Genomic DNA, 114,144 nt, shown 5'->3' with positions numbered 1-114,144 from the left:
TAACAGGATACTAAAGACTTAACCAGCTTAAAAAAATATTTTTTTAAAAGAGCCCCAAACAAACTGGAGTTCTGTGGAAAGACTGTAAACATTTGGATGTACTACTTGGAGCAAGTCTGCTGTATCAAATATGGACAGACAAAAAACAGTGTTGGTGCAGGGTAACTTCATATTGATGCATGTGACTGTCTTAGATAGCAAATAGAAATTATAAATTTGGGGAAAAGAAATCTAAAATGATGGGTCAGAAAGAGGTAGAGTGAAGCTGACATTCATCAGCATTAACACATGAACGTAGTGAAATAACTCTTATTTTCACTCCATAGGAATTGTTCATCTTGATTCCTTTTGAATTAGAAATTCAGGCAAAGGGGATGAATAAGAAGTTAAACTTTAGGGTTACTAGTAGGGATGTGACATAGCTAGAATTACTACTATTAGAAAACGGGTTGCAAATCTAAAATTATTCAAACATTGCAGTAAAAAAAAAATACAGGCTGTGTGAATGCACATGGCACTACTTGAACAATTCAGCTTGATTCTGATATCCAACTACTATGCGGGTCAGGACAGGAGAAGGCTCCAGTTTTCAAGTATGAATGCAAAGGCTGTAGTTTTCAGTACTCTAACGAAGGGGGGCCGAAGTGTCATGCAATTGCTTGAGGTGTATTTTCCCTCTTTTTATTCAGTAACAGCAGGCGCCGTCACGACAGTGAAGAAGGGGACAGCCACAGAAGGCACAAACACAAAAAATCCAAACGAAGCAAAGAAGGAAAAGAAGCCAGCAGTGAACCTGCTCCCGAGCAGGAAAACACTGAAGCTGCCCCCGTGGAATAGGCTTGTGTGATTTTTGCCTATTCGCATATATATTAGTGCCAGAAATAGATTACTATAAATCTTGTTATTTTTCTGGTTATTAAAATAATTTGTTCTTAATCTTGTTCTGTTAGTACAAAATCGAAAGTTACTTGGTTTTTGTTTTGGTTTTGGATGTTTTTTTTCTCTTGGTTGTTTTGTTGGGTTTTTTCGTTTTTGTTTTTTGGAAAATAAAAGAATAAATTTTTCAGATTAAGATTCCTGGGCTGACTTTCACTTTCAAGAAGCAGCGAGAAAACATCTTGCAACTAGAGAATGATGCTCTTTCAACATACGTAGGGATTTTAAACTCTTTGTATTTGATCGTCTCCTTTTTCGTAAGCCGGTGGGGAAGGTCATTCTTCTGCTGGCTTTAGAAGCAGTGTGCACTCACTTTATTATACACCAACATCTGGAACAGTGTGAGTTCAGTATAACTTTTGGAGGTCACATTTGAAAAGATCATCCTTTACTGCAGGGACAAGAAGAAAATTGCAGACTCTTCAATAGCTTTATAGTGAGGCGTAATGAGGACAAGTGGGGAAGGGGAAAGGTGCAGACTGTTCTCAGTCTGAGGGAACACTGAGTGAGTGTGGTGATCATACACTTGGTAATTACATCTGGTTTGTGTGGGCGCATAAGGAAGAATTAAACTGGATAATCATTCCTGCTGCTTTTCAGTGGCTTAAGAGAAAGTTCATTTTAGTCTCTGTGCTAGGGGACAGCTGTGCCTAACGCGATAAAGATGAACAAACACAGCCTCTCTGCATTGCTGGCTTTTAGGAGAAAAAAAAATAAGACTTTGAAAAATGAGTATCTTACAGAGAAAGGCAAAGAACTATTTTAAGAAAAAAATAACAAGTCCATCATCACTTTCAGCACAGTGACATGTGAGATTGGTACGGCAGCAGAGCAGAAGTTACACTTCGTCATCAGGGTACCGGTTCATTTCTTTTGGATGAAAATAACATCTGTACAAATACACAGTTACAGTTATTTTTAATAATTTTAGAAATTCACAGTTTTACAGACTAACAAACGGTACTTGAAAGTCTTCAAAATATCAGCTTCATGCTGACCCAAAAAAGTACACATAACCAAAGTGCTATTCATGTGTTGGATAAAAACCTTCACCTGATTTTTGCAATTAGAAAAATTGCAAGAATTTTTTCCGTAGGTTATTCAAGGGTTTCTTCTCCTAAATCAAAATAAAGTGAGTGAGCAGGACGTGCTGCTCCCTGAATTTCATTATTATTATAATGCATTAAATAGATATATAAAAAACAAACAAAAAAAGCTTGAGGACATGGGGAAGGAATAACTTAAGTCTGTAGCTTAAATCACTCTAAAGTGATTCTTTGACACGTGTCTTTGCTTTGTCTAAACTTGGCTTTTCTTGACATGCAGGTTGAAATTTCACAAACCATTTCTTTATAAACACATATTTGGCCTCCCAAAAAGCAAAGATGGCTGACATCTGTGGTGTTTCTTGGTTTGTTTGCCTTTCTTCTGTGTTAAATTACTTCTTGAAATCTCTATGAAGATTTGCTTTATAAAAAAGTGCCAGGCCAGGAGACAATTGTGAGGGTAATTTTTCCTTTCAGTTCTTTGAGCATCCTTGCCAAGCAGGCGTGCATCATTCCTGATGTGTTTCTGCCATTGACAGCAAGGAGGATATCACCACATCTGAAAAAGCAAAAGGCAAAATATGAGAATATTAAACAAGGGCACTTCTTGGGCAGTGCCGAAGTATCCATTCATTGGGTAGGAGAAGTGTCACCATTATTTTCAGGCTCACCACTGTTCATGAATAAGGGAACAAAGCAGCATAGAGCAGTTTCCTATCGCTGTCTACCCAAGTAAAAAGTTGATTTCCCCTCCTTTTTATAATCCCCTTTTAAATACTATATAGTATTGTGGTTGGATGCTTTTGTTGTTTGGTTTGACTTTCATTTGAGCTGGGGATGTAGAAAAGCTCCTCTGCTGGCATTCTTTTTATTGCTCTAGAAATCAAACTGATGCATCTTATCTTGAGATTGCCATCCAGAAATACAACGAAAGTAAGTCAGTCTGTTTAAGTTCAGGACACTTGTGTCCTGTTTTCAGAGCTTAATTCTGTACTCTGCTGAGCTCACTAGAAATTTGTAATTTGTTAATATGAAGTATGCTTGTCTTCTTACCTGTCAGGGGATTCCTTTTACTTCCCCATTTACAGCGTTCGAGCAAAGCTTGTTAAAAAATCTGGATGAAAGACAACCTAGTGAGAAGTAGCATCATTTCCCATTACCTGATTCTTCCATCGTTGTATGCTGGTGTTCCCCCAACAATGGATTTGATAAAGAAAGGTTTGTTTCCACTGTGTTCTTCATAGCCTCCTACAATGCTGAAGCCGAGGCTCCCGGATGTATTTCTTCGTAATACAATTTCTTTGCAGCTGTACAAATACCTGAAACAAAGCAATCTGATTGAATGTCTTATGGCTAACTCTGGATTAATGAGGCATCCGCCTCTTCATATGCTCATAGAGTGTTTTGAAGACGTGAAATAACAGCGAAGTTCCCTTGTAGTAAACTCTTGCCGTTTCCTTCTTTGCTTCAGTGCTGCTTTCCACTACCCGTTATCCTAGAAGTGAAAGAACTAGCTCATCTTGAATTTAAAACAATAAATCAGTTGGTTCACATGGTAAGATTTAATGGAAATGTTCTACTTACGACTGAAAGTGATGAAAACACTCTCAGACTGGATTTAGTATTTGTAAGCTGTAATTCCAGAAACTCTATTTCATTTGCCTCATACAATCCAGTGACTGCTTTTATCTTGTGTATGTGATTAATTGTGTCAAAAGTAGCCAGGCATTCAGAACTGAAAAAAAATCCAAGGCCAATGCATTGAGCCAGAATTGCAGCAATGGCAGAGATCACACAAAGAAGAATACCGGGAAGAAAGAATCCTGAGCTTTTCTTGCCAAGCAACATGGTGAGTTGGAGCATGGAGGATGAGCAGATCCCATTCATTTCAGTCATTGCACTGGAGTACTGAGTCTGCTGTTGGAAACAGTTTGTCCTGATTGTAACAACTATCAGTATTTTTGCTAAGCAAGCTGCAGTCTGCCTCTCCTGCCTCTTCTAAATGTGTTTTATGATATTGTGGGATCATAGAATCCTTAGAGTTGGAAGGGACCTCTGAGGGCCATCTAATCCAACACCCCTGCAATGAACAGGGACACCACAGCTAGTTCAGGTTGCCCAAGGCCTGATCCAGAATTGCCTTGAAAGTCTCCAGGGATGGGGCATCAACCAGGTTATGCTTATTCAAAGCCTAGCTGAAACAAAGAATAGGGGAAAGTAAGAGCAGCGTGAGGATTAGACTCTTACATTCTGCATATGGCTCATGAATACATTAGTTAGAATGCCTGTTCTTTTCACTTTAACCCATTAAAAAAAAAATAGTTACAGAACAACTGAGACTGTCCTTAATTCTTAATCCACTCATCATTATCAGTTTGCCCAGGAATGACTGAAAAGCCTGAAAATCCTTTTGCTATTGCACATCCAATCCAAGTTGGCCCTACAGCAAAAAGGGCAACAAGCTCTATTCAGAACCACTTTACGTTTCTAAGAAACAGTTTTCTTTCATAGAAGGATTAATAACCTTATCTCAGAGACCACTACGTCTAGTGTTCTTAAATTTTGCCAAATAATGCTTCTGCTGTGTTCACAGCAGGATTTTATAGTAGTAATCAATTAATCCCCCAGGGCCTACAAATATTCACCTGCTGCCAGGATGGTAGGTATATAATGTTTGTGCAGGCATTCACTGGCTGCTAATGTAAGAAACAGGTGATGTTTTTTTTTCTTTCCTCAGCAGTCAGGCATTAGTACTTTACCATCTGTGGACTTAAATGTGCAAAATCACTCAGGACCTCTGTGTTTGATGGTACTTATCAAGGTCATGACCAAGCAGTGCCAGGGCCCAGCCGGTAGTGCTATTATGCTGTGTCGGTTTGAGGGGCAGGGCCTCTGCTGCCCAGATGATGGTCTTTACCTAAGGAAACTGGAAGGTTAAATCCTGATGCTATAGAAAAACTGTCAAGCAGGTAAAGACATGAGGAGAGGACGTAATAAAGATATGCAGCATTCTGTACAAACAACAGTTACACAGTTTCCATCAGTCTGGAAGGCACAAATACATGCTATCAAGATCTATGCTAGATGAAAGAGATTGCTTGCCAGCATTAGCACATGCTGTACATAATTACCAAGCCAAAAGGTATTTTTCTGTAATGGAATGGCTGAGTTTCAGTTGCCCATTGCCCTTGCACCATATCTTGAATCGGAATAAACCGATGTTCTGATGTTACAGAGCACCAAACTTTCATTTCCTTTAGGATGAACGAGATACATCTTGCTCCAGTATTTTTTTAATTAATTTCAGTGCAACACTGTTTCTGATCATCTAGTGATGTTCCTACTTTGCAGATTTGCAGAGACTTCCTGAAACCAGAGCAGAAGATCACTCCTACTTACCTGAAGTCAGTCCTGAAACCACCTGTCCTCAGCATGGACATTTTGTTCTGGAGATGGACCCCTATGTCCTGCCCCAATGCCCCATTCCACCTATTGCTGACAAAGGGCTGTAACCTGCCCCTTTAAAATGGAGTTTCACCCATAGGCTACAGGGCATGAACACGGCAATGCGCCACTCCTAAGCCATTCATCAGTGCTGCTGGGAACGTGAAAGTGATGCCAGGAGCCCAGCACATGGGATGCCAAGCGACATCCCAGGCTGTTCCTGCAGTGTCCTGAGCAAAGAGCAGCCTGAAGGGAGGTATTTCATTTGGCTCTTTCCAGCTGCATAGTAATCAAGGCAAGCTAAGAAGTGCCACAGAGAGAAAATGAAACAGTATTTGCGTCAGCTGAGGATGCTTAGTGTCCCTGAGTAGATTAGTTTTCTGTGGTGTGACCACCAGCCCAACTGATCTGACCCAGTTAAGCTGCCATAACCCACTAAACTGCAAGTAGTCCGAAGTGAACTATCTTCTGTCTAGGAGCAAAGCTGTTTGCAGTCTTTTGCTACTGTAAGCTACTGTAAGCATGCCAGTGGTCAAAAAGCTGAGGACAAGGAGTAATTTATGTGTGAGCTGCCTCAGATTTCAGCCTTGAGGATAAGCAGCCTAGACACAGACCTATCATAAGAAATGCCACATCCAAGCATCAGTTACTGCTCACAAGGAGTTTAAAATTGCCTGTTTTCAACAGCAATGTACAGTTCCCTCCTGTTACAAAGCATAAGCAGTCCCATGATCTGGGAGTCAAAGCCAACCGGGCAACAGAAGAACAGCAGCAATAAGGTTGGAAAAACAGGGCACTTCCCCCTGCCTGTAACAGGGGAGCATCTGGCACCTGAATGGAGTGAAGTTTGAGAAGTGCACCCATTGGAGCCTGGAGGGAGCTAATTTGGAAGAACTTCTCTCCCAACTCCATGTTTTAGGCCCAGTACTGCCCCTGGTTTGCAGAATGACTTTGGCCAACTCCTGTCTTTCTCGTCTCACTTTGCAGATGAACAAAAGCACTCGTGTGAAGTACTAATGCTTGTAAATGTTATGACAGGATGATCTATAAAGTATTTTTAAGTGCTAGCTGAGGGAAGGAAACATAAGGAGAGAAAAGAAAGAGCGGGAACGCAAGCTGGAGCAGGAGAAACATCACAGGGCTGGGGAAATGCTTTTCACCAGCTGCTGCACATTATTTGCTCTGTGCATTCTTAACAACATTTCTCTCCAACAATAAACGTGACTTGTCTTCCTCAACAACAAAAAATTAAATTAGCTACCCTGAAATAAGTCTCCAGGCTGGAGTGCTTACGTTTCTGCATCACTGTTTCCTACAGCCTGCAGCCCCTGCGCCCATGCAGTCCAAGTTTTGACAGATGTCAGATACACATGTGTGTCTATTTTATAACCACCCCATACTGGACTGTGCTACAGAAAGAGCAGAGAAGTTGTTTACATACTAGCAAATCACAGAAAAGCTATTGAGGCCAATATTAAGACTGCCAAAATTCAAGTGAGTTCCGCAAACGTTGAATTGTGCAGGACAGCTTTTCTAAGGCTGTGAGCTTCAGTAAGGACAGATAACCTGTCTGTCTGATTCTGCTGCTACTGACTGGATCCAGAAGTTTTTCTCACATAGGTATGCACTGTCCATCTTCCCAAATACCTGACATGATCTCATACAGTGATGATTTTGACATTGCTACCTTACCACCAGCTGTTTCAGTTGTTCTTAGATGCAGGCACCTTGGAGCAGTCCCTCTGGTAAATGGTATGGTTTTACTTCATGCTCCTTCCTCCTTGGTTGCACACCAGGCACCCAGACGGGCCTGTCTGAAGTGTGTGTGGACGGAGAATCATTTTCTCTACAAGCTTGGAAATCCATGGGACTTCTGGAAATACCTTGAGATCTATTGGGCTGTGGTCCTTGCCAAAAGCACACTGAAGGGCAGGTAGAGAAAGGCTGAATGCACTGATCGGTGGGAAACGAGCTCATTTGATACTTTCATATGAGCGTGCACTGTGGGGGGAAAGTGAAGACTCCAACTGTACCTAATGAGCAAATCCAGATCTGATCCTTGTGCCCCACATGCACCAACCAACTCCTTCTGAGAATGAAGTACACCTTTGTTACCATCACTCCTGCCCAACCCTGGCCCCTATCTCAGCCTGGTGGTGGGTCCGGCGTGCTGGACCAGCATACTAATGCCCTGCCCTGGGTTGGCAGAGAAAGGCACACTGTGCTTGCCATTGCAGCTGGGCTGAGAGCACAATGAGCTTCCTGTTTGCAAGCTTGCTGACATTGGGGCTGATTTTCCTTCAGACTAAACTGGTGGTAATGGCTTCACACATGCAGCCTTTGGAAGGGGGGATAGAGGGAGCTTAGATACTGCTTTTAAACGAAGAAAAAAAAATCCTCCCTTTTCCTCACACACTTCAAAGCACTACTTGATGGATGGGAATACCAGGTGCGAGTCTGCAGCACTGTGGAGCTCTGTCCTTCACCTCAGTCACCTCAGTGAGGACGTGGGAACTTCGGGCAGCTGCGGGTAGGAGATGAAAAGTAGGCAGTTCAGGCTGTCTGTGCAACAGAGCAAAGGTGCACTGACACCAGAAGCAAGCAGGGTGCATCGCTTGTGCCCATTTAGCTATGGACTTGAAGGCAGGACTCAGCATCACAAGGCCTGCTCTGCTTGCCTCCTTCTCTACAGGGAACATTACTTATTCTCCAGTGCTGCATGTTATAAAAATGCAGTGGTCACACTCAGGGACGCAGAGGAAGCAAGCAGGAGTGATAACCTCACTATTTCTGCCTGCCTGCAGTACAACTGGGAGACAGGAGTTCACCATTCCTGAAGGAGCCAGTGGTAGGCTATTGGTTTTCTGCTTTATCTTATTACTGCTTTTCCTTCACAGTAATAAGAGTTCAGTCCACTCCACTGCAGGAGAAACCTCCCATCCATTGGTGACAGGCATACAACCAGCCTGCTCTAGACAAAGATATTAGCTTCAGATGGGCTCACAGAGCACATCCACGCAAGGCACCATTTGACCATCAAGGCAGAGCTTGCTGCAAGGTGAAGGAGCTCAACATCGCTCAAGGCAAGAGGAGGAAGAGCATCGAATCTCTGCGCAAGTGGGAAGGTGAGGTCAAGTCCTGAATTTGAGCAAGGCCCACCTGTGCTGCAGACTGTCTCTTCTCACAAGAGAAAGAGGTTTTCTGAACCTCCACTGGCTTCGGGAATACGTGTGGAAGTAGCTAGTAGTCTGAATTCTTCATTCTTTGAGGCTGGGGAAGGAGGGTTGCCACCAGTGTGATGCTGGTTTTGTGCATCCATAGACTTGCAGCATGTCCTCAGTTTGTACTTCACAAAATGTCTCTGAAGCTGCAGGTATATGCTGTGTGCACCAACTGGGAGGGAACTTCACGGCATGCGACGTGGCTTTCATTATCCTTACTGAAAGGACAACACAGCTGCTTCCTGCGTGTGACAAATGTGCTTCTTCCAGTCGGGGGTGGGGTGAAGAGAGGTGATCTGGAGATCTGGCCAACTGTATGCACTGTGCAACATCTGGGCAAAGCCAAACAATCCAGCTGCCTTTGGCAAGGGAGAATGAAGGCTGTGCAGCTTGGGAGCAGCAGGAGGGGCAGCTCTGCCTTCTGCAGGGTGTTCGAGCCAAGGCCTCCATACAAGTTCTTCCTCTCACTCCCTAAGTGCCAGATACGTTTTCAGGACTGGAACAACTCAGGATACTTCCCTCCCTTACGAGGAGATCTGCGTGTCTATTTTTCCATGTACACATACCCACTTACAAAAGGGAGGTATTTAGAGTAAAGTCTGTGATGGAGCCTGGATTTAATTAACATGTCAGGGCAATGAATCAAGCCAAAAGAGAGAACTGCCAGAGAACACAAATCTTTCCTCCCACTCCCCTTCAGCGGGAGGCAGCCGCTGTCGGACTCACCGGGGCAGCCCCAGCCACGTCACCCAGGATGGCGACCACTCGCTGTGCTCGGCGGCCTCGCTGCGCTCCCGGCCATCACATGTCCTCATCTCCAGGGCCTTGAGCACCACCGAAGAGCTGGTGTTTTTCAGCAGGGCCACAGCCTCGTTCCGGCTGACCCCTGTCAGGTCAATCCCGTTCACATTCAACAGGATGTCACCTGTGATAAAAAGAGATGATTGAAAAGACCCCGCTGGTATTGCTAAGATGCCTCCCCATGGATAACAAGCAAAATCCAGAGCCAAGAGCTTGCTGTCTAATGAAGCTGTTGATGGCACCACCTAACCTACATAACATAAACGCTGTGGTTGTCCTTGCAGAGGGACACCCCTCCTCAAATCTAGGGTACTCTTGCAGCACCTCATCTGCATCCTCCATGCTGGCAGTCCCAGCACTGCTGAGTGAACCTCTCCTGTGGTCTGCCCCGGGAGGCAAGCAAAACTCTTAAGGCTGCTCAAAACCTTGGAAGCCTATGGTACTGTTGTAACATCATGTATTCATTTGTTTCCAATTTTATCAAATTAACTAGGCTGAATTTTCCATGCTGGGTTGTCTGCTTCATAATGAATCTATTTTTCTTAATATTTTTTATTTTTGTAAAATGCATCCCACTGAGAGGCAGTTATTTCCCAGCAGGAGGAGAGGGGAAAAGCTGCCTGTTTGCTCCTGTTGTTGCGTTGTCACATGCGTGAGGAGAAGCTCCAGTTCCTGCAAAACGAGATCCCTACATAAGCTGGGGTGGGCTGCAGGGCTCAAAAAGACCAATTCTCTCCCTGTTCTGACTGTCCTGGTGCTGTGAGGAGCTGAGTAATTCCTTCTGTGCAGTCAGAAATTCCCTGCAGCTTTGGGACAGTGTGACCCAGGTGAAGCTGAGAAGACATAGCACCCCCAGAACAGTGACATCTGTCACCATTCCTCTGCCCTCTATCAAGACTGAAAAAATACACCTCAACTGGCTCTGGATGGCTTGTGCTCATGGAGGAGGAGAATCCATGAATGCCTCTGATTGCATCAAGAGCCAAATGGAGGTACAAAGCCAATTTTTTAGGCAACATGTTGAGCCACAGGGTATTAGCATTACTTCATACACAATGGGAATTCTGCTCAGCTATCTCTCTTATAGCTCATAAATTATATGACAAACAAGCTCAGAAATGTACATAAAAAATCCCAGAACAATCACAAATGTTGCATAATGAAGATTTCAGCAGTTAAGAGATAGTGGTGCAGGCTCTTTTTTTCTGTGTGTGAAAAATGGTTGTTTCCTACCACAATACGCCTACATTTCCCTTTACAGAGGTGGTTGTTGCTGTGAATCATTCCTTTTTTGGGGGCTGACATGAGACCCTTTCATCTGCCACCTCCCAACAGAAGCCTCTGGGACTGCTGCAAGTGTCAGGGTATAATGCTTTTGCACTATCCCTGCTTTTCAAAGGAACCCTTTGAATTAAAGCAGGCTGCCAAGATCCCCATCTTTTTACCTGTTTTTATCCTGCTGTCTCTGCTGATAACTCCTCCTGGTTCAACGCTTATCACATAGATAGGCAAATCCCATTCTCGGTTCGTTGCTCCGCCTGCCACAGTCATTCCCAGTGATTCTGTGTGATCTTTCCGGACAGCCACCACCTTCTCATGACAGGTGACAGTGTGAAGAGTGCTCTGTGATGGCAAAAACAGCAACAACAAACATGGTGGGCAAGGAGACCCCCTGACATCTTAAGCAATTTCTACTGAAGCAAGTATTCACCAGGAAACACTTAGGGAATACCAAAGCACTTGACAGCTGCCTGCCATGCCTGGGCTTAGGCTCTGCAGAGTCAGAGGTACAGCCAAAATAACCCACACCTTAAAGTCAGACACAGCCCCCACTGAACTCAGAAGTGTCTTAGCCATGAAACTCTGAGGATTGGGTCTTTGAAATATAAATATGGAGAACGATTAAAAAAAAGAAGAAAAAGAAGAAAGAAAAGTTCTTGATGCTAAGATCAGCTACTAGGACCACCACTATTCCTCATTTCCGTAATGATCAGGCTATGAAGAGCCCTGCCCCTCTTGCAGAAGCCCTCTTGGAGCTAGAATAGCTGCTAAATGTGTTTCACATGTAACCCCCGCCCCCTTCTCATTCACAAGTGTGACTTCACATTCATGATATGCAAAAATAATCTATAAATCTCATTTAAAGCCACATTAATCTCCTCCAATCAATTTCAGATCCCACAAGGACATCCCACTTCGATTCCTGTGCCAGCAAAGCAGAAAGAGGAGCAGGCGGGCCTGTGGCTGCTCCCGCCACCACCAAGGTGGAGGAAGGGAAAGAGCAGCAACAGAGATATATGGGAATAGAGAGGAAAAAGGAACAGCCTGAGTGACAATTCTGTGGTGCAGGGACAGCGATGTGGGGTGCTTGCTTATACACAGTGCGGAACGGCTTCATCTCTGGGGAAGCCACAGACCCTTGGGAACAAAAAGGCAAAGAAATTGGTGAAGAAGATCTCTTCCTCACTGCAAGTAGCAGCAGACTGAGGCTGCTGTTTGGACACACCAACCTCTGTGTGCAGCACATGGGCACTGTGTCAAAGTCATTGGGTCTACGGCTTCCAACTGAACCTAAACATTTCTGAGGCTTTATGACATTCTCCTTTACAGAACGTGGATGTTCCAATACAGCACATTTCAATCATTCCAAAGACCACATTTGCCTTCAAGGTGTAAATGTTTTAAACTCAGTAGAGTTCTGTCTCTGTGCAAACTAAACTTGAAGTTTCATCCATGTTTGCACAAAAAAAATGTTGCCCTTTCTCTCCCTTGAAAAGGAATGTCTTTTTGTCAGGAAATAGCCACTTTCTGAAGCGAATGGTGGAAGGACACTACTAATTTTCACAACAACACAGTTTGTAATTCTGTAACAAAATACGCAATTTTGAGTTAGGTTGAACCCAGAGCAATCCAGTTACTCTTGCCATGTCCATCATGTCCCAGACACCACAAATGCTGACTGATAAGCCAGACAGGGCTCTATTTTTGAGGAATCAGTGCTTTCTAAACAGTGCTGGCAAACAAATTGTCCTGTTACATTTCAGCAAAGAATCATAAAAGCAGTGATAGTTGTATACTCAAGCACGTAGGATCAGTTTTCCTTTGAAGCTGCTCTACCCACATGTCCTTTTACGTGGCTTCAGATAGAGAGGAATTAGGGTGGTTCAGTTGAGACAAAGGCAGCGATGAAAGTGAAGCAATGCCTTTTTTAGTAAACACATGTAGAGCTTTCCTGGAAGGACCACTGATAATGAATAAACCAGTTGAAAGGCGGTGTTTATCAGTGACTGCATTTCAATGCATTCTCTTCCAAACAATTGTCCTCCTCTGTCATTTTGAAGTGATCTTAGAGGTCAGAAGAAAAATCTAACAGTTCATTTTCTCCTTTTAAAAAATATCTGGGGGTATATTTACTGTAAAATAAATATTTACAGCAGATTATCACAACATCAAAGATATGATGCAAGTCTTGAAGGCAAGGTACATAGCTGTGTCTGGAAGATGAACTTCACCTGAAGGCTAACCTGCTTGTAAGTCCACAGAATGTCTCCTGTTTAAGCAATGGGACAACTTAAGTACTGGGCATTTAGTGAGAGAGGAGAAAGAGATCATTTCAAATTAAAAACGAGTGTTATTTAATTAATGGCAAAGCTCCCATTGACTTCAAAGAAATCAAATCTGGCCTATTTCTTCATTCCAGCCCTGCTCAACAGCCTCTGCTCCACAAGAAAGTGTTCCTGACATCTTCTCTTTTCTGAATCCAGGCAGAAGCCACATCTCTCCACCCTGCAGACCAGAATATGGTTTACAAGGACCCAAGTCTCCCAGACACCACACACAGCCCATCACTGCCTCTGCAAAAGGAGGTGGCATCACATGGTACCAGCCTGAAAGAGCTGACTTCTCACTCTTTCTAGATGGATGCAAGTTGATGGGAGGACAACAGCTTGGCCCAAAGTGATTTCTCAGCCCTTGTATGAACAAGGTGGCTGCTGGAAGCTGGAGTTCACTCTCGGCACCAAATGTAAGGCTTGCAAGCACTTGTAGCCCATATTATGTACATGAGAACTGCTTCCCTCAAAGAGAGTGTTCCTGACATGCTAACACCACCCACTAAGGTAAGCCCAGGGGAAAAAACAAACAGCTAAAATTCACAAAAATTCAGGTCAGTTAGCAATCATTCTATCTATCACAGGAAACAAAGTAATCCCACTGATGGCAGTAGGTAGCAGATCCACCAAACCACACACACGTAGCAAACTCTCTTGATAGTAAACTGCAGCCAATATGCACTGTGCTGCCTTGTGTGTGAGCAGGAGCACATGCTGCACTTGGACACTGTGCAGACTCTGGGCCTGCAAACATTACGCCTGCACTAATGTCTATTTAAAAAAATAATGTCTATTTAAAATAAAAGCCTGCCAAAGCTTAGAGTTTAAAGATCTTGAATTGCAAATGATGCTCAGCTGAACCTTCAGCAAAAAAGCAGGAGAAATTCAAACTGACATGCTTGTACTATATAAAAGGGCAAATAACACTCCAGTAGTGATTGTATAATCCCAAAAGCCCGCAGTGTCTGAAGATAATCGTGTCCACTGGCTGTACTGATCTACAGATCTATTGCCAGAGCATTTTCTCTGAGACAGGCTCTCCACTGCCGGCACAGAGATGAAGGGAGGTGGTAGTAACTCAAAGTTTTGTTTCCTGGCTCTGATCTTCCCTGGACAGTGCCCCAGCAGTGGCATTGGGCAGAAGCCCACAGCGGCCCACTCACACTCTAGTGGAGCACGCATCTCTTGAGGCAAACTGGAAATCCCCCCACAAACTCTTCAACGAAAGATGATTTCTTAGCCTTAGAGGGACAGTTGCAAGGTCAACGCTGACCTGCTAAGCTTATAGATCCCCCAAATAATATTGAATTTACCAGATTTGTCCAATACTTCTTGGTATAGGAAGAGAAAATGGGGATCTGGGGCAGAGTATGAAAAACAAGCAGTGTAATCCCACATGGTATCAATTAATCAGATCTCCATGGTAGAAATAGCAGGTGCTCCAAGCATCACTAGAAATCATATAGCAGCAACATGATATAATTGCTGTCCTACACATATCTCCCTGAGGAAAGCATTACTTCATTAGTAAGTAATGTTTTGCAGATGCATGATTAGCTGGGCACTACTGCTACTGGCTAGTGGCTACCAGGCATTGACTGCTCCATGATTTAACTCTTGCTGATCCTTACCGAGAGCTGGGATTGAGACTTCACAGAAAACGAAACTAACGGTAAAGATACACTGCTATATTTTTTACTCATTAAAAACATTGAATAAATGTAGTTTTGTGGGTTTTTTTAAAGGAAGTCTGCAAAGACTGTATCATTAAGCATCTGTAATGCAGAGCTAGGCTTGTCTCCTGGCTAATAGTTGTGCACCCAATCTGGCAGCTGGTTCAGCCAAAAGGTTTCTCAAGGGGCACTTCTGGCTGCCCATCAGGCAGGATGGATTTAACCAGCCATGCTGTTCACCTTCTGTACACCCCCTGGTGCAGGGGGCCAAGGAGGCTTTGTGTAGGGGTGACACTCAGAGTAATTGACATAAATTAACCAGGAATGTAACTTAAATTTAGTGAAATAAAGAAATTAATTTATGCAAGGATGTTCTTGCATACAGTAAAACTATGTTCAATCTACTGTAGTTTCCCATAGTATTAAGCAAAAGCCACTGTCACTCATCAGGAGCACCTCCATACAGCAGTTTAATTTGGTCTAAGTGGCATTACTCCTACTTAAAATTATGACTGCAGATGAGTCAGAGTCACTTTTCTGAATGCAGGCAAGTCTTTACAATACAGAAGAGAGCACCTAAGCCCCTCTGACACAGGCTGCCTTTTCTAGACCAACACCATACTCCTTTATCCCTGTCCTTCTCAGCCCAAGGATAAGACTTGGATACCAAAATACTTGCAGGGGAGGGCACTCTCAGTGTTCCATTCCTGCTGTAAAGGTGACATTCCCTGGGCTTATACAGTAGTGGTACAATCAAGCACAAGCTTCCAAAACCAGCACATTTGGTGTCCAAAGCCAGCAGAAAACTGGTATGCTTGGCACGGCCAGTGAGGACTTTCCAGCTCTTGAGCTGGGTCAAAGCATTTGTAGCTTAAGAAACATTCATCAGATTAATAACTACTGTAACTTCCAAGAAGCTTATAGGAACCCCTTAGATCAAACTATGAGAGCTGTTTCCTGCACACATTGCTTCAGTTGGAGATATAACAATAAACCTCTTATTGTCATCGAAGCATGTTTTCCTGTGTGGCTCAGGTCTCTGCACAAGTCCAGCTCCACGCCCATTACACCACTGCCCCACCATCCCCCTTCACCTTCTCTTCACCTTCTCACCTCAAACCGAGTGAGGGAAGAAACATTTCCTGGAGCACAAATGATGAGGAGCACAGTTTTATATTTCAGTTGCAGAATAAGACACGATACTACTGGTGACAGGATCCAGAAAGGCAGCCCTGAGCCCCCCAGTCAGCCACCCAAAGGTCCCCTTTCCCAAGGAAGAAGCAGAGCAGACATGTCCTCACCTTACTGGCACTGATCCTCTCAGCAGGATAGGGCTGGGGGCTGCTGCTGTAAATCCATCCCGTCTCCTGCAAGATGTCAGGGGGCTGCTCTCTGGTCTGCCGCGATACCACAAAGTGGACGTGCCGCTCGCTGGCCTGCAGGAGGAAGCACAGGGTGAATCCCATCACTCTGCTGCAATGACCCAGAACAAGCTGAACAGGAAGGAGTCACCAAACATAGATCCCATTTAAGCTCATTTTGGATTTCCCTCCACAGTGTTTGCATTAACAGGAAGAATTACCAGTTCAGGTCATACAAGTTTACTGCCAGCTACTTAAAACTTGAAAATTTAGTGTTAATGCTGAAAAAAATCTTTCTGTCTGCCCTAAATCTGGCTGCAATTAGTGACCTGACCCATGATAATGCAATCACAGTTCATTTCTTGTGTCCTGCATGCACCAGGGCAGACCAGCAATGAGAGACACTTCACAATTAGTGCTGTAACGAGGAGCATGATCCAGCTTAGGCTGTTGAGGGTGGAGAAGAACAGTGCAACAGAGTCCACCTGTGTGTAACAAACACAGCAGATGTAAGGCAGCTTTAAGAAAGGGATGCTTCACCACTTGAAGAGGTAAAATCCTAGTGTGCCAGAACACAGAAAAAGAGAATAAGAAGGCACAAGCAAGCGCATAGAGTAACAGCATTAGGTCCCAGAGGGACTCCTGTCTGCTTGTGTGGGGGTCATTATCAAGGATCTAATTTGGAAACCCCACCAAGCATCTCTGGAGCTTCTGTTGTGTCACACTTTCAGTGCTTGCTACCTCCTGCTCTCTGGGGAGGAGCTCCAAGGAAATTTGAATAAGCAGCTGGAAACCAACCCCAGATCCAGTTGCACTTCTGAAATCAAAACTCTCATGGACAATCAAGAGAAGCCAGGGGAGGCTCCTGAGATTTACATTTTTATTATTCAGTTTGCTTTTCCTGTGGCTGGATTCAGTAGTACTGAGAATTAAAAATGCTTTTGAAAAGTATCACTAAAAAAAACCTTATCTCTACCAAACCCCCAAATGCAAGTCTGAAATTTGCATGTCCAGCCCATGCTACTTGAAGGTGCTACCTCAGTAAAAAAATGCATATTTCTTAGCTATGTTACCTGCACTTTGGGAGATGATGGGTTTCAAACCAGCAAATAAAATCTCCACAGCTTCATAATATATCATTTGGTATACACCTATATATATGTTAAAATAACTTTCTAGATATTTTTACTAGGTTTATTGTTACCAAACAATTTTGCCAGTACCCTTGGGTATTCATCTGGCACCCAGAAGTAGGCTTCTATCTCTTGGAAGAAAGGAAACCACCCCAAGGTCTCTAGTTTGTAAAATACTCAAAATGTAGCTGAAGAGCACATTATCAAGGCTCCTAAGGGCATTTGACCCCATGAAAATAGAGTTTTCCTTAAAACAAACAACTTTATGCAACTTCTGTTTAAAGCTCATATGTTGCCACATGGTTAGTCTCAAAGTTGGTTATTTAGAGGAAGGTTGTAAACGTGACTAATTCTCTGAGGACCGACTAACAGAAGTTCAACAAGAGCATTGCAACATTGCATTTGTCTCCAGGTCAGTTAAGTTAAGTAATTTCTCAGAAGTCAAAGTGTTTTAAAGAGTTATCCAAACAAGAGGACTAGCTTTTGTATTTACATACTTCCATATACAAACCCACTACTGTTTCTACTGATCAGAATATTAATTACTGCTTCATTCTGATCTCTCCCTCCCTCCTCCTCCTTTACTGCTTGTTTTTCCCAGTCCCTTCTCTGCTCTATACACTAAAGCAAGAATTAAAGAAATGAGGTTTGCTTTGAATACTCATTTGAATACAAGTAAAAAATGGAAACCATCTACTAGAATTAAAATCTGCATTATGGCCAAAGCAAATCAAACATACATTGGGGAATGTTCTGCAAAGCTTTGGCCTGAAAACCTCCAAAGGTCTCTTCTGTGCCAGGTTGATTCTGCTGCTGCTTTTGGCAGATATTTCCCTGGGATAGAGAAAGCAGCCTGAAACATCTCCGGTTACCTGTGCTGTGACACCCAGTGCTGCTGGAGGTGCAGTGTTCAAACACAACAGCAGCCAAAAGGGCTGCCTGCACCAATGGGCTGCAAAGAAACACCTCTACACAAAGCTGACTGCATGCAAGCAGGCAGGGAGGCAGGGACACAGTGACAACTTCCAAGTGGTCATTTGGAAATGAGGCAGCCCTGCAACTACCTTGGCCCAACCAAGCAGATAGGGCTGATGTCCTCACACAACTGCCTACTCTTCTGGTACCTTGATCATTTTCATGTCACACCCATGTGAAACAGAGGTGGGACATCACGTTATTTAGATTGAAAAGTGCCACATCTGACACAAGATTGTGACTAAAGATGACATGGCAAATGGGGAGCAGCAAGCTCCTGAGTGTTACAATGTGTGCACATTCTTAATTAGCACGTACATGTTTTCTTCATTTCAGTTCTTGTGACTGAGCTTCTAAACAGGCTGACACATAATCTCCGGATAAACAACTGCTTTGCATATGCTGATGTCTAATCACTACAGGACTGAAGAATCAGATTTTTCTCTATTATTCATTATTTAGCAGTCAAAACTAATCAGACTCTGCAGACTCTGCAGAAAAATGAAGTTCTCCCAACTGTGATTGGCATAGTAAACCACTACAACCTTTTATCATACCAGTGAATGTTCATTAGGATTTTAAAGGAGCCAATCATGTCTTAGAAGCATATAGCACTGTTAATTTGAAGACCTTAATGTGCAGAGTGACACACTCTGAGATCTCAACAGACAGGGTACTGTTGAGAAATGGGATGACGAGGTAAAACGTCTGTGTAAGAAGCAAATGTAAAACCTTAGTATAATGTTTTTTCTCTGGCATAGCATGGAAGCAGGAAAGGCAAGTGATAATTCATGAAAAAACAGGGCAAAAAAAGACAAAGGATCCAGGAATTTTGAATCAGACAAATGTGATTCATAGAGCTCACATCAGTGCAATCCTGACTGTTTGGAAACCTGAGTCTCCCCTTTGATGGGCATGTTGTTTAAATTCCCAGAGACTGGTATGCATTTCAAGCATTATTATAAATAACATCTACTCTTTGGAACCCAATAAGAACTTTGGTAGTGTTTTCAAACACTTGTGTGTGAATGTTCTCATTAAGTCATTTTTTCCATTTCATCTCAAGACTACATGTGTTTTTTGCTTATGAGGCACTGTTGCCTTGTTTTGTAGCCATAAAGAACTGTTCCAAGAATACCAATTTTTAGAAAGGTTTTCATTCCCGACTTTGTTCCCTTTGGAGAATTTAACATCCCTCCAACTGCCGCCTTCTGCTCCCAGTTAGTGATCTACATAACGTAATCCAGAAAGATGCTGGACCAGAATTTCAACAACTGGTGTTATGCAAAAGGATGTGGTTTTGCTTCCCGAGCAGGACATGCCTGCTCAGATGAGTGGGAGGCCCTGCTCTCAGCATGAAGACAATCTAATGGCTTTATCTTTACCTATGCCATAAACTTTTCAGTGAGAGTTGGCCACAGCCATCTGTGAACCTATGCTAAAGGGGGAATATTTGTCACAAAATGCATTGCATTTAAAGATTCTTTCAGCCAGTCTTGTGTTACCCTGATTCCTGATTATACCCCCTGAAATGCAGAGCATCCAGCCTGATTCAACATCTTCACATTCAGGTATGTGAAATTCTTCAATATGAGAACATTGCGCATCCCTTTAAATGAAATGTAAAGTTGCACAAGTACAATGACTACTATAAATAAGAAAGAAAAGCAACAAAAAGCAAAGCTAAGGATCTTTTATATTCAAGTTTTCTAAAAAGGTAGGCTGTAAAGAAATAAATTTAGTGAAATGGTTCTGGAGGGGAAATTAGGCAGAAGTTCACTGATTCTGTAGCTGAGAAAGACAGTGACAGTTTTGTGGCAAGGCTGTTAAGTGCATCAGAGAGGCACCCCTTTAGTTCTCCGTAAGAGTCTAAATTGAGATTTATAAAAACTACAGAACAAGATCCTTATTTTTCATCCCCAAAATATCTGAATTAATGCTGGATTTAGGTAAGAAATATCCACAAGTTATATGGAGTACCTTCAGTTGTAAGACATGCCTGCAGGAAGTCACTGATGCTGGGATGCTCATCCCAAAACATGTCAGTGGTTGCCTTAGACTTCTCTAGTTTGTTCCCTTCTCCCCTGGAGGGAGTCAAGACCCTGCTGGACTCTGTGACATTGGAGTAAGGCTGGTTTGCATTTTGGCAGATACAGAGTGTGTCATAGATTCATATAATCATAGAATGGTTTGAATTGGAAAGGATCTTAAAGCCCACCCAATTCTGACCCCCTGCCATGGGCAGGGCTGCCACCCACCAGGCTCAGACTGCCCTGGGCCCCATCGAACCTGGCCTTGAATGCCTCCAGAGATGTAGCATTCAGTGTCTCCGGGCAGCCTGTCTACCTCGCCACCCTCTGAGTAAAGGATATGGAGATTTACATAGACCTGTTTTTTGAAACAAAGCCATGAAGTGAGCTGATTGCAGGAGGCATCGTGGGGATGCAAATGCACATATTCACCCACGTGCCTGCAGTGACACCAGGGAGATTCCAGAGGTACCAGTTCCCACCCTTGATGGGAAAGGAGGCTTGGCACACCTTCCCTCCCGTTAACACACATCTATTAATCTTGTCCCCAGCAGCATTATTACGGATGGTGAAAATGCATCACTTGGCTTTTGCCAAGTCCAGAAACAGTGCCCAAAGCCATGGTGACAGACCTGGATCAGCTGGGCTGCACTCTCCGGGCTGCCGTACCGATGGTCATGCCCATTGATGGCCAGGACCCGGTCATTCTCCTGCAGCTGGCCATCACGGGCAGCCACTCCTCCATCCAGCAGGTTGAAGATGAACACGCCGGGTTCGTCGGCCCTGCGGACCAGCTTTATCCCTAGCTGCTCGTCAGGGCTGCTTTTGTTCAAAATGACGTGGAAGCTGTCATCCCTGCTGCAGTGAGCGTCGAAGCTGAGCCCGCTGCTTCGGCACCGGTACCGCTGCTCCCTCAGCACCGTGAGCCGCAGCACGTGGCAGGGCTGCTTCAGGATGGACAGGGCGTAGTGGTGAGGTACGTTTTTGATGTCCATGCCGTTCACCTGGAAGAGAGAGCTCTAAATCAGTGGCAGAAAGGCAATTTAATTTGAATTGGCATGAAAACGGCTGCTCTATTTACACAGATGTCTTCACATGAGGTGGTGTGCTCTGCTCGCAACAGCGTGGTGCAGCAGGCCAAGTCTGTGTGCGAAAGAGTCCTTCCTCCAAGGAAAGGACGCACTGTACAGACACTTTCTGCCTTTTTCCCCCCCTTCTCTCAGCTCGGATAGTCTCCAGACATAACTGTTATTTCTCAACTTTATTATTGCTCTCCCCCAAAGCTCCAATATCCTTTCATATATCTTGGTTTTATTTCACTAGCTTCTGATTTCAGATCACCTTGCCAGCCCTTCCTTCCACTCCCACTGCTTTCCAGTTGTTTCTCTTCATTATCTCTCAGATGTTTTAGTAAAAGCAAAAAACAAGACAACAACAAAAAAAAGCCCCACTAATGAACCTCTAATTAAAATGGAGAAAAAGCCTCAAGCAGAAGGCCAAAGAAGGCCAAAAGCACTGGGTATATAGCAGGGAGTCATGCTTACACACCACACTGGAATATTGGGCTTTTTGTTTTCTTTTTCCAGGAAGGATTTACCAGAGATTTGCCTTTTTTCTGAGTACTGAAACATTAAAGTAATGTAGCACCCTTTCAGAGCTCCAAGTCAAAGGGGCAGCTGAGAGAGCTGTTCTTGTTCATTACTGGAGCCATTGCTCACAAGATACATGATTTTTAACCATCTGGCCTAATTCTTGCTCATCTGTTACACATTTCTATAGAAGCAGAAGTAACAGCCAACAGCTAACACCTGAAAGCTGTTCATTTGTTCCTAGAGATTTCACCTGTGGCTGCTGATGGGGCAGCTCTCACAGATCAGAGCAAGCAGTGCCTCATGTTCTATAGTGCCGATACAGATAGGACATGAGTTGACCAGGCCCCTGTCATCTCCTCTGGTGTAAGTGGGATTTAAGGCAATGGAAACTGCACTAAGTGAGATTCAAATCCACAGCTCAGTAGAAACAAACAAACAAAAAAACAGGTCAAAAAACCCTTGCCCCGGCTTTCAGAAAAAAATGTTTATTCTGCTGGGTCAGACATGCCAACATCATGCTGCAATGCATTTTGGATCTGCCATGCTTGGCTAAAAAATATAGAGAAGCCTGATAACTGAGTGGGAAATACAAACAAATGTGAGTTAGGAAAACAGCTATGATGAATGAAATCATCACAGCACGCAGAGGAACCAGACTTCTTGCATGTATTATTCCATCTACACACGGAGGCAGCACTGAAAATCTCACAATCAATTTATAGTTACTCTTTGTCAGGATACAATTTTTTTTTTTATCTTGTACTCCCACAGTACTGTACCTTTAGTATCATGTCTCCAGGCAGCAATCTTCCATCTCTGGCAATTACTCCATCTCGATAAATATGCTGTATAATAATGTGAACCAGAGGAGTCTCGCTGCCTCCCACAATCCTAATGGCCAAGTTCTCATGGGGATCAGTCCGGTTGATCTTAATGCAGGTGATTTCACCATCTGGAATCAGGTGATACAATCTGGGGAAACCTGGAAATGTACATCGTAAGGTATTTATATGACATTTTGTCTTTGCTTCATTAAAACATGCACCATATGACTTCAAGTTCCTGTCAGTTGCCCAAACTAGGTTTTATGCATTGATATGATAGATACTACGTGTGGAGCAAGGGAAATGTATGTTTGCTTTAGTGAACTTGAAGGGATCATTTTTAATGAATATATTCAAGCTTCCTTTCTGTTTTTTTCCCCCTCAAAACACAGCCTCAAACACTTGATGCAATCCAGACAGATGAAATGAGCTTAAGAAAAAAAATGCAGATATGTGTGCTAAAATTTTAAGGGAACAAAATACGTTTTTAGCCACCAGAGACCCCTCTGAAACAGGTCACAGCTCCTCACTGGCCCTAGAGAATATGGGCATAGACAAGCCAACAAACCCTGGTGGTCTGTGCTGCAGTGGGCTGTTGACTTTCCTTACTGCTAGAATCCCAGACTTGGCTTGTAACAGCCATGCAAGCATTTATTTATTTATTTATTTATTTATTTATTTATTGCCTTGAGCTTACAGAAAGGCAAATTTTCTTTGGCTGAACTGGACTCTTCATGCATGAAGAATGAACCACTCTACTTTCAGAAGCAGCCAGCCCTCCTGAATGAATCTGTTTTCCCAAGATTTTTCACGTGTTATGAACCTGTGGGGTAGGAGGGAATGATGATGACTGCTCAGCTGCAAGGGAAGATCTCTGCTGGCATTGGCAATTTGAGTGGGAGGAAGAAGGACCAACTGTGTGCAGGGACCCTGTTTTTTAGTTATAATATGTTGGAGGATTGCATCCCCTTCCAAACCCTATTTTTTAGCTGACATGTTAATCTGCACAGCATGTCTTGGGCAATTTTAATCCACATTCATCATTGAGTAAAATTCAAGTAAAAGCAGTACTGTCCAGTACAGACACATCAATCCTTAAGTGTCTTGTGTCCCTCCATATGTGAAATAAAACTTTTGAATTTCTGATATAAGAGTCCACATCTATGTGAAAACCTGCAAGTAGAAAAATGAAGTGCTAACATTTTTTCAATAATCTATTTTAGAAATTAAAGTACAGCACTTGCAACTGAATAGCAGAAAACTGTTAAATGAAAATTAATAGAGCAGTACCAGAGATAGAATAAATATTTCCTACTACAGAATTATCAGACAACAAACCAGAAAAGCACCAAAAGTTCCTGGTAGAGATCAAGGGGAAAGAAAGAGTAGGAAAATAAAACCATTAATAAATACCACATTAAATCCCTTACCACTTCTTGATCATACGCTCTTCAGAATGGGAAGTTGTCTTCCTCCACGTCTGTAAAAAGCACCTACCAGTTGCACAGACTTCGACTTTATAGTTTTATACAGAGTTGACAGGCAATGAAAATCTATCTAGATAATTACACAGCTGTACTCAACCTAATATCCATGGATCACTTAGTTACACTCTTGTTGCAGTTTCTGCAGCTGTACTGATTTGCTTCGGAGTTGTGCACAACTTTAAAGTCTCAGGACAGGAAGGTGCATACTCATACTTTCTGAACATTATTTGCCCAGTTTGGAGCTTGTTTGATTCTCCCTCGTCTGAAGGTGGACTCATACCATCTAAAGGCAGGCCTCTATCCCAAATGCCTAATTTCCTATGCAGTGTATGAGCACCCTAATGTTGCTGCTGAACTGCCTCTGTTGCTATGTAAGAAGACAAAGCCAATTATCTGATGGCTCAGTGAAGTGCTTAAGGCCAGATGACAAAAGCACTCCTCAAAAATCACTGAAGGCTTTGTCCTCATGCATAGTTTGTACTCTCAGGGTAGCTCTAAGGGTTTACATTAGTAAACTACAAATGATAATATAGACCCTCACTTATTCTCTTTTCTGCTCGAAAATGGAAGAAATAAATATTTCTATGTATTTTGTAAGCTATCAAAACAATTCCATAGCAGAACTGATCCCACTTCACTTTGCATGATGATTCAGCTCAGGTTGTAACAAATAGCACTTTGTGGCTTAGGCATTCATTCTCCTGTATGTCAATCTGATCTCTTTTTCTAAAGGAATTAGCTATTTCTTGACCACTGAGAGCAGATTGAACAAGCTGCTGATACACTCATGTTATATCAGTTTCTAACTATGTCAGAATAAAACCAGAGCAACGTGGCAGTGAACAAAACCCATCACATACGAAAGAAAAACTTATGTAAGTTCTTTTGCAAGTTCTCTTCTTGAGCAATGCTTTAACTGGTTTATTAAGTATTGCAGTGGCATTTGGCTTATTTTCGATATGACTTTATGCAGACCCTTTGAAAGAATTTCAAAAAACTGATTTCCTTCTAAAGCATGCAGTTTACGACAAAACAAATCTTCCTGCAGCATTTTTCTTGCCAGTGTGCAAGTCACTATGTTCCTCTTTTCATAGGATATGCTGCTTCACATTCCAGGTTTGATTTATTTGTGTTCTTTATTGAATATAATTAGTAAATTGTACCTTTTTCTTCTCTGATGAGCGAAATATCAAAATAAGTGGATGACCACTTAATTTCTGATATCTTCATTAAAGATTTGCCTCTTATTTTCAACCAAGACATACACATAGATGTTCACATAATCAGCAGTTTAGACTGTCACGAGAAAAAGACAACTGACTATTTTAAAGACTATGTTTGAAAAACTGAATGTATAAAGTACTCACACACATATTTTTGAATAGCAAAATTTGAGATAGCTTTTTCATCAAACAATCTGTATATATTATGTGGAGGCTCATTACAACCTACCTTGCCTGTTTTAAGAAAACGTCGCACCTGGAAACAAAGTCTTTGACCTGAAATTTTGTAATGTGTGCACTATCCCCACAAAAGGTGGGCCCTGCTCCAGCACCCGGTTACCCACAGTGAATGGGACCTCAGCAGGTCTCACCAAATATAATGGGTCTGGGTAAGAGCTTGCAGCACTCACATGCATGCATCCTACTGTGGGGTTTGCACAGACCCCACTTTCCAACCCTTTCTAGTTCTTAATTAAAGTTCTCAGTTCCCTTTGACCAGGTTTTCCAGAGCAGGAAAACCCTGGAGTATTGCATACCTTTCTTTACCATTTTATATTTCCAGTCCTTAAATATTGAAGCACTGCTGAATCTAGAAAGAAGTAAATTTTCTGTCTTGTTTTTGGTGACTCTTGCAGGTCTTTCCACCGAGTGTTGTGTTTTTGTTGCAGGGACTGGTATGGAGCATTCTGAATCTGTCAATAATAACAAAATGTCATCTCCATTCAGAAATATTGTCTGTGCTTTTTCCTCAGGTAATATTTTCCTTATATTAGAGTGAAATTTTATCTGTACTTTCATCAGAGTAACAAATAACACAGGAGAGGCCAGCTTTCCCATCAAATTCTGCTTGTCTGATACAACACAGGAGACCACACAATTACTAGTACATTAGCCATGAGACTATAGCACTTTTAAGTACACTTAATATTTTAGCCCCACAGTTTACAGTTCTTAATGTAAGTGTTCCTCCACGTCTTGGGTTTCAGCTGATTTCTGCATGTACTGTGCTCCTTCTGGAAGTATCATTAGAATAACAGCTGCCTCCATCCCCAGCTCTGCTCAGTGTGTCTGCTGTGACACTTGGCTCCAGAGTAATGCAAAGTCACTGTGAGCACAATTTCTGTCTCACGTTGCCAGTCCTTGCCCAGACCAGAAGGTCTGACTTATGGGAGGTGCTGGCTGGAGCCCCCAGAGCTTTGTGTGCCTACAGCCAACTTCCATGAATCCATCTATCAGGCACATGGTCATCACAATTTAAATGAAAATGGTGTAACTATTCTTGGAAAACACATGTGTCTATGAACATCACTTGAATTAGTGTGGGGCTTTGTTCTGCAACTCTTCATTTCCAATAATTTTCCAGTTAACATTTCATTCTCCCGATGGCTTGCCATCATTCTGAAAACAAGAGTGTTATTCATTCCATTAATTCTCCAGGGATGCTGGTCCGACGCAGGGGGCAGGTAGTTGGCAATGCCAACTGCAGTGTCTTTCATTTTTTCTGGATATTCCTCTTACTGAAAGAATTAAAACGAAATTGTCATAGTGTTGTCCCAAGAACTGTGGCTGTTTTATGTACAGCAGGAGAAGTTTATCAGTTTACCTATCTGCAGTGGAGGAAACACTGCAGAGCCAATCTCATCCACTTGAAAACTGTCCAGCTCGCTATCCTGGGGGCAGAGTGCTTTCAACCAGTTGTGTAATATTTCTAGCAGCCATTTTAGAAATTGGAACTGCAATTGAAATTTGGGAAAACAGGAACAGTACTAATGTAGCCTTCCTAGGGCAAAAGTTGAGCTGATGCTTCTTGTCCTGGGGCTGGGAAAGTCACTTTGTTTTCTTCACTTAAGAAGTCTTATTGCCATGGAATGGTTGAAAAAGATATGGCTCTGGCACTTAGAGCATTCTGCATTTCACTTACCTCTCTTTTCTTCATGTGCCTTTCCAGAACACCAACGTATTTATAATATCTATCTTACACATGCATATGCATATACATGTAGACATACACACAGAGAAAACACAGCTGGGCTCCAGCTGAACAGCAGGAGGGAGGTACACCCACACAACAGTAGTCTGCTCTGTGAGTCTGCCAGTGCTGCCAGGGCTGCCTTGGTCTCGACTGCTGTAAAGCAATAACAGATGTAGCACTGCACCAGCCCTGGGACTAAGAAGAATTAGGCTGACTTTGAACTGCATTTGACATCCTCAAGCAATCATAAATTCAATTTATTTTACAATGACTTGACTGCAAAATGGAACTGATGACTGATTCTGAAAACCAGCAGTATGGCTCCCTTTTACATTAAAGAGGGTTTTGCAATTGCATTCTTGAATTCTTTCCTCCTAAAGAGTTAGCTTTACAACTTGTATTTGTAGATCAGCTTGAGTAAAGAGTACATATATATATAATCTTTCTTGGACATGAATTTAAAGTGTGATGCCAGACTAAGAGTACAGTGATACAAATAAGCATGGCAAAACCGGAGCAGTCTTTGCTCGGAGATATTTTATCATTTAACTAGATTGTCAAGGTCATTTACACTACTAGATCCAGTCAAAAGATATCACATCTTAAATGCATCACTGCCGGAAGGGCGTCCCTGTCACTGTCCCTCACTTCTCAGAATGAAATAATCTCTTTTAAACTTCCCTAACCTCTACTTCAGACCTGGGAAGCCATGTGCAACACTAAGTGCCATGAGTGACATTATTCTCTGGTTATTTACAAATGATCAAGTTATTAAAAATGAGAAAATATTAAGCCATTCTCTACCTAAACATGTTCTTTTCACTGTTCACACTTTTCATGCACTTTTAACATGTTCTTTCATTTGGACAGCGAACACTTTTCCACTGAAAATATCACCATAGGCAGAGAAACAAAGAAGGCCTGGATCACTTAAATCCAGAATGTGTGTATACAACATCAGGTTAGATAAATCAAACCATGGGCTGCAAATGGAAATCATGAAGTCATTTTCACAGCAAAGGACTCATAACAGCTGCAGGTGTAAGACAGCACTAGACTGTAACCATTCTCCTGCTCTAATTACACTAGAAACACAGTATAGATATCATATTTTTCAGTGTCCTGGGGTGGCAAAGGAGTTTTCCAAATCCAGCAGTACATTCAGCTTTTAGATTAAGTCCAATCATGGTTATTTGGACGCCATCCTTCTCCCATCAGGGATGACTTCTGTCTTACATCCCTGCAGGGATACGGCAGTTGAGCACAGGCCAGTGGAGATATCAGCTTCATATTAGAGGCACCTCCACATATTGCAGCAGGCAAAAAATTGATGTGGCAGCAGAAATCTATGGCTGCTGCTGCTTTTGGGGACAATACACTGGTACACATCACAGTTTTTGCTTTCAGAGTTCTTTTAAACAAAATAGAGGCAAAACACAATAAGCAGAGATACCTGAACTGAGATGAGGAAATTCTAAAAATGGGGTACAGGCAGACTTGTATTAAATAACTGCAGCTATCTTTAATGGGTGACCAGCTCTCACCAGGAGTCCAAATCCAGACTTCTTGAAACAAGAGAGGGTTTTAAAAAACCAAGAATAGAACAAAACATACAGAACTGGAGAAGAAAGCAAGTACCCAGCTGGCAGGATGGTGATAACTGCTACAGAAAGAAGTATATTCACTTCTTCTTCCAACGAGAAGAAACAGAGAGTGCCTTTGAGATGCACAAAGCACCTGCTGCAAAAGACTAAACAGAGATCCTTGTTAAAGTTATATTTGTATTTCTGCACATTACTTGCTTGCGTTTTTTTTTAAATACCAAATTCCAAAACAGCCTAATCAAAATGCATTCTTTGCATATGTAATTAATGCTGTCATTCGAGTACACATTTTCTGTGAGCTCATGCATGAGAGTAACTGCTCATTAAGTAATTACATGTCTACCTGGTTTTTCCAGTGCAGTAGAATATATCTGGAATTTTACAGGCATACTTGGTGCTGAATAATGACATCATGAGCAGAATCAGGTACAGAATGGCATCTTTACAGAGAGTGCCCTTCCAGGGGGCCATTATATATCCCTTAAAAAGGAGACAGTGTTTTTCGTTCTGCTGGAAATACAAAGGCCAGTGTCACCTTCACATCTACTTCTGTTATCATATGGATTACTGGCCAGGTGTTGCTGGCATCCAGATCCCCTCATGATCTCTGGACATGAAACCAAGCTTTCAGGGGGACTATTGGCAGTGTCCACTATAAGCCTAGGTAGAGGGCTTTCCATGCCTGAGCCTAAAAGTTGGGTTTTTTTTTGTAAAGCATGAACCTGAGAAATTCAGGATTTCACTCTTTCTGAAGAAGGTCAAGATTTGATTACAGTGGATTGAGCAGTTGCTAGCAAATAAGAAAAATATCTGTTTCCTCAAAGATGACAGTAGGCAACTTCTTTACAAAGTTTTACCAGGGAATCTTTAAAAAATATTTGGTAAAGTTCAAGAAGCAGAATCATATTATTTTTATGGAAAAGTTCCATAGTTTTGAATTATCTAGCTTTGCTTTGGTTACATCAACAAAAATCTGGACAAGGAGAGTAATGATTGGGAACACAAGAACTATGTGGAACTCTTCTGAAAAAACAAGCAAGGAAAGCAGAAGAGGTATTAAACACTGTTCTCTGATTTTAGAATAATCATGCCTAAGTACAACATTTGGCATCATTTTGTCCTTATTTTCAATGGGTTTCAATGATAGCGTGTCATATAGAGCAAAGTGAAGTTGACTCTGTTGCCTTCTTAAAGCCTTTACCCTGGATTTTTTATCTGGGAAGAGAGCTGAGGTGCAGAGGCATCAGACAAAGGAATAATGAACTCAATTAGGGCCTTGATTAAGACGATGTTTCCCGCTCTATCATCACTTCCTTTTGATGCACGAATGCTAATGTTGGCTTCGTAATTACGATCCAAAGCAGCAATTAGTAACAGTTGCTTATTGCTTTGAGAATGCCAAATATTAAATGTTACTGCCTGCCAGACCCCTCACCCTTGAAAGATGTCAGAGCAACTTGCCTTTTCCCTCAGCTGAGAGCAGAGCATTCTTACCTCATCACCTGCCTAGCTGATGCAACATAAATCTATCACCAAGGACCCACTGCTGTCATTCCACTGGTAACTTCTAGTGGTTCATAACCATTAGCAGGAACTTATGAGATTTTCCATAATGTGGAAAGCAACTGTGATCTGTTTGCTTTAGGGGGAAAACACACACATGCTGGCAAAACCTCTTGAACTAAATGACCAAATGACCCAAAAGAGCAAATCAGCAGCAACTCCAGTAACAAGTCCCAGATGCTCAATCCCACGTCCTGTGCACTGGATACTGGATCAACTGTTGCACATGGGCAATTAACAGCACAACCCTATGTGAGGTCCCACACACCTCTGCTTTCCTCTTCCTTCTCATTCACTAAAAGCTTTTTTAAAATAAGGAAAAGTAGAGTTTTCAGATACCTTTTAATCATGTGCACCCACAAAATGAAATACATGTCAATCTTGGACAGCCAGCTCCAACATGCATAGGGTCCCTTGTCCCATTTAAGTAAGAATACAAGGAGAGCAAAGCATTACCTTCTTCTCCAGCAACACAGTTTCCAACAGCCTCCCTTTCCTGGTCAGCCTGGCTGGAAACTGCACTTCCACTTTTTGTCCTTCGAAGAACACTGAATGCCTTGTTTATTTTTTTAAAAGATCTGCTTCTTATAGTGGAGCGTTCAAAGTGTCGAGCTGCAACAGCAGGAAAAAAATCAATACGTTTAAACAGTTTCAGACCCACATAATTTCTGCAGCTTTCAGCAGAAAACAGGGCAAAACAGCAACACTTTGGTGTCATGACTCCAAGACAACACCCACCTGCATGGAGGTACAATTATCCTACCTCTGTCCACCTCTCCTGTCTATTCTACCAGCCACATGCAGATATCTGTACCTGCAAGTGTGGCAGTATGGGAAAAAATAATCCTTGGTCAGGGCAGAATCAGCAACAATCTAGAGAAAAATGTACAGAAGAGGAAGAAACACTGCTCTTCTCAAGCTACATAAGTTAGATCCCCCCCACTCCAAAAAATCTGGAATTTGTTGCTGAAAATTTTTGTTGCTGAAAATCCACTACTGCCTCAAAACCCTGCAGTGCTTCCAATCTGCCAACAATATTATGACAAAAATTCAAAGATTGTCAGGTGGGAGGGACCTACTAAGTCACATCTTCTAACTTGGGTAAGACAACGCAAAAAAAAATCATAACAGCTTCACTCTCCTTTCCATCCTATTGAAGATATCGTCACTCTTTTTGTTCTCTGCATGCTCGCCAAACATTGTAATCTAATAATAAAACATTCCCCCAAACCAGACTGCAGCTTTTAAACTCGTGGGATTTAATTTCATCCTGATGTTCTTGCTCTGTCCCTTTCCATCTCTCTTTCTGGATGCACAGAAGGGGATATTGCTGCTCTTCATTTAATCTTCCTTCAGCCCTTCATCCATTCTCCCAGCACAGAGCTCGTGCATCACAATAGTATGATGAAACATAGTTTTGGCTTCACAGACTGCAAATACAAGAATTGACCTCACTGTTAATACTTCTACATAAACCACATTTTTCAATTGCGATGCTCATCAGAGCCAGGTGCTATGCCACAGGGTGAAGAATCAAGGCAAGGAACATCTTGTCCTCAACTGCTGTTATTTCAGCAGAAATAACAGTTCTGAAGTGCTCCTTTCTTGGATTCTGGCAAACACTCCCCAAGCTCTCAGAAACCTCTCATCATCTGTTTTACTGTAAATACTTGTCAACTGCCAAACACAGTACCAAAAAGATTTGTGCGTGTGTGCCCATCACATGGTCTCTAGGGACTACCTGGGCCATCATATTTTGCTGAAGCCATTGTTGCACCATCTCCCTGGTACTTCATACACCCCAAAGGAGCCTACTTGCCTAAATAATCTTTCTTGAGACCTGCAGTTTGCCTGTGTGCAGCAAGTCTTCAGATAAATGTTGCCACTGGATAAAAAAATTTGTTTTTCACCTGAAATAAATTGGGTTACTGAAGTCCCATTTGGAAAAACCATTTCAAATTTTTCATTAAAAAAACAACATCCTCCACCAACACGCATTTCACAGAAAACAGATGCTGGAAGAAGCCACCAGGCTCCAAAACCAACCCTTTGGGTCCTTACCTTTGTTGCGATTGCTGCAGTGCAGGTCCCTGGGGCCACTACCTGACTGACTGTCCTCCGAGGTGGGGCTGAAGGCTGGGTTCACCAGTCCTGGCTCATCGGTCATTAAGGCGATGGCTGCAGCTGCAGAAAGCTCAGGGCCCAGAGAAGCTACTGCCAGGCTGGAGCTGCGGTCCGGGGTGCAATCTTGGGAACGCCGCTTCCGCTCCTTGGTAAGGCCATAGTGGGATGCTCCTTTGCATCTGAGGAGAAGGTAGGAAAAGGAGACGTGATTACAAATTGTATTGAAATGTTGCCTACTTATGGTAGTTGGTCAGTCCTGGGGAATTACTCAGAGTGCAAAATGTGACTGTTACAGTGGATGATGATATACAGGCATGGATCAGGAGGAAAAATGCCAGTCAATCGTGAAGAAGGGAAACTGTTTTCCAAACCAGCTGAATTTACATAGGAAGTCTACTGATGGTCAAGAGAAGAAAGAGAGTTGCAATGAAAATTTCAGGCCCATAGTACCATATATAAACATTCAGTGTGGATGAAGAAGGACCCATGAATAGGTGGCTCGTTACACCACAGATTGCAGCCTGTAATTTTCCCCTTGCCTCTGGTTAACAAAGGAGAGCATGGTGGGATGTAGCAGCTTCTCAGTTTCTACTGGCTGAGTGAAAGGCATCTCACCCTGATCCACGCTCTGGCCAGCCTGCCTGATCACCAGGCAGTGACACCAGGAGCCCAACGCCACATTCATTCATCCTCTCCAATCTCAAGGCTGGTTCTAAAACAATACCAGGGAAAAATCCAGCTCCTACATTCTGACTTTTGACCCCAGCTGTCTGCTCTGGGTTCATCCCAGACAGCAAGATTGGGACAATGCAAGGCATTTCCTTCTCAGATTTCCTAAAGACTGTCACTCCAAGCAAATTAGAGGTTTCTGTGCTCTTCTTGGTTCAATATTTAATTGAAGATATAAAGTAACCAAAGAGACAGAGTGGCCCAAGGAGATAGCACCTGTGACTTCTCTCCAGCATCACTTTTGTGCCCTGTGCACTCTCTGGAACCTCATTTACCACGTTAAAAAAGAATCCACCTTTTAATCATGACCTAATGAGCTTGACCTACTATTTGCTGCTACATTTCTCTCTTTCTTCATAGCAGAAGCTAGCTTATGACTTTCATAAAAATACCCTGCAGGATGAACTCACAGAAATAGCTGCAGAAATCCTTAGGGATAGAAAGCTCTCTGTAATATATGGCATGCACAAAAGGCAATGCATAATACATACCATACACAGCGCTAATGGGTTAAGTGTCAGAAAAAAAGTAGTATGCTGAGTAGAGGTCTTGGGAGAGAGATGATTTATGAAAACTGTGCCTGGGACTGAAAGATGAGATGAGGATGAATCGCAGAGCTCTCTGTGTTAGCTTTGGAGCAGTGACTTAAATTCTCTTACAGCATTTGCTTTTTAAGAGGGAATTAAATTAAAAACTTTTTAAAGCATTGAATTATGATTTACCATCACTTACCTCATACCACTTTGGATAACTTCCCTCTTACAGAGGAAAAAAACAATCTGTATCACACTGATGCAGTTGTGTGGGAGCTTTGTACATACATTAAGCTTTGGATGAGAATGCCTGTGGCAGAAGCTATTTCTAAACCCTTTCAGAGCAAAAAAAGATACATCTCAAAAGAAAATACTCCCTTGTGGAGAAGAGAGTTGCTTGACTATTTCAAAAGATCAACAGGAAGACATCTGGTGCACCTATTCCAAGCCAAGGCTGTGAAAAGGAGGGGAGAAGCCCTCCTGCCTCCATTGCAGTTCCTTCTTCCATAAACAAGGTCTAAATTCACCACTTGCTTGAGCTCTGTCAAGCTGTATGTCCACCAGCACCTTGCACCCAAAAGGACAGGCATGATATTCTCCTCGTATTACTTTCCTTGCCAGCTTGGTTGCTGTTGTTAGGGAATCAGCCCTGTAAATGCATCCTAAAATTATTATTATTTTCATTGGGTTGCATGAAAACCAGCATGAAGCATCTTCTCCTGTGTAACTAGTGACAAGACTCGAGTAGGCCTCAAGTTGCACCAGGGAAGGTTCAGTTGGATATTAGGAAAAATCTCTTCTCTGAAAGAATGGTCAGGTGCTGGAACAGGCTGTTCAGGGAGGTGGCTGAGTCACTGTCCCCCGAGATGTTCAAGAAATGTTTAGCTGTTGTACTAAGGAACATGGTTTAGTGGGGAAATATTGGTGGTGGGGGGACGGTTGGAGTAGATTATCTTGGAGGTCTTTTCCAGCCTTCATAATTCTATGGCTCTATGATCAGAAGGGGCTTCATGCAAAGATTTCCCCACGCAGCTGGAGGGTCCAGCTGCTACCGCTGCCCATCTGCTGATCACCCAGTAGCACCATCACAGTCAGTACTGCTGAAGACTTCACTTTTCTGTGCAAATATTAACTTGCTGCTGGCTGTGCTATAGACACCTGGTCACCAGCATCTGTCCAACTGCAGGAGCAGCTTCTGAATGCAGAGAGGACTGACAAAGTTTAAGATGTGGCTTATTGGAGAAGACAACTTATCATGACACAAAGCACAAAGGATATCTTTCTAATTCTGTCAGAAATAGTTAAAAGAGAACCAAAGCTCTCCAAGCATAAGCACTGAATCTATTTCTTAAATAACTGTGGCAGGAATAAATGAACATAATGCAAGCCTTCTTTCTTCAGATTAACACAGTGTCCTTGAAGAATGAAAAAAGTATTCAAACTTGTAATAAAATCTGCAACAGCATCTCTTCACTTTCATTGTTTTCCTTGTGCTGACACTGCTGTGATAACAGAAAACAGAAAGAGACAACTGTCTAAGTGGAATCATATTTATAGTGTCTTAGCTACATTTTTCCATATGGTTGGGTTTGGCTCCCAGAAAAGAAAGATCCATAAAACAGCTACATGCCAGTACTAATTATCTCCCTCACTGTGATTATTAATCAGCTGCCTGATTTACAGCTGGAGGAGAGGGATGGAAATCCCAGCAGGATACCTGACTAACGGGGGGCAGCCCTAGAATGAGCCCAGTGCTGTCTGATGGCCAAGGTGAACTGCAGATTTATGTTCCTTCTCAGTTGCTCTGGACAGAGGGTAATTCCATGCAGCCGTCTGATATCGAAATGATTTGAAGGCAGAAAGCGAGAGATAAAAACAGACATGAAAAATGTGTAGTACAGCCCATGATGTTCAAGTAGTGTCTCTAGGTGTGTGCAGCAAATTCAGAAAATGGTTTCCTCTGTTTGCACAACCTCTTTTGTCAAGCAGCAGCGTGCCATCTGAAATACTGCCTGCGTGATGGCTACCCTCCGTGCGGGGAAGGATTACTCCCTCCTGCTGTGGCAGGAAATCCAGTGGGGATTGGAGCCACAGATCTGCTCACTTGCTCCATGGCCTCTGATAAAACCCAGGCCAAAACAGCTTCAGTATAATAGCTCCCTTCTGATCTTACATTGCAAAAAGCCTCCCACAAACTGTTCTTAGAAGGCCACAGAGGCTGCTGAACCTTCACCCGGCGCTGCAGACCTAGATCCAAGGCTTACCATGCCTGTGCCTGGCTCTGCATGCGAGGGGTCCTGTGGTCTCATCCCCAGTAGCAGCATGTCCCAAGTGCTGGAGTGAGGGATCCAAAACCTCATGTCTGCCCTAACTTGGTCTTACTGCTTATCAAAACAAGCTTTTACCAAATCCACAGCCAACAGAAACATTTCCAAGTTATTTGCAAATTCAAGTGAAAGAATTGGTTTTAAAACAAGGATGCATTTGCCTTGCAAAATCCCTAACTCACACTGTGGAGCAAGGGGAGCTGGAAAGTAAAGCTGACCCCAAGGACTTCCATCATCCTGGTGGATGCAGGGGCAAAACATAAAGGCAAACAAGGAAAACTTCACAGGCATTTCATTTCTAGTGATAAGAATATACTAAAATTATAGGCCAAATACATATATGACACATTTTCTCTCTGATAATCTGTCTGTGCCACCTTTCAGGCCAGCCCTCCTCCCTGTAGCTCACAACTGACTGTCCAGGCAGGGACTGGCAGTGGCTCTAGAGCAGCAGCAGCACACAGTCGTGCTGTGGTACAGAGCAGCAGCAGTCCCTGCCCATGTTGCACTGCACTTTCCTGACCTCACTTCCAGCGTTCTCATATTTTGGTACTGTTTTGTTTCAACGCAGCTGTGGCGGACACATTGTATGAGTGCAATTAAGAATAATGTATACAAAGTACTCACAATTGCCCAGCAGAAGAAAATACTGCATAAAGGGCTGTCATCGCTGATCCCAAGCTAAGTCCTGATTAGTGCAGACAAGTATGTCTATGCCCTCTCTGCAAGCTCCACACAAGCCGGGATCAGGAGTACCAACAGCGTGCATCACACCCCGACTCCATCACACAGCCCCCTGATCGCTCCACTACTCCCACAGATCAGTCAGAAAGGCTGATGGAGACAATGAAGGCCACCAACATCCTCATAACCTCCCCTTGTGAGGCTTCATGATGTGAACCTGCTGAGAGGCCCTTACCTTACCTGGAAGGCAGAGAGGATTTGAAGCAGTGTGGCTGCCTCACAAAGAGGTGCTGGCAGTTTCTGCCCCACAGGGACTGTTCACACAGTGCGTGCGTCAGCAAAGAGTGCAGCCCAAGCATAACCCAAACACCAACCATATCGATTTCTGGCCAAAAGCCTAAACTCTAAAGCCTCCCAAAACTCCACCCTAAGCAAGTGGACCAACTTGGTCAGTCCCCAGGCAGAGCTCACTTCAACTCTCTTCATCTTACTTGTGACAATAGCACACCAGAAACTGGAGCCAAAAATGAAAGAGAAGTGAAAAACCTGAACTCAAACTGAGTCTGGAGTTACGTACACATCTAAATGAAAAGGTACCAAATGCATATCTCAGTTCCAGACCAAGAAAGCCAGAAAAATCGAAATACTGAACAGTGAAGGTGATCAACACCTGCTGCTCCACGTACCCAATGGTGCAGCATTATCCTTGCTCAGAGAGTTGTGACTCCTGATCCTGAATAGAAAAGTCCTTCCTTTTGCTTTATACAAACATCACTCCTGGAACTGAGGGCTTAGCAACTTAATAGTAATAAAGAAATGTTTTTTTCCCTGATATTTCAAAGTTCTTCTATGGATTAATCTCTGCATGAATTCTGCTTCATAAAATAAATTCAATAAACTTATTATAATGGATTTGACTTTTCTGGTTTTAATAAAGGATTGTGTCACTTCAGGAGCATTCCTCAGTCTACTGTGATCACCAGGTATGGCCATGAATGTCCTGTCTACACTAAACCTTCCTTGGTATCCATAAAGAAGGGGACAAGCAGTTTAAAAAACAGAGCTTCAGCTACTGGATTCCCATTTACAAACACCAGTCGCTGACAGAAGACTGTAAAAGCCATGTCATAATTTGAAACTAGAAACAGGCCCTTTTCTACAACTGCACCCAAATATCATAATAATGCCAGCAACATTTCCAGATGCTCACCATTGCTGTGCTATGCACTCCTCATGCACTTGGCTGTCCTCTTTCTGATGGCTGCCTGTATCATAGTGCCAGAGGCTTGCCATTTTGTTGGGTGAAAGAATGCTCACTCTTCGTCCAAGTGAGAAATCTTTCACTTCAATGTCTCAGTAACAACATCAACAAAAGCCTTTTGAAGACAAATTTCTGACACCTAGGGGACTTGCACAGAATATCAGGGCTGGCTGGAGAGGAGGTTTGAGCCCCACAGCCTCCATCAGTTTGAGGATGAGCAATTCTATCCCATACTCCCATGAAAGCTGCTCTTCTCCCTGTCAGCACAGGGATAACCAAGACAGAAGTTCAGATGAGGCAAATGGCTTCTCTGACTTGCTGTCACAGAGATGTTCTCATATTATTCTCTCTCTACCGTCAACCAGAGACCTTTACTGAAGTATAAACACATAGCAGATTTAATGGTCTATATTTCTGCATTACTGCTCTATAAATATTTATAAAGATCCTCATAACATTTATTTCTTTAAGCTAAAGCTATTTAGCTTAACTACTTTCCCACAAGAAAGGAAAAACCTCTCAAAAATCTACTATTTCAGTTTAACTTTGCTTACCCCTTGTACGGTTTCCTAGCTTATTGTTGTTGTTTGTTTGTTTGTTTTTTGCTCTTTTTTTTCCTGCTTTTTGTTTTATTGAGGCCATCATAATTCAGTAAACTCTGGAACTACCTTACTAGTGAAGCCTAAGGTTGCGCTGTGTCCTATCTGTGAAGATCTGACCCCAGGGAAGGGCTGTCATTTTCACAACACTCTTGCACTATGAAACTGTCATATAAAATATATTTGAGTATTATATAAGGAACTTGTGCAGGCATATCTGTATATTTACTCTTCCATGTCATCTATTCTGCATGAATCTGGGTGCACTATCAGAAAAATAATTCCTTACCTATAGCTCCTATTGATTGAAAATAAAAGGCTGGCTAAGCATATGAGGAATATGCATATTGAGTATTGTTTATATTGACTATGTTTGTCATCAGCTACAATGATGTACTTTCCTTCCTGTGGTTTGGTTGCTGAGGACTAGGAGCAAGGAAGACCAGAGATTCTGGCACAGTCCCTTTAATGAGCACTGCTGAAGAATGGAAGAAGAGATGAGAGCTGAGTCCCCGCAGTTCCCAAAGCTACAAAGAGAACAGAGAGCCAAAGCTAGATACAAATTAAACAAGCACTCTGCTCTTAGCAACAGAAACCAAATTCCCATTTTAAATTTGATTGCTTATACTGTGGGATGAACCTCCAGATTTCCTATAAGCTTTCAGGACAGTTGAAAGAACTTGGAACTCATTTTTGTTCTTAAATGCACTGCAAAGATTGAATTTCATGTATATGCTACTGGTGTCATGTAACACGTAGTCATGTTTAAGTTTCTTTTCCCCTTAACTTGAAAAAGCACAAAGTTGCCTTTCAACAACAAGCATTAGCTTCTATTATGAAATATGTAAAAATTCCCATTAACCTCTATCATGGGAACAGAGAATTGGATGGAATAGGTAAACAAGACAAGTTGCCTGCAATTGTGGGCAAAAACCATGGCTGGGATTGTTGTGCAGCGATCCCAGTTGTTGAGAGAACGTACAAATTGTTGGTCCAGATTGCATTCCCTCCTTCCCCTGAAACCTCTTCCAGACCATTGCTCTGTCACTGATGATTTTGAAGCTACAGCTGTACTGATTTCTCTTCAAGATTCAAGCACTGTTTCAACTTCTAGTCTTAAGCCTTTCCATTAAACTGCAGCTGTGTTACTCGTAGGAAAACGAAGCTGAAAAATGGTAGGGACAGCTTGGATGGGCATGTCAGCACATAGGCTGGAGATGCTGGCTTCTTTTATTGATTAACACAGTTCCTGCATTATGCCTGACACAACCACTGTTTCACAGAAAATACTATCTAGAATTTCATTTGTAGTTTTGCCCTCTCTTGTTCCTCCCTGCCCATTCCCAGGCCAGGAGTGCTCTGAGAACTCCCAACAGCACGGGCAGCCTGCTTCCTGCTGGCATACCTTCCCTAGTGAAGCTCTTAAACCTAACACCTGTAGAACACAAGGAGATCTCAAGCAACAAAAATGAGGAATTACTCATAGCAACAGAGTGCAGTCAGCCTATTAGTTATTATTTGATTTCTATATTGCTATAAACAAACATTTTTTGTCACAGGGATGTTACTGGGCACCAGCACACGATCAGAATGGACTTTTGTGATGAAAAACAACAGCAATATTTATTTATGTGGAACTTCCTCAATTAAATACCAAACTTCCTGAAGAGAAATCTAATAACATTAAACATATTTCATGTACTCTACTTACACTAGCTGACACAACGAAGAAAAACAGAGTAGCAGCACACATGGCTAGATTTTCTCAGGTGCTTCTTTACCACTAGAGCAAGGAATCCACAAGTACGTGAGTAGGATATTCAGAGCAAAATGAAAGGGGAAAAAAAAGACACATGAAATCAGTCATTTTTGAGACAGTAAGAGCCTGGAAACATTGTCAATGACTTCTAGTGCTATTAGCATTCAACAGCTTTCAATAAATCATTGCTCTGATTGAAGTGATATATGAAAGCTCTAAAGTACCAAAAACTCCTCTAGACAACAGCAACAGTGGAGCTTGATTAAAAATCTATTAGGTGCTTCCATCATTTTGCAGAATTGCATCATTTTCTATGCAAAACACTTTAGAAGCTTTAGCCTTTCTCTGCTCTCAAAGAGTAAAACTAAACATTGCCTCAAGAGAAATTGACAAAATTAAAATTTGAAACACACCCAAGAGACTTCTTCATGGAAAACATAGGTGTCTAGCCATACCTATCCATTCTTTAATACACAGATGGTACATATGAGCAGCAATAGCATACAACAGTGTTAGCTGGGTATTTGGAAAGTAACATGATACTTGTCATCAGCAGCTGTCAACTTCTGATTTTAAGTCCGCCCAAGATGGCACAAAGGGCAACATGGATATTCTGCAGGCTACCTTAACCACTGGTTTTGCTTCCTAATAGTAAAGAAGTGACATCTTTTTGCATTAGAAATTGAGATCATATGCAGTGAGAATGCAGCAAGATTACCAGGTATTCATCTTATTTAGAGTCTTAACTAAAAACTGAACCTGGGGAAATCAGAGTATTTGTACAAAGCTTTAGAAATAGTTAATGTTGTTAAAATCAAGCTATCTGTGGCAAAAAAAAATGACAAGTAAAAGGGCAAATTCTTAAAGCATTAAGATACTAAAACTCATAATTTAATTTAATCCTCTACAGTGTTTTCTGATTTATATGGTGTACATATAATTAATATCAAGAATATATACTGAACCTGTTGATTCATATGTTTTTCAAGATTATTCAGTGTTTTGATCACTGGATTATATTCAACAGGTATAACCAGTCTCCCGGAACTTAGTATCTCAGCATTCTCTTCCGCTCCTATTATCCCCACCTATACTATTAAAAGTTTATGATGTAGTGTGTAAAATATGTTTGCAATGGAATGAGGAATTTTGGTTCATTAACAAGAGTTACACTAGGAAATGACATTATCAGTGTAGGTTGATTCTTTCAATTATAGATAGAAGAGCCTGCCAGACAGAATTTTGTATTTACGCATACTTAGCACACATTTCTTTTCCATATTACTTGACATATAATTGCATTTACCTTAGTATAGAATTACAATATCTGCTATGTCACAAACTCAGCAAGTGAACAGGTTTGAGGCTTCCATAGGTACGAAGCAGTGATATATATGCACACAAGATTTTAATTGTAGAATAATTCAATTTCAAAGTTTTTTCAGCCCAAGACTTGGATTTACTAATATGCTCTTCAATGGAATTAGAAATTGCAAGTAACAATAGGGCTGTGGCCAGTAAATAATGAATACAGTCTTTATACCTTACTGACAAAATATGGCACGAAGGGCCACCCACAGATCTAGCACAGTCAGGTGGCACTTGCCTCTGACCTCAGTGACTTGAAAATCACATAAGGTCCCTTTTGGGTCAGCATGGATATCTAAATTACGTCACTAACATATCTTGGTAAACACTGTGCTCTGAAATCTGCTCCCTTGTGAGTAAGGTCAGAAAAGTGAGGTCTTAACATGACTTCTCAGAAGTTGAAAAAACACGGAGGTGCCATTCAGCTGCCCATCCGAGTTGTGAACAAACATCTCTGCCACCACAAGAAGCATTCTTAAGGCAACACAGATGTTCCTCATTTTAAAAAGCAGTTCTCCTCTCTTATCACATTCAATGTCTAATATTCAGCAAGGACCTCAAGTCAGTCCCATAAGAAATGAACTGTATGTGACTCATGAGTCATTGTGTCTTACATAAAACCCTTAAAAAATATGGGCTCCTTGAAGGAGAAGGGAAAACATTTCCTGCTGTATCACAGAACTTAGTTTCCACGATTTCAGCCTAAACAAGTTTTTACACTGGCATAAGAAGTACAGAAGTCACACTGTTGGTTAAGTATCTCACTGTATGAATTTCTGTGAGGAAAACAGAGCCATCCACACATTTTAATTCTCAATCTTGAGAAATGCCATCCTGTCTTCCACTCACCCTTCCTCTGCAGTTCTCTCCTTATGTGCATGGCCGGAAGAAAATGGACCAGGAGGAGGTTATGAGCCAGTTTTCAGAACAAAACTTTCAAAACCCATTGAGTATCCTCACTGACTGTGGTTTTACGGGTTCCACCCGGTTGAATACAAGATGTTTCAGTGAGATACTTCACTCTTCCATTAAAATAAACACATACTATAAAAACATTTAAAGACTCCAGAAAGTCCATATCCAGCCACAGCACAAGCATGGCTGGAATGTTGTTTACGGTCTTCTGAAAGCTCACACAGTAGGAAGTGCTCACTGTATGATGCTGTAAAAAATATGAAAAAATACTTTTCTCAAATCATCACTTTTTAATAGAACTATCAGAAATACTTTAAACCTTAACTCCTTTAGCCAAATCTGAAAAAAGCTCAATCCACACAGCCTTCTCTTTCCACAGGCTGTGCTGTGCTCACTACCAAAAAAACCATTCAACAACACAGCTATGTGGTTTCACACCTGTTGTTCAGGGACTACTGTTAGCAGTAGTTTGGCAAGGGAGGCTAAGAGAGCTCAGGCCCTCACACCTCAATTTTTGGGAATGTTTTAAGCACTAAAACACAAGTTTGGGTAAGGCTGAACCCTGCGTCTCCTTTTGAAGCTTAGCCCTGATGCTGCAAGTATAGATTTGGAGAGATGGGTTGAGCAAGAGGCAGCTTGATGCTATCACCAAATGAAAAATGATGCCTGGGGAGGGGAAATCTGGCTTCGAAGGCTGCTGTGGCTTTTTTGATTGAAGCTGGGAGAATTGTAAGAAAAGTCATTGTCCTCTGTTAGTCCAGCCATATCTTCAATATCATCAATGCAAAAGAGTCCTTCTTAGTTTTAAGGTGAAACTACAACCCTTGAAGCTTCAAACACAGGTTGAAAACCTCCATAAAATCTGTTATATATTCTTAGACCACCAGGAAACAACTGATGAATCAATGGAGATAAAGTATAAACCATTGTGGAAGCAGGGATCCAACCCTGGACTTCCTCAGCTAAAAAAGATGCTTTATTAATTGGTTACTGTATTTTCAACAACACAAAATGGATTTCCCTGACAAAGGCAAATACGAGAAGCAGAAATAACTTCTGCACTTTTAGCCCAAATTGATCAGACTGTTGCTTTCTCATATTCATTAGCTTGTAGATTCCGTCATGCATGAATAAGTAAATGCAGGGATTTCACTCTTTTTGTTATTATTTTTCAATTAATTTAAGAAATATTCATAGTAAGAGGTAGCCATTTCATATCGTCCCATTACAAAACACATTAACTTATTACTCATTCTGTTAAAATACAGTACAGAGAAAAAAAATCCAAAAATATTCTTTAGGAAGTTGCTATTTAATTCTCCCTGTTACACCACTGCAGCAATGGAAATTCCGATATTCAAGTGCTAATAAATATTTTCACTTTAGAAATTAAAGTATAAGGTTCATGCATGCAGCCGGGCAATTAAAACCTCACAGACAGTACTGGGCAGCAGGTTTGTAGAATCAAACACTGGGCATGAGCTGCAATCATATTCCTTCATGTTACATAGGACTGGGGTCTTGACCCTACTATCCTAGAAGCGTGCACTACCTACTTGACCTTGGTATTCCTTCAAAATGGGTCCAGGCTGCCATGCAAAAGACTTGAAATGAATCTGAGCTGTGAATGCTCTGTGACAGGCTATGGCATCTCAGTGACTCAGCCAGCCTCTGAGCCCGAGGCTGTTCCAATGCAGACTGAGACTTCGTTAACGTCACAGTTTAAGTAGGCTTGGGTCTTGTTAGCTGTGACGATAGCCTCCTGAAGGAAAGCCAAAGTGGCATAGGAAATGATGTTGGTTTGTTATTGGCTCTTAAGGGGGAAAATTACAGTCTGTCTTCCTCAAACAGAGGTGACCCTGTCCGTTCTGAAGGGAGCTGGCAATCTGAATGCCAGCAGTGTGCTCACACTGTGTCTCACTGCCTGCTCATTTTCACAGCAGTGCTATGACCCATGTCATGGTTCAAGGTGACTCAAGCTGTCACCCCCTGTCAGGATCTCCAGCTGGACATCTGTGTTAGTGCCCTCTGGATGGCAGCTGGTGCCATTGGGCTTGTTGGCAACCCAGATCTAGACATACATAAACCAAATTCTACTCACTTCATGCAAATATAACCCCGACAGCCTGTCAATGCAGATGGCTAATCCAGCCAGACTGACCAGCTTTATAACACAGAAAGTATTATAAGGTTACAATAAGAAAATTTTGTCTGGTTCCAAAACATTTGCCCGCTCCTAAATACAGACATTAAAGATAACACTTTTTCTACCTAGACAGACTAAACAAAACCAGCAATGCATTTAAATGTTTATACTAGCAAGTGAGACATCATTCTATTATTCAGTATTTTTTTCAGTTCCTCAGATCAGTATTTGGTAATTTACCATTGTCAGATGACTTTGCCTTCTGAAGGCTGAAGATATTCTTACATGACTGTGATACAAAGTAAGTTGCTGAAAAGGCAAATCCAGATGCTTAGCACTCAGCACCAAGCATTTATAAGGCTGCAAAATGCAAGGAGAGGGAATAGGAAGAAAAAAGGTTAAAAAATACCTAACAATTTAGTGACAGTAAACAAAACAACAGCCTCGTAATAAATCATTTTCTTATTTCCTTAAAAGCTAATGAAGATGTTACAGCCTTGCGTAGGAAGGTTTGACAAGTAATGATGTTAAGGAGATCTTCCAAATCAGAGCACAAACAGTTCCACAAAGGTTAACCACAGCAGCCTCCAGAGATGGTGCTGCTTTACCAAGGGATTGTCTGCAGGAGGGAAATACATGATTTCTGTAGTGGTTGTGGAATAATACTGTAGCCACTCTATGTAGAAACACACATCCCAGAACAGCCTCCCCAGAGACATCCCTCTTCCAGAATAAGAGCATTCACCAGAGAAGCTTCCCTAGGTAAGAAAAACACAGTGACTTTATTACAGATCAACTTCAACTTAAGAACTTCATTATGGATTACTTTCCTGTGTTCTCAAGCCATCCCTCTGGGAGAACGCCTGCCCTTTCTTTCCTGTCCCCATTTTTTGGGCACCAAATGGGAACTGAGGGAGCTCTCAGTGCCGGGTATAGATGTTCACTTCCCAGAGTCATCCGTAACTCCAGGCTCTGCATCCAGAGCTCCTTTCTTCACACTAGGTAGAAGTTAAGTATACTCATGCTATTAGAACAGTTATGGCTTGTTTTGAAGTCTGCAAACATACCTGTCCTTTCTTTGCTCCACAAAGAATGCAGCATATTGAGGAACACACATTCGTAAGTAACACGAAGAAATGAAGAAAGATATCCTTTTTTCACTAGGGGAAAAACAGATCTTTTTTAACCCCTTTACTTTGATAACTTGTTTTCTGCTAATTAACATGTTTAAATTATAATTTAAACAACACTGTTGTGATAAACTGGAGGGAAAAAATTGTCCCCCAGTTCAGTAGGCAGATACTTTTGGCAGCATCCTTAATAAATGAACCCAAGGCAGTGAAAGGTGATTCACTTGGCCAACTATGTCTAGTGGAGGTTCAGGAAGAGTGAGGAAGTGACATTTTCTTGAAAGAAGACACTGTAGCTCACTACATGTTCATACAGGAGTAGGGTTTCAAAAAGTCCTAGAGGTCACATTTGCACTATAAAGGTGTGTTTTTCTGCAGAGTAACACTTGAGCTGTCATTCAACAGAGAGAAATGGAAATCTGATCCTAAGTGATCTTATGATTTATAAACCTGTTTTTAAAGTGGAATTCATAATTTGTAAAGTTAGTCAGATCCAGGTTTCCTGAGCAACGCTTTCAAGAAAAGATGATAGTGTGAAGAGATGTTTTGGAGACACCTATTGTGCTGTCCACTGAGGGCAGCTCCCTCAATGCTTTCTTCTACTTCTCTGGCATTTGCAACAATAACAGTATGCTGCCTATGGATCCCCTACGAGGAAGTGGCTATGGCTGTTACCCTCTCCTCTCCTCAGTCTCCTCCTTAGCAAGGAGACTGCTCCCTCCACGAATTGCTGTTATTCTTTTGCTCTTTGTGTATGGCAGTTTGGAGACATGACAGTGTCGTATGGTGCCAGACAAATCCCACTCTCCAGCACTCCCAGAAGGAGATGGGGAAAAGAATGCACTATAAGATCTCCATTTTACGGTGATCGACAATAAAATTCATCCCTGTGCCTGGGACATCAAGGAGAACAGAGATAACAGAAGAGCTTAGACTTCAACTTCATCTCTATTGTCAGCCAGAGGAGTGGGGAGAGGGATCCAGGATCCATCCCTAGCATTCAGCTATGTATTTCCACTCCTCCAGAAAAATTTTGTTAAAGTTCCTTCACCCCTAAACTTCTGTGATGATATGGATGACTGCAAAGCAGAGAGACTTTCCTCACTCAACCTTTAACTGGAAACCTGACCACACAGCAGTCATATGGGTCACTTCTTTACTATGAATCCTGCTACTCTCCTGAAAACATCCTCTTTAATAGGGACTTTCTGGTTGCTGTTCAAGTCACGGAGTTTCTGTCTGCCAATCCTGGAAGATAAATTTCAACAGCAACAACAAAAAACAGGAGAAAAGTCACAATTTTGTAACATCTGTTGTCATGCAGCTACCACTATTGTAAGAGACAGACAAGTGGAGCCTGAGGTTTGATGAAGCTCCCACACAGGGTGATTTTTTTTGGAGGAGGTTTTTGTCACAGATATTGCAAAGCAATTGTTTCAACCCATTCACCCACATATTCTCAAGGGAGGTTTCTCAAGGTTCTGTTTTCTAAGATTGCTGTTTTACTAAAAACAGTGTGATATGAATCAGTGTGGTTAGAAATTCCTTTTCCCTCAAAAAATATTAGCTGGATCTCTGCTAATCTCTCTCTCTTTACATACATAAAAACTAGATGTTTACCCATGTACACAAGTCTTCATTCTTCCTGATTCATTCCAATGAAAATCCAGAGTCATTTGATGAAGCCAGTGGAATAATATCTGTAAGGAATTAATCCAAAATCTTTCCATCTTCCATAACTTTTTCTATTGGAGTGCTGGAGTAGTAGATTGCATAACAGCAAGAGACAAGGTTCTCAAACCAAAAATTCAACTAGGTAAGAGGAATTGAACTATATTACAATCCCTATTTCCTTGGATTACTTTTCATCATTTATAGTGGGTTTTGTAGGAAAGTTTGCAATTCTTTTAAGGAATTCAATCTAGGTAGGTGGTAATTTAACTGGGAAGAAGATCAGTAGGTAAGACTTTAATTGTGTCAGCTCTACAAGATTTTAATTAGACGGCAGCTCTGTAGCTGAGCTATTTGATGGCCTGGATTAACTTATATTCACTCTAACAGGTAAATAAGTTCATCATGTCTGCTGAAGTGAAGTTAATATAAAAAAAAAAAAGTCTAATCCAACCTAGCCAATCCAGAAATCTTCCTTTGTTTTTAGCCTTCAGTTCAACATGTTCTGTTAAAGTTAAGCTCCACAGCTTGAATCCACAGTTTACCCACAATTTAATCCATAAATTTAAAATAAGAAGCGTAATTACCTCAGAGTTTTGCAGCACTGAAATAGTGCAAGGAGACAGAAGACACATCGCTCAGCACTGTTGTAGTCAGCCACATGGGTCCTTGGCCCATTTCTTTTTCCCTTTCCTCCCCTCTCTCCTTGTACAAGACAACACACTCTAAGGAATAGCTTTTTCACAGGCGTCAGGAGCTTGGAGATGACAGAAAGGAATAGATGGTGCCTCACAACTGCTACAAGGTCAGGGCTGGGGCAGCTCAAGCAGAAGCATCTCCCCATGGACTGAAACACTGAGTTCAAGTGACGTTGAGGTTACAGATGGGTTATCTCCATTCACCTGCCATGGTTAAATCCAGGACCAGCAAAGCTTCCTTGATTGATCTTGTCTCTGTATTTATCATAATGGTTACAGGGGAGCCTGTGTCCAAGAGAGTCTTACAGTTTTAAGCAGTGTAAATGGTTGCTCATAGTGCCTGCTCCTCTTCCCTCTTTCAAACAGGAAAAACATGCTACCATCATCTTGGGTAGTGTTTGAAGCCACATTTCCTTCTGACCTTTATCCCTGCTCACTGCTGTACCAAGCAGTTCATTGCTAAGTTGTGGGAGAGGCAAGAACGGAGGTGTAAAGAAAACAAGCCAAGGTAGCCAAGGAAAGAGGAAGATTTAGGATAGACAGGAGCAGCAAGGTGGAAAACAGTTAAAGAAACCAGAACACAGTGTGACACTGGTCATGATGGAGACTGACGAGCATTACAAGTCATGTAAAGGGAACGAGAAGAGACACTCATGAATAAGGAGTTTCAAAATTAAGTCTTCTCTCAAAACATATATAGGGCAGAAGCAGTCAATTCACGCTTGACAGGTAGTGTCAAGAGAGCTTATGTAACAATGCAAAAAGATAAGTACCTATTTAAGAGCAAACTGTTATTTTTACCTAACATGCAAGCAAATCAAGCTCTCATCACAGACAAAAACCTTCATGCTGTCAGCTGTGAGTTCTCTTGGTGTTTGAAGCACCACAAGGCACAAAATCACTACGGTATTTTTTGCTTCGGTTGTCAACATCTATCTGCTAGGAACTGGAAAATAGGACATGAAGCACAGGAAGATCTGGACAACAATTAGCAGACCTTAACAAAAAGCAAGGAGACTATCACAAGTCTGTGAAATGCATTTTCTTTCTAAGAATGTGGCTATTAACTTCTCTGCATTACTGAGTTAGCAAAAGTATGAGGGATGTAACTAAGCATCTGCTGAAGAAAGGGAAGGAAGGGAAGAAGGAAGACAGGCTGATTCTGTTGGGAGATAGGTGGAAGGGGAACAAATACATTTTGGAAATCTCTGGTGTGGATTACAGCTCATCAGCTCTACAAGAGGGTTACTTGGTCTTGGCCTCTCATTATAAATTCCTTCTGTTCCCGTGGGTCATGTTACTGTTATTCAAGCCCAGACCACAAAATAGGTAGGTCTGCGAGATTCTGCATTTATTTGCTTTGCCTGTGCAACATATTAAGTCCAAGTTTGTATGTACACTATATATCTTATTAAATGCTCTGTACTGTTTTGATCTATTATCTTCTGATTTATTATGAACTTGAAAACCATAACCGTGTCTTCAAACCTACAGATGCTCAGACCACTGGGACAGAGCTGAAAAATTGAAATGCTGTAACCATTACTGTCCAACTTCATTACACTCATCCTCATGGAAGGATAGAACAAGAAATGTGCTGGAATTCAATCCTCTCTGAGGGAAGAAACTGGAAGCAGCATGCTTGCTAGAAACAGTGCACATGCAGCCCACTAAAAATCATCAAGATATGCTAAAATTTAAATGCAGGACTTATTAAAATGAGCACCAAGAAAAGTTCACAGACACGGCTCCAAGGAAAGCATATTTGTATGGCTATACTTTTGATTCACAACAACATAAAGCAGTTGGAAAACAGACAGGGAGAGCACAGCACATCCAAAGCACTGAAGGCTGTGCAGGATGTGCAGAGCTCTGACAGTCCTGTATGAAAGCTCAGGGGACACTGCACAGCATGGTTTGCAGTAGCTTTGCCCACCAGGTATAGGATCTCTTCATTTCTACACTGGTTCAGTTAACGCTACTAGTATAAATATTTCAATTATGGTCTGGACTGGGGCAACATAGCAGCAACAGATGTTTTCTGCCACGCACATCCCCACAACAGATCCCAGTGACAAAAGCAACCCCAGCAGTGCCGAGGGTGAAAATTAAGCACCAGAACATACACATTGCATTTGGGGTAGAATTTAATCTTTCTCTAGCAGTGTCACCTTCCTCCTGTAAAGATAAACTAGGGGCGATGTATCAAACACTCAGCCCAGAACCAGTGGCAAGTATTCTTCAGGAGCTAGTGCAGGTAAGTCATGACCACCTCTTAGGATTCCTGCTCCCACTGCAAAGCCTGTTTGGCTAAGGATTGTGTTGCAACATGATTTTCATATAAAGCACTTTTTTTCTAGCTGTAATTCAGCCTCTTGGCAGGAGATGCTCCTACATATCAAGTATCAGAATCAGCCTTGCTCATCCATATCAACCTACACATTCTCTTATAGTAACAGCAGCACAGCATACTTCCAGTGCCTTCCAGGACAGATTTGGTTAATTACACCCATCTCCTCTCCATAAAAGTCTGTTCCACAGGGAACATTCTTTGGCCTTTTGTATTGCTGAGTTATAAAATCCACAAGTGAAAGGGTCTCTTCAGATGCTCATTGGAAATCATTCCACTAATAATTTTACGTGGGCAGGACGGTAAAAGACAGTGGGGTTTACCAGTACTAACTGAATGTTATGAATAACATACAACAGCAATGCTTATCACAAATGGGAGGAGAAAAGAAAATATCCTGAATTACGCTTTCAAAATTAGTACTATCTGTTCTTAATAAAACACTGAACACAACGAGGCCATCAGTTTCCTAATCTTATCAGTTCTCTAAGGTCTGCAGAGGAGACAGGAAATCATGATCCTTAAAGCAGGTCATACTCCCCTCTTCCTCTATTTAAGAGGCTGCTGAATTATTGAGATTCCACATTAAGAATATATTACGCACTGTCTAGTGAATGATAGGACTGCAATGCGCAATATATGGAGAGGTGTAAGTTTCTCAATACGTGCACATAAAATGACTTGCTGGCTTAAAACACTTGCTTCCTGCCAGAGGGATTTCAATGCAGTAAAAGAGAAAAGCAAATCTTACGGAAACACATTGATGACCAATGTCAATGACCAATTTTATAGCTGAAATTTATACCACTAAAGACATTTTAATTAATGTATTTTACATTATTGGGGTAAATAGTAAGCAATGAGTTACTGGAAGAGCAAATAAAAAAAATCAGCACAGCACAGCTCTAGCAACCGCAGATTTCTTGTCCTAGCCCGCCTATCTTCGTGCCATGTGTCACAGCCGTGTCATATAGCAAGACAACTTCTCAAGGACAGAGGAATCAATAGTGATTATTTCCTCCTCACCCAGGTGTCCAAGATCTTGACAGAAAGGAGAGAATGAATAGCAGGGAGATAGGGTCAATGCTCTACGTGATCCTTACAAATCTGATCATCTGTCTACAGTGCTGAGAAATGCAAGACTTTATCAATAACATTCAATAGTGCTGTCAATTCCAAAGAAAAAAGAGAGAAACTTTCTAGAAATCCAGCTTGACCTGCTCACTGTTACACTCAAGCTCTTTTATCTCATATCAGGAGGATGAATTGTAGAATATGTAGCAGTTACAGACAATTCACAGTTCATTTTTTTGTGTAAAAGTTTCACAGCATCTGTTAAAATTCTCCAGCCATTTCACTAGGTTTCTCCTGAACTTGCCTCAAACTATGTTCAGAATCTGCTGTCAATTAATAAATTATATGAATACATAAAACATATTCTATAGACAGACCAAGGATTCACTGTATAAATTCAGTCTTCATCAACTGCAGCCCAAAGAGGATTCAGCTTCAAGCCAGGAAACCTTCAGTGACAGCAGAGTTTTAGTAATGATATGAAATGTCATTTACTAACAGATACCTCCCCCGAGGTACCAGTCCGATGCTAAGGAGCAAGGCTGGGCCCTCCTTGTGAAATACAAAGCCCCAAGCAGCCATCCACACTGACACCCACAGTCTGTACTGCTAGCCCAGCACTGCAAGGATCTCTGCTTCCGTGCCCCGTGATCTTGACATCCTTGTCCAGTCAGCTTTTACATAGCTCAGGGGGTATCTTTGGACATGTAATCACATGCCAAGATGCAGAAAATCAGTTCTAGCTCCTGAACAATGGCTCTACTCATAGACAACATCCCAAAGTGCTTCTCTCTAGTCAGAAACCTTGAAGGCAGATTCCACCCAACTGTCAAGAGCATTAAAAAAAACAACTAAGATGACTCTCAAACCTCCAAGTCTGCTTCCCTACTGTGCTGTAGCTATGTGCTGTAGCTGTTCTCAGAACCAGTATTCAGTGGACACAAGAGCTCTGCAAAAGCAGAATTTATCCTCATGTTACAGGGCAGCCCAGTTCTGCCAGATTTGTCAGAGAAATAGCTTAAGGAAAAATATCCTTGTCATGCTGCCAGTGCCAGTGCTAAACTAGGTTAATTGTCAGAGAGAGACGGAGGTCGGCCAAACTTGCAGCATACGGCCAGAGTAGCTTAATGACAGACAAGAAATGAGTATCTGTTGCTTGTGTGCAACCACCAACCTCTTGCATCTCCCTCCTCCCCACTCCTTTCTGCCCCAGTGCTTTTCCTGCTCTGGTCCCCATCCCAAAGTGGGATGCCTAATGTGAACTAGCTTCTGAGGGGGGGAAGGATTGCCCCATTTGTTCTCTCATTACAAAAGGAAAAAGCATAAGCGCACCTTTTTTAAGCAGCCTACACAAGATTCAGACATAATTGAGGTATAACTCATCCACAAAAAGAAACCTTTCTGCCAACCATAATTAGTGTACTGCCTTTTCAGCTTGGCGTGGTTTCACTGTATTGGCTGGCATGAGTTTTATTTTTGGCTATGGAATGCATTTGTTTGTGGTTGATACTGGCCAGCATCAGGCTTTCCCCAAAGTTGTGAGAAGGCTCCAGCCATGAGAAAACATGCCAGCAGCTCTGATCTCATGTGCGTAGGTAGCTGTGAATAGAGTAAAAGCAGGCTTCACAACTGTGCATAAGGAATAAAGAGGGATCTTTTCCAAAGTGTAGCTGGAACACCAACTTTCATTATACATAAAATTCCCAGGCAGTCAACAAATTGTTAAAACTCTCAAAGAAGTTTTGTTCCCTGGAGCTGTCTCAGATAAATTTGTTCCTTGCACCTAGGATTCCAGCACTGGGGAAGACACTGCCAACCAGAAGTATTACTAGTGCCATGGATGGGCAGCCCTCTGTGACTCAGGATGTAAAACGTGGGGAAAGGGAGAAAGGTGAGACTGGGAAGAGGTGGGAGAGAGACCCAGACCCCACTTTGCTGCATGTTTCACAGAGGGCAGTCAGACCTCAGTCAAAAGCTGAACTCATGTGGCCATGGTCAGTGTATCCCCTAGGCCAGCAGTGCAGCTCTATCAAACTCTCCAGGATGCAGCACCTGATGTAGCTAGACAAATTCATACTGGTACCTCAACACCATGAGTCTGGACACAGCTTCTTCCATATTTTTAAGAACAACACAGCATGTTTGTAGACTATCCACATGGGCCCCTGTTCGGAGGCTCTCATTCTACATTTCATTAAATTTCAAGTTTTACTCTTCAATTTCAAGAGCCGTACACACGACCATTTGTTCTTCAAGTTGAAATTCTCACGTTAACTCCTCTGTCTGTCTGGCAATTATAGTCACAGTCAAAACGTATGATAGTTTGCAAGTTGCTTCCTAAATCTTTGCCACTGCTTACCCCTTTGAAGGTCATCAGTACAATGGGTGGATCTGCTATCCTTGAAGAGAGCAGAAATGGAAAGGGAGGCTGAGAGTGCCCGGTGCCCGCTGTTCACCTGCACTGTGCTATATGCTGGAGCTCAAGGGGAGTTAAATGCATCAATGAATGGGAACATCGGGGTTAAGAGCCTTCCCAAAGACCGTATCAGAGGTGGAAACTGAGGGGGCTGGTCAAGATGTCCAAGTTTGCCAAAGTTTGCCAACTTTGTCTCCATCCAGCTCCCTCTGTGAGGCTGCAGCACTGAAAGGAAAGCGACAGGCAGACCTCCATAAATGCATGTCTTTCTGCTGTAATTCATCTTAGTTCTGCTTTTCCTCAGAGGCACCCAGATCTACTACACTGGAAAGGATTCTTCACATTTCATCCACGTGTGCTTTGTTCTGCCTGTTTAATGCATATATTCCAGACATTTCATTTATATTTTCATTCAAGAATCTTTTCACTCACTTTAAGACTTCCATACCAACACTTTCAATTTTAATTAACCTCACAGCTTAACTCTGACACAGATTTCTATACACACAGTTTTGCCTCAAGTAAGGAGGTCAGCACGTGACTTTTGCAGTGGACTAACACACAAATGCTCCAGGCTTTCCAATTTTGCCCCAAATACCTCGCACGTCACACACTGCCCAGCCAGCCAAATTGTCCTGCTCTCCTTCACTTCCCAGGCACAGGCTTGAAGCCAGACCCACTTCTCCTCATCGAACTTTGCAGAGCTGTTGTGTGCAGAAGGATTTTCTAAGGTCAGCCCTTAAACGCTGCTCTGCCCATTTCTGTAAATTAAGGGTTGCTCTAACATCAAACCTGAGGATCCTTGAGGGGATTATCTGAATTGAAAACAATCCTCTAAAAGATACTATGATTTTCCACTCTTGTCTTTCTGTACAAAATTCCTCCTTCATCTAATAGCTTGAACTAAATTGTGCTTACCAAAAGCCAAACATGCCCAAGGACACTGGAAAACAGTTGGTGTTTGTGTCTCTCCTTCTTAAATCGAACAAAGAGAACAATTCAATTTTACTGGCTATTCCGGCCGAAGTGCTGTTTTGAAATCTAAGAGAGCCATTATCATATAAAAGTTATATGGGAAGCTCAATCACATTAATTTGGTGGAATTCCTTCGGCTGCTGCATATAAAACCACAGAGTAGCAAGACACAAAACAAATTTTTTTTTTGCTTGCAGGACTAGCAATTCAGGTGCGCCCTTTGCTCTAACAAACAATAGATTTAAAATAGAAGCCTTGATTTAAATTAGTGGGGTGCACTCAGCTGCTGGATTAACTTGCCTGCATCAAGCTGGGGCTGTTTAATCCCTGGAGGAAGGCCAGCGCAGCTGCCAGGGCTCCCTGGCACAGGAGTGATGCTGAGCATGCATGCTGCCCAGCAGACCTCAGTCAGTGGGGCCACGTGCCTGAGGGGATTAGGCTGGGCACAGCAACATGCTCCCCGTGTGTCCTCAGGGAGAAGGTGAGGTTACTCACTACCTGCTCTCTGCTCCCTCCATTTTATTTCTAAGTAAGTGAGCAGTTGAGGTCAAAGTTTAGAAAATCCTTCTATTGAGGAATACCCTGCAGCACAGGTCCTGTTTTAAAGTCATGTGGGTAAAAATAGAGGATGGTGTCTCTTGATATCAGCAGTGCTACTAGGTCCTCACTTGCAGAAGAACCTCCTACAGCTGCCTCTTCATCCTCATATAGTGCTTTTAAACTGGAGGAGTAACACATCACAGTTTCAAAGAATTCCTGGGCAAGTATTTGCTTTCTGAAGATATTTTAGACAAGAAAGAAGACCAGGTGTCTCCTGAGGCTTCTTTACAGAGACGTAAAGGAGAAGTGTGGACCCTGAGCAGTACCGCAGATCTGGAGGACCCCGCAGATCCTCAGGATGCCAAGAGCTATTGGGCTAGTGTGACTGCATTCCACCCCAGCTTCAGTGGGAGAGGAAAATGAGCAGGTTTCTCCTGACCTTCTGCTAGATGTTGCCATGGGCTTCCCTAGGCAGAAGCACCCTAGCTACCCCAAGACTGCTGATAACAACTTGGCAAAGAGCAAGAAGAACCAGAACATCATCTGTGCTGGGATATATGATAGGCACAAGGCAAGTACAACAGGCAGTGGCCAAGGAAGGGATTTTAGTGCTGGCAAGAGTGTCAGGGGATAAGCATACCTGTAACCTGTAAGAGAAAGCTAAAATTAGCAGCATTCCACAATGTCATTCAAAGTGCCACTGCAACACATGAACTCTTCTCTCTTTCCCACTGGTGTAGAAAACAGCAAAAGTCTGACACAGCTTTTTCCCAGCTTCATTTCTCCTATTCAACTCTCCTCAAATTGCCTTCTATTTCTTGAACATATTCCAGAGTCTTCATTTCCAGACAGGCTTTGGGCTATATTGTAGTTCCTATCCCCCAAACTACTCATTCTGCACTTCAGAAAGAAAAATGCCCTCAAACCAAAGTAAACCCCAGCAGCAGAGCACAAATAACCTACCCTTTGTTAGAACTAGGTAGAAGAGGGCTGTATGAATGGGAGGGTAGTGCAAATCCCAGCAACTTTACTCTGCCTCTCGCATAGTTGCTAGTGAAGATAGTCATGTCCTCATCTTCCCCATCTCTTCTCACAGCCCTGCTGCCATCTCCCCTGGCTGGTATCTCTGATGGCTGCTAGCCAGCCAAGTAATGAGTTCTGACCAAGGCCAGTATTTGTACTGGCCAGAAACCAAAGAGAGTGGGATAATGAAAAAAAGGCTTTCTTGCTTACTATGGTCTGGTTTCGAGACATGGGGAAAGCTGTTAGATAGGCTACACATACATGGTTAGGGCTTTTGGCTGCCTGTGGGGAAGGATTTACAGAGCTGCCCCCATGGGATTCAGGGCATATTAAAAGGAATGGGACAGCAAAGCAGTGTCCCCCAAGCACCAAGCTGTCCTGGGCACCGGTGCCCACACTGTCTCACTCATAAAACTTTGCATGGAATGCATCCTGCATGCAAGTGCCTAATCATCCAAAGAAACAGCCTTTAGATCATAATACCCATAGGTACTGATTAAATGGGTCTGGAAGCTTTGTTTCTCTTTCTGTTTCAACCACTGCTATTCAAGAGGACCCTGTGCTTGCCCCACAGACCACGACATCAGCGCCTTGGGCAGCATCCAGACACTGGGCCCATGTGGAAGAGGGGAAATTACCAAAAGGAGCTCAAACTGCCTGGCACCCTTTTGAGGTATGTCAGCCCCAGTAACATTGCAGCAAACACAGTCGTGGGTATGGGGCACATCCAAGGCTGGGCAGTACAGGGGATGTGCCACCTCCCATTGCTGACACCCCAAGATGCATGTCCAAGCTCACACTTGCTCCATTAAGACAGATTGCCTACATCCATGAGCTCAGTGTTCCTGTGGGTTAGAAGGCTATATAAACAAGTGCTGAACAGCTACCGTGCATCACAATCCTTTGTCCTGGGTGAGGCAGTGAACCTGAATTCCCCAAGAAAAGCAAGGAGGCTGTGAGCGCCTGTGCCCTGATTAATCTCATCAGCTTGTTTTCCTGGAAACTAGGCATCCCAGATGCCATTGTTTCCATTATGAGTGTTCATCTGCTCTGTTTTGAGCTTGATTGCCCCTGTAGACTGCTTGGCTTCACTGGTTTCTTTTATTTTTTTAATTAACATTTCTAACAAAACGCCAATTAATTGAAATGAGGGCATAGCTGCAACCCTCAAAACCAGGTCTGTTGAACATTTGAAAGCACCCATGGCATACAGAAATTCTGAGCAGTTGTACAAAGAGTGACTAAATTATTAATAGGTGCAGTGCATATGAGACAAGCATTTCAAATGGGGACTTTCTGCTTCAGAAAAGCATTGCTATTTTTGTGTTACAGCAGAGATGAAAATATTTGGAAATTTGTCTCATTGGTACTAACCACAACTGTTAATAAAACATTCCCACTGCAGGCACAATATTTCTGATTTATGAGCAGAATTAGTCATTTCATTCATTATCTCTAGAATATATAATATATTAAATCACAAATGAAACATCAGCATACTGACACATATTTATTTCTATTCTTAAAGGCCCTATTAACTAATGAAAAAACATTCAAGCACAGATTAAACTAGCATCATTTACAGATGATACCACATAGTATTCGCCTTATAGGTTGAAGAGATTAGCTATGGGGTTGCCTGGGATTCCTTTTTTAAGATATGAAGATATATGCATGGATTACAACATTTACATTTACATTCTAGAGAAAATAACATTCTGCTGTGGGCAAAAAAACAAATACTGGAAATTTCTTTCCTGGTCTCAAGTGAATTATTCCTGGTGAAAGGCTTCTCAGCCTTTTTTGCTCCAGGCATGCAGATTTACACACAGAGCATTATGCCTGTACACATGGCGAGCGCTCTACCAGGGTGCCCATCGCGATGTCCTCCTCTGCACCCAGTTCCCATGCAAAGATACTCATTGCATGTACAGAAGAGACTGAAATTTAGAAATGGAAAAACAACCAAACCCAACAACCACTGGAAAGGCTGGCACAGCAGAGCAAGTCGATAAGGAAAAAGCCTCTGTACGCCCTGGCTGCTTCCATGCTCAGGAAGCAGAAAGCAGTGGGGACGTATTGCTATTATTAGCCTGTGCGATGCAAAGCAGCCGGTTTGCAGCCTTGTTTCAGGCTATTGGCAAGATGTTGCCTCATTTTCTTCATGCAAACACACAGGCACAGACAGACAGACAGACCCCACAACGCTCATGTCCAGAACCTCCCGACCACTATGGTGAGACAGACAGACAGAACACGAGGACCGCGTGTACTCACAGCTCGGAGTACAGGAGGTGCAGGTTGCCCACATTGTCTATGTAGTTTGCAGGACTTAACCAGGGGAGGACCAGCAGCAGGAGAGCCTTCATTCCCAGCGCTGATGGCACCGCTGCCAGGTTTCCTCCTTCCCGCTTGCTGTGTGCGGGTGGGACACACAACGCAAAGCTTCGTGCTGGCCAAGCCCCTTCTAAGCCAGCCTTCCCATTTCAACGCAACGGTAGCACATTACGAATTGAGCTTAAATCCCATAAACGAGGCTACACTGCAAAATCATTGACCTGTAAGAGGATTATTCGATCTGACTCTCAGACGGGGAGTTGTGAGGGTTTAGGGACAGCACAGCGTGCTTGGCGAGACAGTGACTTATGCTGCAGAGCAGAGCGATGCTCAGGGAAGAGACCTGCCTCCTGCACGATTCAGAGTGGTTCTTCGCAGGCAGCTGGTAGGTTTACATCACTGCCCACCAGCAGATGGGTTACGAGCGAGCTGCATCACGGAAGGGTGTAGCCATCTGACAAGGGGGGAACGTGCCCCCCGTGGAGTTGGGAAGCAGGCGATAGCAGAAGACCACACCTTTTTAAAGTAAAACACTGCAAAGGATCACAGCCAACTGCTGCCTGTCTGCATCGCTGTCTGAATTCCCAAAATCCAGTCGGATGTCTCTGTGCAAACATAAATCATGTAGTAAATCAAGGACATCTCTCTTCTCTTTCTCTCTCTCTTTTTTCTTTTTTCTTTTTCCTTTTTTTTTTTTTTTCCCCAAGGGATGAAAGAGCAAACATTTTAAATAAGGTTGTTTTTAATGGTATACTCTGTGGTAACTCGTGCTTTAAAAAATTCAAGTTCTCTCTTCAATTACAAAGCATAAAACACAACAAACTCACCTTGCCCCCCCAGTGACCCCATCTCCAAGCAGGACAAACATGGATTGGTCCGAGACCAATTTGTGCAAGAAATACAAGGGCTGACAACTGCCCTGGTGACTCTCATAGAGTCTGATTTATTCCCTGGGAGCATAGAGTATGTTTAGTCAAGATTTTTTTCCTCAGCATCTGAGCCATTCTGTTCACTTGCATGAGTATTATAATTATTATCGTTATTACTTTTTCTATTATTATCATAATCAACAAAATCAGACACCTTTTCTACTGATTCATCAATGTTAAAGAGAACAGCATCTATTTTTCTGGGCATGCTGAAGCTGTGGCTGAAGAGCACAGTGCCCTTCTCCTCTCCAGCACCACAATGAGTTGGGAGTGGGGTGGCAAGGGTGAGTGCTGCATCTCTGCAGAGTCATGAAATGCCTTTGGTGATTATTAACAAATGCTGCATGTGGAAAACAATAAATGTTCTGCACAAGCTCTGCAAACACAATGTTTCAAAAGTCTCCTTTATGGGTCACACAGTTTCCTCTTAATTCTTCTCATGGGTGGGAAAGCCACTGAGGGCATGCCCCTGGGAAATCTTCAATTGGCTTACACTGTAAAAACCCGTGGATTTTAGAGAAACATCCAACAGCAAAGGTAATCTCTATCTTTTAAATACCTCTGCCCTCTGGTCTTAGGGAAACTTAACCATCCCGTTAAGGAAACAAATCATACTGCAAATGGAAAATACGGTTATTAGTGGGAGCAAAGAAGCCACACAGCTTGCGTAGCTTGACCTTGTATTGCACTGGGATGTGCACTAGGATGTGGAAGGCAGGGAGAACACTGCTCTTCCTCTCCAGCCCCTCTATGGGCTTTTGAAGCTGAGACTTGGCTGGGAGAGCCTGGTGTTGGGGAGGAGCTGCAGAAAGGCTGTGGGCATATGTTACTGACCGATTCCTTCTAGCTCTTACTGGGGTCAGGACAAGTGAGGAACTACAGCAGATAAAGAGCACAGTAATACAATCTGATAGAGGAAATTGTCAGCTACAAAACACTATTTTTCAACATAGTCACTGCCATTAGCTATGAATTTTCACCTGTGATGAAGAAAAGCCTGTGTATCACTCTGGTAAAACTCTGCACCAGTGGAGGTGATTTGTTGCTTCACAGCTGCTATGACAGTATCATTGTTGAAACATATCACCCACCTACTCACTGTACTCACATGCACTGTTTAGTCTCTATAAATTCAGCAACTTGATGAATGTCCATGGGTGCAATTTTTCCCTCATGGAGGAATTCAGTGACACGCATTTGCTCCATACGCATCTCCATAACAGATGCCACTTTGTCAGACTGCCCCTCTGCTGCCATCTGTCACATGGCAACAAAATGCAACAGAGCATTGGTGGGAAGGTTCAGCTTCTATTGCCATATCACCAACATCTGCCTCTGACATCATGGGCAAAGATAACGAAATAGGAGGCATTACTTTTAGAGCAGGTCTTGTATATAGCAAAAGGAAAGGGTATTTTTGCACTAGGGGCTGAAGATTTTATTGTTGCAATCTGTAGAGCAACATAATCTCTATGACAGCAGCTCACAGCAGACTGTCAGTCCCTTTACCTGCATCACTGCTGAAATCTATATTTTTGGTATGTCAGAGAATTACTAACCGGAGGCTGAAAACAGCAGATAATCCTGCAAATTTCTCTCTCTAGCAGCAAAAGCTCACCTTGTGGAGCATGGCTGGCAGCACCCCTTGCACCATCAGCCAGTTCCACAGTAAGTACCTTGAATAAATTCCTCTTAGGAATCCAAGTGCCTTAGGGAACGGTTTGTATTTGAATGTCAGGTCACAGAGCCACTGCCAGCTGCGGGGTTCCCTAGCACACTGCTCCAGCCCTCTGCTCATGCATTCTGTGATGCTGCTGGTACCAATGACCTGCAGTACAGATCAGGTTGGGAAAGAGGTGCTCTGACCATCAGTACTACCATGCCCACCCAGGAGCATGCTGGCCAACAGAGGCCTTCTGCCTATGTTTGCAGAGGAAGAAATCTGAACACTCCTGGGCAGAAATAGTAATGCTGAGGGCTACTCACCCTCAGTTCCCCCCCTGCAAAGGAAGTAACTGCTCCCTGGGGATGTCTTCCCCAAGCAAGGTGGTCCCAGCCACAGCAGCTATGACCAAGGCCACGGAGGCTGGGCTGCCCTCTGTGAGCCCCTATGTGTCATCAAGGGGCCAGTGTGCACCAGGAAGGAAAGAGCCCTCAGCTCCAAAGGCCAGCACCAAACTGGGATGTTTTCTGCTCTACTTCACATGTAGGTCATTTATAATTCAAAAATGGATTGAAGAAAGGGCAATTACAAAAGCCATAGTATGACTGAAATATTTATGATAGTTCAGCTTCCCAAAACTCACAGATCTCTCTGGATGACTAAATACACGCTTCCATTATGCATCTTACCACGAGGTATCTGCCCAGAACTGCTAATGATAGCATGAAGTACCTTAGGTGGATTTGATTCTAAAAAAGCCCATGAGACTTCATCAAATACTAACTCAGTTCTAACCTCATGATAGTATAGGTGCTCCCAGGGACTGAAATTGATAAATCATTCTTTACATTAGCAGTCTATTTAAAACAGTGTTAATTGTGATACTTCTCCATCTCCTTAAGGAAAAGACAGCGCAGTGAAAAAACCCACCACCTCAACAAAAACTTACTGGGTTTGGAAATGCTGTTCGAGGTGACCGCGTTGCACAACCTCTGAGCAGTGGTCTGTGAAAGGACAGCTAACCATTAGCTTGTCCAGGAGGTTATTCACCAGTATGCTGGACTTCCTGCAGTTCTGGAGAGCCACCAGCTTGCGGTCCATGGGGCAGAAATCTTTTTCCAAGAGGAAGTTCGTAAGGCAAGCAGCACAGAAGGTGTGACCACAGAGCGTGTCTAATGGCTGAAGCAAAGGTTGCAGGCAAATGTGGCAGATTAGATCATCATCTACTTCCTCAGTGTAGCTGTACAAGTGGTTTTCCTCCGGTAAATGTGCCTGGCCACAGGTGACACAGAGTGGTGGGGAGTTCTCCTCCATTTCTTCTTTCTGTCTTGTAATTGGAATCAATGCAATTCAAAAGAGGGCAGATGAAAGCACGCAACTTGGTTTCTATTTGCGAAAGCAGCAAGGCTTATGTGCCATCAGATCTGTGGGGAAGGAAGCAAAAAAATTATCCTCTGTATTGCGTTCTCTGAATTTATTTATGGTATGCACCTGGATATAAAGTACTCCAGCAGTTTTTAGGGAAGGATTGCATCTTTGTGATGGCAGGTTAAGACAAAGAAGAAAAATCAGGTTGTGAACTCCAGCGACTTTTTTGCTTCTAAGTTTAGCTCAGCTGACACAATTACTCTCACTGTAAAGAAAGATATCAAAATAGAGGGAATACTACAGAAATTTAACGGTCAAACACCTTAGGTTAGCATACAACTACATCTCGAGTCATCCGACATTTTTAATAGTGATTACATTACTTCTGTTGGAAAAGCAGCACCACGCATAGGCAAATCTTGCAATACATGTGCAGAGACACAGGTAAGGAGAATGGTCACCGCCCGAGTCACCTGTATGGTGCTGGAAGGAAAGGCAGCAAGTTGAGCCCACACTATGCACACAGCTACAGGGAGGGCTGCCTGGAACTTAGAGCCTGGGACCTCCAGATCATCCTTTGCCATAGCAGTGGTTCATCTGTCCAATTTTCAAAACCAGTGAACAAAAATGAAGCCTATTCCCTTATAACTAGTGTTAGAATCCCAAATCAAGTTATAACTCCAACCAAAGCACCTGCCTGCTGGTATTTCAGGGATGTAAACACTGTGGGTGGCAGCAAAACCGAACAGTAATTTGTAGCTTTTACTTGATGAACCCTGACTGCTTGTTGGAACACTTACGTCTCATTACATCTATGCTTATTTTGATCCATCTCTTTGAAAATAAACATGAAGATATAAAATATGCAATGGCCTAATTACTACTCTTGCTTGAAAATGTAAATCTTATTTGCTGCTCAGCCATAGCACTGTGCTCTTTCTTCCAGCTTGACTTAATTTGCTGAGACAACTTGTCAGCTTCAGACACCCACGTTTGAGGGTAAATGAGGAAAAGAATATATAAAAAAAAAAAAATCTGAGTATGACAGAGCACATTTTCATTTAAAATAAAAACAAGCCTTATTTTTATGCAAAGCTCTTAGGCTCTAAACCTGAGAAATTAGATTTCAACATGGCAGGCGTTTTCTGACATATAGGTAAAATTATAGCCCTACTAACTCTATCCAGATGCTTGAACATCAAACATTCACTTCAATGCTTTGTTAGATCCTATTCTTATGCAGCTATTACGCTAAGTGTATAATAACATTTTTGCTTGCAAGACTAAGCTCTGCATATGCTCTGCCTCCTGATTAGCAGTGAATTCATTTGAATTAAAATGATCCCCTACATGAATTTTTTAATAGAATATTTAATATACTCTGTAGAGCAGCAAATTTCCCCTTTGTAAAAATATTTATCAGAATTTTGTGTACATGTCTTTGAGAAGAATTGCGCAGGAAAAAAAACTGCTGTCTGAAACTAGGAATTAAATCAGTATTAGTTGGCTCTATTAAAGTGACATACAGCAAAATGAAACAAGAAAAAGACAGAAGATATCATTCTAGTGTACTGACAACCCCAGCTAAGAAAGAAGACACTGAGATACTCTGGAAGTAGCAAGGCAGTCACCAAAAAAAAAAAAAAAAAAAAAAATCCACTGAAAAACTTGTAGCACACCCATGCCAACAGGAATATGAATAAAAATAACAAATAAATAACAAGAACATCACGGTAACTTGAATAATACAGCACTATTATTTTTATTCCAGTCTTGGTAGGATCATTCAAAGATACTTTTCCCATAGAATATGACTTGTACATGTGCTGAATGGAGCACTTTATAGTGATAGTTTAAGGAATCTCTGAAAGCAGACACATGCTGAGCACACCAGTCTGCACTGATCACACCCAGGTCCTGGGGGTCACATCCAGCTGCTGATGCTGAGCTGGGGCAGTTTGGGTCCCCCGGGTGACTCCTGTTAGGCAGCTCTCAGCCAGCTTCTCCACAGAGCGGGGTGACTGCATGCTGGTCTGCATAGCTTTGATCTGCTAGCAGCTGCATTTCGCAGAACGAGGGGAGAGTGTTCACTGATGTCAGCAACGCTCACTTATGTAGAGGTTCAGAATGGTCTGAACAGATACGGAATTAGACACACACTGTGTCTATTCCTAACAATCCTGTAGTTAAAATGGCTGAGAAATTGGGCAGGGGTCAGCTGCCTAAGGAAAAGTAAGGGATCTGATAGCTGCCACTTTACATCTAGTGATCTTGAGTGATGAGGGCATCCACTGAAATATTCAGGGTACTAAGGGCATGTAGCAAGCTGAAATAAATCTCATTTAGATAAAATACACAATTTGAAATATATGTAAGCTACCTTATAACAAGCCTAGTGTGTTCGTTCTGGAAAAGCAATGGCAAATGCACTGCTTCTTAGCATCTCCCACTGGTGAAGCCACACCTCACTACAAGAAAGTTTTAGTTTTGAGCTCCTTACTACAAGAAAGATTGGATATTAGGAAAAAATTCTCAGAAAGAATGGTGATGCTTTGGAACAGGCTGCCCAGAGAGGTGGTGGAGTCACTGTCCAGGTGACAGTGGAGGTATTTAAGGAAAGGTAGATGTAGTACTTAGGGACACGTTTTAGTATTAGTATTGGTAGTAGGTAGACAGTTAGCAAAATGATCTTATTTCCAACCTTAACAATTCAATGATTAGAGGTTATCATGACTATCAAAGAAATAAGTATAAGAATTCAGCTGCAAAATTTCTGCCCTGTACTATGTCCTAAAATTTTCCAGACTCTCCTGGTCACAATAGAGACTCTCTATGGGCCCAGTATGCTAATAATGTGTTGCTAATAAGAAAGAGTGAGTGTGGGAAACTCTAGCTGAATTTACAGTGTCTACATAAATTACAAATACTTGCTGCAGTGCAGAGAATCAGAACCATCCATGTTCATTAATAACAGGCACTGAACTTTTAGGAGGACTCAAATCTTCTAGCCTGTATGATTTAGAAATATTAGAGTAGACTATAACTATATAACTTATTTTCCAATCTGGAAAAAAAAAAAAAAAAAATACTATCAGCCTCTTCTGGCTCATCTGGTCAGTGGTCACCCACTATGAACCTTCTTAAATTACTGGACACAAGCAATGAAATAACCACTACAAGTCTTTGGAAGGTAGTTATACCATCAAAAGAGTTAGCATAGAGGGTGCTGAATTGAGTTTGTGACACAGATTTAGCCAGAGGCAGAAGTTCTTTGCAGTATTTGCAGTCATTTTTATTTTAATCATTTATGCATTGTCATAACAGCTATATAATTAATTTCACGTCCTTTTAGGAAGCCTTAAGCTTTGGTGTTCAGCAGTTCTTCTTGGGCAACATAAAAGAGAGAGAAAAGAGGATTTAAATTTGATCTGCTGATCTTGCATTAATATCAGTATCTAAGCACACTTTGATCAAGAAACTCTGTACATGCAGATGGTGCATCATAGCAAAAGGAAAAAGGCAATTATTACCTGGCTGAAAGTGTCCTCCTCGAGGCAAGGGAAAGGAAGGAGGGAAGGAGGAGAAGGGAAGGGAGGAGAAATCCTGCTTCCATCTGCAGTTGGTGTCCACGCCTTTGCCTTCCGCAAGGCAAGGGCATCACCTCAACTCAGAGAGAGTTGTGTGTGCTGGGGCTGCACAGGTGGTCCATTGTCCACATGATAAAAGTAAGCAAGATAGAGCCTGAATGAGAACACCTCCAGCACCTGGCTGGCCACCTTGTCAAACATTAACTAGGAGCTGGAGGGGCTGCAGGGGAACAGCATATGAACAGAATGAGTAGCCAGGGTTGAAAGAGAAAGAACTGGGTGGTGAAAGGCAGTCAGGAAGTAGATAACAGTGGGAGGAATCAACAGGCACCTGAAGACCAAAGAAAAACTGAGGCAGAGCCTGGAAGGGCAGCAACCAGCTCACATCTGCAATGATGAAAGGCAAGACAGTGAGCAGGGGCATTGCAAAGCAGAAGTCAGCTGTACAACAGATAGAGGAGTTTATCTGAAACAAGATGGTTTGGGAATAGCAAAATCCTCAGACTCATGGGAATAGAAAATGGTTTCTGAATGATATAGTGTGTACATAAATAACACATTTTATTAATGTTCCTGCTCTATTGCACTCTGTGCACATGCATCACAAATACTCTATCCACTGCTTAAAAGAGGCTGCCTTTTTGTGCCCTGTCCCTCCATCACATAGCACTGTGGGAGGCAGAGGTGCTGCCAGCAGCTTCCCTGCCCTGGTTATTTGGACTACAATTACGACACTGTGCCACTGTCTTTCCCCAGAGCAAGGTGTTGCCTGCTACAGGCAGAGTGCAGTCTGGCCATGGGATTGTTCTATACACCTAAAGGGACACTGCTCCATGACATTACTCTGACAGAGGTGCTCTCCCCTTGCCTTCCTCTGCCATACTAGCTGTGAACATGCCACAAATGACAAAGGAAAGCACCTCCTTTTCTTAATCCTCAGCCTGTTCTGCTGAGAGCCAGGAGATGGACTTCTTGCTTCCCAATGTTGCAAAGGAGCCTCATGAAATTACTGGGAGACTTTGCACCTTAGCCTGCATAGAGTTAACTCTTTCATGACTCCTCAGCCCAGCAGTTGAGTTGGGCAGGATGAGAGCTGTGGGCATTGTCCCCATCTAGTGGTTCACCCACACCAGGATGTCAGCTGGGAGCGAGCTGAAAGATCCCTTCACTCCAGCAGAAGCTCAGAGCCCCCAGGCTGAGAGTGGTTGTCTCAGTAGAGCCCAGCACTAGCTGCCTCAGTGAGAATCCAGGTTGCAAAATCATTCAATATTTAGAGTTCTATAATCAGGCCTCAGGTTTGAATGTTCATATAAAACTCTTTGCCTTTAATTAGGGAAATTGTAATGCTGGTTTAATTCATTATCTTTCATCAAAATATCCTTCTTACTAGCAGGCCTCCTAGTCACTGTATTTTGTGCCGCTAATTGCATCTACTTGACTGAAGCTCTTTATGGGCTACAATGACTTTCCTGATAAAGGTAGTACTTATATTGGAGGCCATTGGGCAGCCTTTTGTTTCAAAATACTAGATAACGGTTTTGGAAGACGTCAACAACGACCCATATTGCAGTAATACACATTGTATAGCATCATTCATGCAAAGACACAATTCACAATCCAGAGATCTGGATAAAGAATACTGTATAATAACTGGCACTAACCTTGGGTCAGTTTGGTGAATCAGCCTTCCTGGATTTTAGACTTTGTCATAGAAAGTCTATAAACCATTTAGGTGCATAAAAAGCTTATCTTAATGTCTTAGGACCAGCTTTTGTCCCGCATGTAACTATCTCTTTCTCTTTTTTTCCCCCCCAATTCCTTATTTTAAGATCCGTTATACCAATAACAGTGTCACAGGATTTTTCCTCTGCTTGACTTGTAATCAGTAGTAGACCATCTTTAGTGGAGATCTGCAGTGGTCAAACAAGAGATGTAAACCCCCAGGTAAAACGTCAGTAGCTAGAGACAAGTCAGAGATATCTGCTAAATCAATATTTCTGATAAGAATTTAGGATTCTAAGCAAGACTGCTATAGAATTCTATTATTCTATTAGCAGAGTTGGCTCTTAGAGGAAAATACTTGTAATTAAAAGTTCAGCATATCAGCACAGTCCGTCTCTAGGACAACCAACAGGAGATACAAAACCTCTCTTCTGCCTGGCCCCAGCTCTCAGACTGTTGATTTTTCAAAGTTATTATTAGTCAAAAACTCCTTCTCAGAGCTTATAAGAATCAAAGTGCTTTGCAGCCCCTAGTGATGAAAAACATTTCCACTGAATACGAAAATCCGTCAGTACTGTGCAGAAGGTGAATAACCCCAACTTTTCAAGTTGTGGCTCAAGCTGTGAAACCTAACAGAAATGTCATAGTGTGCTGCACGCACAATAACTTTAAAAACTAGAACCAGATTGTTTGAAAAGACTGTTTTCTCTGTGGCTCATGCTGGAATTTACAGAATCAACCAGTGTTGGAAAAAAGTTTTTTTTCTGTTGTGAAATTATGTATCTGAAACTTCTGTTTGGAATGTATGGAAATACGTCCTGCCTTTTCATCTGTCTGTCTCTCGCACACCCACACAAACATTAATTGCTCTCTCTGACGATTTCATGGCTACAAAACTTTACTCAGCATGTTGAAATGAGAAATTCCTGCCCAGAAGTAGTTTAAGGATATTAAGAACAGCTGGATGAGATTTAACCAAAAAGAGCATTTGAATAAGGCAGTACATGTTGGCAGGCTAACCTTCCCACACTTACAAGAAACACATCCTATGAGTGAGCTTACCTTAGCAGAAGGTAGTACGAAAGAGACTTGTTGCTAGCATGCCTCAAGCAGTCAAGCACTATGCTGGTGGAGGTAATAATTCCAGCTTCTTGCTTTTTCTGAAGCTTGATAAACTCAGGCTTGGATCAACCCTTTATAGCAGAACCACAGGCTCAGACTCCACACACAAAGGAGAGAGCTGCAGCAAAACAGACAGGCAGTGGCTAACTGCTTCTCCAGCACACACGTTCTACCTCCTCAAAGGAAGTCAATCATCTGGCCAAAGCAAGACAGTGCGAGCAATTATGATTGACTCTTAAATGCTTCCTAAACATGTGCTCATCCTAATTGACACAATAAATGCCATCGGCATTTCACATACTGAATTATAAAATTGTACGGCTAGTTATGTAACAAAAGGTGCGTTACCTCTCTGATTCGGCTGATTGCTCCAGCTGACTTCAACAAGACAGACAGCCTCAGAGGCCTGCTGTTAGACATCTGACCTCATGACAAAAGTGCATTTTGTGGCTGAAAAACCACATACCCCAGCTGTCTTTACCCAGGAGCTGGTAGCAGAGCTGTAGCAAGCAGTTGGTACAAGGATCCACGTAAACTGCAGGAAGGTGCTCATTCCTGGTCCCTGCTCCAGATGCATCTGCTGTTGGGGACAGAGATGCAATGGGGACATGCATCTGTCCATGCTCCTCCTTTGCATCAGGTTGAGGATATGTGTATCCACAGACCCTCTGGAGCTACAGGGGGCTCTAGCCTCAAGCCCCACGATCCAGACAGCGCAGCCCCTGGCATATATGGACCCATGCAAGTACACCATGACAGGGAGACAAAGAGTCTTGCAAATGCAGAGTAAAGTGCAAAATGTGTTTTGTTTCATGTATCTTTTGTATTTCTGTACCTTCTTCATGAATTTGGTGTTAAGGCCATGATGTCAATTGATGTTAACTCCATGGGGAATTACACTACTAATACTCTGTTTCCCATACATATTAAATTATCACCATTGTCACAAGGCTTGCTAAGTGACTGGGTAGCAAAGAGAAAAATAGTGTGTTCCAACAAAATGAAAGGCTACATAATGAACCTAAATCACACTGGATATCAGAGAAAACAAAAAGGACAAGGGAATTATACATATCCAGTCTTCATGGAAAAACAATGCTAGAGTTACATCATATTAGAAAAGCCACAGGGAAATAGTGGTCACTAATTCTTCCACCTACAGAACCCTTGATATGTAATCTAAAAACCTTGCTCTCTTTCCCTTCCTCTTTCATCTTCCACGCCTTACTGTGCATGGCAACCCTGACACTGTGAAGGTCCATACCTACGACAGGGGTACCTTCCTAAGCAAAAAGATTTCCTCCTAGGCATGCCTCTTCTGGCTTTCTAACCAGCTAACACTCTTTTTGCTATGTCCCCAAGGCCAAATGTTCCTATCCACTCTGAAAAGAACAAGATGGCTGTTCCTGCATCATGCTCCCTTCAGCCATTCTCCAGGTTGCCTAGCTTAAAGAACATGGTAAACCTCTCAGTGACCCAGGCACGTTGGATAAAGAAGACCCTCAGGGTGACTGCAAGCTACTGCCACTGTGTAAGGGGCTGAGAGATAAGGGGCATAAAATCATAGAATAGCTTAGCTTGGAAAGGGCCTTAAAGATCACCCAGACCCCTGCTATGGACAAAGCTGCCACCCATCAGATCAGGCTGCCCAGGGCCTCATCCAGCCTCCAGGGATGGGGCATCCACAGCTTCTCTGTGCAGCCTGTGCCAGTGCCTACTACCCTCTGAGTTAATAAAAATTACCTAACATCTAATCTAAATTTCTCCTCTTTTAATTTAAAGCCATTTCAAGAAAACTTGCTTGTCCTGATTAAACTGTTTTGCTTCCCACACTCTGAAAATGATGGATCTTTAGACATCAGGTAAGATTTGTACTTGAATTCTCAATCTACAGGACCAAAAGCAGTTATGAGAAATATAAAGTCAAACATAACACATAAAAGGCTTTGAAGTAGCTTTTATCCCTTTCATAGCACCAAATCTATTGCATTTTTGTAGTGATATTCATTTTGGTAACAATGAAGAATGATTTGCCAGACTCATTCATGGCTTTATGATATTGGAAAAACTCAGCCAAAACTCAATGAGAGCTAGAACACCAGCATAGGGGGACATCTGCTTACATTGATGCTATCTCACTTGAAGCACTCATCAGGGAAGATTCTAAGTGGTGCGTACACGTCTACGCATGCCAGAGAGGGTGACTTCTTCAAAAACCAATGTGGCTTAGCCCCATCTTCAAACCATCCAGCAAGTTTTCCTGGGAGGACTTCCCCCAGCCCTTCCTCCCACACAGCCACAGCACCTTTGCATGTGACCATGAAATAATATTTAATAACAATAAAGTGCTGAACAGATGATAGATAACCCTACTATTAGCTTATTATAAAGTAAGCACTGCTTTAATTACACAGTGCCTTTAGAGCTGCTCCTCTTATCCAGAAGTCTCTTAATGCTTTACAAACTACTTAATGAGTTCTCACAACACCCTGTGGGAACCTTTTTTAGGATTAGCCCACAGCGTGGCTGAGTGAGCAGGGCTGCTCCAATGCGGGAGCAGCCCTGCAATGTGGCTGCTCCCACATTGCAGGGCTGTGCCCCCATGGGGCTGACACCCAACTTCTCTTGTTGTGAAGGGGGCCACAGGGGTGGTCTTAGATGTGACCTGAGGGAAAACCCTCAGGTTTGTCAGTGGGCTGCATCCTTTACTTTATGAACATGCACCTGGAAGGATTTAATCTTCTATGTCTTAATTCTGCTTACACTGCATTTAACTATGTCTATTTATGTTTATAATTTAAGTTAAAAGTTTGTAAATTTCTATAACTTAAATTATGTATCTTACTGCTTTTTTTTTATTTTTTTTTTTTTTAACCTTCTTTTCACACACAAACCTAAAAAAATCTAACTAGAAAAATCGTTCCTATTAAAAAAAACTGTACAAATCAATGGCACTCTGCCCTTTGTACTAACTTAATCCAAAAGCACTCCCTGCCACCCACTCTTGGCATGGCCATTCCAGGGCCCAACCACATGCAGGGACTTGCAAAAGGGAGGGCACAATATCAGGCAGGTTGGTCAGCAAGTGTATTTCAGCAACTTCAGAGTAACACAGCCCACAGAAAGCCTCCTAAATAATGGGCAGGCATGCAGTATGCAGCCAGAAAGAGAAATTTCAGGGACTGAGAGGAAGAAGTTCAGATGAGCTTGTGAGCTCTTGCAATGCTGAATTTCACATTTAAAAATAATACACTGCTTGAAAGGGGGAAAACCTGCTGAGGAGGCTGAACCCAGCGCCCAGTGACGGTGGTCTGTTTTCTAGTCCTAACACAGTTTGCTTTTTGGGTCTTGAACAAATAGTGTATTATCTTTCAGTCAGTTATCTCTCATATTAAATAGTAATGACAATTCCCATAAATATCTGATGATAGAGCCTGCTCCTCCTCTGGGAGCAAGCTGTGCACTACAGCTTATAGCTGACTTCCATATAGAAAGGACTGGGGAAACAAGAAGTATTCGTGCAGTAGGAGCAGCTCTGTCCAGCTCTCTTGAGTCACAATAATGACTAAGATCTCTGTTCAACAAGAGTATCAGTGAATAAAGTTTGTTTATGACAGTGACTGGGCTCTCAGCTTCCATCACGTCCTCCAGAGCCTACTTCTGCCTCATCTGCTCAGTGCTGGGAAGAAGCAACCCTGCATATAGTACTACTCATAGGTCTCGAGTCATCACTGCTTTAACTGGAGCTTTGTGGAAACTCTGACTTAAGGTCCACGCTAATTAACACACGTGCTGCTGATAGTCTTATAACATTCTCTTTGAAATGAAGAGGCTCACAAAGGTTTTATCAGCCAGGACACAAGAGCAGCACTAGTTGGAGAAGACTGCTAATTCTGCAGCTGAATTATCATCTGCATCCAGAACCAGTTTGATGGGTGTGAGATTATGTGTGCGCTTACTTCTGTGATGAGAAACCCATTAGGAATTACGTGCTCAAGCTGTCCTGCTTCCTGCCAGCGGGCACCACGTGCTCAGATGTGATCTGCTGCATGCACACAGGGGAATTTTGTCTGATTTGAACTTCTTCCTACAAGCTGTAGCTTGTAAGAGTCTTTCCAATCCTTTTTACTTGGATCAAGACTACAATGTTTTTCTAAACAGCAGTAATACAATTAGCTTACTCCTTAGGCTGAAACTATGAAGAAAAAAAAATAAATCAAAGCTATGCTACAAGTTGCTTTCCAACAGGAAGCTCTACTTGCAAAATCCTGTGTGAACTGGTGCCATCAGATATACAGCACAAAGAACTGCAAGCAGAAATAATTTCTGAATGGGAACAGCAAACAAAACAACAGCATCACCCATATTTTTTTTTAACATCATAGTATCTCAGCAGTACTGAGATTTTTGTAGGTATTTGTAGGAAAGAAAAGTGAACTAGAATTATATCCAATAACAGACCAAAATTAACCTGCATTCTGAAATGCATTTTCTGAAAAATGCATTAGTCCAGGCAGACAAGTAGCTGCCACCTGTTAGTAAGGAGTTGTTGGTGCATGCAAACTATCATTTTATTAATGCTTTTTGTTTTGAGGAGAATGGTAAAGGTGTATTAAAGTAAAACTGAAGGATGAAGGAGAGTGCTGCCAGGGGCTGCTGAACAGGTAGGAAGTCTCAGGGCATTTAGCTCATTGATTTCCTTGTCAAGCAATAATTGATGCTTATTGAGAGGAACAGCAGCAGCATGCAGTCAGAGGCAGTTGCACCTGACCTAAGCTGCCTATGAATCATTCCCTGGACATTTAATGAAGGAGAAACTTTCTGCTTCCGAGTTAAATTCCCTCAAATCATAGGTCATTGCACAAATCCTTTCTTAAACACACAACTTGAGCCTCTGGGGGAAAGCCTGGGGAAAGTCAGTCATTGCACCTCCCAGCTTCTAGGAGCAAAAATACCAGTGGAAGAATTGCCTTTGCATCTCAAGCAAGTGCAAAACCAGCAATATTACATGACACAAGTGTCTGTCCATTTTAGCTAGAGGTGGAATACATTAAATCCTCGCTCAAGCTTTGGCCACAGAGACAACCCCCCAAAATAAGTTGCAGCCTCTGCCTGCCCCAGGCCAAGCTACAGAGCTGAGGGCTCCAGAAATACCTGGCTGGAGCCCTTCAGCAGCCAGACTGGAGGAGACTGCATCTGGAAAGACTTCAGAGATTCACCTTCCTGCTGGAAACAATACTGCCCAATTTCCTGGTCTGCAGCAAAATGAGGCTAATCTGTCATCTCATTCTGCGTGCAAGATTTATTTGCAATTTACTAAAGAAAAGTTATTCTGGGGGAAGATGCCAGCTCCTTCAAACCTCTTCCAGAAGACAAATCAATTTCTTCTTGTGATAGACAATTGCAGTCTAGAGCCAGTGGCATTCTGTCTTCCAAGTCTGTGCTACAATGAAGTCCTGGTGCAGTTAATGCTCAAACACACAGGTTTGGAACATCCTTCCAAAAAGCAGAAGTCTCATAAGGGACAGGAAGACACTTGTACAGGATCACAGAAAAGAAAAAGTAATTAGAAGTAGGAGGATGAGTATTTTCAGGTGGCAAGAAAAAGATAATGAAGAGTGAAGATTTCCCAGACTGATTCAATTTATATTTTTGGAAAATATACATGGCCTCTGAGCTTTGGGTGGAAGAGTATAAAATAGTAAATTAGTAACAGATTGCTTCGTTGAGAAGAGTTCTCAGTCTCAGAAAAGTGGATTGGAGAACTGAGAATACCACTCCTTGCAATCTTTCCAAACGCCTGATGGCAAATCCTAGTCTTTTTTTTTTTTTTTTTTAATAATTTCTGTACTTTACTGACAACAGGAGACAATAAATTGTACTGCTTTGATAACATAGCGAAGACACCTTGTTTTTTTTGCATGTCACTGAATGAACAAACAATAAGAAGTTTGGAGGGTGTAACAAACAGATTATGTGCTCTAATCTATTTCTGTAAGAGACTGTGAAGAAACAGCCTCATCATATAGTTAGCAGAACATTCACCTACAGTATTCTATTCCTGCCTTTCCTGCTGTTGGCTGAACCCCATTCTTGTGTCAGGCATATGGGAAAAGCGTGAATTACAACTCTAATGTGAGCACTTTCTCTGAGTTATGTTTTTCCTTGGTAGATGTCTAAGTATCCAGCAACTTAATGCAAGCAGTTCATCTGTATTAATTAAAAACACTCAAAATATGCTTAACTTTAAACTTGTGAGGTACTTTAAGTATCTCCCTCAGGGTACGAGGATGTTTGTGCATCTTCACAGCAGTCCTGACCTCTGCATTGCCATGTTTGTACATGGACCTTGTTAGGACAAATATGATCAGGCTCATCCGTACGCATGAAACTTTTGTGAGTATATGAAATCTTACATGTACTCACAGTTTTGCAACCATTGCACATACCAGTACTGAATGAAAACAGAACTCATTAAGAACTGGGTATAAATAAGTAGAGGAGAATGTGAGCAGAAGATCACAAATAAAGCTTTCCTTCTCTCACCTCAGCTGCATTTATATGCTTAAACTGCATGGTTCTACAAGACTTTTGGGGTTTTAACTCTTGAGAGATAAGATTCCAGAAGCTGAAACACTAAGCTAAAGCCTCTGCAGTGAAACTGGCACATTTCCACAGGTAATTGGTTAGATCCGACATTCTTGTTGAAGACAGAGATTTTCCTAGCAAAATGAAGACAACACATCTAACTAAGAGGTAATGAATGAAGCACAGCATTCTTGCACCCTAGCGAGGTAGTAAGCAGCATTCAAACACAGCAACTTCATCTCATCCCTGCATCGGATTATAGGGGGACCAAACCATTGATTTTATCATAAGGAATACCTCTGCCTTGCTATGCAGCACTTCCTAGGACACAGGCTGAAATTCTGATCCTTTCCCCACTGCCCTAAATGGGAACTGTTTGTTTTGCCTGCGTATTTCCTTTCCTGATTGCTTCTCTGGACCAAATGGTAGGTTGTAAGTGAGAATATCAGTAAAAAAAGAATGCAAACCTTGAAACTCACATCTGGCCTTGCTGTGCCTGGTGCTGGCTGCTGGCAGAGTCCCAGTGGTGCATAGTCACTGCAGTTTGGCAGTAGGACCCCATCCCTGCAGGAGAGCAGCCATCAGCTGTGTCTCACAGGGCAGCCTACAGCAGGTCAGGAGGCAAAATAAAAGTTGAAGTGCATACACCTGAGCAATTCAAGGTTTAGAGAACCACACCCCCCAGTTATTTTTCCTGCAGGCAACATGAGCATGTGCAGGCTGCTTAGACAACAATGTAACTTGAAGCTTTGGCTTTTATTTCCGGCATATGCCAAAGTCCATTTTCAGTTTGGCTTTGCTTTGTGTTTCCTTTCTTCTTTCAGCCTTACAATCAGATTGAACTTGGACCAGAAAACTTCTTAAGAGCTGGTTTAAAACAAAACACTTGTCTTGGCTTTCCCCTGGAGCAGGAGGATGAGTCCTGTGAGCTCTGAGGCAGGGCCCATCTCAGTGCTTTGCCAGCTACAACTCCACCTCGTTCCTACACACCTGGGGTGGTCAGCTGGGGAGCAGGGAACCATGTCAGAGCAATTTGAGAACTAGGGTATCAGCTGCTAGAAATACAAACTCTGGTAATTATCTGAACATCAGGAAATAAAGACTACTTTAAGTCCTCTTAACCAGTGATTTCCAAGGGAAAAACCAATGGAGGAAGGGATAAGATGTGCAGATACCTGAGCTGAGTGTGAATTGCAATTATGATGGCAGTGGTATCAAAATGCTCTTCCATTCAAAAAGTAACTCTAGTGGAGGAAAAGAAACCCTGATGCTTCAGCTACATGTATCACTAGCAAACGCAATGACTTAAACAAACATGAGCATTTTCCCTTACGGAAAGAAGCAAGAAAACTTTGGAGACAGATTTGGAGGCATACGCTGAAAACAGCCAGGAGAAAGCCCCCAGCCTCCCATATAAATATCTATAGCTAACAGGTCTTGGCCTCCAATTCATTCCATGCAAATTTATTTCCCTTCAAATATTTTAAAAGCATACTTGCTACTGGTGATTATAAAATCCCTTGCTAAATACTTAAGAAATCATCAAGAGTTGTATGCTGGTAGGACCTCACAAGACAGTCATGCTCTCAGCCTTGTTTGTGGCAGCCTTTGCTTTCATGCCCATCACAGCACCTCTGCCCTAAGCTGCTCAAGGAGATGCAGAAGGGGTCTACCAATGGTGCTTGATACATTACCACCCAAAGCCCATGCTGGAGTTTGGTCACTGCTCTGCTCCTGCAATGGGTACAATATGGAGAGAGACAACCTGCATGGGATCTAGGTTTCCACAGAAGTCGTGAGGCCAGATATGCAAGCCTCAGACATTAGCTACCTGTAATATTGAGCCATGCATACTAATAAGCTTTTAAAGAACACACTTAAGCTGTAGAAGCTGAAACGTTAACAAGTACATCCCTACAGAGCAAAGCTTGTGCTTAAATCCTTCCTCACAGGGGAGGTCTCTTCAGGCTGATTGCCTCAATCAGGAAGCCCAGAGCCCTGCTGTTGCAGGTGACCACATCAGTCACTCCCAGTTGCAGACTTCATTTCCATTTAGAAACTAGCCAAGTTTTCACCCCCCTCCCACTGCTGGGATGCTTTTGTAAGTTTCCAGACTAAGGGCCAGTTCAAACTCATTTGTTCTCATGCCAGCACTGTTGGATTGCTCTAATAGCCTTTCTCATCTCACAACTTGTATTCCTATTTCCATTCTCAAACTCTGAGACTCTGCTCAGAAGAATGGCTCTCTACTTTCTTGCTTGCCCAAACAGCCATTTTAGGCACCCATTCCTCTCTAAAGTCATACTCTAGAGTAGAGTTTTATATTAGTACTTCCTTCTACTTCCCAAGCAAACTGTTTCCCCAGAAGGTGACTTCATTGGTTCTGAACCTAGCAGCTGAGGAACTATATCCTTCAATGGAACATCCTCTGCTAAAACTGTTTCACCCTCTAGGGTGGTACTCAAAAGGATCTCTTTTCACCTGCAGCTCATTTACTCCATTATTTACAGATTCCCTCATTTGCCTACAGCTAAAGAATCTATTGATAGATTTCTTCATCAACAGCATAAAAAGGTGGGAGTATTTCCTACTATGATTCATTCTTTTGCATTGAAATGACAGTAGTATCTTGTAGATCTGTCTGGGTTCATAAACTTCTGATTTCCTGGTATAGCTTTATATGCTGCAGAAGTCAAATGTTTCGCTTAGTTTAATTTTAAAACCAATCTGAATAGCTTGTCTCAGCCTATGCCAAATGGGTGTAAAAACAGGCCTTTTAAACTGCAGATAGTCTAGGCTTCACTACTGAAAGTATTTCCAGGAGGACAACATGTCATAAACTCCATTGTATTAGGCCTTATTTATTCTTATTTATGTCAGTTAAGTGATTTCAGCATATGCTGCATCTTACTGGCAGTACATGTTGTGCAAGCGTGCACTGGAAAATTGTAATAATCAAATATTAGATAATAATACTGTAATGGATACCGTGTGTGTCAGGCTCTGAAAATGTCACTGTTTCCTCCAGACATGCCATCCTTCACTGATATTGCCTTCTGAAGCTCCATGAGGTCAGAGAAAATGGGGCATGCAGGCTGCTGCTCAATCCTCTTCCAGCCCTTGCCCTTGGCCAGCCAGCAGTTGGTTTGCAAACAGGAAATACAAGACCAATCTTCAGCACGTTATGTTCCTGACCCCACAAAAGGGCTGAGCTGCACGGTCTCTTTCAAATGCACAAGAAATCTCCAGTGCTGTTCAGCGTCTCTTCAATATTCCTGCAGTGACAAAATAAACCCTTATTCTGTCTGCCATGTATGGATGACGGCAACAAGACTGGGAGGGGTTCATCGGGAAGGGCATGAGGAGCTTAGTGTAGTGTGGACAGACCACCTGGGAGGAGATGAGTCCCTTGGGATGAACCTGGCCTCTCTCCAGTAGATGGTGGCAGGTCACACCCACATCTGGCACAGATGGCAGTATCTGAGTCGTCGTGGTCATGTGGCATTGCTCTAAATCTATATCTTGGTTTGTAGAGGCATACCAGAGAATAGGAACCAGTGCCAGGGCAAAAAGTGGTTTAGAAGTGACTCCAGAATGAAGGCCAATATTTTCATGTCTAGTCCCTCTTCTTGTTTCCTCTTTCCAGAAAATCAGCATTGTGACTTGGATCGCAAAGCATGAAGGGAAACTTTGCCAAGTGCTTGTACTATGAGCTCTCTTGGGATGACTGAGTACCATTGACAGTTTGCTTGGAAATGGGACTATGGACTCTGCAGTCATTAATCAGCAATGTTAAGCTAGCAGTTCTCTACAGTGTGACAGTTTAAATATGATGCTGACTTCCAGATTTGGCCTACTTGGTGCAATTAACAGATAGCGAGATTCTTACACAGTGCATGTTACTCTGGGAAGTCAAGTTTCTTTTGTCACGAGAATTTTCTGTCTTTTCTGTATTCTGCAGCATTACATCTTCTAGAAGGAGATTAGGAAAATCTTTGTTATTTTCCTAATTAAATTAAAGCCACAGGATTAAAATAATCTTTTGTTCTCAGCTAATGAGCAAGTAGCAGTATCAGAATTAGAACTATCACTTTCTGAAATGAACAGTTGGGCTGAGAGAGCAGAGAATTGAATATAGGCTGACTGGATAAAGCCTAGCCATACCTGCAGCTAAAATAATCACACCAAAGTGCTCTCATAGCATCCATCAGCAGGAGATCTGATTGTGAAATCCTGCAGATCCAGCTGTACAATCTCAAGTGAAGCCTCCAGTCCTCCCACCTCCTCCAAAAAAATCTGTGAAAACATGAGCTATACATATATAAGCAAAACAAACATTCAAGTGGCAAAGTCACTCTGGCCGTTGTGAGGGGATAATATTATAGAGAGCAAGGCTATATATGTTCTCCCCTGGGAGAAATGGTTCAAGTTAAAAGATTAATCTGGGCTCTCAGCACATTCATTAGTTAAATTGCAAAGCGAGCTTGTTGCATAACCAATCCCAGGACAATTATATTTATCTTGTCAAAGTTCACAGTACGGGTGGATTTCTGACCAGGACAATGTGAGTGCTTTCTGCAAGATGGAAGCATTAGAAACATCAGTCCTGTGCTTTCCCCTGTTTTTTAAATTACCTGCATGTTTGTTTCTTTTTCTGGAAAAAAACCATTTGCACAGTACCTTTGGGTGTCTCTCCAGCATCAGACATAGAGGGAGGGGCTGAGAAAAGCAGCAGGTTCACTTTCTAAAAGGGAGTAAACTGAGGCACAGAAACTTAGTGACTTCTTTCTAATTACAAAGGAAATCTCTGTCACAAAATTGCATATCATAGAATCACAGAATAATAGAATGGATTGGGTTGGAAGGGACTTTAAAGATAAACCAGAACCAACTCCCTGCCATGGGCTGGTTGCCCACCAGATAAGGCTTCCGAGGGCCCCATCCAACCTGGCCTTGAGATGGGGCATCTACAGCTTCTCCAGGAAGCCTGTGCCACTAACTCACTGCCCCCTGAGTAAAAAACTCTAGTCTGAATATCTCCCCTTTAGTTTAAAGCCATTCCCTCTTGTCCATCAGATGCAGTAAAGCTTCCATTCTAAAAGCATGTATAGATATGCAGTATGTACGGACCACTTTTGTATGTCATGGACTTTCACAGCCTGGTCTATATCCTGGGAACAGTTCCTGGAGTTTAAGATTAGAACAGAAAAGGAAATCATCTTGCCCAACTTCTTTCATGTCACAAGCTGCCATGTCCCCTGCTCTGCAACTCTGTGGACCTTGCTGCCTTGGATTTAGTCCTATTGGGAGTCTCTATGGAGGAGCAACTTGAAGAATCAAAAGGTGAGGAGTTCACTTGTCTCTTGTTCTGGGAATTAAGCATTTGTGATTGTGAAAGCACATGGACAATTCATTCCTAATCTCCTAATCTGATGACACTGCAAGGTTATCATCATCAATCTATATTACACATTTCCTCACCGGCTGAATGACCCGTTCCCATCCAGTATTTGCATCTCTTACAAGTGCATGCATTATGCTTGCTCTAAGCCCTCTTTTTCTTTTTTTTTTACTTTTGACACACCTGTTCTCAGCCACATGACATATGCACATACAAAAGTGCAAAATGGTTCATTTACTGAGCAAAATATTCTGGGATATTGAGTTGAACACCTTTCAAGATTTATTATGCCCGCAGAGTTATTTTATCAAACAACCTGGTAACTACTTAAAAAAAATAAGCCAAGTTTACCTGTCAAGACCTATTTCCCATTAAAAACATCATTGGCTGCCATTAATAATATTCCTGTTCTTTTTTACTTCAATTCCCTTATCAGCTTGTCTATTACTTTCCTGGAAGTGAGGCCAGGCTAGCTTTACTGCTGTTATCACAATTACCCTGTTTGTTCTGTTAGAACAAATGTGAGCATGTTTTCAGTCTTAGTAAATTCCTCAAATATCCCAAAATTTGTTAAAAATGAACATCAGTAGGTCTGATAATTCCTCAGCCTTTTTTTCTTCTTATTATTATTTTAATGCTGCATAGCTGCAGGTTATATATGATTTACTGGTTAAAAGCTGCTAGCCCAAAGTAGGTGTTGTCCAGCATTCCCTAAATTGCTGATGAGCTGGAAAATAGCACATCATATGTAACATCATCTTGCTTCTTTCCAAACATAAGCCAGAAATATGCAATGAACATTTCAGCCATCCAAGACTGCTACAAACACTTTTAACACCTTCAACCCCTTCCAGGCCTACACCCTTACTACCTTTTTTCCTTATGCAACTTAAGAACTCTTTCAGAACACCATTTGCTTGATATGAATAGATTTTGCTCTAACCTTTACTAGTAGTTTCCATATCTCCTAACGCAAAAATATCTTCTAATGTCTCTTTCTCATTTTCTAGTTCTTTTTTCCAATATACACACTTTATTTAAATGTGCTATATATTCATACCCACATACATATCCATACATACACACCCAAAATATAGACACATGTAGACAAATATCTACATATTTAAGCACATTTGTATGTGTGTAAACACATTTCTACTTTGTCTTCTTTTGTCATACAGCTTCTTATCACAATAGTTTTCTTATTCAGATAACTCATCTTGAAAATCATCCAATTTCAATTCACACATTTCTCTTCCATTCAACTTGATTAAGGGCAGTCCTCAGCTTTGGGATATTGGACTTTTCAAAAAACAAAACTCATAAAAATTACTATTTCAGACTGTCCAATCTTTGCCTGTACTGAATGTAAAGTGATCATGTTCACGTCTTCCTGAGAAAACCCATTTTCCAATCTGGTGGATAAATTCATTTTTAGCTATCATCAGCAAAATTTGATACAATTTGTTTTATAGAGCAATCATTTGGTATTTAATGCTATTCTGGTGATGTTTTGCAGGTAGATAAATGAAATCTAGTGAAAATCTCTGAGAGAACAAAGTTTGTTGTAATTGCAGTTTTTTTTCCCCCACAATCAGTAGTAAATAATCCTGTCTTCCGGGTCAAAACAGTGTTTATAATACCAGCTCTGCCCACCCCTACTTGTTCCTGTACACTGTAATCAATGTATTGCAGTAAATTTTTAATATCCTGCACTTCCTGATTTTAAGTTAGACATATATAAGCCACTGGGTTGTACACAAAGTCACCCCTCTCACACTATTTCTTTTATCTCCCTTTGCCTTCTTAAACAGCTTATTCAATACTCTAGCATTCTGATCCCTCTAGTCCTGAAATCTGATGAGATAATTATGTTGAATTTATCTTGATTATTGAGAAATTCCAGTGCCTCTTACTTATTACCCCAAATCCTAGCTTTGGCATATAAGTTATTCCAAGCACATTTTTCTTTGGATCCTTTACCACAGTGATTTAATTTGTTCCTGACATGGTGAATCTGAACCACATTTTCTTCCTCAGTCCCCTCTGTGCGTTGTGCTTTAAATGCAGCTGTGGTAGTTCACAGTAGTCAAGATATCTGTCCTCTGCCACACCTATTCAATCTCTACATCATTTAGGACTGAACAAATTAAAAGCCAAATTAAAAGCACAGTTTTTGCTCCATGGTAAGTAGTCAGTCCAAAACCAACAGAGATATTTTGCATTGACCCGTGGGATGCTGACACAGGCTGGCTGGGATACGATATCCACACTGCTGTTTACATAATGGCATTCAGCATCCCCCTTTCTGAGTTGGGAAGTTCTGTTTTTGCAGGTGGCTTTGCTGTGCAATTCAGCAAATGCAATTTTAAATATCAGTGCAAGGACTCCACTTAAAACACACAGGCATGAATGATCACTGCGTTGTGGTCAACAGAAACTTGCGGTACCTTGTGGTCACAGGACACATCTCTGGTCTTTGCCAGTGATGGAACTCTGAAGAGTCACAGATGTGTCTCATGCGGGAAAAAAATGCGTTAACATCTGCACACGGCTGACAGCTGCTTTTCTCACACAGTACAGATGGTGAAGCTCTGCAGAGCCCTTCTGGGAGTAGACGGGATGCAGCAGTGCCCACGGCCACTCAGCCATGCTGCTCTTTGTCTTCTGTAAGAGCGTGAGGGAAGAGCAATTTGGGGAAGCATTGCTCTAACTGGAAAAATGATGTGCTTTCAGATAAACAAACATTCCTTAGGTCACATTCATTGTTAGTTACAGCATATCCACAAACTACCAACAAAAGGCATCAGCTGGGGGCATGGAGCATGCAGAAAAGAAGGAGTCACTTTGGAGGTATTTTCAGTACAGGGATTGATGATCAGCCCAGCCATCAGCCCAGTCTAAACACATCACTGCTTAGAGAACTGCTGGCCTGGTGAGCTCAGCAAACAGAGGGTAGCATACATCTCGCAAACAACTTTTGTTTTGATGAATGAGCTAAGCACTGATCTCAGCACAATTCTATTTACATGCAAATTGCTTAAATTGGTAATTCATTTATCCATGGGAAAATGCAATGCATTGATTATAGGTTGGATAAGAAGAAAAAGTTGTAAGGGAACAACCTATTTACACATGGACAAATGAACTGTATAATGTGTCACACATACAGACAGAGAACTGTCTTAGCAATGTCCATTGCAAGATGGGAGGTAGTGATGAAGGAAAACATTTAGCTCAGAGATGCAACCTAAAGCTCAAATTCTACTTTAAAGTGATCTGTTGAAAAACTGAGTATGGGAGAGGATCTTCTGCATGTTGCCCAAGCCTTAGCCACTCATGGGCTTCTGCTCTTGCTCTGCGGCACAGAAGATGTGTTCTAAGTTTCCAGCAGCTTACATAACTGTGTGTGTAATCAGAGCCCACAACGAATTCTGAATTCAGGGTACGATTTCAATCACTTCTGACAGATGAGAGGGGCTTTCAACAGCACTTAAACAAGTTTGGTGAATGCATGTAAGCAGGTGGAGATGAAAGACTGATTTTCGCTGAGAGAAAACTCTCACCAAGGATGTTGCTAAAATGCTGAGCTCCCATTCCTAGTGTAGAAAAAAAGACATATACGTCCAAACAGCAGGAAAACCTTCCCTTGGAGCTCACAGTACAGTTCTTTAGCTTTGATGTTCATGGATCCATTTCTTTAATTACATTTGTTTACCACACTAAAGAGCTCACACGTTTTCAAAAACCATAACAAATAGATATATAACTCTATAATATATAATAGATATAATGATGACGCACATATAAAACTCAACCAAAAGTCAAATGAAATTTGATCATTTTCTAATTGAAAAAATATTATTATTATTGTTAATAATTTTGTCTGCAGTCCACAATGTGAATGGTTAAGTACCATTTCATATAAGAACTCCTTTAGAAAACCATTTGTTTTTCAAACACTGTAACATGAAATGCCTTAGAAGTAGCAAATCCATCAAAACTGCTGAAAAGAAATTAGAAATGTGCTTTCAGCTGTCTTACAAATCTCATATTATTGGTTCAATGTCACAGTGTGCTTTCTCTTTCTATGTAGGAAAGACACAGAAAGATCTTCAGCAAGCAATACATCAGATTTATATGACATTGAAAAGCTTTTAGCTTAGTTTTCAGTGCCTAACGCATCTTCAGCAAATACCTTGTGCGCTTATTCCTGCATAGTTATACCTTGCGAATCTGTACTGAGTATGTTTAACTGCTAAAATGGTAAAAATGAAGCTCAGATCCAGGAATATGATGCAAAAACTTTTTTTAAAACAACTACCACTTGTCTCCTCGGATCTCAGCTGATAACACTGATATAATATTCTGACATTGTAGTTTCAAGCCTGTATAGACCACATTTGCCAAAACATTCCAAATGTGAACCATGGAAGGCATCAAGTTACAAAGTTTTTTTATGATAAGATGGCAGGAGCTGGACCCAAATCTCCAGGGGTTAAATATGAGTATACTGATGCTTAACTCCACCAACTTTCTCTCCTGCTGTTTTGCCAGGTGCTAGGTGCTCAAACTTTAGGAGATACTAAGTGTATATGAAAGGGGTTGCTATTATCCATCCAAAGCTTCAGACTGAAACAGTTGTTCAGAGCATCTCTGACACATATCCCTGTTCCCGACAGAACAAGTCTGTATTCATGTCCTATGGACAAAACTGGCATTCGTATTGAGATTTGTACCATCTTCTCAAAGTTCCTTGGGAGATCTGTTGGCTTTGTGTGTGGGGAAATGGATCAGAAAATACTGACAATTTTCAGAATGCTTGCCCTGAATTTCAATGTCTCCTCCTTGTCCTGGCTAACAGTGCACTACTGTTGGGACACACTGAGTGTCTCACACCACACGTGAAGTGTGTCAACTTGCCGAGTGTGTGGGGACTGCAAATTCCTCTGCAACCCCTCCCTTCCCGACACACCAGCAATGGGTCATTATCTTTGATTTTGACATCTGAAGAGAGAATGCAAATGCCAGGAAGGAAGTTTTTAGAATCTGTAAAAAAATACTCTATAAAAGACCTTCCAAAGGGAATATTGCAACAGGATACAGTAAAGAAAAACAGGAGAAGAATTTGAGGGGGAGAAGCTCTCACTATAAATGTGGAATACTTCTGAGAATAAATAAAAACATAAGCTCATCCAAACTTACTTCTGCTTAGAAGAAAATATATCATTAGTGAGTTTTCTTCTTAAAATAGCCAAAGCATGTTAGTGGAATACTTGAACATTTCTAATTTATAACTTCCGAATGTGCATGTAGTACAGGGAACATGAAAGCACACTCTGAGTTGATGTTTGGGCCGCTTCTGCTGGACCACCAAGGCAGAAGGTGAAATGCAGAGGTTATAAGCTGAGTATGAGGGCTTTGGCTCTTTGAAAAGTTTGCTTTATATCACTAGGGTATCTCATCAAGAATCCAGAAAAAATCATCTCTGAAGTCACTGAAATGAAGGTCAGGAAATCCTGGTCTTTGTGAGCACCTTGGTAACAGCTAGTAAGTATAAAATTGTCATGACTTATTAATTTTTGAAGACAGGGACTAGCTTACTGTCATCTATATTCTACATTATAACAACATGTAATTAAAAAAACCTGAATGTTGTCCTAATTCCAGCCTCCTCCCTCATTTCTTTTGCTAAACACTGTCAGGGTACACAGTGCTGTGTGAGCCATGCATGTAGTCTGGACATCAAGAAATCTGCAAGCTAAGCAACTGATGCAAATCCATTTTCAAAGCAAATGCAGAAAAGCTCACCCTGACATGGATCTGTACCTAGCTCCTTGAAAGTCATTCTGGAGAAGGTGACTCATGAGAAAGATGTGTTAAAGAAGGTTAAAAAGCTCTGACGATTAATGGAGCACAGACAATGGTTTCAAACAATCCTCTAAACAGCAGTGAAATGATCCTAGGGAAGAACAGGACAGAGCACAGCAAAGCAGCAGATGTGACTTGGCTTGTGGATTCTCCCCCGTTATGAAGGCAGCAGGCTTTTGTCAGAATCCTTCCTGGGCCCAAGGACTGTATCACAAACCTGGAGCAGGCACTTGCTGATCTACATGAAGAAGTGCAGATTTCTTACTAATTAAAATTCACTATTTCAATATAAAATTGCAACGAAATCTTGTGGAGGAATAAGTTAAATTAAAAGTGTAAGTTTACACTTGAAATAATGATGCAGTCTATGAAGGAGAAGAGCCAGAGCCCATTTTGCTGGTGGAAAGTCACCAGCCTGTAGGTGCTTAGTGCATGGGAGCACAGCCACCTCCTGCACAGTGCAGTGACAGTGCTCAGCAACCCACACCCAGAAAAGTTTCTTTGGAAAGAAGGTGCTTGAGCTGGAGCAAAAGGCTGTAGGGAAGAATAACATTTTTTTGGAGGAAATTAATCTGCCTATTTAGTTTTAATTAAGAAATTGGATGATATTTAGCATCATAATTTTAAATTCACCTTCTCTCTAATTATTAATTAATCCTTAACCCAATTTTCTGGGAAAACTAAGTTAAGGCAATCACATCTTTCTGTTTCAGCCTGACTGCCTCCCTGTGCATATTCAGAGCCCTGTGGCTGTGTTCAGTACCCTACCTTTGACAAAGCATAATGGTTTCAAAGATATCATATGCCCATCAGAATAAAGAAAATATGGCAGAGTGATAAAAGAGAGAGACCCTTTTAAGTGTTCACAGGGAGAGGAAAGCTGAGGCATAAATACATCCCTTATTAGACACCAAAGGATCAACAAAAGGCTTGAAATATTTTCATGCCTCATGGGAAACACTTCTACTGAACTCACGCCTTTCTAAACATCAGAAAATCCAACTAGCAGACACAAATCTGTAAGAAACCAGGCTTCACTAGCCCAGCTGCTCACCCAGCAACTTCCCTCAAGCAAGCAAACCAATCACTCCAATTGCAAAATATCAGTATTTCATCGGATGGAGAGAAGAGCAAATAGACTCTTGGTGAGAAATCTAGTCATGAAACATGTGAAGTAACAGTTTCCAATTAGCAGTCCCCACCAAAGCAAAGCTTGGTCTCTTCCCCCTCTTTAGGGCACGGTTTAGGGGAGCCCATGTGAAGGGCACTTAATGGAGGGGGATGTGTGTGACTGGGGCTGCAGCATGGGGAAGGCTTCTTGCTCCAGGGGAAGTGCAGTCATGAACCCAAGAACAACAAAGCAGTATTACACTTAATCCGTTGCCATCTGGCTTCATTTTGACAATCCATAAAATCAGACACAACATTCTTCCTCCAAATCCCTGAAAAACAACACAGAACTAGTGTCAAACTGAGTGTCCCCTCCCTTCCCTGGCCCCTCAGATGAGGGCCTGAAAGAGTCTTCTGCAAGGCGGAGCTTGATCCCTTCCAGTGACATTTCTGCAGAAGTATCCTGGCTGCAGATGTTTCTGTGTGGCAATGCAGCCTGTGCAGCGTTGTCCATCATGCCTATAGAGATGAGGCAGAGAATGGGGCGAGAGAGGCCACGAACAGCAGCCTGCATCCACATTCTATGAGCGACCTCCAAAAGGTCCTTTTCCATGTACTGGAGGGAGATCCAGGGCCATCCATATGTCCTCCTCTGCAGATACCAAATGGCCATCCATAAGGGGACACAGGGAGACTTTAAGTTATCAGGAAAGTCATTTTTTGCAACGTTTGTGTCATTACTGAGGCATTAAGGTAGTCTGAGGGAACTCAAATATCCTCTCACAGCAGATGACTTAGTAAATGAAGAACAAAGCCATTTCTGTGCCCAGCAAAAGGCAGAAAGATAACCAAAAATTATGAAACATTACCCGATTCAAGCTGATTTGTGTTCCCATTAACAAAGACTGTTTATCTACAACCAACAACTTGTTACTAGTAACAACAGCCAAGGACCAGCCATTTTGGTCCTAGCCTCCCAGGTGAGGGATGCGGCTCAACTGCTGCCTTCCCGTGTCTCTGCAGACATCCAGGAATTTGAGGTGCCTGTCGTTCATCGTGACATGCACCCTCTGCAGCTTCTGTGCTGCTACTGCCAGCTCCAGGCAGATGGCTTGGATATTCTGGGATGTCTTAGCTAGTGGCCATGATCTGTGTTCTGTCTTTCTCATGTAGTCCATGGCTATGTATCTGCTTGTACTCCTTGGGTGCTACCTACAACGAAAGCACATGGATGTCTTCCCAGCTGCCAATACAATTGTACTAGCAAGCAAAATATTCACATTCATGAATTATACTTGGTTCAGCTTCCATAACACAGCATCAGCACAGAAAGCAAGGCAAATGCCATTGCTTGCCTGCCTTAGGGCTGAATGCCACAGGCATGTCCCCAGGCTTGGTCTGTGCTTTGCTGGAGCACGTCTGTGCATTCTCTCCTCCAGAAGGCTCATTGCTGGCAGCTACGTGAATGTTAACCAGGCACATCTCCGTGGAGCAATGCATGTGCACATGCATTAATCAGGTGTTTTTCTTCACGTTCAGAATTACGCTTGGGAACAGCCTTGCATGGCCTTCACATGAGAGAAAAGGGAAAGAGTAAGTTCCTTGTGCTACAGCAGTGCCGCCTGCAATGGACATGTAGCTTCATTACAAATTCTCCAACTGAAACTCCCAAACGTCTCTACTTATAGCATATGAAAGTCACACTCGTTTCACGGTCTGAAAGGAGGAAATGGCACACTTGTGCCAAGTATTGTGAGACCAGTTTTACAGCAAAAGTTGGATCTGCGTAAGTTTAAGGACTTCATATACAAAAATCGTGTGCTCTGATGTTGCCTCAAGCAAGTGCACATCCAGGAGGGAGGACATAATCTCCTGTGAAACCAGAAATGCAAGCAGAACAAAACTCTTAAATTGAGAAAGACAGTAGAGGTGCAATGAACAATAAGATAATTTTATCTCTAATATTTAAAAATGCTTTAGAAAACTTGATTATGACTCAGGTTAAGAAGACTGTGATAAATAATGCTAATTTGTGACTTGTAATGGTACCAGATTTTTAGGGAGGTTAGATATGAAAGAGACAAATATTACTAGTAACAGACTCCAAGCTGAAATTTGGAGCTGCCATGATGTTGGTATTTAATTAGGTTTATGTTTCAGGAAATGGTTTATTTTACAGGTTCATTTTGGGATTTTTGATCATTTCACATGCAGACTTTGTCTTCCCTTGCAACTCGCATACTCCTACTATGAGCTGTTACAGCAGCATCCTCATTCCAGATGGAGAGCTGGATGTGCAGCTCCATGTTATGGCCAGAAAACCTCTCCCAAGAGGATAGTTGTGTCTGAACTTCATGGCTTTACTGATAGCAGCCAGCTCCAGACTGCCATTTCCTTTTGCACACACATGCCTGGTACCTCTCTTTCTCCTCTAAATCCTTTCTGTATGCCATGACTATGTAATTACTCACCCTACTGGCAGACTGAGTTCCTGGAGGCATTAGGCAGGTTTCACTCAGAGGGTAAGAGCAGATGGATGCCTGATGGTAATGTGGTGGAATTGCTGAGTTTTGGTGGGCATTTTTGTGTTGTTTGTTGTTGCTGCTGTGGTGCTTTTATTTTCTTATTTTAATTTAAAAACAAACTTTTTTTTTTTCCCTTTCATTTAGGGCCTACCCAAGACTTTGTAGTGATTTCAATGAGAATTGTCTGGCTTGGCTCTTGGCCACATTTGTCCTTCATAAAATCATCAGGTGAGAGATCTGCACATCAAAGGTTTACAGTGCTTTCTGCTCAATAGAAGCAGAAAAACTTTGGACCACTGATCCTGAAGAGGTCTTTTTGTTATATCCCAGGAGTTTTTGAGGGCTACCATAAAACCAGATTATGGTTCTAATGGTTTATGGATTATGGTTCTCCTATACTCATTTAGCCACATCTGGAGCAGAAGCTACCTGTTTCAATATCATTGCTGGAAAGGTAACAGCAGAAATCTGACAATCTTTCACGTGCTTGTAAAAGGAAAGAGAAGTTTTCTTTCTATATTTTTGAGTTTCCTACCTGTATTTGTGAAGAAAATTAAGACTGAATATTACAACATTTCTAGAGCATTTCACAAAATAAAAAAAATAAAGAAAACCCTGCTGAAGCATGTGACCTCCATATTCTGGTCAATAATATATTTTTGTCTTCCCTTTCCTTCATCCTATTAGAGACATGCAACAGTGACTTTCTCTGTGAGCATGGTTTTACCTCAAGCCTACCAGTGGTATGACAACAAGGACAGGAAGGAGCATGCTGGTGTTCCAGTCCCACTATTCAGAACTAGGTACTCTGGATACTGCTGCTTCTGCTTCCCAATCCCCACCACCCTCCTCTGCCTTTTCACTTGCTCAGCTGGAACTTCTCCAGGCAATTTGAACCGGTAAGTATTTTCAGTTGAGACTATAGTGATTACATGACACAGAGCTGTAGCATTCCACATACCGAAGATGATATAGTGATGATATAGTTTCAGAATTGCCATGCTTTACCCTAGTGTTATTCATTTGCTGGAGTACAATTAGATTTTCTAGAAAAAAAGTCCTAGAATTAAAAGAAGTGTTTTATTTTAAGCATGTTGTTTTCACTTTGCTTAAGTATTGTCCTTCTTAATGTTGCAAGTTGGCAACGCTCTTGGAAATCTTTTCTGAGAGAGGGTATCTTATAGCAATTAAGGTGTCTCGATGGAGCTCTATGAAATGCTTGAGGAAAATGGAGCAAAAATTGTGAAAGACTGAAATATTCATCTCCCACCATCTGCTACACAGGATATATGTTATTTTACTCTTTTTATGTCTGTAATCTCTCTGCGTATAGCAATTTAGAGCTATGCTCTGTTTTAAAATTGAAAGGTAAAATTTCTTTTCACACTCCATTTACTGGCCAGATGGAGCTACAGTGCCTGTTCCTACTCATTTGCAAGAGTTCGAAGGGGAGAATGTTGGGCAGCACACACATTTAGCTTCTTTATGTAAAAAAGTTGAAAGGAAACAAGGGGGAAAATGGCTGTAAAAGTCTTATGTAAAAAACAAAAGACATCTTATGAATGAGAGCCTCTCTCCTTAACTTCAGTTCACAAACATCTTCTCAAGGCCAACATTACTTGCTGAAAAAAGATCCCAGCAACCAACCAGAGGATGCTGCATGGACTCACAGAGTCATTCACACCACGGGTGGGATGTTGCAACAGAGCCGCAGACTCAAAATCTGGGCAGAAATATTAGAATGCAATAATAGGATAAAGCACAACAATCATGGAAAAAGAAAGTGCGTAACAGCTGAACATAAATCATAGTTAACTGAAGCATCATTATAGAAACTATTGAGACTCACATATTAAAAATACAACTATGTATTCTTGCTCTCTTCTTTTTAATGGATTTTTTGTTGGTGTTTTCATTTTTAAAGGGCACACTTGGTACTCCACTTTACATTTTGTAGTGTCTTTTGTTTTTTTTTTTCTGCCTATACTTATTTCATCTTCCTTTGTCCACTGTTTTTAAATCACTTTTTGAGAGTATGCTAGTTCAATGTCAACAAGAGGTAATTCAAGTGAAGACTATTTCTGGCATTTTATCATCAGTATTGCCAAAATCCTGTTTAAAATAGTCCCTTTGAGAGTCTATTAAAAAAAATAAAAATAAAAATAAAAATTCATTTCTAACTGAAATGCTAGCTAAAGATAGTAACAGGCTGCTTTTTTGGCTGATCTGCCAGCCAAAAGCACAGCTCACCAGGTACTCTTCAACTAAATAGTTATTGCTTTAATAACCCTTTTGGGTTAATTTTTTGCCTTTCTCTCTCTGATTACAGGAAGATCTGCTCTGTTTTGATGTGCGTAACAACCAGCTTTAAGTAAACAACTCCTGTCCAGCCTACGCTTCCTCCTCCCATGGTGTGCACTGAGCAGTCAGCTGCGGCTGCAGTCCTACACAGGACAGGAACATGTCCTACACCCTGGATGAGTCCCACACTTTGGATGAGTCCCCACTTTCTGGGTGAGGGCCTGGAGGTGCTGAACCAAGGCCACTGGCAAGTGTTATCCAACAGAAGATAAGGTGACACCTTTCTGAGGATAGAGGAGACCAACAACAATCTTGCCGGCCTTCCTCCCCTCCAAGTGGTGAAACTTTGATCTTGTCTTAGTTGAACCAGTGCCAGAGGCTCCACTCCCTGCTGTTGGCTGCTTGTAGAGATGGGGGAAACTCGTGCCAAAGAAGGTACACAGGCATGAATTGCAGACATAATGTTGTGAAGCCAGCGATGTCTCACATTGCTCTAGATGTCTCTTCCAGGTAGTGGAGAGAAAATTACACCAAACACAAATCTTCAGCTATTACACCAAACACAAATCTTCAGTTGCTCATACCACAGTTGGTATGGGACATAAGCAGACTTCCAAGCTCCCTCTCCTCTCTGAAGAAGTAAATCCATCCAGAATGAGGACTACAGTAGCTATTAGAATTTCTTTCATCAGCTAGGGAAAAAAACAGTTGACAAAACCTCTCTATTTTTCCCTTGTTTCAGAGGAAAAAACGTAATGAGAAACTTTTTCTTTAAAAAGTGCCAATTAGCTTCAAATACAGCTTTTCTTTTTTTTTTAATTTACCTCTTCACTGCTATCATGAGACGCAGGAAAAATCCACTTCAGAATGCCTTGGCTTGCTAAAGACAGCCTTTTGAACTAAGCCACCATATGTTCAGGAGGAAAAGTAAAGCTGTCATGGAACATGTCCCACAGACTCATAAAAAATATAGTCATTAACAAAGATTAAAAAAAAAAGCTAAAGTGTGACATTTACAAGAAGAAAAAAAGTGCCAAGAGTAGCTCAGATCTTAAGGAAAAACTGTAAAAGCAGATAGACCATGAATGGTATTTTTTCAACTTTCTGAAGAAGAAAATCCTGAAGTATCTGTTACTTGAAAAGTCTCTAACTTAAGGAAGTAGAGATTCCTGGGAAGAGGAAGCATTCTGGAAGCTGTTACAGGTTATCCTTCCACCAGAGCTGGTGCAGTGGACATCCTCCTCTCCAGCCCCAGCTCACCCATCACCAGAGAGTACAAGTGAGTCACAGCTGTATTGCATTTCAGTTATTGAAGGGGAAGAATAGTGTTTGGCCTATGCATGGAAAATGTCAGCTATGTAGCACAGTACCAGCAGGGTGGTACAGCACAAACTTACACTACAAAACCATCCAAGCTTCTTTCAGTCTGGTTTCTTGTCCATGTTTTCTCAGAGAGACAAAGTGTCATCTTTCTGCCAAGGGTGATACAGCTCAGATGTTTCTTGCCTTATGGATACAAGGCCGTAATTTCCCTATCCAAGGAAGACTTTGAGGTGTGGCATTGCTTGGCTTCTCATACTGAATAGGTTTTACATGACTACCACACCTAGGAGAGACTTAAGCCACACTTTGTATAAAGCATCCCAGATTCTTTGGTGTCTTTGGCACCTTTACAAAGTATCTAATAAAAGCATTGGCAAAACAGAAGGCAAACAGCAGCCACAAAGTTTGGAGGAAACACTGGCTACAGTTTTCAGAAGAGGAATGATTTTCCTTCTTACTGCATTTCCTGTGAGATCTTGCTCCATAACCAAGCACTAAATCTCAATGTAATTGCATATTTCTTTTTTTTTTTTCCTCCCTACCGTGGCAAAATTTAGCTTAAATTAGCTTGGATAGTATTACCTGAATTTATATTTCATTGCCCAAGTTAGTCTGAATGCTACATGGAATAGAAGAAAGCCATATGTATTAGTGGAAAACATAATACTGTGTGTTAGAGATTTTTCTGGAAGTGGGAGTTCATTCACGGAGCCAAGAAACAGAGCTCAGTCCAGGTATGTACGTATAGGGAAGCAACAACAAAACAGAGAAAGCATTTTAGGAAGCCAGTGATTGTGCTCGAAGAATACATGTGAATTCTGTGATTCTGTGTAATACAGATAATCTACATGAAGTCTTGATTTGAAATCGATTTGCAAGGGCTGTGCAGATGGTTGCTAGCAACCCAAGTTTGTAAAATAGGTAGAAATATCCAGACTCACATTATTCTGGATCATGAAAATCAGCTTCCTTCTCAAGAAGAACAGCAAGTAGCCTGTGTACAACATTTTACTGAGATGTGACAAAGCAGTACAAATGGTGTGAGATGTGAGCGTACGCTGACACTGCTCACATTCTTCTCTCCCCACCACACAGAGGGCAATTGGAATTTACAATTTACAACTGGCAGACTGCTTACATGTTCTCCCAATCTGTTAACCGTTGTCTTGATTTGTATTGTTTTTCCTAACATCTCCATTCCCTCACTAGGCTTTGTTGTGGGCAAGGTTATGTACTTGGCAAGGCTTCCCATATGGAATGGTTTAATAGCTCCAGGATATCAATGCAATCACTGGGGGCTGCAACAGATGGGGCTTGGTTGGACAAGGAGCCAGTTATCGTGGGTGTTTTTACAATTGTTTTATGCAGCTCTTCTATCACCATGTGGAGGTAAAGCAGATGAGAAATCTTCAGGGATGGAGAGACTAGCTAGCATTGACATGCTGGCTGAAAGAAATAGCAAATAACTAAGAGCAAACTTTTAATGAACAACCTTCATGGCTGCATTTGCGTTTCCATTAGTGAAAAGCCTGCAAGCTCTGCTAAGCCACTGATCTTGCTATCAGCCAAGGGTGGCTACCAAATCTCCAGGTTGTGGCTGACCCTGCCAGTCAGGCAGGGACAAGCACCCCTTCTCCTTCAGCTTTTTCAGTGCTGGGTCCACTTTCTCCATCCAACTCCACCCCAGGAAATTCAACTATGTTATGTAAGAGCATTCATCTTCATGTCAGTATGTGGTCAGAGAAATGTGTCTATATCACAGCTCCAAACCCCAAGTGAAAGCACTGCCTCCTCAATTACAGTTTGCACTCTTTAAAAGTAGTTGGAAATTGTTCACAGTTTGCAGGCATGTTTCAGTCACTTTCTAGGGGCAGGTCAGGCTCTGGCTTGTTCTGCAGGGAAGAGGCTATTTATGGGACTTCAGACTGTATTTCTCTATGGGAAACTGCTGTCCCCAGCTGCAAAACCACACAGAGAGAGGCAGAAGGTAGCAACAGGCATTGTTGAAAATTGCCCTACTAGGGTGAAGTCACCCTGCAACTTCTGATTTTCATAATAGGCTGCTGGGACATGCCAGGTAACAGCAGTCAGAGAGTGGGGGACTATCCTGAATAAGTAGGGAGGCAGTGTGAAATGGGAATGCTGGAGCCCTCCCCATCTCAGTGCAGAGGAAAGCCTACCTTCTGTCCTTTCACAGATTCAGCTTATCTCAAATATAATGGAGCCATAGATCTCCTGCTCACGGGGTCAAGGAGCAAAGGAGAGGGCAGAGACTGGGCCAGTAACAAAACAAAAATCAACTGGAACAAAGAAGGGCATTTAGATGAGGGAAAGAAGAAGGAGCTGTGTAAAAGCAATGGCATTTCTGATGGAACAAAAAGCATATTTGCTGAAAGCCAAGCACTGGATCCAGAAGGGAGATTTGAATCATCCCCTTGGATCTATTCCACTTTTAATAAAACATTAACTATTCAATGAGAACACACGTGTGTGTATGAATCAGTAGCCTGGCTGGTCTTCTTCTGATAGACAACAGTTCCTGAGCACCAGTCTCTCTTCTATTAAATATTAATTGTTTATACAAAGTCGAACAACTTCAAGAAGAGAGGCTGAGGGCCTCCTGATTGCCTGCATGGGTGAAGTAGTGACAGGAGACCCAGGGAAGTTCCTCAGCTGCTGCATCACTCACTGCAGAGTACACACTCACATACCTCTTCCTTCGTTTTTCTTCAAAGTTCTCCAAGAAGAAATATATGTTGTTGTTTTTTGTTGTTGTTGTTGCTGCTGTTAGAAAAGTTTAGAAGACAGAATCTAGAAGACAGAATCTAAAAGACAACGTTCTCCAGCTTGAACTTTCTGATTTTTCCAGCTGCAAAGCAGCCCTAGCCCTGAACCAGGGAAAGGGGTCTTTTCCAGCTCCAGCTCTCCCTGTGGTCCCCCACTGCTGCCCCATACCTGCAAGAACATTTGTGTTCTCACTTGTAACACCACTAACTGACTGTATACAACATGGCATATACAACATGGCAATGATGGGATTTGTGCAAGCACTGCTGAAAGCAACAGTGCTAATGATAGCAGGGAATGGCTCCCCATAACAGTCAGCCACCTCTACCAAGATTTGCTAAGGCCACAAACTCCAGAGATAGCAAGCACGCTTTGATTAAACACTATTTAAAAAGAACAGAACAGAGAGTTGAGAAGGAAATAAGAGCGACAGCCCCAGGAGCGGAAGACATGGACCCAAGAAGTGGGGACCACTGTTGTTGCTCCCATGGAAGAGTTGGCTTTCAGCACATAGGTGACCCCAAAGACCCCGGCCCTTAGGAAACCACACTGCACTTGGTCATTCCCACCTGCTTTGCAAAGAATTATATAGGCAACTGAGAGAGACAGGACTGCACTGACACAGCCTAGATATTGACTTGAAGGTTGCAGGTTCATAGGAACAGGCACAGGCAACAAGACCATGCAGATTATTTGCAGACTGAGATGAAAAGCACCAGATGGACTGGTTTCCTGTTGTACTGGAGCTCTTCCCCCAACACTGCACAGTACCAGTGTCATCTGGATGCTTCACATTCCTTTCCAATTCAGCAAATTCAACATTGTGAGTCATTCAAGTGGACGGCTGAGCTAGATTAAATGCATGGCATGCCTTGCTAAGATAATTAAAAAATTAGCAGAAAGGAGCTTACACCAGGCTCTAGGAATTGCCCAGCACAGCTCTGCTACACTGAAAGCAGCAGCAATTTCCACACAAATCATTGTGTTGGAAGGCCTCCATTAGTCTTGAGCAAATCAAACCCAGGCAGCAACAGCACAGGAGATATAGCAACAGAAGTACTTTGAGGATTGAGCTCTTCCTAGAAAACAGTTTTCATTCCTTCAGTTACTGCCTTCTACGGGAATGACAGATGTGCTTGATGAGTATAAGTCTCTAAAAATTATTCTGAACAAGAGCAGACCTAAACCTGCTTTGATTTGGAACAGAACCAGTGCATGGCTGAGTTTGACAAGGAACTCTGGGATCATCTGCCCCAACTTCTGCTCATACAGGGACACAGAGAGCAGATGTCAGGCCCGTGTCTGATGGCCTTTGGGTATCTCCAAGGGGGAGTCTTCACAGCCTCTGAACAACTTGTGCCAGTGCTCTGTCACCCACACAGTGTTTCCTCATGATCAGGAACATGCTGCTGAGGTTTATTTGGGACCAAAAATTCTAGCACTAAGAGCAAACTTCCATTATGAATTTTCCCAGATTTCAGAACTAGACTGGAACATTTGCAAGAATTGCTGAGAAAACACCAGTCTGAAAACACTGAAAAGTACAGGCTGAGCCAATTCTGTGACTGTGTCTACTTCAGACACATACTAAACAGCACAAAAACACATGAAAGAAAAAAGAAGTTATATACAGACTCCAAATATCCATCAATGCACATATTCTACAATTGTATATACAGGAACACAAATACTGCATGTGTATATGGGATATATACATATTGATATGTCTTCTCCCATCCTTCTCTTCTATAGCAAAAGCAAAAGCAGCTCCTTTGTCCAAAGCAAGAGACCTTTGTTTAGAGGAAATTGAGCAGACTTAGCAGTCTGGCTGAGTCTCAGGCACTTGTGTAAAATTACACACATGCTACACAAAAAACCTTATTGTTAAAGGAAAATAGAATATTTGCAATTAAGTAGTGGATCACACTTGTATAAAAACAGAATACTCAAAACAAACCCTAAACAACATATCAAAGTACATTTAATTTATTCCTGGCATCCGAGGAAAGCTGCAATTACTATGCAGAAAAACAAAAAATCCAGGTTCCTTGGAAGCTGACTGCTAAAATCATTAAGGCTTCCTGGAATAACAACATATTCCCTTGTGCTTTAGCTAGAACCTGTCAACAACAGGAGCCCTGAGGAATCTCCCATGGTTGCTGGTTACCACTCATCTTCAGCGTCCTTACATCATGTCGCAATGCTCATCCCTAAGCCAAGCACAGCTGGCGGTACTTCCTCTGGAGCCCACCAGGACTGCTCCTGAAACGACCCCACAGCTGCAGGGGGCAGACGGGCAGCTGCATGAGGTAGCTGCCTTGGGCATATGGGCCTCTCCATGGGACATAGTTATCCCCCTGTCTCCTTCTCCCTGTTGGATATGTCCATTTCTTCTTTGTCCTAATGCATGCACTCTTTCCTTCTAAACATTCTCTGTCTCTCATTTACCATCTTTGCTCATGTATCTGACATCTCCGTTTACTCTACTTCCCTCTCATCCACAGCCACCCAAGCCAATCACCTCCCCTATGGAGGGAGGGAGTGGATCAGCAAGATACTTCCACATTGCAGAACATGTGCACAGCCAGGAAAACAGCTGACGCATGAGATAATTCACAAAAAATCAAACACTTGAGGGCTCTGTGTCAGCACAATTGGCCTAGACCTGATCGAGTGTTTGTATTTACACTTGCAGAGCTATTTCAACACACCTGGGTGGTGATCTCTTTGTAATGCTATGCATCTCTTACAGTCATTAAGAAATGCATGCAAAGTATTAATTCACGTAATAAAAACATTAGTTATCTGAATTAATGAATTGTAATTAATTATAACTAAATGCAATAACATTTAAAATAAATGTTAATTCTAATCAAGCAAAAAATCTGCCTTAATATTTTCAAATACCTTTTTTTTTTTAATAGGTTTCAGAAACACTGGCCAGAAGACTCTCTTAGAAGGTTATGTTTACAAACTGAAAGATAAGAGAAAGTGCTCAACAGTTATTATTTATTCTTAAATCTTCCTAGGACAATGACTTGAATGGAAATCTAACCTTATGTTTTTTTTAACAAAAACAAACATCTGTAAATTATTTTTCTAACTGCTGAATTGATTCTACTGCAGCCTCATTATAAATATTATTTTTGTTAGTAAAAGTACAAGGACAGAGCATTGTCTTTGGGTAATGGTACCCTCTATATTCCTTTCCTCCTATATTTTAGGAAAGAAAATACATCATAGCAACAATTTCAGTAGACCTCCTGGATATTTGACTGATGCTAAACAGTCATGTGTTGCTCTCCTGAAGCACAAGCTGTGGATGAAGTGAAAGAAGAATTGTGGAACCAACTTTGCAAACACTTTTCAGAACAACCTGGATCCACTACTATATCATATCTTAAAAGACGAGTCCTATCTTTACAATGAGATAAGGTAGGTAAATGCAGGCTAAGTGAATCTTTATTCGTGAACAGTTTTGAAACAACTTTGAGCCAGTTAACACAGTCAAGGCAAATGTTTTTCATCTCCACAGATTTTTGCTTTTGAGAGAAGATTTCCTTCCTGGTCAGCTGGTTCTAGAGAACAACAGAGAGCATTCTGCTCTTGGCTTTTCCTCTATACTGGCACAAGGCCCTCAGAATAGAAAATTAGAAATAATTTTTATATCTTAGAAATGAGAGTCTGACTACAGTGGTCCAAAGCCTGGCAGTCATGTCTGAAAAAATCAGGCATATAATCTGTTTGAGAGGGTTTGGTTTCAGATGCTGGAAGATGAACACACGATTGACTGGCTGAAATTACTTTTGCCTGTAAATACAAAGGAGGATAACATTATTGTCCAATTTTTGAGCTACTTTACTGGTACTTCACAAATCAAGTGGTCACACAGGTGTAAAGTAAGGAAGAACTAGAAATAATATGCAATTTGAGAATTTACGGTTATTTCATTTGGTGTTAGGATCTCATGATGTATTTTTCTAGCTTTTCACAGTTTAGGCAACAAGATTACATATATATAATTAAGAGCAAGTTTGTGTTGACATAAAACATATTCATCCTAGGCAGTCACAATATGTAAGCAATGGACAGACAATGGGCAATGAAAGAAATAACAGAAAAGGAAGCAAAGAAAAGCCTTTCTCAACAGAGATACTTCTTACACAGAAAGCACACTGCTTGCCTATAAACAGAAACCTGGTAGCAAACAGATCTTTAAGCCAAACATCTGAATCTTTAACTAATAATCACTCAACCAGGACTTGGTGTAAGCTTGTTTTCTCTGTTCCTGGCTTTTATTTGTTGTTGTGTCTTTGTGTGAATACATGCATGCATATATGGACTAACTGTGCTGTACTGTTCTCGGCTCTCTATTGGTTTTGAAAACATTCATCCATTCTGGGATGGTTTCACATGCATTGTCTTCACTTTGTGTCATAGGCATAAAGAAAGCAGGTAGCCAGGAAAGCAGGTTGTGCAACTTTTAAAAAGATATGTGTTACACACAGCCAGCTCCTACTACGCTCCTACTACGCTGTACTGAATCAGAAAGCCTGGTAACACACTTTCTCCCAAAGGAAGATGTAAAACACTTAAACAGTTGTGCTTTTTTTTCCCTTCCGAGGATGATTTTAGACATAAATGAAAGCAGCACTGGGTTGTTTCCACCCCTAAAAGAAGAGTGGCTTGTGCTGACCTGCCAGCTCTGCTCATATAGGCTCACACAGAGAGATCCAGGGATCTCTATCTGAACTCTCTGAAATACACCAAAGATTAACACTCAACCTGTAAAAACAGTAGCAAAACAACATCATTTCCCTGAAGCCTTAGCAGGATCTATAGTTGCAACTGGCAAAGACTTGTGCTAATGTGAAACAGCACAGGGAACTGATTTAACAAGTAAATTAAGTATTTTCTACGCCCTGTATATATGCGAGTCTCTTTCCCCCCGGCAGTGCTGTCAATGAATGCAATTGCAGTTCTGTCATGGCAGCTTCACATTCAAAAGGACCTTTGTCAGGGAGAAAATGTCAGGGTTTTCGGGCAAACTGTAACAGCAGGTCAGTGCCTGTGAGCCCTCAGACTAATTACTGGCAAAACAGCATTTGAAGATTTAGCTCTAGTTTGCACTTTGCTTGTTCTCTGCCCGCTATTAAGTAGCTAAATAGAGTTAATTGGCGACTTGCAAGGTCGCCACAATAACTTTTGCAACAAAGCCTGGTGAATTCTTGCACATGGCACCGAATGAATGAACCTGACTGCTGTGAAGTGTACAGCTTCAGCTCCTTCGCACAGCTTCTCAGATTCTCTCTGTGCAGAACTACATATTGAACTATGTATGTTGAGCCCCACAGCTCAACAGTCAATATTTGTTTAAAATGCTTTGTATTTAGGACTTGAACTTTTGGGTGAAAACAGGTAGGATAGAAAAAGAAAAATACTGACTTCTGCTAATAATTAGGAGCTGATATTTTCCCCCAGAATTTATGCATTTGAAACCAATCATTGGTCAGCAACACAACCATGCTCCATGACATTTCTTTCTACAAACACTTGGATATTTCAGGTTAATATTTTTAGCACTTCTCTCTGGTGTACACGGATTTGTCAGGAAAAAAATGTAAACTGTGGTTCCTACATGGCTAGTAGCTGCATTAACCAATTCAACCAGCATCATAATTATGCAATTAGTAATCTATTGTGCTTGAGTAGTCCTAAATAATGTGACAATTTGTAGCTTGTTTGGGTAGTTTGCATAATTAACCCAACACATGTTCTAAATTTTATCTTTTCTCATAAAAGTTGCAACAATCTGTAAACTAATAATTTCTTAATTAAGATCAAAAATTCTCAAATATGTTTATTAAATCATTGGCAGAAAATTCTCACAAAAATTGTCGGAGGGAAAAAAATCACCCTGACTTTGCCTGTATCAGTCTCTAAAGTAGTCATTACCTCCCAGAAAAGAGGTGTTGAAGTCACGAAGAAAATGTCAACAAATGGCTCTGCAGAGGTGGCATGAAACATCAGCAATTATTTAAAGAAAATGTTCGTCTATGGATATAATCAGACATTAAGTATTTTTCCCATTTGTTTATTTATTTATTTGTTTGTTTGTTTGTTTATTTTTTTTTTCTAAAGGAGATAGAACAACTACAAGAGGCACCAGGAGATGCAATGAAGATTTATCAAATCATGAAAGACATAGGGAAAACAAACAGAGGATGATTATCCCCTTTTCCTTAGCACAGAGGAGGTAGTCAGGAATGAATCAAGTTACCAAGGAGCAGGCTTAAATTCACCACAAGAAAATACATTTCCAACCACTCCAAATGGTCCAAAGCCCACCTTGATTAAAAAAAATTAAATGATCAGTGCCACAGTGTTTTAAACTTCTATTTTACTTAAACATAACAGATGATATGCAACTTGTGGCTCAGGTTTTCCAAACCTGAATTGGTTCCTGGAGGTCTTTCAGGTACTCTATGCACTATTGCTTTTGCCCTTCCAAAGGCTTTTGGCACTGCCCATATCTGAACATAAGGTATCAGGCTGTATGAACCATTATGGAAAGCTCTTGAGAGTGACAGCCCTGATGTAGGCACAGTTATAATTAAAGGCTTTAGCAGTAGAACTTACCCCGTCTGGAGAAGAATACAAAGCCAAGCTAACGTGGAGACCTCAGAGCTGCATCACCAGTAGAGCTATTCCTCACAAACAATGTTGGTGAAAGAATCTTGTAGCATAGACTTAGTCCATGTTTCCATGGTCATGGTGATGTGAAAGAACCGCCAGCTAATGTAAGCTGGCATCCATATACTCAGAAGAGACTTGACCTACAAGCCTGTCCTTGCCTTATAAGTGAGTTCATCCAAAATAAGAACAGAAACAGTATTCTGCATTTCTAAGTGATCACAACTAACATTTCATATGTGGAACTCGTAATTCCCTAACTATTTGATCAGACTTGAAAAAGAGCTTGAGCTCAAATAAAAATCCATTCAGTCCATTTGTTCTACAGACAACGGCAGTAAATTATTTGAATTAATTTTGTGAGCTCTTACTGAAGTCCTTTATTTAAATAAGCCATGAAACACATTCTCCAAACCACAGAAGCATTCACATAGGAATCAAACATGCTTGCTCCTACACTACCATAACAGCCTGTTTTTGCCTTCAGACTCCTTGTGCAATGAGAGAAGTCTGCACATGAGAAGTGGCTGTGCTTGCACACGTGTACCTTGTTCTCCAAAAGATTAGAACTAACCACGTGGTTTTGTGGTGAACTCTATAGAGTTAATTGGAAAGAAAAAGACTGAGCCTCTCTCAAGCCCTTCTAGGAAGTTCTTCATTTAAAATGTCTTATTTTGTTGTTTACTTAAAGAGCTTTTAAGAAGATACTGTCTTATCTGAAAGAGCTTGATAATGAAAGGAAGAAAACCCAGTCCTTTTAACCAATTCTTTCCATCAACTGCAAACATATTCCAGCTTATCTAGTCAATGGATTCCACATTTGGGTTGCAAGACCCAGTGATGAAACGTAAAAAAATAATAATAATAATAAAAAAAATCAATGCACCGTATAAAAAGTATCTCAGGAGCAAGGTAAGCAGCTCGTGAGTGCTAAACACTGTCATGCACCATATGGTACAGTTCTTTAAGTCTGCATAGAGCACTTATATAGTGTTGGTTAATCCCCAGAGTGCAATATAAAAGCAAAGTTGTCCAAGTGCTGCCAGGCACAGTAAGGAAAGCTGCAGCCAGAGACCTTGCTCACAGGCATACATACCCATCAATGTCAGCGCTGCCCTGCTTTCTTCCTGCCAGTCGTCATAGTTCCACAAGTTTCCTTATAAAGGAGGTTCAGAGAAAGCAAACACCACTGCAAACCTTTGTGCCCCCAAGAGCTGCATAAGCAGTGCCACAGGGTGCAGGAGAACAAGGTCTGGGCTCTGCAGGGAAGCGTGAGCTGCTTTCAGACAGATTGGGGTACAAGATGGAAAAAGCTCCTCAGAAAAGCACTCTACTGAATGCACAAGAGAGCAGCAGAAAGTATGGTGTGATGATGTGGAATTAGATATAACCAATGCCTCCTACAAACATGACCCAAAGCTTCCTTTCCTGACTCAGTTTGCAGCCTGGCCAACTCTTTCTCAGGGCTTTTCCCCCAGATATGTGGGTTTCATACCCCACGCTGCATGGCCCTCAGCATGAGAGAAGCAAAGCTACTTTGTTGTTCAGATTACACCAGTGCAATTTTCATTTACTGATGTAGGAATGTATCTATTCCCATCAACCCTTAAAAAAAAAGAAAAAAAAAATTATGTTTTTCAGTACGTAACTGTGAAAAAAATATATATATTTCTGCATCTTGGGTAAAGACTGCATTTACAAAGGAAGCAGAAGACCTTGGCTGGTGGCTGGAACTGCCAGCCTATGTATTTGCTCTTGGGCACAAATTACTTACACCAAGTGTCACAAAATCCCCATAGCAAGCAGTAGAATGACAGTGCCATTGAGATTTATGGGTACTTTATTCCTTAACTGCCTTCCTTCTTCTAACTCCAGGCTGCATTTTGACCTCAGTGGGGTGTGCTGTTTCTGCTGACAATGTAGAAGCCCATGCACAGAAAATGTCACACTGAGCTGAAAAGAGGCCGCACTTCTCCAGCACTTGCTTACACAGACTTTGCTTATATTTTTTCCAAATTACCACATCAAAGGATGCACATTTTTCTTCTTTGCTAAGAAAGGGCAGGATGAGGTGGAAACTTACTTTGAGGACTCTACCACAAACCAGTTTGATGGGAGCTTCCTGCCTCCTTGGTTTAGCTCATGGAATAACAACCTCTAAGGCCACCACAGCATCCCTTCCAAAGAGCTTTACAGTAGGTTTGCCAGGCACTCCAAACAACGATTCTTCCCTTTTTCTCCTTTTCTTTTCTTAAAGGTTGAGCATCTATCCACTTCAATCCAGGACTTCATGCCTACACCCTTCCAGGTATTTGGTAGATACTCTAGTTCCACAGGACTGATCTACAGCACTCTACTGGGACTCTATGCTACCAAAACCCAGCTGGGTTAGGTTTCAAAGAAAGATAGAATAGTATCAACAACAAACAACTACAAGAAAAAATCCTGCAGAAGCTGGCAATAAATTATAAGGTCACATAAGGAAAGGGTCCTTCAAAGAAGAGCAGTTCAATATCCTGTGTGGGTAAGTGCATGAAAAAGTTGGGGGAAGATTCCTGAAAGAAACTAATGGTACAAGTAAATGTCAAGCTGGGTATTCAGAAACTTGTCGTTGCTGTCCATGTTTTCTCTATGTCTTTAAAAATGTGGCAGTCCTTCAGCAGACAAGGAATCAAAATTAAGCTCCATCTCTGACAAGATAAAAAGGTGGCTGCCACCAGCCAGCAAGGCTGGCCCTTTGGTTATTTTTAGCCAGCACTGCATGGCTGGTGGATATAATGTTATAAATAAATCAGCAGACTTTTCTCACAAAGAGTTTCTAGGAGCGAGCTGCCTTGCCTTTGTGACCATGCAGGATGTGACCCTGCTGCTACTGCACCAGCACACTTTGGACAAACCCAGGCACTGTCACCACTGCAGTCATCACGCAGGTCTCCACCATGCCCAGCCGGTGGGACTGGTTCCACTGGCATGGCCAGGAGCTAGGGGCAGAGCCCCTTGCCTCTGCATTCCTGAAGCAGGAGCTGGCCTTAGCTTGCAGCCATCCCAGCCACGCGGCACAGTGCAGCCCTGCCACTTGCAACCAGCTACAGCCAGCGCCCTGCATGCCTTGTGCAGGATTTCTCCCATGAGCTAACACGGGTTGAATCAATACAATTATTTTTTATATTTCACAAATTATTTACATAACCAAAATAAAATAAATCTTGTATGGAGGAATTTTCTGCAAGGGGTGAAATCTCTAGTTTGTTCACAGCAGTGAAATCCATGGAGCTAAGCCAAATTAGGCCAGCTGAGTTTCTGTTCCTTCATGTTTAAAAATCAGGTAATGACCTGATCCAGAACTTTATGATACAAAAACACTTTGTAATCCAAAACAGACCAACACCATGCAACTGCTCCCAACATTGTTCTTATTTCCAAAGCAGACATTTAGAAGAGTGCAGCACAGCAGTGTGACTTCAGAAACCTTTATGAGAAGAAAACACAAACAGAAAACAACCAATAATGTCTAGGGTAATTTCCAAAACCTCTTTGGTAATTTCCTCTCCCCTCCTTTTTACAAATATGGGAACAGTTAACCATTCAGGAAGAACACTGTAAATTTGGAAATCTGAATAATTCCCCTGTTAGAATCGTCCCACATTAGAACAAAGATTTTTTTATTATTTTTTTTAATCCAGTGAAGGATAAATATAATATTTTGTGTGGTGAAATACGAAACAGGTTTTTTTTAATCCGCTTTTTAGCCAGATGAGATTTTAAATAGCTCTTAAAAAGTGTCATGTAACAACCAGGCTAGCAGCACTGCAATGAAAACTGAAGCAGATCTGCAGATCTTTCTGACTTTTACAGCAAGAACAGAGACACAACTCACCAGAGAGTAAATCTTACATTTCCTTTGTGGGATGAAAGGACTTTGCTGCAGCTACAAGAAGTCAAAATCCTCTCTCTCTCTACACAGCACAAATTGTTTCAGCTTTAACACATCAAGGAATAAGTTTGTGTTCAGTTGTCCACACATCCTCTTAGCAACTGGAATGTTTCATCCGGAGGAAAAAGTCTTTATTGACCAGTGAAATCCATGGGCAACATAATAAAAAAAGGTGGCATTTCCACACATTCCTGTGTCCATATCCACATTATTTCATTCATATCTATACAGCTGTTGTATTTTGGGAAGTTAGAAAAACAGATCCGTGTTCTGGATGTAGATCAAACATCTTTACTGCAAGCAAAACCAGGCACTCCATCCCTATTAAAATTCAGCAGAGGTGATATATCAAAAATCCTTCATACTGCTGTGAAAATGTACCTTCAGGGAAGCTGAATCCTTTTATAGGCATAAGGAGGATTTTTCATAAAAATCTTACTTAAAGGTTATTTTTACAACTGAAAATCCTTCTGTGTTCACGTGAAATGACTGCATTTTATTCCAACCTGGAGACAAAAATTGCAGGACAGACTGATAGATCCAGACAACGCTAAAAGTGGATGACAATTTATCTACTGGGAGAAATCCAGCAAGTTATAGACTTGTTTACTAGCCCCAGACTAGAACAGCTCATAAATTGCAGTACTTAAAAACTGGAGTTAAAGCTCAGATATTTAAAAGTCTGTTTTGAAAATATTTTGTGTACACTGAAAATTTTGGATTGGATTCAAAAGTTGTATTTGAAACGACCATCTCCTAATTAAAACAGTACATTGCTAAGTGCTTGCTTCATATCATACTCAGGCAAATTTTGTGTACAAACTTTGTTTAGTTAGAGGGGTACAGAAAAATTTCCTCACAATTAATTTTCACTACAGTGAACATCTAAACAATGTTATAGCCTCATGTTTCCTTCAACAGTGTGATCAAACAGACATACAGATACTAAAGGTCGGGACATAGTTTATTCAATCTCTTCCAGATTTTTGGCTACATGATTCTATACAAACTGGGCTGATTCTGAATGGGGTTTCAGTGTCTGCATCATTTAGATTTGGCCAAGGCTTTAACAAAAACTTGTGGATAGAAAAAATATTCACACGCCATGTAGAGGTGTTGAAGATTTTTTTAATAATGAATTTCCTTTAAAAATGAATGCCCAAGTTCCCTGTAAAAAACAGAGGCTGAGGATTTTTAAAGGAAAAACAATATAAGTCTGTTCTTAGAGGATATTCTTAACTACACAGTGATATTGCCAGTGGCTTTCATTGAACCTACATTTGTTTAGAATATTCTCCCGATAATGTAAATGTAATTCAAAATGAAATTAAATGCAAAGTTATATGATCGTAAAGTCTACATATAATGATTCTGAGGACAGAGATGACCATATGGCAGCATCATCTACGCAGGACCTCAGGCAACCTTCTTGCCTGCTGCAGAATTACTGAAGATCAGTGGATTATGGAAACTGAACAGATTTCTTCCAAATATTATTGCTCTGCCAGCAGTGCTATCTTATAAGCAGTTCATCAGTGACATAATCTCTCCAACATGACCCAGTGCCTGTTTTTCACTTTCTAAAGGTAAAAAGCTCTCTGTGTGTCAGGGTGTTCTGCGCTCTGCTGAAAAGATGTACAATGGTACTCTACCTTAGTAGAAGAAATACAAAATAACTAACAGTTGATACTATAGATGACTGACAGTTTGCTTCAAACTAACTGAGAAGACCATGGCGGTCATATAGAGTGATCTGGACAGCCCCGTATGTGATACCAGAGATAGCATGCCTAGTGTCAAGCATGTCCATGCTCCCAGCAACAGCCTCAACCTGCAGAGCAGGGTAGGCACCAGGTTAGCGATCACTAGTTATAAAGACAAGTTGGGATTGAATCTGAGTGAAAAGAATCACTCAGATTTCAAAGCAAAATAAACTGGATGGTTTGAAAAAAGAAGAAAGTACAGAGGTGAATATGGCATTAAGATCAACAATATCTCTTTACATGCGGACCGATACTTTATGCGCTGAAAAATCCAGAGAAGGTAAAAGAGGACAAGAAAGACACAGAGGACTCGAGGGCAGAAGAAAATGCCATTTATGGAAAAAATTAATGAGTTGACACCAATTTAATTTATAAAAAACTAAGTGCCCATGAGCACCAGAATTCCTGATTTCTAAATTCCTATGGTATTTTATTTGTTTGTTTGTTTGTTTGCTTGCTTGTTTTGTGGCAAGAGTCTTCAGGGAAACAAAGCCACAGGAAATCTACTCCCTAGTCTCAATGTCTCTTATGACCTCTCTGATAGACATAAGATAACATACACTGCAAATAGTCTGCAAAAAATAGTCCCTGCGTGTAATCATAGAATTGTAGAATACCTTGAATTGGAAGGGATACAAAGGGATCATCGAGTTCAACTCCTGGCCCCATACAGGACCACCCAAAATTGAAACTCTATGTTAGAGAGCATTGTCCAAATACTCCTTGAACTCTAGCAGCTTGGGACCTTGACCACAGCCCTGTGGAGCCTGTTCCATGCCCACTGCCAAGGTGAAGAGCCTTTTTTCACAGAATCACAGAATCACCAAGGTTGGAAAAGACCTTCAAGATCATCCAGTCCAACCATCCACCTATCACCAATAGTACCCACTAAACCATGTCCCTCAATACAAAATCCAACCATTCCTTGAATAAACAACCAGCCTGAAACTCCAGTGGCCGAGCTCTCCCTACTCTGATTGTCTCTTCTCTATCCACGGCAGCTTTTCATCAGCCTTTGGGAACTTTCTGCTTTGAGACTTCTTACTGCTTTCAAACTTATTTGAAATTGGTGAAATATTCCAAATTTGTTAGTTAAGAAAAGATAACAGAAAAAGAAGTGAAGAAAATCACAAATCTTATCATGCAGTGAGGTTCCACCAGATTTTTAATCAGAAACAAACTTGCCAGATTTAAAGGAGAAATCTTGAATTATTTTTCACTGAGTGAAGGCAATTAGGCATGTGAATGAGGCACCAAAGAACTGATGTTATATCTCTTACATATTCAACACTATGTGCTGATCTGAAAATACACATTATAGCCAAAGGCGATTAAGCCTAATGTCCCAGAATAAACAGGGCAGACAGGTTCGGTGGTCCCCATGAACTAGTCACCCTGTATTAGCAAACCAGGCACTGCCATAGGAGGGATGCAGTGAGAGCGAGAGTACTCATTCCTGCTGGAATGACCAGGCTACATCAGTGAACGTTTGGCCACTTTAAAAAGGCAGCTGCAAGACTGCAAAGTGGTCAAGACCTCATCGTACATTTCTTTTAGATGAGAAGTCTGGTACACACAGTTCCCACTTGTGCCATTCCAGCCCAGGAGGAAAAGAGCCAGCTTTCAAGTTATTGCCTTCTTCTCCACACTCTTCCTCAAAGATCCAGCAGAAGCTGGGCTTTGCTGGGCTTTGCTGGGCTTTGCTGGGCTTGGAGCCTTTGCTGCAACACAAATAGAGCTGTAAGTGGAACACTTCCTCTGGGATTTTGTTTTTCCTCCCTGCCAAATTTATGGGCCAGGCCAAGTCCCTGCTTGCTCAGGCAGGCGGTCAGCTGAGAGCATCTTACTGTTTGCAGAGATGAGCTGGTGGAACCTCACACTCCACCACGGGACTATTGCGGTGAAATGCATCTGGCAGGAGGAGATACTTGCAGCAAATCAGGGTGAGAAGAACTGAGTGCTGGCAACCCTAGCAAGCTGGATTCCCCAAGCGAACTTGAAGGATTTGGCAGAACTCAATTACATTTTTAAACAGTTACTGTAAGTGTAAATGTTATTTTATCCACCCCCTTGAACTGTATCATCCTGGCCTGCTACCAGGCAACCACACCCACGCTCCTACTTTTACAGCTGCAGAGATTGGGTGAGGTCTATGTTCTGTGCAACTCAAAACCTATTATTAAAGTAATTCATTTACAAATAAATCACCTTTCTTACGCAGCCCTGAGTAAAAAAAATGAGTAAAACAAGAGTATGTGAGCATGAGCTCATTTGCTGAATGCAAATCCTGCTGCCTTCCCTTCTCTTACCACATTTGAATAGGCAATAAGAAGGCTGCACAAGATTTGATCACAAAGGCACTTCTTTTTTCATTCAAATTTTAGGAAGCTGATACGGAAATCATTGAAGAAAAGTAAAATGAAGAAAAGAAAAAGAGGTTCACCAGGAGATGTCTTTTCACAACCGAACAGAAAAGATCAAAGGTCAAGGCCAGCAGGCTGACACCAAACCTGAGCCTGACAGGGGATGTAGTGTCGTCTTGTTCCCAGAAGCACTCCTAGCACCAGCATGCATGTGCAAACCTGGCCCCAGCTGGCTCACAGCAGTGCCCTGTGGGCTCTGGGGGCAGCAGGACTTCAGCTACTGTGTAAGGCCTGAAGCTGCTGAGTGATTTTGGAGAGGAAATAAGCAGCCTTACTTTCAGAAGCACCTTGCATCGTCCAGTTTTACATTCCCTGAGGTCCAGCTCTGAACTCTTTCAGGGCCTCAGTGTCTATGTCAACCTGTACCTTTTCAGTGTTTCAGTAAGACATGGGATATGCATGAGAAATGCAACCTCATTTACTGTTTCTCAAACCTGGCCTCCAAGTTTCATTTTATCTTTAAATAAAACAAATAAAGGAATATCTTGTTATTAAGAACAATATTATTTTATGCTTGCTGCAATATACACAAATATACATAAAGATTAGTCAGCTTTCATGTGATGAATTAAACCACTGGCTGTGCTTTAAAGTACACATCCAGTAAAGCATTATGCTGAGACTGAAACAAACAGAACCAAACTATGCTCTTGCATTACGGTATAAAAAAATTCTGAAAGAAACTTCCACACTCCATATTCAGTGATTCAAAATAACCGTTCCTAACGCAGCACACCTTTGCTGACCCTGTATTCTAGAGCCTCTGATGGTTTAGCCAACCACCTGCTGCTGGGGCTACAGGGAAGATCCTGACCAATATCCATGCTAAAATATACTTTCATCTTTTTTTTTTTTTCCCTATAGTTTTCATAAAGATGATGTGTTTATATGCACGTACAGTTTTGTAACAACTGCTTGAATAAATCCTACCTAAAAAATCAAATTTAATTCTCTTAACTTCCTTACTACCTACAAAAGGATAAGTTTCAGTAACAATCTCTCCAGAGATGCTGTGTTTCTTCTCACTGTCTGTCCATATAAAACTGAGATTGACTTTTTCTAAGGAAGATTTTCTGTCTTTTTTTTCATGGCTTCAAAATAATACTTTAACACATACAAAGTTTTTTACAAATTAATATTGGCAGTATTCAGAAGTCATTGTGTTTTCTAAATCCCGGACTAAAATCAAAGGGTATGTTAAATCACCTAATAGAGGCAGCAAACATATTTTGGAGTGTTAAAAAATTTGCAACAGTATCATAAAAGCTATCTCTTTCCTTTTGGGGTTTGTTTATCATTTTGCTGTTGTTGTTGTTAGTTTGTTTTATCTGACCAACCCCCAGACTATACCCCCGGTCACACAACCCACAGCAACACAGCACCATTGGCACACGTTACAATTTTCTAAATTTTTCCTTCAAAATCATAACCACAGACCCCTTCTCCACATCCATTCAATTCAGGCATTATGTGCTAATTCATGGTCATCTGCATTATTCACATTTTCATTAAGACTATGTAAGAGTTTCTGCTTGCCCTTAAAAAAAAAATCCAATTAGGCTACAAGTCAAGTTTCACTGCCTTCTTCCCCACTATGGTCTATGTGACTCAGAACACAATTCCTTCATCACCTGAGTCTGGATTCCACGTGTGCCTTCTGAAAGTCAAGTTCTGTATTGCACTCAGAATCACAGAATCACAGAATTGTAGGGGTTGGAAGGGACTTCTAGAGATCATCGAGACCAACCCCCCTGCCAAAGCAGGTTCCCTACACCAGGTCGCACAGGTAAGCGTCCAAGCGAGACTTGAATATCTCTAGAGAAGGAGACTCCACAACCCCCCTGGGCAGCCTGTTCCAGTGCTCCGTCACCCTCACCGT

The 114,144-nt window shown here is 41.8% G+C and overlaps 1 protein-coding gene across 5 annotated transcripts; it reads right to left on the bottom strand.

The window, feature by feature from the left end:
- Nucleotides 1-1,015: 1,015 nt before the first annotated feature.
- LNX1 (ligand of numb-protein X 1) lies at nt 1,016-76,774 on the bottom strand. Of its 5 annotated transcripts, none has more exons than XM_031553146.1 (12): nt 76,602-76,774; nt 62,697-63,171; nt 32,558-32,799; nt 30,953-31,108; nt 25,894-26,049; nt 22,603-22,805; nt 20,864-21,235; nt 16,034-16,168; nt 10,894-11,071; nt 9,374-9,572; nt 3,143-3,301; nt 1,016-2,541 (listed from the first exon to the last, which is right to left on the bottom strand). In XM_031553146.1, exons 2-12 carry the CDS (start codon nt 63,059-63,061, stop codon nt 2,406-2,408), a joined length of 2,301 nt encoding a protein of 766 aa, XP_031409006.1. In that variant the 5' UTR covers nt 63,062-63,171; nt 76,602-76,774; the 3' UTR covers nt 1,016-2,405. The 5 variants fall into 5 exon arrangements, with proteins under 5 accessions (XP_031409006.1, XP_010708503.1, XP_019470423.1 ...); XM_010710201.3 differs by having other exon boundaries at nt 76,614-76,774; XM_019614878.2 differs by lacking the exons at nt 62,697-63,171; nt 76,602-76,774 and adding an exon at nt 59,096-59,737.
- Nucleotides 76,775-114,144: the final 37,370 nt, after the last annotated feature.

This window comes from Meleagris gallopavo, chromosome 4 (genome assembly GCF_000146605.3).
Source record: "Meleagris gallopavo isolate NT-WF06-2002-E0010 breed Aviagen turkey brand Nicholas breeding stock chromosome 4, Turkey_5.1, whole genome shotgun sequence".
NCBI classification, from domain to species: Eukaryota; Metazoa; Chordata; class Aves; order Galliformes; family Phasianidae; genus Meleagris; species Meleagris gallopavo.
Note: the sequence above shows the minus strand (reverse complement) of the source record. Positions and strands in the feature narration are given on the sequence as shown.

What these genes read in the sequence shown, in the direction of transcription:
- LNX1 (XM_031553146.1), bottom strand. Translation starts at nt 63,061, where the DNA reads ATGGAGGAGAACTCCCCACCACTCTGTGTCACCTGTGGCCAGGCACAT. An exon ending in CTGTGTTGCTGGAGAAGAAG is followed by an intron (nt 26,050 to 30,952) that starts GTAATGCTTTGC and finishes TATTATTGACAG; the next exon opens with ATTCAGAATGCTCCATACCA. An exon ending in CTGGAGACATGATACTAAAG is followed by an intron (nt 21,236 to 22,602) that starts GTACAGTACTGT and finishes TCTCTCTTCCAG; the next exon opens with GTGAACGGCATGGACATCAA.